Below are 144,179 nucleotides of genomic sequence, written 5' to 3' on the forward strand. Positions count from 1 at the left end.
TCTCTTCTAAGGAATATAAGAGAACCCTGAAGTCTCTACAATATAACATTCATAAAGTCTAGGATGCAATCCCAAACTTTCAGATATATAAATAAATAGAAAAATATGACCCATATGTAAGAAAAAAAAGCAATCAATGGCAACAAATCCTGAGATGACCCAGATGATGAATTCAGCAAACATTATAATCATGCTCAATTAAAGAAAATATGCACATAATGAATGAACAAAAGTGAGTAATTTCCACATAGAAATAGAAACTACAAAAAAAGTCCTAAATGGCAATTTTAGAACTGAAACTGTATGTCTAAAATAAATATTGGATCAGCTTATGAGCAGATTAGAAAAAGAAGAAGTTAGTGAACTTAACATAAAATGATAGAAATTACCAAATCTGAAGAACAAAAGAAAAAATATTTTATAAATTTAACAGAGCCTCAAGGATCTGTGGGAGAATTACAAAAGGAGATAGAGGTTTGTTAAATCAACAGATCCATAGATCAATAGAACAGTAAGTAGATAACTGGAATCCCAGAAGGGAGAGAGGAGAGGGAATGATAATTTTCTAAATTATGTCAAAACAAATTCTGGGAAGATGACTGACTGGCAGCAACCCTCATCAGAGGCTCCTGAGCAGAGGAAGAAAAACTGAATGGAATCATAATCTATGTAGCCAAAGATGGGGAGCTAAGCCAAGAAAGAAGTTGGGCAAGCTGTAACTCCAAGGAAGAGCATTCAAGAAAAAAATTAGATATAAAGCCTATTGACTAGAGGATGGGAGAGCCCTCTCCTCCCCACCAAGCAGGAGGCCTGCTGCAGGCTATCTGCAAACGAGCAGGGAACAAAAGACCTCTCATTTTACCCTGCTGGAGATAACCACTAAATTCCAAGTCTCTTTCTCCAGGGAGGTCCCACTTATGAACCTAGACACCACCCTACCAGGCATATAATTGAACAGATATTTTCCCCCACAAGTCCAAACTCCCAGTCCACCCTTTTTCCATCACATGGTGGTCTGAAGTTCTGCCCCCAGCACAGCCTAGAGTGTTTGGTCTTGTCCTGAGACACCTGGGCATAGTGTGGACTGCCAACCATCAGGACAGAATCTGTGACTAATGGGAAAGAAAGAGGGTGTGGGAAGAAAGGGACTTTCAGTGGGAGGAGGAGCAGTTCCCTGGTTATGACTATGCTTGGCCAGTGGTAGTGTTGACCCTCGGTTCGGGCTGTGTCTGGCGGAATGGGGTTCAGAACCCCAGGTTCTGATGGCACCTGCAGCAGGAGAGTGGTTGCCCCTGGTGGACGAGTTTGGCAGACAGGGCTGGTCCCTGCTGGGCCTGTGAACAGAGGCTTGATAGGCGTGGACTGCAACTTGAGAGCAAGGGTGTGGTCTCCTGACTCCAACAGAACCCTGCAGCAGTGGCTTACTGGGCGTGAACCAAGCCCTGAGGGCTAAGGTGTGCTCCACTGCCTCCAGTGGGGCTGGTGAGCAGAGGCTTACCAGGTGAGGACTGAGACCTGTGGGCAGAGTGTGGTGCCCTAACTAAAACAGAGCCTGCAAACAGAGGCTTGCCAGGCAGTGGACTGAGACTGGCAGGCAGGGTGTGGTCCCCTGATTCTAACTGGTCTGGCAAACACTACTGCAGAGGATAGCTGTAAGTGGACTGAGACCAGTGGGTAGGCGCGTTGACCCTGGTGGCTCCAGCTGGGCCTGTGAGCAGAGAAGCAGACAATAGAGTAGACTGAGTCTGGCAGGTGGCAGTGTGGATCCCTGCTCTAATTGTGCTTTGAATCCCTTTGTTTTGAATTGTCCTTGAATCCATGTCTGTTGGGCAGGGTTTGCACAATTTGGTTGGAACCTGTGTTTGGGGCTGTCCACTCTGGGACATTCTGAGGTTGACCTTTGAAGTTCTGTAGTGGAAAAGAACTGAAGGGTGGGGGCTGGGCACTGCAGCTGTTTGTATCTCTTCACAGTCGAGATTTAAATCTAAGAGGGTGGTCTCTTAGGATAGGGTAGAGGTTGGCTGATATCAAAACAGAGCTAGCCTGCACTATCTCACCAAGTAGGTCCTCAGAGTCTTGGGCCAAAACTCTGAAAGGGACCTTTGGAAGGTTGTAGGAGATAAGCCACAATTACAGAGCATAGACTTTCAGCAAGGGGCTATCTCTGCTACCTAGGAACCCCAATTCAATCTCACCCTACCAGTTCTAATAACCAAATAGTGGAAAATAAACATGGTGCAGACCCAACAGAAGAACTCTGGCAACATGAATAACCAGAGTAGATCAACCCCCCTGCCCCAAGTAATGACAAAGGAAATACAACTGAAGATGCCATGCATAGACAGATGGCAGCAATGTCAGAAACTGAATTCAGAATATGGATGGCAAATAAGATAAATAGAATGGAAGAAAAGATGGAAATTGAATTCCAAAGAGTAGTTCTAAAGTTGTCTCAGAAATTAATGAATTCAAAGCCCAAATCACCAAAGATATGGACATAATGAGAAAAGAGATAGCAGAGCTCAAGGAAACAAAAAAGTTAGTTGAGGAGCTCCAAAATACAGTAGAATCCCTCAGTAACAGAGTTGACCAGACAGAAGAAAGGATCTCTGAAACTGAGGACAAAGCTTTTGAACGTTCCCAAACACTCAAAGAGGCAGACAAATGGAGAGCAAAAACTGATTATTCCCTGAGAGAGTTGTGGGATCACTCCAAAAGATCAAACATTCATCTTATAGGAATTCCCGAAGGAGAAGAGGATGGTTCTGAAGGTAAAGATGCTCTACTCCAAGAGATTTTGGAGGAGAATTTCCCAAACACTGCAAGAGATACAGAACTTCAGATAGCAGACAGTTTCAGAACCCCAGCAAGACTCAATCCAAATAAAGCATCTCCTAGACACATTGTGATTAACTTTGCCAAGTTAAGATGAAGGAGAAAATTCTGCAGGCAGCCAGATGTAAGAAAAGCATCACCTACAAAGGGAGCAGTATCAGAATAACTGCAGATCTCTGAGCCAAAACATTTCAAGCCAGAAGAAGATGGTCATCTACCTTCAATCTTTTAAAAGAAAACAACTTCCAGCCCAGGATTCTCTATCCAGCTAAACTGAGTTTCATTTGCGATGGAGAAATCAAATACTTTAATGACATAGACATGTTGAAGAAATTTTCCATAACTAAACCAGCTCTCCTGGATATTCTCAGACCCATTCTCGACAACGACCAGCGCAATGCTCTATCTCCAAAGTAAACTCACCCAGAAATTTTTTTGAATAAAACCCAACTTCCACAGTGGTGAAAGGATTAAAATTGTCCACTGGACATCTGAAAATCATGACACCCAAAACACAACCAGGCTTATCAATTCTCTCAATTAATGTGAATGATTTAAATTGTCCTCTAAAGAGGCACAGGATGGCTGACTGGATACCTAAACTCAGACCTGATGTCTGCTGTATACAAGAATCTCACCTTACATTAAAGGATAAAAATAGACTCAGGGTGAAGGGATGGACTTGTATTGCAATTTTAGTAGCAGATACAATCGGCTTTAAACCAACAAAGATAAAGAAAGATAAGGAAGGTCACTACATATTTGTCAAGGGAAACACCCAGTGTGAAGAAATTTTGATAATTAACATTTATGCACCCTACCAGTAGAAGGGAAGAGGAAACAGAGGGGAGTGGAGGGGGGATATAGGAGGAGGGAGGGTATTTGGGGGAAACTCACCTAATGTGCATGATGCAATGATACATTTCAAAACTATTAAGAAATGAATATAGAGCTGGGGAGACAAGATGGCGGACTGAAGCCAGCTTTCAACAGAGTCTCCCATCCAGAAGGAGAGTTAAGGGACAGGAATTTAGTAAGTATCCTGGTGGACTTGAGCCACACCAAGAGAGAAGGTTGAAGAACGCACATCAACACCGCTGAGGCAAGCTGTGATCACAAGGACGCAAACAAAAGGTACAAAATCCACCACCAAGTGGACGGGAGTCCCCCTCCCCCATGAGACAGGCTCAAGAGCCCCACAATTAAACAAACGGGCAGAAATTAAAGGCCCTCCCACTACACTCCACGGGAGAGACCTTCTAAAAACTGGACCTACCTCCCCTACTGGGGTGCCGTGGCGTTCTCCTGCCGGGCATAAAACTGAATAAAACTTTAAAAATCCTTTGCCGGCAACCCTGAATCCCCAACACTCCCCTCCCGCCCACTGAGGTCTGGAGGCCTGTCCCCCAGGAGTTCGGATTCTTGAGTGATTTCTCAAGGGGAGTGGACAGTCCCCGAGTTGCGACTGGTCAACATTGACTCTGAGGCACACGAGTGAGGTGAGGGCACCGGGCTGAGGGAGAGTCACGCCTCGGCGGCACTTCCCTGTGGTGCGGTGCAGCAGCCCTCCCCGTGCATCAATACGGCCAGGCATAAAACTGAATGAAACTCTAGCTTCCCCCCGACTCTCACTCGGGGTCTGGGAGCCTGTCCCCCAGGAGTTCGGATCCTTGGGTGATTTCTCGAGGGGAGCGCACAGTGCCCGAGCCGCGACTGGTCAGTGCTGACTCTGAGACACGCGAGGGAGGAGAGGGCACCGGGCTGAGGGGGAGTCACGCCTCGGCGGCACTTCCCTGTGGTGCAGTGCAGCAGCCCTCCCCGGGCAACATTACCGCCCGGCACAAAACTGAATAAAACTCTAGCTTCCCCGCTGAGCGCCCCTACTCTCACTCGGGGTCTGGAGGCCTATCCCCCAGGAGTTTGGATCCTTGGGTGATTTCTCGAGGGGAGTGCACAGTGCCCGAGCTGCGTCAGGTCAGCGCTGACTCTGAGACATGTGAGCGAGGAGAGGGCACACTGCTGAGGGGAAATCAAGCCTTGGTGGCACTTCCCGGCGGTGCGGTGCAGCAGCCCTCCCCGGGCGGGCAACAGTACCGCCGGGCATAAAACTGAATGAAACTCTAGCTTCCCCCCCACTCCCACTCGGGGTCTGGGGTCCTGTCCCCCAAGAGTTCGGATTCATGGGGGATCTCTTTAGGGGTGCGGACCCAGCATAAACTGCAGCTGCTCAGTGCTGACTCTGGGGCGCGAGACAGAGGAGAAAAGGGTCGGCTGAGTGCCCACACCAGAGCGGCAGTTCCCTGGAGGCAGAGCAACAGCCGTTTTTTCTTTAACGGCAGGACGGCTCACTTCTGGATATTCTGAGGCCACACCCCCTGTCTCCCTGGGCAACCAGAGGAGGCCACCGGTGAGCGGGGGATTTCCTGACACTGCTCACAAACCCGGGAAGCTTCCAGGGCGGGGCGACCCAGAGAGGTGATCAGTCGCAAGCCTTCAGCAGCAAAGAGGACAAAAACCTCCAGCAGCAAAGACGTTTGAACTCAGAACAGCCGGTCTTCTGTAGGCGATTTTGGCAGGAACAGAGACAGAACCCCGCAAAGTTGTCTGTTCTGTTCTGTTCTGTTCTGTTAACAGCACCCATCAGGGACGGGGCTAAGCCTGAGTGAATACCTTCTTCCCATCACCTGCATCAAGCACTCAAAGATGTCAGGCCCCATCTCCTCCTGCTACACAGCGGCAGTCTGCGGGGGCCTGGCAGACTTCCTCGCGATTCAGGCAGGTGCAAACCCCTGGAGTGTCTGTTCACGGCAGGCAACTGGGTTAGCCATCTGCAGAGATACCAGTGACTGGGTCCGACAGAGGGACAAAGTGGGGAAGGAGACGTCAACCTTCCCAGACTGCTCTGTTTGCTGGGTGGCTCCTCCTGACTCCACACTGCACTGGGATGAGCCGTGTCAGAGGAGTCACCAGGCCCCTGTGATCCAGTTCCCAGAGACCTCTTGAACTCTCCCACCCGAGACAGGTGCCAATTGAGACAGTTGATTTGGACCTTTTGAACTGGGCTAATAGACTGAGGACTTTTCAGGCAGTGCCCTGGGTGTGCGGTTGTAGGAAGGTTTGATTCTCCTTTTCCAACTGGGGCCAGAGGGGGGCAGGCGGGGTGACTTAATTGCTGATTTTTCCACACAGCTGAGACTTCAAGCCAGAGTAGAAGTTGCAATAGGATCGAACACAAACCAGCTGAAAACAAGACAGAACCACTTAGCTCCACCTCACAAGACAGGGCCCCAGTTTCTCAGGCCACAACACTGTACGGGCCCTCGATAAAACCCCAGGGGAAAAACCAAAGGGAGTAAAATAACCATGGGGCGGAATCAGCGGAAAAACTCTGGTAACATGAATAACCAGAATAGATCAACCCCCCCAAGAAAAGATACGGCAGATGTGATTGAAGATCCCATTCATAAACAACTGGCTGAGATGTCAGAAATCGAATTCAGAATTTGGATTGCAGACAAGATTAATAAAATGGAATTAGGAATTCGAGGAGAAATTCAAAAGTTCTCTCAAGAATTTCATGAATTTAAAGATGAAACCACCAAAGACTTAGACACACTGAAGCAAGAATTTACAGCCCTCAAAGATATGAAAAATACAGTAGAATCCCTCAGCAACAGAATGGAGCAAGCAGAAGAAAGGATTTCTGACATTGAAGATAAAGTCTTCGAACGCTCCCAATCTCTCAAAGAGGAAGAGAAATGGAGAGCAAAAACGGATCACTCACTCAGAGAGCTCTCAGATAATTTGAAAAAAAGCAATATACGAATTATTGGGATTTCTGAGAATGATGAAGTGGCCTCGAAGGGCACAGAGGCCCTTCTGCATGAAATTATGAAAGAAAATTTTCCAGACATGCCTAGAGAATCTGAAATTCAGATAGCAGACAGCTTCAGAACCCCAGCATGATTCAACCCCAATAAGTCATCCCCCAGACATATCATAATTACCTTCACTAAAGTTAACATGAAAGAGAAGATTCTCAAAGCAGCCCGGCGAAAGAAAACTATTACGTACAATGGTAAGAATATTAGAATAACTGCAGATCTCTCTGCTGAAACTTTGCAAGCCAGAAGAGAGTGGTCATCAACTTTTAATCTCCTAAAGCAAAATAACTTTCAACCCAGGATCTTGTATCCAGCTAAAGTGAGTTTCATCTATGATGGAGAAATTAAATACTTCAATGACATTCATATGTTGAAAAAATTTGCCATAAGTAAACCAGCTCCTCAGGATATTCTCAGACCTATCCTCCACAATGACCAACCCAATCCTATACCACAAAAGTAAACTCACTCAGAAACTTCGGATCAAACTCCAACTTCCACACTGGCGAAAGGATTAAAAATGTCCACTGGACCTTTGAAAGACTCGATACCCAAAATTCCACCAGACTTATCAATACTATCCATCAATGTGAATGGCTTAAACTGTCCTCTAAAGAGGCATAGGTTAGCTGACTGGATACAAAAACTCAAGCCAGATATTTGTTGCATACAAGAGTCACATCTTAACTTAAAAGACAAATACAGACTCAGGGTGAAAGGATGGTCATCCATATTTCAGGCAAATGGTAATCAGAAAAAAGCAGGTGTTGCAATTTTATTTGCAGCTACAGTAGGCTTTAAACCATCTAAAGTAAGGAAGAACGAGAATGGTCACTTCATATTTGTTAAAGGTAATACTCAACATGATGAGATCTCAATTATTAATATCTATGCACTCAACCAGAATGCACCTCAATTTATAAGAGAAACTCTAACAGACATGAGTAACTTGATTTCCTCCAGCTCCATAATCGTCGGAGATTTCAACACTCCTTTGGCAGTGTTGGATCAATCCTCCAGCAAGAAGCTGAGCAAAGAAATCTTAGATTTAAACCTAACCATCCAATATTTAGATTTAGCAGACATCTACAGAACATTTCATCCCAACAAAACTGAATACACATACTTCTCATCAGCCCGCGGAACTTACTCCAAAATTGACCACATATTAGGTCACAAGTCTAACCTCAGTAAATTTAAAGGAATAGAAATTATTCCATGCATCTTCTCAGACCATCATGGAATAAAACTTGAATTGAGTAACAACAGGAATCTGCATACTCATACAAAAACATGGAAGTTAAATAACCTTATGCTGAATGATAGCTAGGACAGAGATGAGATTAAGAAAGAAATCGCCAATTTTTTGGAACAAAACGACAATGAAGACACAAACTATCAGAACCTCTGGGACACCACAAAGGCAGTTCTAAGAGGGAAATTTATAGCACTGCAAACCTTCCTCAAGAGAACGGAAAGAGAGGAAGTTAACAACTAATGGGACATCTCAAGCAACTGGAAAAGGAAGAACATTCCAACCCCAAACCCAGTAGAAGAAAAGAAATAACCAAAATTAGAGCAGAATTAAATGAAATTGAAAACAAAAGAATAATACAACAGATCAATAAATCAAAAAGCTGGTTTTTTGAAAAGGTCAATAAAATAGATAAACCTCTGGCCAACCTAATCAGAAAAAAAAGAGTAAAATCTCTAATATCATCAATCAGAAACAACAAAGACGAAATACAACAGACTCATCAGAAATCCAAAAAATCCTTAATGAATATTACAAGAAACTTTATTCTCAGAAATATGAAAATCTGAAGGAAATTGACCCATACTTGGAAGCACACCACCTTCCAAGACTTAACCAGAATCAAGTGGAAATGTTGAACAGACCCATATCAAGTTCAGAAATAGCATCAGGTATACAAAACCTCCCTAAAAAGAAAAGCCTGGGACCAGATGGTTTCACGTCAGAATTCTACCAAACTTTTAAAGAGGAATTAGTACCTATATTACTCAACCTGTTCCAAAATGTAGAAAAAGAAGGAAGACTACCCAACACATTCTATGAAGCAAACATCACCCTGATCCCCAAACCAGGAAAAGACCCAACAAGAAAAGAAAATTGTAGACCAATATCAGTAATGAATATAGATGCAAAAATATTCAACAAGATCCTAACAAACAGAATCCAGAAACACATCAAACAAATTATACATCATGACCAAGTTGGTTTTATCCCAGGGTGTCAAGGCTGGTTCAATATACTTAAATCCATAAGTATAATTCAGCACATAAACAAATTAAAAAACAAAGACCATATAATTCTCTCAATTGATGCAGAAAAAGGTTTTGATAATATCCAGCATCCCTTCATGATCAGAACACTCAAGAAAATTGGTCTAGAAGGGACTTTTCTTAAACTGATAGAGGCCATCTACAGCAAACCCACAGCCAATATCATATTGAATGGAGTAAAATTGGAATCATTTCCACTCAGATCAGGAACCAGACAAGGCTGCCCATTGTCTCCATTGCTTTTCAACATTGTAATGGAAGTTTTAGCCACCGCAATTAGGGAAGAAAAGGCGATCAAGGGTATCCATATAGGGTCAGAAGAGATCAAACTCTCGCTCTTCGCAGATGATATGATTGTGTATCTGGAAAACACTAGGGACTCTACTACAAAACTCCTAGAAGTGATCAAGGAATACAGCAGCTTCTCAGGTTACAAAATCAACATCCATAAATCAGTAGCCTTTATATACACCAACAACAGTCAAGTTGAAAAAGCAGTTAAGGACTCTACCCCATTCACAGTAGTGCCAAAGAAGATGAAATATTTGGGAATTTACCTAACAAAAGATGTGAAAGATCTCTATAAAGAGAACTATGAAACTCTAAGAAAAGAAATAGCTGAAAATGTTAACAAATGGAAAAACATACCATGCTCATGGCTGGGAAGAATCAACATTGTCAAAATGTCCATACTACCCAAAGTAATATATAATTTCAAGGCACTCCCTATTAAAGTTCCACTGTCATATTTTAAAGATCTTGAAAAAACAATACTTCATTTTATATGGAATCAGAAAAAACCTCGAATAGCCAAGACATTACTCAGAAATAAAAACAAAACAGGAGGAATCACACTACCAGACCTCAGACTTTACTACAAATCGATAGTGATCAAAACAGCATGGTATTGGCACAAAAACAGAGAAGTAGATATCTGGAACAGAATAGAGAACCAAGAGATGAATCCAGCTACTTACCGCTATTTGATTTTTGACAAGCAAATTAAAAACATTCAGTGGGGAAAAGATTCCCTATTTAACAAATGGTGCTGGGTGAACTGGCTAGCAACCTGCAGAAGACTGAAATTGGACCCACACCTTTCACCATTAACTAAGATAGGCTCTCATTGGATTAAAGATTTAAACTTAAGACATGAAACTATAAAAATACTAGAGGAGAATGCAGGGAAAACCCTTGAAGAAATTGGTCTGGGTGAGTATTTCATGAGGAGAACCCCCCGGGCAATTGAAGCAGCTTCAAAAATACACTACTGGGACTTGATCAAACTAAAAAGTTTCTGCACAGCTAAGAACACTGTAAGTAAAGCAAGCAAACAGCCCTCAGAATGGGAGAAGATATTTGCAGGGTATATCTCTGACAAAGGTTTAGTAACCAGAATCCACAGAGAACTCAAACGCATCAGCAAGAAAAAAACAAGGGATCCCATCGCAGGCTGGGCAAGGGATTTGAAGAGAAACTTCTCTGAAGAAGACAGGCGTGCGGCCTTCAGACATATGAAAAAATGCTCATCATCTTTAATCATCAGAGAAATGCAAATCAAAACTACTTTGAGATATCATCTAACTCCACTGAGACTAGCCTGTATCACAAAATCTCAAGACCAGAGATGTTGGCGTGGACACGGAGAAAAGGGAACACTTCTGCACTGCTGGTGGGAATGCAAATTAATACATTCCTTTTGGAAAGATATATGGAGAACACTCAGAGATCTAAAAATAGATCTGCCATTCAATCCTGTAATCACTCTGCTGGGCATATACCCAGAAGACCAAAAATCACATCATAACAAAGATATTTGTACCAGAATGTTTATTGCAGCCCAATTCATAATTGCTAAGTCATGGAAAAAGCCCAAGTGCCCATCGATCCACAAATGGATTAATAAATTGTGGTATATGTACACCATGGAATACTATGCAGCCTTAAAGAAAGATGGAGACTTTACCTCTTTCATGTTTACATGGATGGAGCTGGAACATATTCTTCTTAGTAAAGTATCTCAAGAATGGAAGAAAAAGTACCCAATGTACTCAGCCTTACTATGAAACTAATTTGGGGCTCTCACATGAAAGCTATAACCCAGTTACAACCTAACAATAGGGGGAAGTGGGAAAGGGATAGGGGGGAGGGTAGAGGGAGGGGGATCGGTGGGATCACACCTGTGGTGCATCTTACAGGGGTACTTGTGAAACTTGGTAAATGTAGAATGTAAATGTTTTGGCACAGTAACTGAGATAACGCCGGAAAGGCTATGTTAACCACTGTGATAAAAATGTGTCAAATGGTCTATGAAGCGAGTGTATGATGCCCCATGATCATATCAATTTATAGTTATGATTTAATAAAAAAAGTATTATAGTTACCCCCCCAAAAAAAGAAATGAATATAATTGTGATGGATGTGTTACTTAGTTCAATGTAAACATTTCACATTGTATATCAAAGCAGTACCCTGAACCCCATAAATGCATCAATGTACAAAGTTATGATTTAATAAAAAATAATTAATTTAAAATAAAATAAAATAAATTATGTCAAAGGTGGTCCACAATGTAAACTAAAAGATTATTTTTATTTTTTTTATTAAATCACAAACACATAGATCATGTATACATTAATGCATTTGTGGAGTACAATGTGCTGATTTCATATAGAATTAGGAGCATTTATATCACACTGGTTAATATATACCTCATCTCATTTACTTAATTATTGTGTTAAGATATTTATACTCTATACTTAATAGATCTGACATGTACCCTTGCATTATGCACCATAGGTGTGATCCCACCTTTCTAAAAGATTTTATGTTTAAAATGTAAAGTGGGATATACACCAAAAACTAATTACTGAAAAAATTGATATACTAAGATTTTGTAGTACACACACCTATATTACACCACACACATCTAATGTACATACATGGATCTCTCGGCCACATCAACACATATACCACACACACTCTCGTACTTTATCACTGTATTTTTTATCTTCCTCTGAATGTTTGGGTGATTGATTTTGCTTATTTCTTATATCTACATCTTTCTTTTTTGCTTATATTTGCTTATACCTACATCTCAGATATACTGTAAAGTCAGTCCCTTTCTAGACTCTTTTGAGAACAAATTATCTGATTAGCATTGTGTAGTTTCTTTCAGTTCTCTGCTAAATGAATTGTAAGAATTTATGTCCTTTAACTAGTACAGCAAATCTAGATATGTGGTAAGGATATTTTTACTTGGAGAAACACACAGGGCTTTTGAATTATGAGTCGGACATGACTTTAAAATGGCATTTGTAATACAGAAAGAAAAAGTAGCCACACACAAACAGGTCATGTTCTGAAAGTTAAATTTCAAATTATTTCTTGAAACTTTAAAAACATTTTTTCATGTAATAGCACTATAAGTAGTTTATTTCCTATAGTGCTCAGAGGTCTATGTTATTACCAGAATTGTGCATATTTGCAAAAAATTAACAAAAAAAGATATATATCACAGGACTTTCACCAAATAGGAAAACTGGAAAATAAATCATTTTTCTTTTGGAATGTTGACACTGGAGGAAATGCTTTTTCAAGGGGCTCATGAAAATTTAGTTTCATTATAGCTTTCTATTGAATTGCAAAGGACCTTTATAGCCACAATATGAAGCAGATCCCAACCAATAAATTTGCCCACACAACCAGAAAATGAATTACATATAAAGGGATTGAACAATTAAGTAAAAACATTGAGCATAATGGAAGCCATGTTTTTCATGGTTGAAAAAGCAAATTTGAATATGGTAAGGAAGAGTGCTAGAACAAACCCCGTGGCACAGGACTAAAATTGGAGGTACAGGCTGAATTTATAGCTTTTAATATGTAGATAGATAAAAATAGAACTAGTTATAGGGTGTATATGTATGTGGGTGGAGGGGCAGCCTAGGTGTGTATTTCTTTGCAGAAGGGGTCAAGAAGCAAGGAACCTCCAGATGTATGAGGGACACTATGAAAATTTTGAGCTATGCAAAATTAGGAAATAGGGCTGAGTGCAGTGGCTCTCGCCTGTAATCCAAGCACCCTGGGAGGCCAAGGCTGGTGGATAGCTTGAGTTCACAAGTTCAAGACTAGCCTGAGCAAAAGGAAGACCCCCATCTCTACTAAAAGTAGAAAAACTGAGGCAAGAGGATCACTTGGGCCCAAGAGTTGGAGGTTGTTGTTAGCTATGACACCATGGCACTCTACCCAGGGCAACAGCTTGAAACTCTGTCTCAAAAAAAAAAAAAAAAAAAAAAAATTAGGAAACATGAAATCATTTTGGTTACTACATCTTCTGAACATAACAACCTCAACATTCTATGCGCTTTTCCATTCTTGTAAACTATTTTTGGTAACATTTTCTCCACACTCTTTTTTTTTTTTTTTTTCAAGTGCTATAAGCTCAATTTCATAGGCTTTGAACAGCTTTCTCGGAGCTGGAAAACTTTCTTCTGCACATGTGAGTTTTTACTGTAGGGATGGGAAATAGTCACACAGGGCCAGGTCTGGACTGCAGGGTGGATGAGTCCTAAGTTTAAACTCTGTGGGCCCCAGGAGCTGAATGGTGATGTTGGCTGTGTGGGTGAACACACTGTCATGATTCAAGATGGTTCCCTGCAGTCTTGCCCGTGGCTGCCATTCCTGAAGCTTTTTGAAAACTTACAGTAGGCCCACTAGTGTGTACCACGGAACAATTACAGTCCTTAGTCCCTCCAGAGGAACAGGTGCAACTGACCGCTTTGGGGGAAGAAAGTCTGCACCATTTTCTTTCCAACTCTTCAGGCCCCCTTCACTTCTGTTGGTGGATATTCATCAGGAAAACCCACTGTCTGATGATACTTATTCTCTGGATCAAACTGGTAAATCCAGTTTCATCACCCGTAACGACAAGTTCAGAAACACGTCTAGACCTGCCTCTGTTGAATTTGACCAGCATTTCTCCACACCTTTCAACGCAGACACATTTTGTTCATTTGTCAAAGTGTGAAGCCCTCACTGGGTTGAAACTTTTCTAATTTGAAGATTATCATGCAAGATTTTGGACCCTGCTGGTGGTCCGATCTGTGGTGCTACTTCAAGGTCCTTACGTGTCACTTGATTGTTTTCATGAACCATTTTTTTCCACACTGGCAATGTTTTCCTCAGACACTGTGGTCACTGGACACTCATTCCTCTGTCTCTCCATGATGTTTGGCCTCTGCTAAATTCTTGAAAACACCAAAAAGTTATTGTGCAGAAAAGAGTAAGTTTTCTGAAACCCCCTTGCAAACTGTGAAGGCTTTGATACCACTTTTAAAATCATAGAAAATCATCATGCAAAATCACTCTCTTCCCGCCTCCCTAGCGGATATCATCGACTGAGTGCCGGGCAGATAGAAAGGAATGAAGCCCTCCCAGCAACCCTGACAAGTGGAGCACGTTGACATTCGCACAGGTGAATCAGAGAGGATGCTGCTCTTGACTGCATTTCTTGGAAGTGACATAATGGACCGTTCCACAGTCTGTTTCAAAACTTTCATAGCAACCTTTTATATAAGCTCATCTAACACCCAGGCCTCGGTTTCAAAATTCTTTTCTCCAGTAAGAGTAAACATGAATTTTTGGAAATGGCTGATTGAAGGTTGGGACAGGAAGAACACAAGATTTGAAAAAATAAGTGTAGTTATGCAAAGTAATTTTGATATTTGCTTGCATTTTTCAAACAAAGGTTGTCCAATCGCTACCTACACCAACCCATCTTAATATTCCATCTGCCCCATTCCTTTCTATAGCTCTCACATTCCACATCTGTCTTAAGTCTCTCCCTCTCTCCCCCTTTTCTTCTCAACTCCCACTAAAATCCAGGCTCCCAACAAAATCTATATGGCTCCTCACCTTTCTCTTCATTCATTTGCTTTCTCCTCATTTCTTTATTTCCCCCTTGAATAAATCCTTCCAGGGTAAATTCCCTTTCCTTGCTTCTCCCTTCCACATTCTATGGTAAAGCCAGGAACCAAAATAGCAGATTCAATATATCTCGTAGAAACTAAAAAAGAAGAAGCTATTAGACATAGAGTTTTTTGTTTGTTTGTTTGTTTATTTCATTTTTTGGCTGGGGCTGGGTTTGAACCCACCACCTCCGGTATATGGAGCACAGGCACCGCTCTTAGATATAGAATTTTTTTTACAGGTGTAGCCAAAGGGAGAAAACACAGAGGCACTTACAACTTAATTTTTTCTTTCTAATTTTTTTTTTTTTTTTTTTTTGGCCAGGGCTAGGTTTGAACCCGCCACCTCCGGCACATGGGACCGGCGCCCCACTCCTTGAGCCACAGGCGCCGCCCTCTAATTTTTTTTTTTTTTTTTTAAATCTAGACACGTGTATCATTAGCAGAGGTAGCTATAATCTGTCTCCCTTTTCAAATATCTTCTAACCATTTCTTAAAACACCTGCACACATACTATGTGAGGGTGTTTAGCATACCCCCGGGTGAAGGGTTCCACTACAACTTGAATTTTCCCTTAGAAATAAAAAAAATGTAACCTAAACATCTGGACCCCCATATCAATCTAAAATTTAAATAAACACCACACAATCCTGAACATGAAATTCTTGTTTGACTATACAACATTATAAGCAGGATTGCTTTCTGCCAAAAATAAGTCCTCATTTCAGTTGGCAAGCTCCCCATAGAATGGGTTAAGGGTTTCCTTTACAGGCATTAGAGAAACAACATGTTGAACAGCTATCAGTCTTTCACATTGCATATATCTGTTTCCTTCCTGTCAGGTAGCTGGTATCAGATAACATCCCGAATGGAAGTATTTCTAAAAGAGAAAGGCAGTTGGCATTATAGCATCATGGGTACAATGTACACCATGGGGTACAAGTGGGAAAAATTTGCTGGGATTAAAGCAAAAGCATAAGTCACAAGAATGCTAGAGTTCAGGGTAAGACACACAAAGAGTAAGCAAGTTGCCCCAAAGTTCCATTACACGATTTTGTTCATAGTCAGCCCTATATCTGTACCTTAAATAATTTAGGCATGAATAGTATACAATTAAATAATTTTGGAAAAAGTGAAATTTATGTTATTTTCAAAGCATTCTATGAGTCTTGAAATTTCATACTGTGAAACAACAGAAAACAAATAACAGAAACACATTCTTGCGCTGAACTCCATTTCTATCTTAGTGCCTGTACTGATACGTGGAATTAATGTGCTGTCCTTTACAATAGTGATAATCATATTTAAATGAAGCACACTAAATGAAAAATACTGTGTCTCTGAAGGATTAGACTAAAAACAAGATTTCTTTTGGCACTGTGCTCTTGGGTAAACTCATAAAGACTACTTTCCAAGGCCAGTGTTTGAGTAATATGAAATTTGGAAATCCATTAGAGGAAACGATTTGTTAACCAGCTGCCTTTCTTATACATTCCATTAAAAAATTAATCTGTACCAAAGGGGCCACCATACAAGGTCAAAAATGAAGCAAGTCCTTGCACGCTTGTCACTAAGACAAAAGGCACACATGAGAGATAACGTTCTGGGAACGAACTAAGCCTGTTGGGACATTCATGAATGTTTTCTAATTAACATTTGGAGTAGAAGAGATACCAATGGTATTTAGTCATTTCTTTGTACAAATTATATTTAGAATAGATCAAGTCCTGAAATAAATCATCATGTCCCTATGAAGCGCATTGTGATCACTCAGATTGGAGAGGGAGGCTTTATTGGTAAGTACTGTGTGATCCCACTTACCCCAGGTACCAAGAGGAGGCAAATTCACAGAGACAAAGTAGAATGGTGGTTCTCAGGGGCCGGACAGAAGCAATGGGAAAAGGGAGTTCTTTTTGGTTTTTGTTTTCTTTTTTTTTTAATTAAATCATAGCTGTGTACATTAATGCAATCATGGGGCACCATGAGCTGGTTTTATATACAATTTGAAGTATTTTCATCACACTGGTTAACATAGCCTTCCTGGCATTTTCTTAGTTATTGTGTTAAGACATTTATATTCTACATTTAGTAAGTTTCACATGTACCCTTGTAAGATGCACCATAGGTGTGGTCCCACCACTTACCCTCCCTCCACCCACCTACCCCCTCCCCTCCCTAAAAGGGAGTTTTTTAATAGTTGTAGAATTTCAGTTCTGCAAGATGAAAAGAATTCTGAAGATGGCGCAACAATGTGGACATACTTAACACTGCTGAACTGTACACCTAAAATGGTTAAGATGTTAAGTTTTTATTATGTCTATTTTACCACAATTAAATATTTTTTAAAGAGAGAAAAAAATAAAAATACCTCAATTGTTACCTATAATCTCCAGATAGAATCCTGGGGGAAGGAAAGTGCAGGTGTGTTGAGTGTGTTAGGCCCTTCCTGATCCCGTCTCTGCCTACCCCACCACTGGCGACTTCTCCTTCTAGCCCTCATACCCTGTACCCTCCACTGCCCTCTGGAAGTCTCCAGAGAGCAACCTCTTTGAGCAACCTCAAGAGCAACTCTTGACTCCCAGCACATTTCTACTTTTCCCCCAAGATCTGATAGCGAAGCCACGGAAACTGGAACAGCAGGGTCCTTCAAAGTTTCCTCCAAAACCAGGCGCTTAATTTTAATTTGTTTTTATTTTTGTTGTCATTGTTGTTGTTCTCATAGAGTTCCCTCCTGGCCAGGTGTGGCTCATGCCTAGAATCCTGGCACTGTGGGAGGCCGAGGCAGATGGATGGCCTGAGCTCAGGGAGACCAGCCTGAGCAAGAGGAGACCCCATCACTACTAAAAAATAGAACAAAACTAGTCAGGCATTATGGCAGGCACCTGTAGTTCCAGCTATTTGTGAGGCTCAGGCAAGAGGATCACTTGAGCCTGGGAGTTTGAGGCTGCTGTGAGCATCCTGTCCCCATGCCCCTTCTGGTGGCACATGTGCTGTCACATTGTGTACATATCGTCCCAGACAGATTGTACTTGGCCAGCTGTGTGTTTCCCAGGGGAAGGTATTTATTTGTCTCTCTCCTCCAGTTCCTGACACATAGTACAAGATAAATATGTCTTGACTTAAAAGAACGTTAGTGGCAGAGCCAGGACTAAAATTGAGTCTTTGGTATTTCTCCCCACCACGAATGCATCTTCTCTTGTTTATCTAGTTAGGGGCACATGAGCTTCCCTCTTAGAAATGTAAAGATTAGGGGCAGCACCTGTAGTTCAGTGAGTAGGGCACCAGCCCCATGTACCAAGGATGGCCGGTTCCATCCTGGCCTCAGCCAAACTGCAACAAAAAATAGCCGGGCATTGTGGTGGGCGCCTATAGTCCCAGCTACTTGGGAGGATGAGGCAAGAGTATCGCCTAAGCCCAGGAGTTGGAGTTCGCTGTGACCTGTGATGCCATAGCACTCTACCGAGGGCGATAAAGTAAGACTCTATCTCTAAAAAAAAAGAAAGAAAGAAAGAAAGAAAAGAAATGTAAAGATTAGTGTGTTATGTGAGGTGGGAGTTAATCAGGTTGAACTTGACAGCTCCTGCTTTATGAAACTTAAGCTTTCTGTTAAGCCACTGAAGTTTTCTGAATAAAAACAGGGATTTAGATGTGAATAAGCTATATACAAACTCGACATCCCACTTGAGGGAAAGGTAAAAGTTGGACTCAATAGTTCTATCTGCACACTGAACAAACAACTCCTAAAATACATGCCTATAAAGTGAAACAGGGGAAAGTTGCTCATGATAAAAAGCTGTCCTCAGAACGAATTTTAGATCTTCAAAAACTTAAGGAGAAGTTCATTTGTAGGTACATCTGTGTGCTGGGACAGCATTAATATTTCTGAATCATGAACAATTTAGTAAGACTATAAACAAATAACACCTAATATGTACTTAACATTATGGGCATTTTGCTGTTTTCCACGCGTTGCTGTGTTCTAGCCTCTTGGCACCTCTATGAGATAGGGGCTCCCCCTATTCCTATTTCACAGGCCTCAAGAGAATAAGTTAAGTGTCCAGGGTCACCCAGCCAGAAAGGGACTGAGCTAGAATTGGCCCTCACTGCCTGGCCTCCAAATCAGACCCCCTTAACCATGAAGCTACACTCTCTCTCTTTTTTTGAAATCTGCTTTTTAGAGGGTGCCTTCAGTTCAAGACAAAGCAGTCTGGCCCGCCCGTGGATCCAGGCATTCTCTGGGCTCACAAAGTGGTAATGATTGTGCTGTTAGGGATGAGTAAGAAAACAGGGAGACACAAATTTTACATACTTAATAAAATGAATCATGCAGACATTGCCCGTAGGGGAGGCAACTGTTTCAGGGAATCTTGAGACACAAAATTCCTGGGACCATAATTTATGTATACATTACAGTGAAGTTGATCTCTGAGTTTTAATTTATGGGTAGATTTTATTTAGAAACACAATTGTTTTTATAATACAGCAATAACAAAACTGTCACTCTGAATAAACAGGAATATATGTTTATGTTGTTTAGTAACTTGTTCCAAAGAGTTATGAAAACTGTAATCCAGGCTTTACAGAAGTCAGAGGCAAGAGGAAAGCATGTTGCTATCTTATCCTGAAGGGCAGATGAAGATATCAAAACAAGGAATTGCCTGCTTGGTATATTATAAACTTTAACGGGAAAAGGAAAGTAAATAAGGAATAAAGATATAATGTCCATAAGAGAAAACGTTTTTCATTTCAATATTTTTTAAGAATGACAAAAATAAAAAGATGGAATTAAAATTGAGGGTCAGTTTTTGTACACTGCTTTAAATTTCCAAACTGTGTTTGCCTTCCAAATTGCTAGCTCAGAGAGTTTTGAATTAGAACATGTTCCTTTCTAAATTTAAAGTAATAATATATTGTTAACCTACAGAAACCAGAAACCAAAAGAAAAAGGATATATAATATAGTTCCAGTAATTAATTATTGTGAATATGAAAGTCTAGCTAGACAATTGTCGGTACAACATATTTCTTTTGTTGTACATATATTAGAAAAAAATCAAGTTAAGAAGGAGCTTCTGGTGCAAGGTGGTTGACGAAGCTTATTCATTCATCCTCTTTCCTTTGCTAGATTCTAGATGAAGAAGTTTAGCTGAGTGGCACTTTAAGAGCCCAAAGCTGAAGGATCACTTGCGGTCAGGAGTTCAAAACCAGACTGGGCAACATAGCAAGACTTCCTCTGTACAAAAAAAAAGGAAGGGAGGAAGGAAGGAAGGAACTGGAGGAAGGAAGGGAGGGAGGGAGGAGGAAAGAGAAAGAAAGTGAAAAAGAGAGAGGAAGGGAGGGAAGAAGGAAAGAAGGGAAAGAGTTATACATAAAATCACAAATGCACAAAAACAAAGGGAATTGGAGATGAACTATTAGTAAATAAGACTTCTCAATAAATTTTCAAGAGGCAAAAGGTAGAATGAGGTGGGATAACAAGTTGTCCAGAAAAAAGTCACAGCCCAGAATGTGTTCATTTTCAAATCTTTAAATTCAACCTATACAGACATCAGGAAAGTGCTAATGATGGGTGGCAGGGGGCGGGAGGTAAATTCACACCTAATAGGTACATTGAGCTCTGGGCAACAGGCACACTTATAACTTTGACTCAAATGGTATGAAACCAATGTATGCAACCAAAATGTTTGCAGCCCCATAATTTCCTGAAATACAAACAAGACTTGTGTTTTTCATTTAAAAAAAAAAAAAAAATTGCTGATAGACTGGAGAGAGGATCCACTGGCCATTCCATTTCACAATCTCTTCTGCTCTTTGGGCAGTACTGATGATAATAATGGGCTTCCTACCACCCACCCTACCTCTGAAATCCTTCCCTTCACTCCTCTACAGTACTGGATATCCTCTCCATAGTTCTGTGCCTCTGTGATCAGTAGTATTCATTGGACATGTTTAGGAACTATAGAAGCATAAATGGCTTGATTTTCCAGAACATACTAGCTTCAGGATATAGCATCTAGCAATTTAAAATAAATGGTTTTCATATTTCCAAAATGTTAGAAAAGTTCCAATGATTCATAGAGTTAATTGGTCAATCATTGCCAGCTGGGATTAACCAGGAAAATACACACACACACACACACACACACACACACACACACACCAAATCTCCCCATAGTTCAGTTTTGTCCCAAAAGGAAATGACAATTCCCAAAGTGCCAATAGTGGCCTATTAAGATCCTGGGTAGCACTGTGGGCCTGGGTGAGTTAATTTTACCCCATGTTAGGAAGGTATTAAATATTATTACAGAACAGAATGCAATTGTCACCTGGTAAAAGTTTAAATGGTATAATTTGAAAGATACAATTCTTCTAAATGTAGCCCTCAGATTCCCAAAGCTCTGGCCAGTGAGAATGGCTGCTGCTTGCCAAGAAGTGACACATTGACATGAGACCCAAGTGACTGAGTTTCCAGATTACAGTAACTACTGGCTCTAGGTTAACTTGTGGGCAAACAGCTATGTGAAGCAGTCCAGCACCAGAGGTGTAGGACTGCACCACATCAATTCCAAATTCATCTTTCCATAAGAATGACATAGGATAATCCTCACTCTCCTCATGTCCCTCTGGTGAATATCCTCTCTGCAGATGTGATTTATCCAAAAAGCTCACTTACTTTTCTGCAGCGGAAGTCTATGATAGGCTGTATCTTCATCCAGATCAACCTCAACTACCAGCTTCCTGTGGACTTTTCACTGGAAGCCTCAGTTTTTGCTAACACTAAGCTATTAAAAGCTAATAGCACATTAATCAGGTATACTCATCTATTAGTTTAGACTTCATTGTATTTGGTGTCCATTTCACATCTGAGACACAGCTTCCATAGACACCTACACACAAGCTTCTCCACATTTAATTCTGCCACATCTCACCCTTTAATTCTGCCTCTTGCTGGTCACTAGAGATGAGCTCCCCATGCTCCTGGCTAAAGCCAACCAATTCTTCATTTGTGCAGTAGACACATCTTCTCCCTCTTGCTCAAGAACCTCAGAAACATTCACCTCTCTCCTGCATCATCCATTTCCCCTCTTGGTCCTTTCACATGCACATGTGCTAGCATTTTTTCTACTTTAAAAAGTTTTGTCTTGATTCCTCTTCCTGCTTTTCTCAGCCACTCCATTTTCTCTCACCCTTTATATTAAATTTTCCCCGAAGAGTTGCTAAGCCCACCCCCGTTGTTTCCAGTTCCTCCTCCCGTGTCCTGTCCCATCCCTCATCACGCCTCCAAAACTCGCAGAGCACCGGCCAGCTCCCAGCCAAGGCGGCGGTCAGTTCTCAGTCCTTATCTTACTGGAAACAGCAGCAGCATTTGTCACAGTCCTTCCTTTCTTCCCCCTTAATACTCTCCTTCCAGTTAAATTCCAGGACACCCACGTTTCCTGGCTTCCCTCCTACCTCGTGCGAGAGCCCTGGCCAGTCTGTCCTTTCATCCTCTCCCATACCACATTGCCATAACTCACAGCTCATCGTTCTTCTCTAACTCCATTCAGCTTCTGGTGATCTCACAATCCCTTGGATTTAAATACAACACTACCCATATAGACAACCGCTCTCACATTCCTGTCATGAGGACAGATCTCTCAACTGAATGCTCCTCTGTCAGACTCTGTATGTCCTGCCTCCTTGCAGTTTGGTGGTGAGATGTGACTAGCTTGCGTCAATCCTCTGTGAGAGGAAGTAACTGGTGTCACTTCTGGGCTGATGGATTAGGAGCCATTGTAAGAATCTCCAGTTCTTCTCTTCCCCTGCTGCTGCCATGTTTCAAATCCAGTTACAACCTGGTGTCAGCTCTGGTCCCCAAGTAAGTGTATGGAGAAGAGCTTCCAACATCGTGTTTGACGGGTATCCTCAGTGAGAAGTAGGCCTTTCCTACTCAGTTCATATGCCTGAAAACAGGTTATAGAAGTTCCATTTCCCTGGCTTTAACAGTTGAATTTATCAAAGAGGATTTTCATGTAGGTAAGAAATGAGTATAGGACAAATCTAGCATAGTATTATGCCTCAAATACATTTGCATAATTTATTTTTTGCACTAAAATATAAATTGCTTACTTTTGAGAAAGCTACAATAGTCTCATTATCTAACTTTCTATTCATCAAAGTTTCCAGAAGGGATGGAAGTAATAAACAACTTGGTATTAGTCATTTGCGATCTGTCCTCACAAACCATATGTGAAGATCAGGCATCTGTTAAGATTCTGCTTTTAAGAAGCCTTTTTTATATCCAAGATTAAAGTAAAAAGCCAATGAACATTTTGAATATGTTGGCCACATGCAAAATGTATTTTAAATTGTTTATTAAAATTTTTCTGCACCCGTATGTAATTGACTTAATTTAATACACATAGTTAGTGTTAGACAAAATGAAAAACAAGGAAAAACAAAATACTTTTTATATTCAAAATTAAGCCAATGATGGCAAACAATGAAAAATAATAACAAACCAAAATCAAATACCTCAGGTCTAAGATGATAGAAAAACAAGAGCGTTTTCCAAACTTCCTTCCAAAAGGAACATACTAGCTTGCATTCCCACCAGCAGTTCCCTTTTCTCCACATCCATGCCAACATCTGTTGTTTGGGGATTTTGTGATGTGAGCTACTCTTTTTTTTTTGTAGCGACAGAGTCTCACTGTACCACCCTCTGGTAGAGTGCCGTGGCATCACACAGCTCACAGCAACCTCCAGCTCTTGGGCTTACGCGATTCTCCTGCCTCAGCCTCCCGAGCAGCTGGGACTACAGGCACCCGCCACAACGCCTGGCTATTTTTTTGTTGCAGTTTGGCCAGGGCTGGGTTTGAACCCGCCATCCTCGGCATATGGGGCCGGCGCCCTACTCACTGAGCCATAGGCACCGCCCGTGATGTGGGCTACTCTTACTGGAGTTAGATGTAGACCTTCTGTTTGATACTGCAATTCCTCTTCTAGGTGTATATCCAAAGGACCAAAAGTCATTTGGCAATAAAGATATTTGCACCAGATTGTTCATTGTGGCTCAATTCATAATTACCAAGTCATGGAAGAAGCCCAAGTGCCCATCAACCCATGAATGGATTAATAAATTGTGGTATATGTATACCTTGGAATACTATGCAGCAGTAAAAAAAATGGAGACACTACCTCTTTTATGTTTATATGGATGGAGCTGGAAAATATTCTTCTTAGTAAAGTATCTCAGGAATGGAAAAAAAAAGTATCCAATGTACTCAGTACTACTGTGAAACCAATTTATAATCACTCACATTAGCATATAAAAAATGAAACACAACTTTAGGCTATGATGAAGGAGGGAAGGGGAGGGAGAGGGATGGGGAGGGAGTGGGAGGGAGTAGGGGATAAGAGGGGGACCACAACTATAGGTCACATTGCAAGTACAAGTTGGATCTATCATGTGTAGAACACAAATGTCCTAATGCAATAACTGGGTAAATGAGGTGAAAGATATGTTGATTAGTAGGATGTAAGCACTCCAATTTGTACAAATAATAAACACACTGAAACTGGCATAAATGTATTTATGATCTATGTCCAAAAGACTTAATAAAAAAAGATGATAGAAAAACAAGAATACTGGCATTGTTAGTAAAATATAAGATAAAATATAAACAGATCCATAAAACCTCAGTAAAAATGACTTAAATATAGACAAGGACCAAGTTCTAAGTAGTACACATACTGGAAACTGATTTTTTATGGTCTTGCATTTCTAAACATGGCATTTGCATTAATAATAATGATTCACGTGACTCTGGGTCTGGGGAACAGGGAGACATGCAATAACATTCCAAAAGTTCCAAAGCTGGAATTCTATATTGTTCAAGTTTATAGCAGTCCATGTCTACACTCTTATGCTTTTAGTCTTGGCATGAACTTGGTCCATATTTGTAAGTTTCATTATGTAGCCAGGTTCTGCATGAAACACTATGGGTAAATACTAAAGTATCTTGGTCTCAAAACTTTCAACTTTTTTGTATAAACAGATGCAGAAAAAAATTAACTGCAAAGCAATGTGAGGTTAAAGGGGCTTTCAGAACACAAAAGAAGAATGGATCATTACTGACTTCAGAGCCAGCATAAGGGATTAGTAATGAAGAGACTCTTGAGCTGAACAATTGTTTTATTTCAATCATTGACATTTCATCAAATGCAGCCTAATCTTCTATAATCTACATAAACATGATTAAGACAAATTTTCCCTTAGGGTGATGGGTCTTTTTGCCTCATATAACCTAAATAGATTTAGAGCCAAAAGAAATGTGAATATCTTGGCAAAGTTTTTTTTTTTTCCAAACTGAGTATGTAATTATGTAATTACTGGCCCTCTTGATAATGGGAATAAGATTGTTCCAACCATCTTAGCCATGCTAAAGTGTAAAACTCTTAGTTGTGCTGCAGTTAGGGAAATTTGGACCAGGATTATTGCACAGAAGCTGTTACAGCTTTTCATTTTGGTAAGTTATATGGAATTTGTTTTCAGCTCAAGTTGATTTTGAATATTTCCTTAATGGGGACCACCAGAGCACGGAGAATTTAGGAATTGTAGTAAAGAGTTTGTGTTTTATTCTAAAGGAAAAAGTGGGACATTAAATAATTTTGAACAAAAAAGAAAATTCTTTTTTGTTCAAAATTATTTAATGTTCTACTTTTGCCTTTAGGCAATTCAGTGGTAATATGAAGGGCAGGTTGGAAAGTGCCAAATGAAACCATTCAGAATATGATTTTCATAATCCAGGGATGAAATGACAAGCATCTGAAGACAATGACAGGGAGAGCACAGAAGAGGAGATGAGTATGGGAGATTTTTAAGATAGAGAGTTGGTAACATTTGGTTATGAATCCAAAATAGAGAATGACAGAGAGGGAGTGCCACATTTTTCTGATCTGGGAAATAAAATGTGTAGAGTTGCCAACAACAGAAAATACTAGAAAAGAAATTTATCAGTTCCAAGATGAAGGGAAACATGTAATTTAAGGTGTTGTGTAAGAAACCAAGTAAAAATGTATTTTATTATGTATGAAAGTAATTATGTATAAACAACTAAAGAAATCCTACATCAAGGATATAAGGAACAGAGTAAAGTTCTTAGAGTGAAGATCTTAGTTCTTAATATAAACTTTGAGCAAATACATTGAGAGAGATTATGGATTTCCTGCAACTGGTGGTAGGAAGATTAATCAACAAGAAAGCAACATCCAGCATTAAACACTAGAGGGGGGAAGAATAGAATTCACGGAAGCTATGCATTGAAACAGAAAGTCAAAACCCTGGTAGAATTAGACACAGGATGTTGTAGGAAATAAACTGTGAGATCTCCAAATTAACAGAATGCCGTCCCTCATAAATAGAGAAACAAGAATTTTCAACTAATTTTGGCTATCAAATCTAGTAAGTTATGATAGAGATATTACATTATTACTAATGGGGCTTTAACTCAGGGATTCAAGATTGACTAAAAATTTAAAATTAATTAATATAATTGCATAAACAGAATAAGAAGAAAATTGTATGGTATTTTCTTCATCTATAGAAATAGATGAGCAGCATTTATCATTGAAAAAAAAAATCTCAGCAAATTAGGAATGGAACTTCCTCAGTTTAATAAGGGAAACCCAGAGCTGACATTATATTTAATAGTGAAATATTGAACACTTTCCCTTAAGAAAAGATGTCTACTCTGTCCACTCCTATTAACAGTACTGGAAGAAAAAAGGCATGAAAAACAAACTTGAAAGAAGAGAATTGTTACTTGCTGATGTCATGCTGTGTATGAGGTCTGACAATTAAGTTTCCAAACTTGCCACACAGGCTTACGTTGGCAGCACTGTACAAATAGTAAGGTTTCATACCTTTGTGTTCATGTCAACATTTGCCAGTGACTTTCCAAGGGCAGTCATTATTGTTGTTGTTCCTTTGTGTCAGCAGAATGTTGGGGCTTGAATTAGAACAATGAGCAAACATTAAATTTCTTGTTAAACTTGGCAAGAGTGGAAGTGAAATAAGGTACATGTTAGTCCAAGTTAATAGAGATAATACCATGAAGAAAATGGCAGTGTTCAGATGGATTAAACCTTTTTTTTGAGGGGAAGGAAAGTGCCACTGATGAAGAGAAGTCAGAGCAGAACGGATGAAAACATTGCAAAAATTTCATCAAATTGTGCAACAAAATCTTTGGATGACTGTGAGAAAGATAACAGACCATGTAAACTTCAATACAAAAACAGGAAAATCTTAACCCAAAATCTTGGCACTAGAAAGGTGTGGCTCTTGCATCACTACAATGCACCAGCACACACAGCACATGTGTCTGTGAGGAAGTTTTTAGCCAGTAAACAAATAACTGTATTGGAACACCCTTCCTACTCACCTTATCTAACCTCTAATAACTTTTTTCTTTACTTAAAAATAAAAGAAATATTGAAAGGAAGACATTTTGATGACATGCAGGACATCAAAGGTAATACAGCAATATTTCTGATGGTCATTCCAGAAAGAGTTCCAAAATTGCTTTGAAGGTTAGACTATGTGCTGGCATCAGTGCATAGCTTCCCAAGGGAAATACTTTGAAGGTGGCCACAGTAATATTCAGCAGTGAGGTATGTAGCATTTTTTCTAGGATGAGTTGGTGAACTTAATTAACAGACCTGGTATGTTGTTGTCTGCTTTGTCAAAAATCAGTTGCTTGTAGATAGATAGTTTTATGTATGAGTTCCCTGTTCTGTTTGATTGATCTATGTCTCTACTTTTGTATCGATACCATGCTGTTTTGCATACTATAGCCTTGTAGTATAGTTTGAAGTCTGAAGAAATATTTTGAAAAATTTCAGTGCGCATTGTGTATTTTTAGGGTAATATCTATCATATAAATTTTTATTATGTCCATATAACAGAATTCTGGGCAAATATTAAGGAAAATAATTTGAGACACAGGAAATACTTTGTAAATGAACACAAAAGACTTCAAGCTTTTTAAGAGTCATTCTATATGATTGGATGTATGTTGGCAAGTCCCATAAAATGAAACTAGAAAGCTAAGTGAAGACAAGAGTTTGAACTTTTGCCTTTATTGCCATACCAAGGAGTTTAGACTTTATCCAAATGATAATAGACAGCTATTAAGAAAAGATGTAAGTTCCAATTTAAGAGAAGTTATAAGTCAATTAACCACACAATTTGTATGCACAAGACATGCATGAAAATGTTTATTTTTCATTGTCTAAAGAAGCATCATAACATTAAAAAGTGTCTAGTAGCCTCTTGATGAACATTAATTCCATTTGGTTGCTGCCAATGCTATAGAAATTAACTTGAAGTTCTCAGAACCAACTGAAGTTTGTTCAAGAAACATTTATTGCCTTCCCACTGTGTATCTACATCTGTGCTGACCATGAAGGAGTCAAAGATCAGTAAAGCTTGGTTGTCATCCTCCAAGATGCCCTGGTGTTTGTAATATAAGGTTACCTTTAGAACGTACTCCAGAGTTTATGAAACAATTTCAGATGCTTTCCCTCACTGATGCTTCACAAATCCCTCTGAACATGTATATAGATTAATACTTTTATTTTCATTTTATAATTGAGAAATTGAGCAAGAGCTTATAATGGGTCAAGTTCCTTTCTAGGCACCGGGCACAGGGGATCAAACAAGATAGATAAAAATCCCTGTCCTCATGGAACTTGAATCCTGTGTGAAAGTCACATAAGCACAGCATTTGAGCTGGGACACAAACACAGCTCTTCACTGTAACCACATGGTAAATTTCCAAAGCATTATGGGAAGCAAAAGAAGCCAGAGGAAAATAACACATACCATGGGATTCTATTTACACGAGGTTCAAGAATCAGCCAAACTAATTGATGGTGATAGAAATCAGAACTATCGTTACTGCAGCAGCACAGAGTAGATGAAGACTAACTAGAAAAGGGCAGAAGGAACATTCTAGAATAATGACAGATTTCTGTATTTTTAAAGTAAACACTTTGGTGTACACATTTTGAGGCATCCTTCAAGCTTAAAACTTGAGACATGAGCATTTTACTACAGATAACTACAGCTCAAAAAAGGAGTAAATAACTTTCATACTGCTGCTCTCACCACCATACTTTCTCTTCATTTATCAAGGGTTTCAACAGCCTCTTAACTATTTTTTTTTAATTTATCCCTAATAAATAAGAACAGAAGTAAAACAGAATCCTGGCTGTTCAGCCTGCTCTCTACCATTGGTGAACATTCTACTATCTGGTAGGCAGATGATATCTTTTGTGTTGATCACCTTTTGCCACTTTTTACATTTTCTCAAGCTTCATTTTATATTAGTCTAGTCTTTCTAACTCTTGTTTCAGGTGTCTTTGGTTATATGCTTTTCATTCCTGTTAACATAGACATGTGTGCTCAGTGTCATTGCGACATACAATAAAAATCGGCTTTGTTTAGATTTCTCCTCTTTTCTATTTCCATTGATATTTTATTATGTTTAGCTGTTTCTAGTCAGTTGGTCATATTTAGCTTCTCCTTCCTGTAATCTGCTTGCTGAGCAAACAACTGCTTTGCTTTTATGATTCCGAGATGGGTATTTAAGCTTGCTTCCACATTTTGTGCCTGTGCTTTCTTATTAGTTGGAAGTAAGACTGGAAAACTGCTTTCCTCAATAGGCACCCTTCTCATAAGTGAAAGTTTCATCAGATGCTCTGCTTTTAGTAGGATAGCTCTTCAAATGGTGGAAGCTCCTTCTCCTCAACTTTGTCTTGCCTCGGTGCCACCATCATTCACATTGACCCCCTGGAGAAGAGGTCTAGAGCGCAGTTCTCACAAATGTTCCTTTTGTTTTACTCTCCCTCCATGGATATTCAAACTCCCATAACAGTAACACTTTAGCCCACACTTTCTTCCTCTTCTATGAAATCTATTAAATTAGAAAGCAACATATATTTATTCAAGAATAAATAAATTCATGAAATTATCATTGACCCTATTTCAATGAGATCTATGGAATCATATTTTCTTACTGCTTTTCTTTTACAATTATATATTTGTAAAATGTCCATATGTTAAAGTCTAACCTCACAGAATTACATGAATAGAATCAAACAAGTTAAATACAGTTTGGGACACTATGGTATAAGACTTCAAGTAATACAGATAACGAAACTTTTCTGAACACTTGAAATAAAACATATCTTTGTAAGTAAAAATTCAAAAAAATTACTTAGGAATCAATATGCAGAAAATGCATTCACACACATATAATTTCTTAACTATATCTCTAATTTTGGAAAGATGGGGAGGAAGAATTCATTATGAGAAAGAAAATATTACTATTGGGTGATAAAGCAGAAACAGAATTATTCAGTTCCTTTTCTATCAATGCCCTTATCCACTCATGCTGTATCTGTCTTAAAAGTTCATTTTTCCCATGTAACTTCCCCTGGGGTCCTGGCTTTCAGTCGAGGCACATACTGTGCAGAGAAGATGGTTTTAGGACCCCCAGACTTCTTGCCTTAGCATGGGTTGTAGATATAGTTCAGATTTTGTCTCCTCTAAATCCAAGGTTGAAATTTGATCCCCAGTATTGGACGGGGTGCCTACTGGGAGGTATTTGGGCCATGGAGGTGGATTCCCCATGAATGGTGTAGTGCCCTCCCATAGTAACGGGTGAGTTCTCACTCTGTTCACCAGAGAGCTGGTGGTTTGAGAGAGCCGAGCACCTTCCCCTGCTCTCTTTCTCACCAAGTAACACACCTGCTCCCTTTCACCTTCTGCCATGGTTGGAAACTTCCTCACCAGGAGCAGATGCTGGTAGCAAGCTTCTTGTATACCTGCACAATCATGAGCCAAATACACTTCTTTTCTTTAGAAATCGCCCAAGCTCAGACATCTCCTTTAACAACACAAAATTGACTAAGACAGCTGCCATAACAAAGTACAACAGATTGGATGGCTTAAATGACAGTTGTTTTCCTAGCAGTTCTAGAGGCTGAGAAGTCGAAGATCAGAGTGTCATCTGACAGAGTGGCCTTTGTAAGAGGAATACAGCTCTGGGACCCCGAACAGAACTTAGTGAAGGTCCTTATATGGGTACCTTCTCACTGCATCATCAGATGGCAGAGAGAGAGGATTTCTATTTTCTCTTTCTTTTCTTTTAAAAGCCCTAATCTTCTCATGGAGACTCAAACCTCATGACCTCATCTAAGTCTAATTGAAAGCTACAACTTCACCTTCTAATACCATTATTTTGAGGGTTGGGACATAGGAACACATAAATTTGGGGGGAGGCACAGACATTCCTTTTATAACACTCTTCAATTCCTCCAGATACCTAGGAATAATTCAGCTACAAGACACAACTTGCTCTTACACTGACACCTCTTAAAGCCATAAAGTATTATTATGATTCTCTCCATGCTGGACATTCTCCAGATACTCTGAAAATACACTCTGTGTGTTAGGGGCCACATCTACATTGCTCCTGCCCCTTTGTCCTCTTGCTGGGTTTGGCCAATTAGGGGGCCTTGCAAAAGATCAGAGGATGGAAAGAGAACAAATGTTTGTTGTTTTATTCTCCTAGGGCCCCCCCAGAAGCTGTATTCCACTTACAAAGGCCACATGTCAGGTGGCTTCTGGGTCACAAGCCCTTGCCTCACTTTTCAGGCCTATGGCTGGCAATAGCCCCTTCCCCATCCCACAACCTTGAACATAGTCCCTCCTTACACTTCCCTGCATGACATCACACTTTTCCTTCCAGGACCTTGACTGCAAACAAATTCTCTGTCTCCCTTCTCCAATCTTACCCAATATCCCATCCATTTGCCTAATTTGTCATGAACCTGGACCCCAGAGGGGGAAGGGTAGACTCCAAGCCACAAGCAAGGGCTGAGGACAGGAATCCTGCGTGCTGCCTCATAAAGGAGTGACAAATCCAAGTCACACAATAAATACAGACCTATATATGGATGGACATTCAGACTTAAGAACTGACCATATTTGGCTTGAAATGATGAAAATCCTGCGCACAGTTAAAGCTTTACTTACCAGCTGCCAACACAAACAATGCAGTGTAGTTATCAACTTGCAACTCTCTTGTAATGATTGAATGTAACCACTTCTCTAAAATTTGGACTAATTGCTATAATTTAAATATAAAAAGGTTTTTCTTTTAACTTGAAAAATATGTTTTTAAAATGATTTTGATGTAGTCATCCTCTCCTAAAAAAAAAAATAAAAGTGATGAAAATCACTCTGGGGAGAAAATCGAGGACTCTGGAAGGTCTTGAAAAGCAAGCGTGGCTCACATCTCACTGGAATCACTGAGAAGCATCTCCTGGGATGACTTCCAGAAGCAGAATGTGGTCAGAGCCTGAACAGCTGCAGGTCCTGTTTGCTCCCCTATCTTCTTTCAGCTTAAGATTTTTTCAGATAAAATCAGATCCAAAATTAATATAACAAAGAGCATAAAAGGGGAAAGTAAGTTACAAAAATGAAGCCTGGAGGGTTGGAAATTACCTTACCTTGATCCATAATAATTTTCTTTCTTTCATTTTTGTTTTCTCAATACCCACTGAGTTTGAAAAAAGTATGCTCCCCTTTGTAAATTTCTACATTATCATAAAATATGTTTTGTTTGCCACAGCTTATATAGCTGCACAGAATGTAATTTCCAGAATGTTATAAATACTAACTTTATCCTTTTAAATGTAGCCAGTGGGATATAAATAACACATAAATTTGATGTCATTGCCATCTATTTTACAAATATATGAGCAAATACAAGACAATGTCTTTAATCGCCAAAAACTTGGTTCGGTCCTTTCTTTTCTTGAAATGACTGTTCCATGTGACTTCTCCAGAATCTATAATAAAAGATATTGAAGAATTTATTTTTACGCTAAAAGTATTTTTAATCACCTTAAGCACACTTTTTCACTATAAAAATATATTTTTATAGTGGGCATGGTGGCTGGGCACGGTGGCTCATGCCTATAATTCTTAAACTCTGGAAGGCTGAGACAGATCACTTGAGATCAGGAGTTCGAGACCAACCTAAGTAAGAACGAGACCCCCAAAAATTGAAAAAAAAAAAAATAGCCCAGCAAGGTGGCACATGCCTGAAGTTACAGCTACTAGAGAAACTGAGACAGGAAGAATACTTGAGCCCAGGAGTTTGAGGTTATAATGATGTATGATGATCCCTCTGCACTCTGGGGGGGGCACAAGGAGGAACAGAACAAAAAAAAATGTATACATAAAATTAATTTTATTGCTTATTATCTTAAATATCTAAGAATTAGAGGTTTCCTTATGATATGAAGTATTGCCATAATTATTAGTACATAATAATAAATAATAATTGTTAAAAATATTAGTAGTACTTTTTGTCAATTGAAAATAAATTATAAAAGTAATAGTACCACATATATAATTGACAAAAAAAAGTAGACATTTCACAAATTTTAGTGAATAATTACTACCCATAAAAAGAAAAATAGTATTGGAAATGTTTGTTAATGAGAATTTGCTGCCACTAGTATTTTGAATTACTTCTTCCACACTTCCCCTTCCCTGGAAACTTTTATACCACTGAGTACACCAGTGTAGTTAAGTTCAGGCTAGGTCTGCATTACTTTGGTATAAAATGGGAAAGAAGCAACTTTATAAGGAAAAGTGGAAAAGAGAAGGCACAAATCAGTAATCAGGTAAATTCATTTTGGTAAAGAGTACAGCTAAACAAACGAAAATTAATTCTTTTTTTTTCTCTTAACAACTTTTTTTTTTTTGGCTGGGGCTGGGTTTGAACCTACCACCTCCAGCATGTGGGGCCAGCGCCTTACTCCATTGAGCCACAGGCACCACCCTTAAATGATAACTGTGTACATTAATGCATTTATGGGGTACAATGTGCTGATTTTATATACAATTTGGAATGCTTACATCAAACTGGTTAACATAGCCTTCACCTTACTTAATTATTGTGTTAAGATATTCTTTTAAAACTACTTTTGCTCATATACTCCTTGATAAGCTGCTAACTAAACCCAATAGAATCTATAGATGTTATTTTACTTGCCTATTGATAGAGATATGGAAAATTCCCATGTAAGTCTACTATCTACAGTAGCACAGGGTCCCCATGTAACCCTACTATCTCCATACATTACAGTACATTGCTCAATCCTGTTATTTTACTTAATCATCAAGCTCTGTTTATCTAGGAATTAAAAATTAATATGGCCTTCTGTAGATTATGTTTATTTGTTGATTATTTCCTTTGCTGTGTAGAAGCTTTTTAAATTAATCAAGTCCAATTTATTTGTTTTTGTTTTTGCTGTAATTGCCATTAGGGTCTTTGTCATAAATTCTTTGCCTATCACCATGTCTACAAGAGTTTTTCTTACTTTTTCTTCTACAATTTTTATGATTTCATGCATTACATTTAAGTTTTTTATTCATCTTGAATTAATTTTTGTAAATGGAGAGGAGAGATAGGGGTTCTGTTTCATTGTCCACATGTGGCTATCAAGTCTTCCCGGCACCATTTATCAAATAGAGTTTCCTCTACCAGTGTATGCTGTTGTCTTCTTTGTCAAAGATCAGTTGCTTATAGATAGACAGATTTATATGTGGGATCTCTATTCTATTTCATTGGTCTATGTTTCCACTCTATACCGGTGCCATGCTGTTTTGATTACTATTGTCTTATAGTATAATTAGAAATCTGGTAATGTGTTGCCTCCAGATTTGTTGTTTTCACTTAAGATTTCTTTGACTATTTGGGTTCCTTTTTGGTTCCAAATGGGGCATAGAATTATTTTTTCCTCTATCTGTGAAATATGACATTGGTGTTTTGATAGGGATTGTGTTGAATCCATAAATCACTTTGGGAAGTATGGAAATTTTAATGATGTTGATTCTACCAACATGAGATGTTTTGTTCGTTTGCCTATGTCATCTCTAATTTGTTTCATCAATGTTTCCATAGCTCTCCTTGTCAAGATCTTTCACCTACTTAGTTAAGTATATTCCTCAGTATTTTATTTTCTTTGTAGCCATTGTGAATAACATTGGTTCTTTAATTTGACTCTTAGCATGACTGTTATTTGTATATATAAATACTATTGATTATTGTACATTGATCTTGTAACCTGAAATTTTGCTGAATTTATTTATCAATTCTAGGATTTTGGTGGAGTCTCTGGGATTTTCTGGATACAAAATCATCCTCAGTGAAAAGCAATCCGCAGTGACATCCACTTTCCCATTTTGTATACCCTTTATTTCTTTTCCTTGCCTGATCAAAAGGCTACGAGTTCTGGTACTATATTGAATAGTAATGGTGAAAGTGTGCACACTTGTCTTGTTCTAGTTATTAGGGAAAATGTTTTCAATTTTTCCAAATTCAGTAAATTGTTGGCTATGGGTTTGTCATATGTGGCTTTTATAATTTTGAGATATATTCCTTCTATGCTTAGTTTGTTAAGAGTTTTTGTTATAAGAGGGTGCTAGATTTTAACAAATACTCTTTCTTCATGTGTTGAAATGATCATATGGTCTTTGTTTCAGCTTCTGTTTATATAGTGGGTCATGTCTATTGATTTGTATATATTAAGCCATCCTTGGATTGAAATCCATTTGATCATGATGAATTATTTTTATGTGCTGTTGAGTTCAGTTTGCTAATATTTTGCTGAGGATTTTTGCATCTATATTCATAAGGGGCATTAGTTGGTGGTTTTCATGTGTGTGTGTGTGTGTCCTTTCCTGACTTTAGGATCAAAGTGATACTGGCTTCATAGAATCAATTAGGGAAGATTCCCTCCTTATCAGTGTTATGAAATAATTTCTGTAGGATATAGAGAAAATATTTGCAAAGTGTACATCCAATAAGGGTTAAAAACCAGAGTCTATAAAGAACTCAAGTCAGCAAGAAAAAAAAAAAAAAACATTGAAAACTGGGCAAAAGAGATAAACAGCACTTACTCAAGAGAAGATAGAAAAATGGCCAGCAAACATGAAGAAAATGCTCAACATCACTAATCATCATCATATGCAAATTAAAACCACAATGAGATATCACCTTACCTATGTCAGAATGGCCATTACTAAAAAGGCAATAGATGCTGGCATGGATACAGAGAGAAAGGAATACTTATACCTTGTTGGTGGGCCTGCAAATTAGTATAACCTCTATGGAAAATTGTAACAAATGCCTCAAAGAAATAAATGCAGACTTACTATTTGACTCAGCAATCCCACTACTGAGTATCTACCTTAAGGAAAAGATACCATTTAATCCAAAAGACATCTGCACTCAAATTTTTATTGCAGTACAATTTATAATCACAAAGATGTGGAATCAACCTAAGTGCTCATCAATTCATGAATGGATATATATATATATATAGTCACACACATACAGTCACACATACATAAATACACACACATACATACCATAGAGTACTACTCAACCATATAAAGGAATGAACTAATGTCATTTTTAGCAACAATTTGAGTGAAACCAGAGACCCTTACCCTAAGTGCGGTATCTCAGGAATGGGAAAACAAACCCTGCATGAGCTCTCTAATAATTTGAAACTACTTGATGGGTACACATGAAGACTGAGAGATGTAAAAGTCATTGGAAATCAAGACATGGTGGGGTGGAGGAGGAAAGATGTACAATGGACACTATTTGGGTGATGGACGCAATAATAGCACTGACTTATGCATTATAAAAGATACCCATACCCCCTGTGGTTTTAATTTGCATTTCCCTGATTAGTGATGTTGAGCATTTTTTTCATATGTTTGCTGGCCATTTTTCTATCTTCTCTTGAAAAACTGCTGTACACTCTTAATTATGAAAATAAAAAAATGAAATCTATAATTAGTCATCAGAAAAATGTAAATTGATCGAATACCATATCACAACTATTGGGATGAATATAATCAAAAAGACAGATAATAACAAGAGTTGATGAGGGTATAGAGAAACTTGAACCTCATACACCACTAGTGGTGATGTAAAATAGTGCAACCACTTTCAAAAACAGTCTGGCAATTCCTCAAAAGATTAAACATAGAGTTAACATATGACCCATCAATTTGACTCTCAGGTATATACTCAAGGAAAATGAAAACATGTCTACATAAAAACTCAATATACACAAATGTTCATAGCAACATTATTTCTTATTGATATAATCAAAAGTGGAAAAAAACAAATGCTATTAATTTATGAATAAAACAGTACTAAAAGGGAGTGTCAGTTAGTAATAAAAAGGGAGTGCGGATATATAACACAACATGGATAAACCTTTTAAACATTACGCTAAGTGAAAGATTCCAGTCACAAAAGACAACATATTATGTGAATTCATTTATGTAAAATGCCCAAATTAGGAAAATCTACGGAGACAGAAAGTAGCTAAGTGGTTACCTAGGACCAAATAAGATGGAAAGATTGGTGATAGCTAATGGGTACTGCATTTCCTTTTGGGGTAATGAAAATATCCTAAAATTTATTGTGGTAACTGACAGTTGTACAACTCTGTGACTACACAACAACTATTAATTTGCACACGTTAAATTTGTCAATTGGATGATATGTGAATTATAGTGCAATAAAAATGTTATTAAAAAAAGATTCCAACTTGCATTTTAGCCCTTTCTCCCATATCATACAAAGTACATATGTTTCTTTCTATTATTTTAGTTGGTTTTTTCCTGAAGAATTTCAGAGCTATTTGCATAGAACCTGCAGCAATGTGGGTGGCTGTTTCCTGGCCAGTACTCCTGGGTCAGCCCACTCCCCTCAGAAAGGCACATGCCACTCCTGTTCACTTAGAACTTTATCCACCTGCTCTCCCTCACCCTCGCTTGTGTTTGTTGTTAAAGAACTAGCAAAGTCCTGACTATCCAAGTTTCTTGGATTGATACTGATGCTATCAATTGAAGAACTTAGTAGAGAAAAATCCTAAACAATAATTAGCCACAATTCATGTTTTATTTGCCTTTAAAATAATTTATATATGTATAATCACAGATTAAAATGATTAGTACCATTTGGATACAATATCAGGACTCCCATAGTTTAATGCTCTCCCTGAAGAGTGTTGAAAGAAAACTGAGGCATTTATAGGCATAGTATTCAGGGGAAAGCAACAACAGAACTGGACATTTGTTTGAGAATAACCATAAAATGTTCAATTAAGATTTGGATAATGAAGGATTAGTGATTTTATCTTTGAACTTTCAGAACTATAATCAACAACTCATTAGTGTCAAAGAATAAAACCATCTTGCATATCATACAAGCATACACCTTAAATATTTTATTATTAAAAGATTTATTTAAAATCAGCATAATATCTCACTGGAGGAGTCCTGAACCAAATCTTAAGAAACTTGGGTTTATATCCAGGACCTAGCATTCAATTGTCATGGAGACCTGGTCAAATTTATGAACTTCTCTGAGCCTCTCTTTCTTTGCTTCTGATATGGGTTAATAGTAATTGCCCTGCTTGTCTCACAGGACAGTTCTTAGGAGCAAATGTGAACATATTTGGAGAAAATATAAAAGGTGTATATAACACTGAGTGAGTTAGATGAGAGAATCAGACTTTATTCCCTCCCTTATTCCTTCTTCTTACCTATAAGCATTGACCCTCTGAGAAGACTAAACTTTATTGAATATCTTTTCCTGGGATCACAGAGCTAAACATTTTCTTAGGTGTTTTGTTTCATTCTTACATTATAACCATTTGACAATGGAGAACTCAAGGATAAGAGAGGATGACTAACAAACAAAGTTATACAGCTGCTAAGTTTTGGAATAGGAACTGAAACTTAACTCTAGGCCAAGCACAGTAGCTTAGCCTATAGCACTGGGAGAGGCCAAGGAGGGTGGATTGCTTGAGCCGAAGAGTTTGAGACCAGCCTGAATAAGAATGAGATCCCATCTCTACTAAAAATAGAAAAAAAAAATAGGTGGGCATTATAGTGGGCACCTGTAGTCCCAGCTACTCGGGAGGCTGAGGAAAGAGGATTGCTTCAACCCAGGAGTTTGACATTGCTGTGAGCTACGACACCAGGCCACTCTATCCAGGGTGACAGAGTGACACTCTGTCTCAAAAAAAGAAAAAAAAAACTGGCTCTAAATTCATGGATTTTTTTCTACTGTACCACACTCTTCAGAGAAATTCTCCTTTTTCTTGCTCTCCTGAAAAATCCCTTGGATGTCTTCAGGACATCTAGGTTAGCAAGTCCACCAATCATAGTCCCTGGAAAAGAAAGAAAATGATTTTAAGATCATTATCAAGCCAAGATGGCAATAAGTCCTGATTTGCTGAGGGCAATCTCTGTGTAAGTTGGTTGTCCTGCTGTAATTATACATCCCTTTTACTTTCAAAAATGTTTTGATTTGAACCTGAGATACTAATGTTGGTTCTACATCATGAAGGTTAACCAGAATCATTAAGATATTAGATATGTATTTCTCAACTATCATCACTAGACAGCAAAATTGCAGATTTGTAAATCTGGTACAGACTGAAAAAAAAGTTTGTGCAGTAAAACTAAAAGAGAATAGACACGTTGGGGGGGAGATGAAGGCCAGGGGAGTAACTTAGACTAAAGAAGCAGTAAAGACAAGAGAAACAGAAGGCATGACATGGAAATGAAGGCTTGTGAGACAGTTTGCACGAACACACTCAGAGAAAAACAACCTACTGACTCCTAAGATGTGTTAAAAGACAATTTGTAAAAGCAAACTGCCTCCTCTTGTATTTGATATGGTCTCTTCTGAAGAGGCAAGTAGAGTGAATATGAATGCATTTTTCATTCCCCAAAGAGACATTTTAGCAAGGTTGATTATTTTGGCCCTTGAGTTTTCCTGTGAGTGTATGTTTGCCAGGGACCCACCCCTTGGAAAGAACATCATTCTCAACTCAGCACCCTATTTTGCTTTTTATCTACCTCATGAGTTTAAAATGACAGCAGGGATCTGTCCCCTTGTAGTCTAGACATTGCCAGCCTTAATATTTTCTATTCTTGTTGAATTCTCTAATTTTTCTTATTGTTTTGCTGTTTAAAAGTCAAAGTTATATGTATACATGCTGAGGATGGGGAATAATTGTAACTCTCATTCACTGCCGGTAGGCATATAAATTAATTGATATATAATCACTTTGTAAACTTGGAAGTGCCTACTTCTAATTGAACACATATTTATCCTTTATCTTAGTGAATCTTCTCTTAGATCTAAGCCCAACAGACATGTGTATAGATCTGCACCAAGAGACACATTCAGAAATGTTCATAGTAGTATTAGTCATAGCAGCCCCAAACAGGAAGCAACCCACATTCCATCAACCTTAGAATGAATAAATAAATTTGTGGGTTTTCTTCATACAATGACGTATCATTTAGAAAAGAAATGAAGTGAAGGTAAAAGAACTACTACAATGTGGATGAATCTCACAATTGTGCTTACTGAAATGGACAGGATACAATAGAGAGTAATATGCATGATCCCCTTCGTGTAAAATTTAGAACAAATTTAATGCTTCGTGTTGAAGGCTAGGATTATACTTACTCTGGGGGAGGAGGATGTAGCTGTTGACAGAGACCCAGAGACAGGCTTCCGAGGTCTGATAATGTTCTATTTCTTGATCTAAGTGGAGGTCACAGACTGCGTTTTCCTTGTGATAACTCAGTGAGCTGTATACTTAGGATTTCATCACTTTTCTGTGTCTATATCTTGCCCTTCCACAAGAATGCTCATTAAATTGTTCACCTTGACAAGATCTTCTGGCGATTATACAGAGAAAGCAATTTACAAGAGAAGAGTGGAAGCATAATCAGACACAGAGCTTCCTGAGTCGGTGCAAGTGGAATCTGAACTTACATCAGGGAGGGGACGTGACAGTGAGAGATGGTGAAAGCACTGATTGTGGAGGGTTCAGGCCTGACAGGGAAGGAGGCAATGAGGGAAAGAATTGAAGCTGGTTCCTAGGTTTTGAGTTTGACCAACTTATATGACCAGAGAATAACCAAATTTAAAGATGAAAATCAAGAGTTAGGTTTGGATATAGGGAAATGGAAATGTCAAAGCTGTCAAGAGGATATATTAATTTGAAGCTCAGAAACAGGTACAGCTAGAATAATACATCAGGATATAGGTGGTATGCTCAGTCATGAAATCAGAATACTTCCTGTGTTCTCAACTCTACCTTATCCAACATTTCACCAGTGACTGCAGGTAAAGGTATAAACCCACAGATTAACAGCAAAGTCATACACTGAAAACAGTGTCAAAAATAAGAAAACAACTAAAAGCATGGTAAAGATGTAATAGGAGGGTGGCGCCTGTGGCTCAAAGGAGTAGGGCGCCGGCCGGAGGTGGCAGGTTCAAATCCAGCCCCAGCTAGAAACTGCAAAAAATAAATAAATAAATAAATAATGTAATGGGAATATTGTAGTTACTTTTCTAGGCTCGAATCATCAATTACTTCAAACTAGCATTGTGTCCTTATCAAAATATAGAAGACACAAACAAATTAAAATTTTAATTTCCAATGAATCTGCACAACCGAAACATCAGCCTAGAGATCCATGCAAAGAAGATAACACAGCCACAGCGTTCTCGTTTTACCCTGTGCTGCTAAGACCCCAGCCCAGGTGTAGCACTTGGGGTGTGACTTCTCAGATATTGGAACAGGTTCAGAGAAAAAGAAAATGACAAAAGGTATTTGGAAAAAGTGACACATGAGTAACAACTGAAAAAAATGGAGCTGTTTAGCTAGAAAAGGGGTTCAGTGGAAAGAGGAGGTGGTGTTTAAAAACTACCTTCACACACTTCAAGGGTTGACATTTAATAACTTTTTCTTAAAAAACTATATAAAGCAGAATGAAGGCAAAGGATGATTGTCTCATAGAAAGAACTTCAGATAGATAGATCCTAGCACAAAATAATGAGGAATTATCTAACAGTGGTATTTGGATTGCTTTATAAAGTAATTCTCCATTGCTAAAATATACCAGCAGTCTGTGTGGCCACTTACGAACATTCATGGCTGAGTTCATCATCAGTCTACAGCCTCTAAGTTCTTCCTAACTCTGAGATAACTGTGAATGGGAAAAATAGCATTATGGAAGGAAAGAAAACAAGAAAGCAAAAAAAGAGGAGGGAAGAGGAGGAAAGAAGAGGAAAAGGGATTTTTATCATGTTAACACTTGGAAGGAAAAAACTAACAAACAAAAAAGAAAGAAAGAGAGAGAGAGAGAGAGAAAGAAAGAAAGAAAGAAAGAAAGAAAGAAAGAAAGAAAGAAAGAAAGAAAGAAAGAAAGAAAGAAAGAAAGAAAGAAAGAAAGAAAGAAAGAAAGAAAGAAAGAAAGAAAGAAAGAAAGAAAGAAAGAAAGAAAGAAAGAAAGAAAGAAAGAAAGAAAGAAAGAAAGAAAGAAAGAAAGAAAGAAAGAAAAGAAAAAAGAAAAAACCCTAAAGAAATTTAGGGGAAAATAAGATCTATGGCAGGAGCATAGGCTTATGAGCTTTTAGAGTGGGTTTTAATATTCTAAAACATCGCTCTACAGCTAAAAGAAGCTTGCTACTAAATTTTATTATTTTCCTAAAAAACAGTCCAACTCTAAGAGATAATCAGCACTTTATAGTTTCAAACAATTAAAATCTGTCATTCATTTGCCACCTCTCACGTCTTCTATTATGCCATATTTTTTTTAAATGAAAATGACTTGTATTACATACATGGTGAAATTGGAAAGACTTTTCCAAAATGATAAAATAATAACTCTATTTTTTGCCCCAGACATTTAGCTATTTGTGCTCTACTCCTTCAGAAAATACTTTGCTTTCATAGTAAAAGTCTTCAAACCAAGTAATTTGAGTAGCATGCCCTTTGCAATGGCATTCTGCAAATTCTACTATTTCCAAATAAAGTACTGTGCAGTTTTTTTCAGGACCACAGTGTTATACTATCTAAGTTTATTTCCAGCAACTTGTTTATCCAAGAGTTTCCAATAATAATTTTTAAAAGGAAGAAAGCATACATTTTAGTAAAATGTGTAATTCTATAAATATGTATGTAGGCTGATAAGACATGACAAGCAGAACTTTATATTCATTCACTGTTATGAAGGTGGGGGGTCCCTCTCTCTATTTGGTAAATAATGGTTATCATTTCCCAAAAGCGAGATGGTAATATAGATACAAATGTTGTAGAAAACTGCGTATTTCAATAAATAAGTTGTCATTTGTTTTGAGGTTGGCATGATGAGAATGTTCTGAATGCTTCAAAGGATTTTGCTTTCCCCCTCTTTTTTAAAGAAAGCACAAACATAAACTAAAACTGCTTTTGAAACAAAACATTTATCCATTTCCTAATTGTTCAACTATAGAAGAATTACCTCATTTAGACACTTAAGAATGTCAATAATCCTGTTTAGAATGTATTTAATAGAGGAACTTTTTATTATCTACGAACCAATTCTCAAGCTATTTTAAATAAGAAACCAAAATCTCAATAAGCAATTGGCAGACAGTGAGGGCCTAACGGGGCATCAGTGACTCAGAAAGAGTGGATAATACGCATACCAAAACTGCCTGATTTATTTTATGCCTTTATATATTGTAGAAATCTGTCTTAAGTTTTATGTAACCATGGAACAGACATAAACTAACTTTTTTTAGCAAACTCTCTGGAAACAAAATTCTTCCCAGATATTTATTGATAGGAAAATATAATCTAAAAATTCCTCTGCCCAGCCCCTTGGCAGCAACCCAGTCTTTCATCTGCTTTGTGCAATTGGATTCCTTTGCTCTTTACTCATAAATGATTCTCTCAAGCATTGAAGGTCACCTGATGGACACCAAAACAGTAATTTACAAGACCCAGGTGGAAAGCATTCTGTACTTTGCTCATATTTTTCTATTGGAAGTAGGCAATCAGGCTAAAACTTGTTTTTAAAAAATCTTTCCATTTTTTTTTCCTTTGGCTAATGCAGATTAGCCATTATTTTTTTTAAATTAGCATTAACTATAAATGGAAATAGAATAACATTTGCAAAAAGAAAAATTCATATAGAAACCACAACTTCAAATTGAGCTTTAATAATGTTTTTGTACAAAATCAAAGGCCAAATCAAGAAAACAACCTCTAGATTTGTTTGAGTAACTAGTAATCTCGTTGCATGTATTTCAATTGGTATTTGGAAAACATTTAACTCTGCAGGTTTTTTGAAATTATGTTTCCACTTGAAAACGAGGAAGTTGTACTTATTAAGAGTTTAACTCGAAAGTTAGTGCTCGCCAAAAGTTAATTAGTGCCTATTTCATGTTCCAGAAAGATAAAATATCAAAGTCTTAGAAAGATGTCTTATTTATATATACAGTATGTCAGAAATCAATAGGATACTCAAAAGATTAAACAGGAACATCCTTTCCTTATGGAAAACAGGATAAAATAAATCTAAAATTAATCGTCATACATTGTTTTGAGTGAGACTGGAATAGTGGACCTATCCTATCAGCTCTAATCACGCGTACAGAATTTTTAAGAGTATCTCATCTTCCTCATTTATTACTAAGAGCCAAGCATTCCAAGCAAAAGTTAATACTGGAAATTGTGTGGATGAAGAGAGGTTTCTGGCCAGAGCAGGTGATACTTGAAACAGAAAATCAGGCTGGCACCAATTACAAACAACCCACTGTGCCTTAACATTAAACTAAAAATTCCCAGGTTCACTGCTGCAAGGCTTATTTTCCATAAAATATGGACAAAAAGACAAGTGGCAAGTAAGAAAAAAAAGAACAAACTTTTATTGAATGCCCTACGATCACCACTGCCCAAAGTTGATTATTGAATAACTTTAATCACATATATTTTTTAATTTTTTAATCACATATTTTTTTTAATTTTTTAATTTTATAATTTTTAATTTGTTCCTTGAAACTTCTTTGTGGGGTCTGCCCTCGGTATTGTCATGGTGGGGGACAGCGGGGGTGAGGGGATAGTCAAAGGATGAGGGTTGAGGAGGGAGGAGATGAGAAGATGCATTGATAAAGAAGGGGTAGAGGGATTGAACGAAGGGCGGAGCAAGATGGCAGCCGAGTAACAGCTTCCTTGCATCTGGGCACCGTGAGTCTGGGGAGATAGGACTCCAGGCATCTCTGGCTGGTGGGAACTGCCTATCATCACTCCTATGAGGATACAGGGAGTCAGCGAGAGACTTCTGGACCCCAAGAGGAGGACTAAAACAGTGGAAAACCGGCAAGTGGTCGCGTGTGTTCAACCCGTCTAAACCCGCCCACAACTGTAAGTTCAGTAGCAGCGAGACTGCAAACCAGAAAGGCCTTACCTGTGAACTGTTTTGATGTCCTTGGACTTGGCACTGAGTTGAACTGCCTTGGGGAAGGCCTGAGTGGGAGTGCGGAGAACTTTGGCCGTTGTCTAGGGCCCCAGTCTGAGCCGCTGAGCCAGACGGAGCTAATAGTGTTTGGCGGTGGGTCACACGGATCCATTGTCAGTGATCTGCCCCGGCAAGCTCCGCCCTCAGGGTCTCAGAGCTAGAAACGGGTGGGAGCTGGTAACCCAGCAACCAAGTAGCCTAAGGGTGGGGTCTGAGCCGCCTTGCAGCCCTAACCCTCAGGGGCAGAGTGAGACCGGTTTTGGCACATTGAGTAAGTGGATAGCCACTTCAGCAGCGATTCCAGCGAGAAAGCTGGGAAAGCTTCTGCTCAGCAAGTTTACAAGTTCAAAGTGCCTTTTAAGTGGGCTGAAGAGAGATTTAGGGTGTCTACCTGCTGGGGTTTGAGAAATCAGCAGCCTCCAGTCGTATTGGAACTGTGACTAACATCCCATACCCCAAAAGACCACGTGTTGCCCAGACAATGTTCAACAACATATACAAACTGCTTTGTTTTTGGTTGTGTATTTTTTTTTCTTTTTTTTTTGTTTGGTTGGGTTTTTTTGTTTGTTTATTTTGACGTTGTTGATGTTCTTTTGTTTCTTAATTTCAATCTTTTCCATACAGATCCCTTTTTCTTTCTCAATTTTTCTAGTTTAATTATAATTTCCCATTGCTGCCTTTTTTAATAACTACAACTTCATTTTTGCTAGTGTTTCTACCGCTATCACTTGGTTTTTCACCCAATTTTATCGCCATAAAGTTTTCTGTTTGCTTGTTTTGGTTTGAGTTATAGCATTTTTGTCTTTCCTCTCTACTTGGTGGAGGTGGGGTACTGTGTCTGACCAGGTTAGCAAAGAGCTGCTGACCTCAAGGGAACCACCCAACTGGGCACCCAACCCCCAGAAGGTGGGGTTTTTTAAGGTTGTGTCAAAGTACCCTACTGTACACCTATATTGCCCTGTCTCCCTCTTTCTGTGCCTCTCTTCTTTTTGTCAATATTCCTTATCCCTACCCCCTCTCCTTTCTCTATCTTTCTTTTTTTTCTTATCACTCGGTCCTCCTTTCTTTCATCCCTTTTTTGCTCTTCAACCTTCTCACCTTTCTGGTCCTGTAACCCTTAGTCCACAGGCACGAGAACTTAAAGAGCAAGAGGAACTGAAAGGAAAATTAGGGCAAGGAAACAGATAAAAGAAATCACTCATGAGGAAGAATCAGCAGAAAACTCCAGGCAACATGAAGAACCAGTCCAGAACAACCCCGCCAAGGGACCATGAGGTAGCTACTGCAGAGGATTCCACCTATACAGAAATGTTAGGAATGACAGAAAGGGAATTTAGAATACACATGTTGAAAACAATGAAAGAAATGATGGAAAAAATGAAGGAAACTGCTAATAAAGTGGAAAATAACCAAAAGGAAATCCAAAAACAGAATCAAATCAGAGATGAACGATATGAAGAATATAAAAAGGATATAGCAGAGCTGAAGGAAATGAAGCAGTCAATCAGGGAACTTAAAGATGCAATGGAAAGTATCAGCAACAGGTTAGACCATGCAGAAGAAAGAATTTCAGAGGTAGAAGACAAAGTTCTTGAGATAACTCAGATAGTAAAAGAGGCAGAAAAGAAGAGAGAGAAAGCAGAACGTTCACTGTCAGAATTATGGGACTTTATGAAACGTTCCAACATACGAGTTATAGGAATTCCAGAAGGGGAAGAAGAATGCCCCAGAGGAATGGAAGCCATACTAGAGAATATTATAAAAGAAAATTTCCCAAACATCACCAAAGATTCTGACACACTGCTTTCAGAGGGATATCGGACCCCAGGTCGCCTCAACTCTAACCGAGCTTCTCCAAGACACATTGTGATGAACCTGTCCAAAGTCAAGACAAAAGAAAAGATTCTGCAAGCTGCCAGGAGTAAGCGCCAGTTGACCTACAGGGGCAAATCCATCAGAGTGACCTCAGACTTCTCTAATGAAACTTTCCAAGCAAGAAGACAATGGTCATCTACCTTTAATCTACTTAAACAGAACAATTTTCAGCCCAGAATTCTGTACCCTGCTAAGCTAAGCTTCAAAATTGATGGAGAAATCAAATCATTTACGGATATACAAACATTGAGGAAATTCACCACAACAAGACCAGCTCTACAGGGAATACTTCAACCTGTTCTGCACACTGACCACCACAATGGATCAGCAGCAAAGTAAGAACTCAGAAATCAAAGGACAGAACCTAACCTCCACACTGATGCAAAAGATAAAACTAAGCAATGGACTCTCACCAAATAAGATGAATAGAATACTACCACACTTATCAATTATCTCCATAAATGTTAATGGCTTGAATTCCCCACTGAAGAGACATAGATTGGCTGACTGGATTAAAAAACACAAGCCATCCATTTGCTGTCTGCAAGAAACACACCTGGCTTCAAAAGACAAATTAAAGCTCCGAGTCAAGGGTTGGAAGACAATTTTTCAGGCAAATGGAATTCAGAAGAAAAGAGGAGTTGCAATCTTATTTTCAGATACATGTGGATTTAAAGCAACTAAAGTCAAAAAAGACAAAGATGGTCACTTTATATTGGTCAAGGGAAAACTACAACAAGAAGACATTTCAATTCTAAATATCTATGCACCAAATTTAAATGCTCCCAGATTCTTGAAGCAGACCTTACTCAGTCTGAGCAATATGATATCTGATAATACCATCATAACAGGGGACTTTAACACACCTCTTACAGAGCTGGACAGATCCTCTAAACAGAAATTAAACAAAGATATAAGAGATTTAAATGAGACCCTAGAACAATTATGCTTGATAGACGCATATAGAACACTCCACCCCAAAGATAAAGAATATACATTCTTCTCATCACCCCATGGAACATTCTCCAAAATTGATCATATCCTGGGACACAAAACAAATATCAACAGAATCAAAAGAATTGAAATTTTACCTTGTATCTTTTCAGACCATAAGGCACTAAAGGTGGAACTCAACTCTAACAAAAATGCTCGACCCCATCCAAAGGCATGGAAATTAAACAATCTTCTGTTGAATAACAGATGGGTGCAGGAAGAAATCAAACAGGAAATCACTAACTTCCTTAAGCATAACAACAATGAAGACACAAGCTACCAAAACCTGTGGGATACTGCAAAAGCAGTTTTGAGAGGAAAATTCATCGCTTTAGATGCCTACATTCGAAAAACAGACAGAGAGCACATCAACAATCTCACAAGAGACCTTATGGAATTGGAAAAAGAAGAACAATCTAAGCCTAAACTCAGTAGAAGAAAAGAAATCTCCAAAATCAAATCAGAGATCAATGAAATTGAAAACAAAAGAATCATTCAGAAAATTAATGAAACAAGGAGTTGGTTTTTTGAAAAAATAAATAAAATAGATAAACCATTGGCCAGACTAACTAGAAATAGAAAAGTAAAATCTCTAGTAACCTCAATCAGAAATGATAAAGGGGAAATAACAACTGATCCCACAGAGATACAAGAGATCATCTCTGAATACTACCAGAAACTGTATGCCCAGAAATTTGACAATGTGAAGGAAATGGATCAATATTTGGAATCACACCCTCTCCCTAGACTTGGCCAGGAAGAAATAGACCTCCTGAACAGACCAATTTCAAGCACTGAGATCAAAGAAACAATAAAAAAGCTTCCAACTAAAAAATGCCCTGGTCCAGATGGCTTCACACCAGAATTCTATCAAACCTTCAAGGAAGAGCTTATTCCTGTACTGCAGAAATTATTCCAAAAAATTGAGGAAGAAGGAATCTTCCCCAACACATTCTATGAAGCAAACATCACCCTGATACCAAAACCAGGAAAAGACCCAAACAAAAAGGAGAATTTCAGACCAATCTCACTCATGAATATAGATGGAAAAATTCTCAACAAAATCCTAGCCAATAGATTACAGCTTATCATCAAAAAAGTCATTCATCATGATCAAGCAGGCTTCATCCCAGGGATGCAAGGCTGGTTCAACATACGCAAGTCCATAAACGTTATCCACCATATTAACAGAGGCAAAAATAAAGATCACATGATCCTCTCAATAGATGCAGAAAAAGCATTTGATAAAATCCAGCATCCTTTTCTAATTAGAACACTGAAGAGTATAGGCATAGGTGGCACATTTCTAAAACTGATTGAAGCTATCTATGACAAACCCACAGCCAATATTTTACTGAATGGAGTAAAACTGAAAGCTTTTCCTCTTAGAACTGGAACCAGACAAGGTTGTCCTCTGTCACCTTTACTATTCAACATAGTGCTGGAAGTTCTAGCCAATACAATTAGGCAAGACAAGGAAATAAAGGGAATCCAAATGGGAGCAGAGGAGGTCAAACTCTCCCTCTTTGCTGACGACATGATCTTATACTTAGAGAACCCCAAAGACTCAACCACAAGACTCCTAGAAGTCATCAAAAAATACAGTAATGTTTCAGGATATAAAATCAATGTCCACAAGTCAGTAGCCTTTGTATACACCAATAACAGTCAAGAGGAGAAGCTAATTAAGGACACAACTCCCGTCACCATAGTTTCAAAGAAAATGAAATACCTAGGAATATACCTAACGAAGGAGGTGAAGGACCTTTATAAAGAAAACTATGAACTCCTCAGAAAGGAAATAGCAGAGGATATTAACAAATGGAAGAACATACCATGCTCATGGCTTGGAAGAATCAACATTGTTAAAATGTCTATACTTCCCAAAGCAATCTACCTATTCAATGCCATTCCTATCAAAGTACCTACATCGTACTTTCAAGATTTGGAAAAAATGATTCTGCGTTTTGTATGGAACCGAAAAAAACCCCGTATAGCTAAGGCAGTTCTTAGTAACAAAAATAAAGCTGGGGGCATCAGCATACCAGATTTTAGTCTGTACTACAAAGCCATAGTGCTCAAGACAGCATGGTACTGGCACAAAAACAGAGACATAGACACTTGGAATCGAATTGAACACCAAGAAATGAAACTAACATCTTACAACCACCTAATCTTCGATAAACCAAACAAGAACAATCCTTGGGGGAAAGACTCCCTATTCAATAAATGGTGTTGGGAGAACTGGATGTCTGCGTGTAAAAGACTGAAACTGGACCCACACCTTTCCCCACTCACAAAAATTGATTCAAGATGGATAAAGGACTTAAATTTAAGGCACGAAACAATAAAAATCCTCAAAGAAAGCATAGGAAAAACACTGGAAGATATTGGCCTGGGGGAAGACTTCATGAAGAAGACTGCCATGGCAATTGCAACAACAACAAAAATAAACAAATGGGACTTCATTAAACTGAAAAGCTTCTGTACAGCTAAGGTGACGATAACCAAAGCAAAAAGACAACCCACACAATGGGAAAGGATATTTGCATATTTTCAATCAGACAAAAGCTTGATAACCAGGATCTATAGAGAACTCAAATTAATCCACATGAAAAAAGCCAACAATCCCTTATATCAATGGGCAAGAGACATGAATAGAACTTTCTCTAAAGATGACAGACGAATGGCTAACAAACACATGAAAAAATGTTCATCATCTCTATATATTAGAGAAATGCAAATCAAAACATCCCTGAGATACCATCTAACCCCAGAGAGAATGGCCCACATCACAAAATCTCAAAACTGCAGATGCTGGCGTGGATGTGGAGAGAAGGGAACACTTTTACACTGCTGGTGGGACTGCAAACTAGTACAACCTTTCTGGAAGGAAGTATGGAGAAGCCTCAAAGCACTCAACCTAGACCTCCCATTCGATCCTGCAATCCCATTACTGGGCATCTACCCAGAAGGAAAAAAATCCTTTTATCATAAGGACACTTGTACTAGACTGTTTATTGCAGCTCAATTTACAATCGCCAAAATGTGGAAACAGCCTAAATGCCCACCAACCCAGGAATGGATTAACAAGCTGTGGTATATGTATACCATGGAATACTATTCAGCCATTAAAAAAAATGGAGACTTTACATCCTTCGTATTAACCTGGATGGAAGTGGAAGACATTATTCTTAGTAAAGCATCACAAGAATGGAGAAGCATGAATCCTATGTACTCAATCTTGATATGAGGACAATTAATGACAATTAAGGTTATGGGGGGGGAAGCAGAAAGAGGGATGGAGGGAGGGGGGTGGGGCCTTAGTGTGTGTCACACTTTATGGGGGCAAGACATGATTGCAAGAGGGACTTTACCTAACAATTGCAATCAGTGTAACTGGCTTATTGTACCCTCAATGAATCCCCAACAATAAAAAAAAAAAAAAAACCTAAAAAAAAAAAAAATAAAATAAAAAAAAAAAAAAGAAGGGGTAGAGACCAGGGACTAGTTTATGCAAAACCCACTGTGCCACCCAGAGAGTGGATCATGCAGGAAATACCAAGTCTTTCTGAATCTCTCAAACTTTGTCCTTGTTGACAGTAAGCAAGGTGAGGAAGGTCTATTTAAAAGACTTGCTAAGCAACTACCTGGCTGGTCCACTAACAAGTCAGTGAACATCTCAGTTTGGGTCACCTAAAACTTGCCAAAGGTATTCACCTGATGATGATTGTAAAAAACTTCTGAATTTTATAGCTCTAAGATGGAATCTTATGGGTCAAGAAGTTTCAAATCTACATTTTTTCAGATATAATCACTAAAATAGTCCCAACCTTCATAAGGACAGTATTAGGAAGCCAGGCAAGGTAGATTGGACCTAACAGTTGCTTCTTTTTGATTTCTTGGTGGTGGTATACATATCCCTCGAATAATACCAGCATTGTATTGAAAATTTGTAATTAATCAATGATAATGGATTCTTTTGAAATTTTCACATGATGGACAAGTATCTTAAAGTTTAATTTCAAAAAGCCCTAGAATTTCTAATAAATTGGTATTACAACCCTGAGATTTCTACTAAGCATGGATTTACAAATGAAGAGCTGGAGCATATTTTTTCTCATTCACAGGACACTGGCTTATTCAGTGGTTCTCAGCCTGGAAAGTAGGGAAAGGGTGATTTTGGACCCTGGGGGACATTTGGCAACATCTGGAAACATTTTGACCATCATAAGTGAGAAGCACTATTGGCATCTAGTGGGTAGAGGACAGGGACATTGCTAAACATCCTACAATGTGCTGGAGAGCCTCTCACGATGAAGAAAGATCTGGTCCAAAATGTCAGTAATGCTGAAGTTGAGAAACCTGGTTCAGTCCACGTGCTTTAAATATTACTAAACCACAGGGTGAGATCAAGAAGGTATAATAACTGTATTTTCATTAATAACCAGCTAACACCAAGGCAGTTTGCAAAAAAAAAGGCCTGACTAAAACTAATGTAAAGTATAAAGAAAAAAAGATGACACATTTGTGGTTTGAAAAAAGAAAAAAAACTCTCTAAAGGAAAAAATTAGATATTTTTATTCATAAGATGATTCACATGTAATTTTCAATGAACCAGAAAACTAACAATCTTAACACTGTGCTGAAAGAAGTGAGGAATAAAACGATATAAACTTTCCTACTCACAAATACTAATCTATTATCAAGTCGTTATTTCCCAGGTGTATGAATATGCCATCTACAAACCAGCCCTCTTATCAGAAGCATGATAAATAATAACAGTCAGAAGATAAATACACCTGTGTGAATTTATTATAAATTGTTTTTATTTCTGTGGCTTGGAGGGAACTTTCTGTGAGATGGAGGGGACAGAGGGACATATTGGAGGGTAATCCGGTGGTCTGGGAGATATAAGAATGTGTTTAGCCATTTAGCTCCCACCCACCTCCTCTCTTTCCCTCTTCCTGGGAAATCTCCCCTTTCTGGGAAGGACTGGATCCCATATGCTGTGGGAATCACTCTGGTTTAAGCCACTTGAGAACAACCAAAGCTATTGTAACAATTTTTAAATTGATGAACAAATGAATCTTCCCCTTTTAAGTTCTGTACCACATACAACAAATCTACATAAGTTTCATTATTTAGCTTAGGTTTTAGAGACTCGTTTTCATAAATGCCTATCATTTTACAAATGAATCTATAATCTAAACTGTACTATTAAGAACATGTTGATTTCCCCTTCTTTTTGGCCTTATAGCTCCACCACCTGAAAAAAAAGATGAGTCAGTTATTTGTGTTAGACCCTAATAATCCATCCCACTGAAAATGTGTTTTATAAAAAAAATTTTATAATTCTAATATCAGATTTTATAATTCTAACATCCAATTTTAACCATCGTGTCAGCCCACCCTAGTAGTATGGGAATGACTTTCTTTTTTACATAAAACAGCTTGTAATTTGGGATTATAATTTTTAGGAAGATAATTTTTACTTAGTTTATTTTTTATTTGTTTGTTACGTTGAGTTATTGGCTGTAAACTATCTCTTCTTTGCCATTTCCTCATAATTAACGTTAAGGATGCCCTTATAGATGCATGAACAGTTGTTGGACAAGAATTCTAGAAGAGTCCCAGTTCTTATCAAATCAAACTGCTTGGGAGAGTGCAGGAGGGAGAGAAGAACAGAAAACGCAATCAGTAGAACGTCTAAGTCATCACTTTGAATTAACTGACCATAAATGAAATTGAGAAAGAAAAATAAGAAAGAAGGAAATGGGCAGCAGAGCTACACCTAGGAAAAGACGGCACCATGGCCATGAGATTCACCCCTGTAACACGGTACAGGGTGACAACACTACCGTTCATACTAAGCAGTAGCTGCAGAAAAATCTTTAATTATTAGAAACACTGACTTTTAGCCCCCAAACAAAACATTTTCCCATTTATTCCTGTTTTTTTTTTTGAATTTTCATTGTTTCAAAAATAGTCTTTTTTCCTTCAGAAGTCAGTCTTCAAATTGGCTTACATAAGCATATTTGTTATGTGCAGCAAGCTCCAAATACGCTAAATTCAGTAGAATGCACTGAGCAAGGTCCAAGAACTCTCTCAAGTCTAAAACCCATTATTTTGCTTTTGTCCATTTTCATAAAGTCCCCTTTCTCTCCAACACACGACTAGGACCACCAGACGCTAAGGCCCTTTATGCAAACTTCTCCCTTCTTAAAGCCTTAGAGCGAGCAATCAGCAGGTCCACCCATCTATTCCAGTGTCGCTTTGACATGGTTCCTACAAGTTTTACCAGATGTGACAGCATCTTAGAAGTTCCTGAATGTTTCAACAGAGTCTGATTCGAAGGTAAATGAAGAGTTGTAACTTAGAAAAAAAGAATATCTGACCTCAGGACAAAAAGGTACAAACTCCAGGGGCAGGGGGCTCACCCATCCAACTCCACACACACACTGTGTCTTCAACAAGCTCCCACACTGTGCTCTCCAATAGAAGCACAGCTAACACTCTTGAGGGGTCCCTCGGTGCTGGCGGGGGCGGGGCCTTCCCCCTGGCAATCAGGTACCGGGTGGCTGCTCACCTCACAGCGCAGCAGCAACAGTGTTGATTGGAAGCTTACTGTATGTTAGGGACCATGTAAGAGTTTTACATGAAATTAATTTTCACACAACTCTGATGCAGGTGCCATAGGTCCTGTTTTATGAAGCAGGCAACTGAGGTTCCCATTGCTCAGTACCCTGGGCCAAAGCACACTTGGCGCACAGAGCCAGCAGGTGAGCGCAGACCTTCGGATCCCACGCCCCGCGCTGCCTCCCTGCAGTAAGTCCATCCTCGTGGGACCACCGCCTGCTCTCGGGGCTCTGAGCCATCGCAGCCTGGGCGTGTAGCTGTGCCACCCAGGAGACCCTCCAGGTCCGGCTGATCGCTTCCCCTGTCCGCAGGGCTGGGATGTGATGCAGCGGGGCGGGCGGGGGTGGGGCAGCTGTTCTGCAGCCGGCCGGGCGGGGCGGGGCTCAGTCGCCGGGGACCCGGAGCCCGAGCCGCGGCGGGAAGCAGCCGCCGCCCCGGCAGCCCGGGGAGAGGCGAGGCGGGGCGGGACCCGGAGCGACAGGAAGGGGAGGCCCGGCCCGCCGGAGCCGCATCGAGCCAGCAGGGCCGCTGCGGCCGCGCACCGAGCACCGCGATGGGGCTGGAGACGGAGAAGGCGGACGTGCAGCTCTTCCTGGACGACGACTCCTACAGCCACCATAGCGGCGTCGACTACGGAGACCCGGAGAAGTTCGTTGACTCGGGCCAGAACCGGGATCCCCACCGGCTCAACTCACATCTCAAGGTGAAGCCCTGGGCGGGAGGTAACCCTGGCCCCGGGCTGGCCCAAGCCCCTTCTCCGCCCAGCACCTCCCCGGCCCATGCGTCTGCCTGGGGGGTCTGAGACCCGCACCCTTCGCTTTCCCACCTGCCTCTGGGCTGTCTGCCTAGGAGGGAATTCTCAGCCAAATTCTGGTGAGGACACCCCAACCATGTCCTTCCTTCTGGGCGCTCCTGGTTCCCGGGGTGGGGGACACGGGGCAGCAGGTTGGGTGACAATCCGGGGTCCCTGCGTCCTCGCTCTGCAGGTGGGCTTCGAGGACGTGATCGCAGAGCCGGTGACCACGCACTCCTTTGACAAAGTGTGGATCTGCAGCCATGCGCTCTTTGAAATCAGCAAATACGTGCTGTACAAGTTCCTGACCGTGTTGCTGGCCATCCCCCTGGCCTTCGTCGCGGGAATTCTCTTTGCCACTCTCAGCTGCCTGCACATCTGGTGAGAGAGGAGGGGTGCCCGGGGCGGACCGGCTTTATGAACCGGAGGAGCGTTCCTGGCCACCTCTCCCTGGCCTGCTGCCCGGGAAGAACACCCGAGTTCCTGAGCAGTAGCGGCCATCGGGAGGCCTTGAAAGGCGGGGTGCTTTCTCTAGATTAACAGTTTGGGTGGGAGTGTAAACACACAAAAGAACCTCGGGCTTTTTGGCTTTCATCAGGGGTGATTTTCCTTCCAATCCGTAGGGCTGAGCTGAGTGTGCAGGTGGGACACGAAAGCCGTGCTTCCGGCCACAGGCTGCTGGCCAAGGGCCCTGCTGGGACTTGTGCCTGTGGTTCTGGGCAGGACTCTTCTTTCATAACCTTTTATTCACTCTACCTGTGCTTGGGGCAAAACAAAAATGATTTTTGACAATATAATTGGGCAGGGATGTCAGACCTGGTTAAACAGTCCGGGGAAGCAAGGATGGGCCCAGAGAAGAAGTGAAGTATATGCAATTAAGCTGTGGGCCCCCAGCACAAGGAGCGGAAACTCAAGCTTCAGGGTAGCGGATGAGAAGGTCTCCGACTTACTTTCTCACTTTCACGATGCAACACAAATAGGAATGACACCTGGGTAAAGGGAAAAGAAATATGGAAAGCCATGGGACACTAAAGGATGTTTTAAGGAACACTACTGTCACACTCAAAATGCATCATAAAACTTCAGGGAACGTTTTTAAGCATTAAAAACATGTTAGGAAAAATATCATATTTTAATAAGTAGCTTTGTGGTGGTGGTGGTGTTAAAGAATATCCACTTTTATCAAAGAGGAATCATGATCAGATCATCCTCAGTATCACTCTAGCTTTTCCTGGTCGTCCTGATGACATGTGTAACCCCGGGGGCCTCCATGTCTTTCTAAACTACCTTATATGATAGTGCCACACCCTAAGACGTTCTCATATCCAACGGTGAACATGTTGGAGGCCAGCTAGTTATTCATCATTCCTCTTTATCATCTGAATCTTAATTTCTCTAGTCAGTTAGCTAGTTAGTTCAATAAACTAGGTTTATTTAAATTCTTGGTTTGTGCGGGGCACTGGGCAGAATATGAATGAAACATAGGCTCTCCCTTCAGCTTACTCGTAGCACACCAGGGCAGGGAAAGATTCTGAGAAAACATATTTAATTCTGATGAAGTAGAGAGAGAACAGGTAAGACTTTTTAGGAGTCTCTCACCAAATAAGTAGAAGAAAAACAACCCAAATTTAATTTGATCACTGAAGTTTGCAAACAATTAAACCATGTTGAAAGTGCCAGAAGTTTGCCAGAGAAATGGAAATGTTTGCCTTCTTAGATGATCAGATTCACAAAGGCTGGAATTATGTAGTTAGCTTATATCTAACATTCACACATGGATTTTTTTTTTGAGACAGAGTCTCACTATGTCACCCTCCGTAGAATGCCATGGCTTCACAGCTTAAAGCAACCTCAAACTCTTGGGCTTAAGAGATTCTCTTGCCTCAGCCTCTCAATTATCTAGGACTACAGGTGCCCACCACAATGCCCAGCTATTTTTTCATTGCAGTTGTCATTATTGTTTAGCTGGCCCAGGCCTGGCTCAAACCTGCCAACCTCAGTGCATGTGGCTGGCGCCGTAACCACTGTGCTAGGGGTACCCAGCCACATGGATTTTTTTTAAAGGTGCCCAAGTCAGCACATAAATTTTGAGGATTCCTAATTAACTAAAACCAGCCATCTAACCTTTATGTCAGTTTCCTCACATTCAAAACTGTGAAAACCTGAGTGACCACATAGCATATTATGAAATGCTGTCTGAGAAGCTATTAGGGAATATAAAGTGCCATCTAGACAAAACAAAATTAGGCTTTCCCAAAGCTTTTGTAGGAAAAGAATTTTAATAAAAAAGTTCTTCACTTACTAAATGCTGGAAAGATACGAGTAAAACTACATTTAGCCAAATGATCCTGTCTCCACCTGGCTCTTCTGAGTTGTTTTGTCGTTGTTTCGTTTTGTTTTTGTCTTGCTTCAGTTGGTGGATCACCAACCCACTTCTTTTTTAGCCACATAAGATATATGATTTACATCTTATAGCTTGTCTTCCATATTACATTTATGTGGAACATTAATATTTAACTGTCATACATTTGTCATTAGGCAGCTGTGATTGCAAGCAAAGGAGGAGTTTCAGACAAGAATCCTGGAAAGTTAGTTTATGCCTTGATAAAATAAGTTTATCATTAATAGATTATATTCCCATGACACAATAAAACCAGAACAAAGTGAAACCTTATAAAAGAACAAACCAATTTGGGTAAGCTTTTTATTTTTTTGCTTTCTTTTCCATATATATGTATATACACACACATATTATATATGTACATATGTAAAAAAATATATATATACATATATGTACACACACATTATATATGTACATATGTAAAAATTTTTTAAGCAAGGGGTGTTTATTGTTTTACCAAGAAGTTGGTGGTAACCAAAGCTGTGAAAATGTCTGGTAATAGAACTTTGAACAAAGTCACAGTATCATAACAGATCTGATTTTAGATTCTTTAAACAAATAACAACAAAACACAGAAATTTGATGATGCTGGACCCTAGACCAGAAGTACAGTTTATTGAGCTGGTTTGATTCCATGCCACCATCACTCACAGATGTTTGACACATACAAGTTATTGGATCGTTACCAAGGAAATGTGATTGGAGTACCAGTACCCCTTATTTTTGCCAGAATGCAAATCAAATAGGTATCCAACTGATGGAAATACAATTATAGCAGTCACATTTCTAGGAGATACTTTTAATACAGCAAATGGCTATGACAATGCACTCTATATGACACTAGAGTTAATACAAAGCTAAATAAAAGTCTCTGTGCTAGGGCTTTATTATTAAACGGGGGATTGTGTGATATTATAGATGATAAAATTTACCTTGGAAGTGTTTTGTTGGCTACACTGAGCCTCAATCAAATTTTGGGTCACTCAAAATTGCCTAGAGTTTCAGAAGGGAAACTATTTGTGATATCGAGCTCCCAAGTTAAGTTTGGTATCAGAGAGGCATTGGATTCTCTGCTCCAAAATGAAAGAACAACAATTTAAAGAAAATAAAATTAAAGTGAGTTCACCACACGCTATGAACTGAAGGGCTCAGATATGGGTGATTGCACTTTGCTAAACTGGAAGATCCACTTTTGTCACATGCTTAATTGCCCATTAGGATATAGAGATCTAAGGATTATGAGGACAGAAAATTTCTTAGCCTAAGGAAGAGTGGAAAGTGCATTGCATTCTGAGTGAAGTGGATTTGGCTTAGGAAACTTTGTGATCTAAACTTCAGCACAAGGCAGAAGTTTTAAGCCAAAGTGGGGTTATTTTGTCTTCTGAATTCAAAATAGTTCTATTTATTCTACACTAGAATGACAGCATCATAGGGACATTTCAGGGGTACATGATAAATGTCCATCCTGCCAGCCAGTTTTCTTCCCCTTAATTTGTGATGATGTGTGTAAGGCCACACATCAAGTGAGAACCACAGGAAGTCAAAAGTTGTCATCTTTCAGGTTTCTATTCAGCTCTTTTGCCCTGAAATATGCAGTGATTAATTTTCTTATAAAAGTGCTTCATGTATTTAGCACTTGGAACAAAATACAAGATAAATATGATCTGCTTAAAATAGATGTTTAATATGACTCATTCTGTATTCTGAAAATACATCAGTCAATCAGATAGTTGCCTGATCTTTCCTTCACTTTGGGCTAACTACAACAGACTTTTATTTAAGTAACATTTTAATAGCAAACCAAGAAAAATGGACCTACTCCCTTGAGCCTACCCAGGTGATGATAAAGATTCCACTGAGACCACCAGCAGTGCCTGAGAACTCACAATGATGTTGGGGTTCAAAGAGCACTACTACAACAGAAAACACTATTTAGAGGATTGCATAGAAAATTAACCGCCCTGGGGAATATGAGACTATGTAGCTAGCTTAATAAAAAGCATGTAAAAATTTAAAGAGACCCTAGTTTTTCTTATCTAAGAGTTCTATTGTCAATTCTAGGGTTTTATAACTATACCACGCAGCCCTTTTCAGTGTGCATAATTATTATGAAAAATTAACAATATAAAGCAGAATTAATAACATAAAACATAAGAGATGGATACATTTATTTATGTTCAAACCTTTACAAAAGAGCCAAGGGTGTCATCACTTTACAAACTTACATTCTAATAGGAAAGACAGGCATATAAGCATGTATGTATGATATATTGTGGTAAATTTGAGGATTAAGAGGTAAATTTTCATACTTTAGAAACATAAAGAGGGTGTATCCAACCCAGCCTGATCCAGAGGGAAGGGAAGTAGAATGAAGCAACAGGAAAGAAAATCAGGAAGCTCAGGGAAAGGTGAAGAGTTAGGCAGGTTAATGTTTAGTAGAGGTCAGGTAGATAAACACACAGTTTTATTTCTTTTTGTTGTACTGTTTCAGATAGCATGTCAAAAAGGATATTAGCATTTATCACTAACATGACTATTTTTTTAAGCAACATATCTTTTGCGTTTCTTACCACTATGGTGGCCTTTGTTTATTTCTTTCAAATGTTTCAACCAAATTTAATTAAATGAGGTCATTATTATACCTTTGCTTGCATATAGAAGAGTCAGCAATAATCTTTACACATCTCTCTTCCTCCGTTCCAGGATTATAATGCCTTTTGTAAAGACCTGCCTAATGGTTCTGCCTTCGGTGCAGACAATATGGAAGAGTGTGACAGATGTTATCATTGCCCCATTGTGTACAAGTGTGGGACGAAGCTTCTCATCTATCAGCCTGCAACTGAGCCAAGACTGAACACTTGGACCCCAGGTCTAGAGATTTGGACACTGCAATACTTCTTTGTTATTGTAAAATAAAAGCACTACTGTTCTGTTCATTTTCCAACTGCTCTAATTAAGAAAACTATTAAGATGGGTAACCACATTTAGAAATGTTTATTGGCAGATCTTTTCAAATAAGGCTTTTCTAATTAATAGACAAGGATTTCATATATAACTCCATAACCTTAATTATATGGGAGGTTGACAACACTTAATTTGAAAGGCAGACAGTTATTGCTTTGACATAAAAGCACACAGTTTATAATAATAAATTTATAGTGATCCTGGGTCCTTGCTCTCAAAACACTACAATAGTTTTGTGCACAACTGCTCATAAAAATATGAGATTTCTTATTTTTTTAAACTCTGGAAGTAATAATTTTTAAATTACCTTTACAAATGCAGATATAAGTATCTTTAGAGATAGGATATACAAAGATCCTAGAAATTGCAGTAACAAAAGCACACAGTGATAATGGTAACTGTCAAATATAAAACAACAAATAAATGTGAGATAGATTCATGAAAATGTGTTCCTTTAGGGTATTGTTAACCTATGGGCCTATTTAACAAGAAGTTTAATTTAACTGTATATTTTGTACTTAATGTAAATGTTGCTCTAATCAGATAAAAGCGTTTTTATTATATTTGTTATCTTACTGAACTAATATATAGAATGAATAAATACAGCTCCCACAAGGTAAATTCATTGGTAAGACTGCACTGTCTTGATTATGAAAGCATGTATATTTCTTCTTTGGAAATAGAACATAAAAGAGTAATACACAAAGATTTCCTTTCTAACTTTCTCAGGCAAATTCTGAAATGTTTTATAACTGATGTTTATCTGGCTGCAATCTTAAAATAATTCGTACCTGATTAGTATTTCTTCCAGGAGATGCTTTCTCTCTTGTAGTTAGAAATTAAATCTGTATTCTGCTTTTCTATTATTTCATTTTATTTTCAAGTAACATTGGTGCTATTTAATAACAATAAAGGCTTTTTTGGACACCTAACTACAATTTCAATTCATGTGGAGAGACTTACTGGAAAGTTGTCAATTTGTTTGGTCCATGCTACAACATGCATAAGTTAAAAACTAGTAGCTACTTTAAAATGTTCTCTAATATGGGTTTTTTTTAACATAGTGTAAAGTTATCCTTATCATTCTGAATAGCAGAATCCTATTTCAATGTTAAGAGTCACTGTTGCTTTAAAAGAAAATCTTATTATCTTAAATGAAAAGCATGTATTAAAAAAAAATCTATGATGTAATTACTATAACTTAACACATCTTCAAAGTGTGTAAATGCTCAAATTTCAGAATTACCATCATTAATCTAAATTAATATTCCTTTGAATATCCTCATAAGTGGTAAAATTTTATTCAATGAGGATTAGTAAGATTTTTCAAAATTACCAGGACTGGTAAATATTAGATTGAACTGGAATATGACTGAAGACCAGATCAAGCCAATGATTAAATTATGGAGCTTCTGTTCTTTTGAAGGTAGTTACAAAAGAGATATTTCAAAACTGCCTTAGGCCATTGCAGCATCCTTAGATAAGGCTCAAGATCATTACCTTGAAGAAGATGTTAGTTTAAAAGGTTTATCAGTCTTGTGACTTTATAGGTATACCTTGTATTTAAAATGTTTTTAAAAAATTTTTGGATATGTTAATAAGTAAAAAGTATTTGATGAATAAAATATCTATTTTAATAAATCATGAGCTTCTATCTTTTCAAGTAGCTATTGGCAAGTTTTAAACCCAAAATATATAAACATAGTTATATAATAAAACCTTTTAACTTCTAACAATAAATATATATGATTTGCTTATTTATAAACAGTGTCAATTACTTTTAAAATGTATTTTTATTGAGATTTTCCATTGACTATTTTTGTTCCAAAGACTCAAATTTTGTACCAAGTAGATCCAGGTTTCACATGCAAATATGTCGGTTCTCTTATTTGGGGCAGGGGTAATAGGTTGTAAGGAGACTTCCTCAGTACCCATAATAAACTTCCTAAAAACCCATAAATGTGTTCGTTGCTTTTATTACATTAAATATGGAAACGATCAATAGGAATCTTTTGAAACTAATTTTTTCCTTTTTAAAAACTCAAAATTAGTAATAAATAATGTAAGTTATTGCTTATTCAGTAATGTATTTTTTAAAAAATTATGAGATTAGTAATTTAATTATTCATTTTCTTCACACTTAAAGAGGTTCCGTATTAATTATTCTGCCATTTGATGAATGGAGTGAAAGGGCCTATTCACAAACCCAGCAGATTTCATCATCTTTATAAGATCTCTTCTTGCTAACCCTAAAAAATGAATATGCCTGTTTCTAATTTTTTCAAGTAAGAAAGTAACAACAATATAAATCACATGTACTTGGATACCTGTACCGCAAAAGCCACACTAGAGTCCAAAATTATTTTTGGAAAGTGAGTATGAGAAGAACATTTGCTGATATTGGCATGGATTTTCTTGTCAGTTCATCTGGGAAAACGACCAACCTCCAATATTAAAGCAGGTGTTTGGCTTTTTAAAATGTCCTTTGGAGTTCCTTCTCATTATTGTCATCCACATCTCATTAATTTATAATTTTGATGCCTTTCCTGGAAAGCCATTGAATTGCAGTGAAAAAAGCCTTCTGGGGAAGTCAGGTAGCTGGCTTCCACTCTCAGCACTGCCAGTCCTGATGTGTACCCCATCCTGAATGAAAATAGTTTAATCTTTGGGTCTCAGTTTTATTATCTTTAATGAAGGAATTGAACTAAATGCTCTTTCAGGAGCTTCCCATCTCATAGTTTTCTGTAGCCTGAGTAGGATGAATGCTTGGCTATGTGTATAAAAAACAGTCTAGCTGTTCAGTCCAAACCCTCTAAAACTTAATAAATTTTCTGTCAGTACATGGTTGGCGTACTGTAAATACAATCATTAACACACGTACTTTCTACTCTTCCATTGACTGTGAGTTTGTGTAGATGGCTTTGGTTCCTCATGGCAAGGATTCCTAGAATTTCAGCAATTCTATGTATTATTATTATTTTCTCCAAAAATAACATTGCTCTATATTTTAAATTAATTAGAGTTTATAATATACTCTTGAACACCTTGGGTTTGAACTGAGCTGGTCCACTTATATTAGGCTTTTTTTCAATGGATACAGTCAGTTCTCTGTGTCCATGGGTTCCCCATCCAGATCAATCAAAAAATAACAGTACTGTGGGATACAAAATACCCATAGATCTGAAGGCCAATTTTCCTGTCCTTGGGTTCAGCAGGACCAAAGGGAATTGAGTGTGTAGTATGCATGGGTTCTGGAATGAGTCCCTTGAGGATACAAGGGACACGACTGTACTTTATTTGTCAATTTTCTGCCAAAATCACTGCTATCCTCTCATAATCATTGCCATCCTCAGCTTTGCTTGGTTCTTTGTCACAGCTTCCTAACTGGCCTCACTCCTCTCCTCCAATATGATCTTCAACCCATTTTTCTCTTTAAAAAAGAAAAAAGGAGGGGGGGGGGATCATATCAACACTACCGTATCATTTCCCTATTTTAAACTGTCAATTTTATGTGATTGCCCTTAGAATGATAATCCAGATTCTTAAGGGATATATGTAAAGCCTTCACTATCAAATCACTGACATCTTTAGCAACTCTTATAACCTTGTTAAACAGCCCCCTCCCTCCTGCTCCAAGTCATCATTACATTTCCCCTCCTAGCCTGCCTAACACCTTTCTATTTCCAAAACTCTTCCACATTAGTGCCTCTTCCATGTTTACGTATCAAATCTTGTACAACCCCCTATTATCACTTACCACCCTGTAAAAGTAACCCTGTTAATGCCCCCCACACACACACACACTAGATTGCTAGTTAGATCTTTGAGAACCAAAACCATGGCCTCACCTTGTATGTTGGGATTCGGAGATGGTGTCCAGTACTTACTGAGTTCAGTCAATATTTTCTGAATGAATATCTACACAAATAAATCACCAAAGAAAACTTAGGATGATTGCAGAACTAGGGGCAGGACTCATACTACAACTTCACAATTTTCTTCATTCTCAAACAGCGTTTGAAATCTAATGATTCTAATAAAAATTTTCTTCCTCCCCATTTTCTCACTCAGATGAAACATTAAGCTAGGAAAACTAAAAGTTAAATAAAGCATATCAGTTGTTTTCATCCTTTGGGGTAATGACTGTCTTTAGTCTTCATTCTCATATCTGAAACTTCTTTTTTTTTTTTTTTTTTTTTGTAGAGACAGAGTCTCACTTTATGGTCCTCGGTAGAGTGCAGTGGCGTCATACAGCTCACAGAAACCTCCAACTCCTGGGCTTAAGCGATTCTCCCACCTCAGCCTCCCGAGTAGCTGGGACTACAGGCGCCCGCCACAACGCCCGGCTATTTTTTTGTTGCAGTTTGGCCGGGGCCGGGTTTGAACCTGCCACCCTCGGTATATGGGGCTGGCGCCCTGCTCACTGAGCCACAGGTGCCGCCCAAAACTTCTAACGAGGTAGGAAACTCTAGCACTTTGAAGCTTACATGGAAACACTTCCATGATTTTCGGAATGTTGATTTTTCTTTTACTATCCTATTTTTGACTTTGTAATGTATAACACTGACACATAGTTTCTATAGAGTTTACAATTTAGAAAACAGTCTTGTACATTGTCTCACTTGAATTGCAGGACAAATTAAATAACATAATGGGGAAAGAAAATAAATAATGGCTCAGTTTCCTTGGCTTGCAACTTTTATCACTTTAGAATGTTTAAGATAACAAAAGCTTACAGAATTTCTATAGATTACCGCTGACTTTAAGAAATTTAAAAAAAAACAGTCTGTAGAGCAGCAATGAAAAATACCACAGCTAATGTAATTTATCGCAAATCAGGAGGATCTGGTATACTTCTTCCCTTAAGATATATACATGTGTAGGGAAGATGGGGGAGGAGTTGACATAGGGGACAAAGGACCAGGGGATAATAGATATTCAGGTTGCATGTTTTAGATATAAAAATAAATTTGGCTTCTGTAACCTAATCATCCCAATTCCTTCTACCTGTTCACCCTCAATAATAAAATGAGCAAAATAAGGCAGCCCTTGTATTTTGAAGTCACTTTTCTGCCTAATCTCTCACTTCTTTGGATTCTATCTGAAGTGCTGCATTTGGAACCTTCCACGTTGATACTTTGTTAAGTGAAAAATACCTTTAACTGGGGTAGCATTCCAAACTATTAGCAGCCATCCATTACTTCAGGGTGAATGAATGATCTGAGAAAGGGATATTGGAAACTACAAAAGAGAACAGAACATAAGGACTCTGAGTGCCATGTGAGAACACCACACCCTAATTCAAAGAGATGCCACCAAAAAAAAAAATGTTTTAAGAAGGGAAAACACAAAGCTCCAATGGCAGGATCTTCACCCTCCACGGTTTGGTTTGGGGTATCCTCACTCTAAATCTCCAGTGAAGGGGGCAATGGAAGCTGAACAGAAATGGAAGGAGTTGAAGTCAGCTAGAGACTTTTTTCTTCTCCACAAAGGACAGTTGCTTTTGCCTTATTGAATGAGTAGGACCCTGGGAGGGGGGCATGAGGGCTCTGCTGGAATCTAGTGCTCTAAAGACAGTGCAGAAGAGCAAAACTGAAACTGCAAATTAAACTAAGTTGTGGCCATCTGCGTGTCTTTCACCTGCCTCTCTGTGCTGTTGATGGTTGTGATGTGTCTGTGGCAAAGAAAGACTGAGCGGCAGTCAGAGAAATCAGAGGACACCTCTTCAACAATTATCCAAAAATAGGACACGGACAGGGACACCTATCTCCTCCCTAGGACATGTTAGGTCACTCAGCTAGGCTGCATGGCTGGAGAAGTGATTTTGCCATTATAGGAAAAGGTACGGGTGTAGAATGATGAGAGAAAGGAAGAGACATGACTCAGAGAGGGAAATAGTGCACAGCCAAGGGCAAATATTTCTCTCAGACATAAATGGATCAGGAAGCCATAAGAGCAACAGGTCATCTTTACAGCATTTTCTTCTTTCCTGCCTCCCAGTCACTTGTCAGAGCACTGAGCAGTAACAAAAGGAAAGAGAAGGGCAGTGAGCAGAACCTGCTTCTCTAACTGACTGGACGTCAGCTCCAGCCAGCTGCTGTCTCAGCTAACTGGGACAGTCAGACAAGGAGTCATTTGGAAAGCTGCAGGGATGAACACACCACATCCCAGGGAGGCAAGTGGCAAGGATCAGTGTGCTTACCTCATTGAGGAGGACACTGGTTGGACTCACTCCTGGGTTATAGAGTTGGGAGAATTCTGACCTCACCACAAACAAAAAAAGAAGCATTTATATTTGCTGAGTGTTTATTACCTGATAGGCACTCAGTTAATCTGCACAATAACCCTGTGATGTGAATTTTACTACCATCCCCATTTTTCAGGTGATGACACTAATGCCCTGAAGTTGAGGAATTTGCCCAAGATCACATAGTAAGACAAAATTTGAGCTAAGAGAATCTGATAGTACAGTCCACACTCTTAAACACCATGGAGGTTCCTGTGGAGAGATAATCTAATTGAGGACCCTTAGGAAACACTAGTAGGATCACAAACTAAAACATCCTTTGTGGAAAGAAGTATGGAGAATTCTCAAAGAACTGAAAGTTGACCTTCCATTTGATCCCACAATCCACTACTAGGTATCTACCCAGAAGAACAAAAACCATTTTACCACAAAGACATTTGCACCAGAATGTTTACTGCAGCTCAATTCATAACTGCCAAGTCGTGGAAGCAACCCAAACGCCAATCAACCCAAAAATGGATTAATAAACCGTGGTATATGTACACCATGGAGTACTATTCAGCCATAAGAAAAGAGGAAGACTGGATGGAGTTGAAACACATTCTTCTCAGTAAAGTATCTCAAGAATAGAAAAAACAATACCCAGTGTACTCAATACTGATATGAAACCAATATATTAAACAATTACTGGACTGAATGAGAAGAGGGGAGGAAGAGCAAGAGAAAAGGAAGAGGTTAGTAGCTGAGTCTGTGCTAGTCATTGCCAATATTGGGAAATAGGAAACTCCATGCCCTACGAAAGGAGTCAAGTGTAATGATGATTGCAAAGCACGGCATCATTATATGAGGTGCGAATGAAAATTAGGGGAAAAAAATGAGCTTGGGGATTACAATACTCATTATTATTGTAGACAAATGTTTATTAAATTTTTATATGTGCAAAACTATCCTGTTGTTCCATCATCACATAATTCAGTAAAAATTACATATATACTAAGTATTTGTTAATATACATATTTACATGCAAATGCTGATGTGTAGAGAAACCACCTCATTTCTACTGCTTTGGAAATTATAAATGGTACACGCACCTGTTGAAAAGCAGTGTGGGCGTATACAACTGAGCCATTAATTTGATTGTGTACTTCCTTTCAGTTTTTCTGCTTTTGAAAATTTACCAAGCACAAATTATTCAATAGGAGGAAAATAAATTTATAGATGGTTTCTCCTGGTATTTCTAAGGTAAAAGTAACTAACAGTAAGAGTGGGTATGAACTTTACCTAAGAAATGCAAACAATGTAACCTAATCATCTGTACCTTCATATTAATCTGAAATAAAAGAAAAAAGATCAGATAAAGAATGTACAAACTGACTTCATTTCCAAGCAAATGAAGAAAAGTACAAATTATAGGTTCTTTCTAGAAAAACATATAGTTAGGCTGAATAGAAATTATTACTGTAATTATTTTGTGTGTCAATATGTTCACTTGAAGGGAAAAATCATCTCTGGGCTGTTGATACATACTAGAGAAGTCTGTGTGAAGGGAGTGAAATGTGAAATTTACAGAAGATGGGAATAATGGCATTTCGAAAATATTTTTCTGACCTGGAGTATAAGGTCTACAGCTCAGATCACAAAGGGGCAGAAAGGGCATGCCCTGGAAAGCAATGGCTCTGGGAGAGTCTGAGGGATCACAAGGAGGCAAAGTGTGGAGGTTACATGGAGCTCAGATGCCAGGGGAAGTCTTACCACTGAGAACATGGAACTGACTCCATTGATGGCAGAATGAAAAATACATGTTTCTCAGTGTGGGAATGGTGACATGATTGAATAAAGCAAGAAAAAGAAGATTTGGGGTTCGAAGGGAGAACAAGTCATTAGAACAGCCATTGACCCATCCTAGGGGAAGAAGAAAATCACCTTGATAGTGTTTTATTTATTTATTATTTATTTTGATTTCAAATTAATATGAGGGTAAAAATTTTTAGGTTACATTGTTCTCTCTTCCGAGGGAAAGTTCAAGTTGTAGAAGAGCCCTTCACCCGGGGAGCAAGTAGAATACCCTCAAATTGTGCACATTGGGTAAGATCCTGCCAATTGCCCTCCCTCCTCCCCCCTTCCTTTTCCCTCCTCACCTCTCCCCCTTGCTAGACTATATTTGTGTTTGATCTTTTGTATGGGCATGGCTTGGAAGGGTGAGGGTTTGCTATGTTTCGCTATGAGACAAAGAAAAACTAATCGGACCACACAATGTGATCTTGATTTCTTTAGAACTTTTTCTAAAATGATCTAGCAAAGTTTAATATTATTTTTTTCTTTCTTTCTCTTTTTTTTCTTTTGTTTTTGTTTTTGACACAGAGTTTCACTCTGTCACTCTGGGTAGATTGCCCTGGTGTCATTTCTTACAGCAACCTCAAACTCTTGGGTTCACTTGATTCTCCTGCCTCAGACTTCTGGGTAACTGGGATTATGGGCATCTGTCACAATGCAGGGCTAGTTTTTTTCTATTTTTAATACAGACAGTGGTCTTATTCTTGCTCAGGCAGGTCTCTAACTCCTGAGCTCAGGCAAGCCACCCACCCGGGCCTTCCAGAGTGCTAGGGTTACAGGGATTATCTCAAGCAATAATTTGGAACAGGTACACACAAAACAGTGACCACAAGCATATTCAAACAAGGGGAAATGGCCAAAAGAAGATTATAAAATATTTTTCCTGGAAAACTTTGGCAATGATAAGCATTAGTCTATCTGGGACAGATAAGATGTGCAGGCCAGCTCTAGACTGCATGATAAACTTGTGATTTATTTAAAGATTTCTGTGATTTTATGATTCTTAGAGCTGAAGAAATATTCAGAATTGAAAAGGAAAATCCCTCCAGCCTTAAAGTCTGCCTTGAAGTCCACACAGCATGAAACTCTTCAAAGTGCAAGAGGGGTCTGAGTTACTTTGAAGCAGCCAGTAAGAAACTGCTGTCTTTCTGATAAAGTTAATAGACTGGTGCTGTTTCAGCTCTTGCTGCTCTCACCAATAATGTTTTGGGTGTGGATAATGAGAGATTAATATAGCACAAACCCTTTCATAGCAAAAAAAAAAAAAAAATCATCTTGGCTATTGCCCAGTTTGTAATTCTTGATTTCACATTCCAAGAAGCCCTCTCAGTTTATAGAAATAGGAAGAACTGCCAGTTCTCTGCAAGCAGCTTGGCCAACGTAACCTGTCGGGGTCCCCCTTAAATGATGCTTCCTTCCATTTGCTTACAAATATTTCTTTAATAGTATGTTGCTTCCTCCTATTGAATTGGGAATCCCTGTAAGTCCCTTAGGCTGCTGGTCTACTGCTCTTCCCATGATGTAAAAACTCTTTTTATGTGTATTGGTAGGGTGCTTTTTCTTCGTTCATAGTTCTTATATAGGAAAGTGGTATTGGCTGGTATAACTTCTGCCTTTTTCAACATCTTCAAGCTTAAAGTTTTCAAGTTTCTCTTAACCACTAGTTCTCAGTGTTTAATGTGAATACATAAGAACCACCTGGGAATCTCATTAAAATGCCAATTGAGATTCAGTAAATCTGGGCTTGATCCTGAGATTCTGCTTGTCTAACAAAGTTTCCCAGGGCTATGGAGGCTGGAAGGAAGGTACTTTGAGTAGGGAGCCCTTGGTAAGCAGTTCAGGTAAGATGTGGGGAAAGATGAGGCTGATTAGCTACAAACAGAGAAGAGAAGAAATTGACTGAGTTCATTTCCTTGGCCCTATGAAAAGATTTTATGGGCTGTCTAAAAACTATAATCCCCCCACACCTGCTTAAAAACACATTCAAATTCCCTCTGAAATAAGCTGGGTTGCTTGAAGGCGAAGTCAGCAGTGCAGAAATAAACCTTGTCCTCCATCATGTAACATAGCTGATGTTACTATCACACGTATCTCTGCAACTAGTGAAAAAAAAAAAAAATCATAGGCTTACAAGAAAGTAAAGTTCTCTATGGAGACCAGACCACTAGATGATCAATATGAACTTATGCTTATATATAATATTTTATGATTGAGCACATTGCATCAAAAGGAGTGTTGCAGAATAGTAAAACCAGCTCCTGGTAAACAGTTTATTTACTAGGGAAAAGGCCAAAAGGAAAGAGAGTTTCCTTTGTTGAATAATAGAGCTCTCTGACTTAAAGCCAGATGGGTTACAGAACAAAGGGCTTTTGTGAAGGACTCCTCCCAAATATTTACATTAACTTAAGAAAAAAATGGAAGTTTAATATCTCCTTACAATTTTGTGGTATTATTTAGGGGTCAAAGTCATTTGTATTCTTCATCATTTCACTATGGTGAAAATGAATTTTTTAAATTATTTGTTCAAAATAGAATATATGATTTTCCAATTAGCTATTTAAAAGCCATGTTAGTATACTATAAAATAGTACACATCCCATATATGTGTGTGTATATATATATATATAGTATTACATTAAAGGTATCTACTAGTAGCATCATATCACACATGTATCTTATTATTACCTTATGCTTTGCTGTCCAATTAGATTTGAGAGTTAGTCATACTTTGAATAACATTTATGTGGCTTCTATATATCTAAAGGGTGGTCATAATTTTGTTTTTCTTGAACAGGAAGAAAACATAGTCATTGTTACATATTTAAATATGCTATACCTTTGAACTAGATGAAATAGAGTAATTTGTCTCAGCACCTAACCCCAATTTTTCTGAAAATTGCTATACTCACGGCTTATAGTGGATACGTCAGTCTTGGGTACAACTCTAATTTTTGCTTTTATTATTGATATTAACATAATATTCATCTACCTACATGAAAAACATGAAATATTTATTCACTTCCGAATACATTATTTTGGTAAGCCTGTAATAATCCAGTTATTACAATAGTCAGGTAAGTAGATCACCAATTTCCTGGCAACTATTTTGATTTCTTATATATCATCATGATGAGATGATGACTTGACCCTGAATTTTTCTGGAATTTCTGCCTAAATGAAAAGAACTCAGTGCAACTTGGTTTGCTTATCATTTAGCATTTTCTCAATATTTGGATTTACTTTTATGATGATAAATCAGATTGCCTTTATGACTGCATTTTCATGGAATCCGTGAAAGAAAATATTATCTCAAAGAACAAAATTTTGCACATGAAAGATTAAGAAAGACTGTAAATTTTGAGATAACCCCCTTTTGGAGGCAAAATTTTGCTACATTTTCAAAGTCAGTCACAAGTTTCATCAGACTTCATTGTAAATTCAAAACAATAATAATGAAAACACCTTGCACATTTCAGCGCAGATTCAGGAACTAAAACTAGTTTAGGATGGTTCTGCAACTGAAAGTTTGCTTCTGAAATCTGGAGTTGGGGAGCATTGATACAGAGCTTCACTAAAAAAGTAAAGAGGTAGGAAGAACTGACCAGCATTTTGGCAGGACTACTGAATTTTGGTCTGGAGCATGCACCTGTAAAATCTTTTAAAGAGTAAATTTTGTCAGGAAATACTGAAATAAAAAAACTGGCACTTCGAAGATGAGTTTCAGCTATCTAGAGCCCATTATTCCTTTAGGTTTCACCAGCCAAGATTTTCAAGGAAAGGTGACAGCCTAATTTTTTTAAAGTAGGATAAATTATCACTATCTCAAAAACCACATTCTATTTTAAGGAAAAAGAATGTCTCTGTGACCTACCTGAAGCCCCCTGTCAAATGTCATATTTGAGAATCTGCATATAGAAGTTTCGTTTAATTTATTTTTAAGGGATTTTTTGTTACCAACTATTAAATGGAAATAAAGCTTTCTGAAAATGAAATGTAAAATGGCAAATATTGTATGTGTCAAAAAATTAGATCAAAACTTGTAAAATTGAAAGCCAAAAACCAATCTCTCTTGACCATACACATTTGATGAAGATTTGAGCTGTTCACGTTTCCCTTTCTTCACACCTCTGTCATGGCCTCATCCTCATCACATGTGCCGTTACTTTCCCCATCCCTTGACTTAGGGCTAGGACATATGACTGGCCATGGCCAAAGGATCAGCACAGAAGAAACAGTATACCTTTCCAAGTTTGAGGTTTTAGAAGCCTTATATATCTTTTCTTGTCCTCTTATGCTGTTGCTACTTCATGGAACATGAGAAGAATGTGCCCCAAACCAGCTTGTTGGTCCAAGGAAGGGGAGGGAGGGAGGCAGCATTAGGAGGCAGAGCTGCTTCAGTCTCCCTGCCTGGGTCAGCCAAGCCCCAGGTAACTCAACCACAAACCTATGGGAATAAATCATGGAAGTTTTAAGATGCTGAATTTCGTAGTAATTTATTTATGCAGTATTATTATAGTCATAAATGATTAATGCACCCTAAAGTTTAGTTTTTAAATAACTATGTATCAGATATATGATGATAAAAAACATGTTGGTTCACTTTCATCTTTCACTTTCAATTAGCTGTTGTGACATCAGTTAGACAGGGCCATAAAGCCACATCTGTGCTGGGGCCTAGTCATCGCAATATAACTATGCCTCTATCAATTGTTAGGACTACACTTGAAAGTAAAAAAATTGTATTTTCTACAGAGGAGTTGCTACTCAAAAGTTTTCCTAAGAAATAACTTTATTTCAATCATAGTTAATAACCAATCAGATTGATTTCATAAAGAATAATGTAAGATTTGGTAACCAAATTATAAGCACATAGGGAAAGCTGATGGCCAAACCTATTATTCCACTGTCAATATTTTGAGTTAATTAGAAAGATAAAAAGCCTTAATGTGAATTATCAACGAAGTGTAACTGTTGCTAGAGGTTCTAAAATTGCATATTTGGAATTTGAGTTTGAGGTTTGTTATAATTCAGAAATACCAGAGACATATTGGAAATGTTACTGGCAAAACTCTTGCTAGAATTCAGTTGAAGAGAAAGAGAAAAACTTAGAAAAGGATGACACTTTTGAAATATTTAGTGATCCTATTTTCTCGTTACCCTTGGAACTTTTCCCTGCCCTACCTACCTCCATGGAAGGATTGTTATAGCAGAAGAGCACAGATAAGGCTTTTCTTAGTTCTAAACTCTTGGTCTGGGGGGATCCACAACATGAAAATACCGTTGGATAAATAAAAGAGCAAGGCGTCCTGCTCAATAAATTGGGAAAAGCAGCAAAGTAGTTATTGGCAAGTATGTGTCCCTAAACCTGAGCCCACATAATTTAGGAGGATCTAAGAACAGAGATACTTAGTGCCTGCTATTTCTGGGTAGGGCCCAGGGAGGTAAGCAACACCCTGGTGTTTCTCTGCTCTGTGGCAGGACACAGGGACTTGCTCTGCTCTCTACACTATAGTCACCATGGGAACCTTGATGCTGCCTCAGGCCTGCCCACCCAGATTCATCAGATTTGCATATGGCTTCAAGAAAGGGATGGAAATAGCAAGAAAGTGTCTCTGGCCCTAAGGAACCTATTCAAGGAACATGAAGAACAGTGGGGCTAGGAAGAGGAAGCCATGCCAGGGAACGGGGCAGAGAGAAGAAGAGAGCACAGTAAGTAACTACACAATTTTGCGATGAACAGACCCTGACTAGACTCTTTAAAAATCCCATGTCCCAGAAGCTGTTAATAAATGCTATAGTTATCCATCAACTTAAAATATTTCATTATCCAACAAGACTCCCTAAGAAGAAATACTTTTAGGGTACTTAAACTTCAGTTTTCTTCAGTTCTTTTTTTTTTTTTATCTTCAAAAAGGTTGGTTTGGATGATCTGTGTCCCTTTTTAGCTCTATATTTCTAGCACCATATAATCCATGAGCAGGTCTTTAATGCTGCTTCTGAAAAAAAAAAATTAGAGGGCAAATGGGTTGCCATCTACACAATTTTTAAGTAAATGATTTGGAGAATGTTATTAACTTGCCTCCAAGCCTGAAGTTATCTATGTGACTATCAAAGAAAAACAATTTTGTTTGTTTCAGCTATTCATTTTAAATCTCGTACCAATGCTAACAATGTTCTTCTTCTTCTATTCCTTATTTTGCATAAATTTGGAGCTGTTTCTTCAAGTCAGTTATTATGAGACTAAGAGCTGTTTCTCTTTGGTGCCAGCTTCTTGTTGAGGCAGGTTAATAAAGAGTCTGTGGTTTTTCCTCTCATTAGGAATGCATTTTGGCATTGACAACGCTTCACTGATCATTATGATTCCCCGTGCTGCTGTTGACCACACTCTTGTATATGAACTTCCCCAGAGAGGCTGTTTTCCCTCCATTGAGTACTGGTTAAGCATTCACTCACAGGCCTCCCCCGAAAAATCCCTTCCTGGTTGGAATGCAGGACAAGCTCTCACTATGTTCCTGTTGACATTTTCACAGTTAATATTACTCATCACAGCTGAAGACTGGGTAACAATAGAGAGGAACCAGTTTGCACATTTTTCCATAGAAGTAACCCCAACTGCCCTCTTGTAGAAATCATTACAGGTGTGGTAGTTACTATGGAATATGTTGAGCATATCATGTTTGCTTACATTTGTTAACACACATTTGTTCAAAGAATTTCTGGCAGAAACAAAATTAAGGAAATTCGCCTTTTGAAAGATCTTTAGTCTACTAATAATGAGTGGCTGGCATAATTAAAGTTATACCAACATTGGTGACACTGCCATCTTTTCCCTACAATTCCAAGTTGAAACCGATCTAACTTCAAAAATTGTATTGCTTTTTTTGCTATCAAGATAGCCTCTCCTTTATAATTCATACATATATTTCATGGCTCCTCTCCAACTAGATAACTAACTCTTTCAGCAGTCTATCTTCTATTTCTCATTTTCCTCCTCCTTACCCCTCAACCCACATTCCCCTCTATAAACTGTCAGAGCTTTTTATTTCAGCCTGTTCCTCAGGCATACTCCCAGCTTTTTAAATCTCCAGCAATAATTTGATTTTTGATTGTATCTGAAATCTTAGGTAACATGTCGTTTCCAAGTTTGGTTATTGAATTTCCTGACTCCTTATGGCCGAAAAGTAAAATAACCACTATTTTATTGGTTTTGCACTGCTTTAGTAAAGAAAGAAGTCCCAAATTCAAGAACAGATAAAATACTTTCATTGCTAACACATTTTTAAAGTCTAATCAACTAAGAGAAAGATCAAGTCTTCCCTCACAGCCAAGCAAATATTTTAAAACATCCTCTCTGGTGATAAAATTGAACTTTTAATAAATATTTCTACAACGGCAAAGATTTTACATATTTTGTAAGTATGGCATAGCCTTTTTGGCATAAATTTCCTTTGTTACAGAAAAGAACTGTAACACAATTACAGAAAAGTTAAACATTTTCGTTTCTTCTTTCAAAGAGTTTAGGAGACGCTTCAGAAGCGGGTGGGAAATGTTAAATTCTGAATCCCTGCTCCCGAAAGTTTCCGTCCACACTGAGTTAGATATAAATGAATGTCACCAAAAGCACACCACTCAGATTCCTTCCTTGTGTTTAGATGTGAAGCGTACCTAAAGGTTCCAAGCCATTTTTCATCCCTTCCTTTGTGAAAAACAGGGACTCAAACGTGTCTCAGGCAGGGACGGTTCCTGGCGATGCGGGCGGGGAGAGGAGGTGCTTAGCACAGGGCAGAATTGTTTCTGCCGCCTTGGTTTGCCCATACTGGGCATCTGTGCAGGCGCGGCGGCTCCCTGCGGCCCTGCTGGGATGATGCACTGTGGAAACATTCGCTCTCCCCTGGACGCCTCTTGGTTGTTCTTCGCTGGGAAAATGTTGCCCCAGGTTTGAAATATCTGCCCCAGCAGCCCAGCCCGGGAGAAAGGCGCTCTTACCCGCTCTTCGCTCCCTGCGGGCGCTTTCCCGCCCTCTGCTGCTAGAACCTTGGGGATGTGCCTAGACCCGGCGCAGTGCACGTCCTGGCCAACCGCGAGCAGAACAAACCCTTGGCTGGCAGCCAGGAGGCTCCCTCTCAGCCACCGCCTCCCGCCAGCGCCTCCCCCACCCCCCATACAATACAAGATCTTCCTTCCTCGGTTCCCTTAAATCACAGCCCAGGGAAACCTCCTGCAAGCCGTCATCCAGCCACAGGCCAGCATGTCTGGGGGCAAATACGTAGACTCCGAGGTAGGCTTTGGCCCGGCGCGCGGGCTCGCGGCGCGCGGAGTACCTGCTTCTGCTTATCTCCCACTCCAAATATTCCGACTGCTTTCCCTGCCCCAGCCCTCTCTCCACTTGGGAGCAGTCCTCTTGCGTTGGCACCCTTGAGGAATGGGCCTGGGCGGGGAGGTAAAGAGAAGCCAGGAGTGTTTTGGTGTTTTTTTTTTCTTTTCGGAGGGGGCCAAGGAAGCCCCAGAACGGGGAGAACACCAAAAAGAGGGGTTGCAGGTGCTGAGGCTGGGTCAGCCGGATTAAGGACAGGTTTTCTGTACAGGTTAGGATGTTCCCTTGTCGCGGGACCCCAGAAGTCCGCCCCTGTCTGCTGGGAGGCCGGGAGCTGGAGCGCAGGGTGGGGGTCATTTACCCGCAGTCCTGGGGACATCCCCGGAAGGTCCAGCCAGGCGCCTGGACCGCTGGCCCCGGGCGTGGCGCGCGCTCTGTTTGCACTTTCCAAAGTTCTTGAGCCATTTCAAGAACTCCTCATGCATCTCGGCGTCTGGCAGGGTGTTCCCCTCATCCAGCTGCCACCACCACTTCCAATCCCCTCGTCTCGCCTGAGCACCCCAGGTGTGTAGACCTGGCTTTCCCACTTGCAGCCGCCCTTCAGTCACCGCTGACAGCCTAGGAGTGACCCGAGGGTGGGTCGGGGAGTCGTACAAGTGAAGTAGTGTCCTAGCGAGTTGACTGGCACAGGGATCAGCCCAGTGATGGGGACACAGGAGACAGTGCTGATCACGCGACTTGGGAAGGAGGGCCAAGAAAGGACAAGAGAGGGCTGAGAAAATGTAGGGGGCACGGGCAGGTGCGAGGAGAAAGCGGCCGAGAAGCAAAGAAAGTGGGGACGTTCCGAGGGTCGCGAGGCTCCGGCAGGGCAGGATCTTAAGAATAAAGTTGGAAGGGATTATGGCAGCAGGGGTAGTGGGAGCCTGGGGCGGGAGAGGGGAGCAGGTGAGGCACTCGGGCGGAGGCGGTGCGCGGAGAGGTGGGCCCCCTCCCCTGCAGGCGCCCCGGGGGTGCTGCGCGTCCGGCGCGCGCGGGGCGGGGGCCCGCGGACCGCGCGGCGGGGCTCGCCCTGACCCCTGGCGGCGGGCGGGGGAGGCCGGCGCTCCCTGCCTGGTACCGAGGGGTGTGGTGTCCTCTCCTCGATCCTCTTAAAAAGCTGGCGGCGCGCAGGTTTCTGTGCGCCCGGCCGTCGCTGTCGACGCGGTCATTTCGATTTGGAGCTTGAGGTTTGCCCGGCCGCCAGGCTGACTTTTGATCGCTTTTCTTTTTGCATTTTTCCTCCCACCGCGGTCCACCCTCCCCGTCCCGGCCGTCCACCCTCCGCAGGGACATCTCTATACCGTTCCCATCAGAGAACAGGGCAACATCTACAAGCCCAACAACAAGGCCATGGCCGACGAGGTGAACGAGAAGCAAATCTACGACGCGCACACCAAAGAGATCGACCTGGTCAACCGCGACCCCAAGCATCTCAACGACGATGTGGTCAAGGTAAGCGGCGACCGCGGGCGAGGACGGGGATGGCCCCCAGCGGCCGCGGGCGGGGCCTGGTCAGCTCTCCTCCGTGAGCCCTCTGTGCATCCTTCCCGGGCACTGCCCTGCGCGCACCGTGTTCTGAGCTTATGTGCTGCACAGCTAGCTGGTCGTCAGAAATGCCACATCTTCCCTCCCCCCTCCTCCTGGAATTTAGCTAAACTGAGTTTTGTAGGAGTTCATAGAGCTACACTTTTTTTTTTTTCCTGGCAAATGAACCTCCTGACCTCAGCAACAGTCGGGCCGTATCTTGGGAGGGGGAGATGATGGTTGCTCTTCACTCCCAGATTCTGGTCTAGTGCTGAGTCCCCACTGCACAGAGAATGAAGACAGTGAGACAGTGGTGTGAGGTTTTGTACCAAGGGTGAGAGTCAGAATACAGATCGCACGTATTCCCATAGCTGAAAGGATCTGAAGTGATTTCCTTAAAAATGATACAATGGCGGGAAATGCCTAGGACTAAAGACAAGGAAAATATATGTATCTCTATCTCTCTATCTATGGATGTGAAAGGTGTGTTAACTGGGAAAACAGCGCGCTTGTACACAACTAAGCAAACTTACAAAACCTAAAATAACGTCTGTCTCTTGATTTCGCTCGATACCTCTTTAAGTGTGGAGAGTTCGGAGTGACCACCTAGGTCAGCCTGCCTTGAGCTAATGGGACATTCAGACTGAAGTTCCTTTTTATACTTGCAGGATGTGCTTGGTGATATTAAAAATAGATTAATTGACTGGGTTATTGGCCATCCTTAAATCTGACTCATAGTCAGTTTTTTATTATCATTATGTTAGTCAACTTTGACTCTTTTAGTAAATCTAGTGGGAGGAATTTATTGTCATCTGGATTGGGAAATCATGGGCTGGAGCCATTCTTGGCAGAGGAAACCGGGAAGGCCAAAGAAAATCCTGGCTTCCAGTTCTAGAGTGTAAAGGCCCAGTTCTGCGCAGCCCCAGGGCCCCACCAAGGAAGCTGAGCAATCTCCGCCCACCCCACTTCCTATCTGTGGATGGGAGGACCTACAGTTCAGAGACTATTCACATTCATGAATAATATTTCTCAAAAGAGAGGACAGTTTAATCTGTAACTGGTAGGAAAATGTAACTGTCAGAATGGACTCTTCTTGGCTTGTTGGTGTAGGAAAAAGGAAAATTGGAACATCATGGGTTTTTCTACTAACCAGATTATGGAATATTTAAAAGCAGCAGTAACAACCAAAGTACCTTATAAACTGGACATTAGAGTTGCTAAAAAAAAAAACTATTTATGAAAACCATTACCTTAAAGGGAGAAGGAAATTTGTGCTTTCCCCCCGTTTCTCATGTAGGTTTGGACAAGAAGGAAAAGAGGCAGATTTCAGAAAGGGCTCCCTTCCTGGGAGCCTCCCTGTGGTTCCCCTGAACTGTGAGTGAGATTCCCTGGAGCGAGCGAACCTCCTGGGATGAGTCACAGAAGCCGGCAGTGTGGATGTGGATCTCCACACACAGCATGACTAAGTTGAGAAAGAAAGGCCCACTGGGAAGAAAGACTTCAACACAGATGGGAAAAAAAGTGTAACAGGCTCAAAGGAAATAGCAGTTTACAAAATATCATTTCAAAGAGCAAGTGTGGGGATCCTCAAATGAAAGGAACTAAAAGAAACAGCTTCCAGACCTTGCCTACTTGCTCATAGAACTGTGAGCAAAACAAAACAAAACAAAAATCAAACAGAAAAATCCACCTTGAAAAGTCTCTGACTCAGATTTCCCTCCTACAGAGGGCTTCAGAGAATGCCCTGCTGGGAGACAAAGCTACCAGTGCAAATTCTGCCCAAAGAGAGCCTGCAGCAGGAGAGCTTGCAAACAGGGGCTTGCGTACACCTTGTGGAGACTCCTATTTTGTAAATATTCGTCCTCAAGTTCAAGCACAAATGTAATAATAGAAACAGGGATGATTCTCTCCCTGTTACCCAGACAGTAAGTGATAAATTTCTTTTAAGTTTTATTTCTGATACCATAGAGTTCTTAAAATAACAAGACCCTCAAAGCTTTACCTTGATGCATGGTAGCTTAACTCTTCATATGGTAATTAAAAAACAGGGGTCACCGGAATCCACTATTAAAGGTACTGGAGCAAGTAAGGAAAAGTCAGTTCTAAAAGCAAGGAGCTCTGTAAAAACCCACTCTGTCCAATAGAGTAGTCTCTAGGCACTTGTCTATTTCAATTTAAATTTCAAGTAATTAATATTCAAATGTAAAATTCAGTTCCTTTGTCACATTAACAACATTTTGAGTACATGACACGTGAGGCTAGTGGCACAGATACAGAATGTTTCTACGTCAATTGTACAGCACAGATATAGAATATTCCCATCATCTCAGAAATCTCTATTTGACATTGTGGGACCAGAGGATTCCCTAAATTTTAAGACCATCCCCATGCCAAGTGAAAAAAAATCGAGATAGAGAAGAAATGAAATCGCGACATAAAGTGTGAAGAGCAATGTAGCGTATCTGTGCAGTATCCTTGCAGTCCCACAAAAACAGCTGTTAAAGAGGAAAAGGAAACTCAAAGCTGTGGGTGCCATGAATTTGTCTCTCAAGAAGGTGGAGTATTATCACCTATTCCACTAGTGATAATGACATAAATTAGAATACGGGATTAAGTTCCAATAAAATTTACTTCATATCTTCCTAAAAGTTTGATGCTTCATGTTATATCTGTATAAATATTTTCCCCAAAATATTAAGTAGGTGATGAATGCTTTCTTAAATTTCCTCTGATTAAAGTGGTTACAAGCCCCAGACTCTTTGCTCTCCCTCAGATTTCTGTCTTCTTCTTGTGTTTGCATTTTGATACACACGTTTATTATATACATATTTGAATTTTCTAGATAAGGAAAACGGCTTCAAATTTATGATTCTGATATAACATTAATTTATTTATCAAACTCTTGCAATATGCTGGATTAGATGCTTTGCTATGCCAATCCTAAATAAACCCTAGCAATCACAAAGATTACAGGTAGCAAGAGAAGAAGCACTCAGATAAAAAGTTTATAAAACTAACATACACACATACAACCCATATAGGAAGTCACTGCCAAATGGTGATTAGTTAGTGACTTTTTTCTTCTTCTTCTTTTTTTTTTTTTTTTTTGCCTTGACTACCAGGAAACACATAGCTTGATTTTAGTTTCCTTAACCCAATCTATTCTCTCCTACACTTGTGTTTATATTTTCACTTCTCTGGCATACTGGCATACTATTTTATTGCTCTCTATTGTAAGCCTTATCATCATCATTTTAGAAATAGGAGAAATATATATTATAATGAATCAAAAGTAAATACAGTCATATTGAATATTACATAATAGAAAGGGTTTTTAATAGGGAATGATGCTGATGTGAAGTGTGAGGGATTGGGCAGAGGAGTGCAGAGGAGGATGCCTTGTGGATCATTTAATGGAAAAGGGCAGGAAGAAGGTTCAATTTAAATTGGGTTATTGGAAGGCAGAAAGTACACAAATGGCTGGAAAAAAGCACCAGAGGGCATTCTAAAAGATCCAGGCATGGAAATGGGAGTGTTTCCGTAGCCCATTTGGATTGGGATTTGAAAGTTCATGTGGCAGAACATATTGTGATCAGGCTGGCTTCCAATTCCTCTTTTTTAACATTAAGATAAATTAAGGGCTAACAAAATTTTAAATGCCATCCATTTTCTTACACAGTTATTGCCCAAAACAGATATTTTGAAATGTATCAAAGAAAAATAGACAGAATTATGTGATTCTTCATGGACCATAGTCATGAAAAGAGAAATGAGTTTAGATGATTCTGAGATTAGCACTGAGACAAATCAGGACATCTGGGAGGAAGGTCTTTGTTGGAAAATAAAAATACACATTTGCAACTTTCTTGTCTAAAACTGGAATGTAATGATTCTTAAATATGCACAGACACAAAATTTTCTTTAGCAGCTGAGAAAATGCATGCACGTGGCAATCATATCACTTTTGGTTTCAATGTAACAACAGCCTAATGCCTCTGCAATCCTTTTCAAGTAGAAAGCATTCTGGAGCAAGTGGTGATTAGTGTCAGTCTGTCATTTACAAAATTATGTTTATCATTTGATATACATATAATTAAAGTGTAAAATTTTAAATGTCAGATTTTAGCGCGATGTTAATATTTTCTTCTGCTAGAACTTGTATTGGTTTGGCCTGCTTGTTTGTTTGTTTAGGAGATAGATTCAAAGATGGTGGTGGATATTCTGCCATGAGTGAGACCATGCATGGAATTCAGAATACCCAGCTTGTACAACAGCATGATGGTCATCTTTGGTGAGAAATTATTCTCATGTTACTGAGCAAAGAATGATAATAAAGTGGGAGACATTATTCATTCTTAAGAATCTGAAATGCTTTCAAGTTCAGCCAAGAATGATATACATTTTAAACGCTCATTATAAGGAAAGCCCTCCCCCTCCCCATCCACCCCACCATCTCCCAAATGGAATCAACACACTTTAATTTTCACTGAATAAAATTTCATGTTACTTATTAAAACTTAAGGCAAGATATAACAAATACCTTTGAATTATGAAAAGGTTCATAATGTGGGATAGTCTTTCAATGAATAGCAGTATTGGCTACCTTTTTAGAGTGTTTAAAATATAAACAGCTGCAGCAGTGAGCAGCATCTGGAAAGTCCAGTAGTTTGAAAAACCACCTGCTTATGTATCCTGCCCACTCAAGTTCGTAAAATAACAGACGCTTTCATATTCCAAATGAAACTGCCTTTCAGTTTGCCCTACTTTTAAACATAATTCACCATGATGGAATGCCCAGAGAGAGCTGGCCCCTGGGAGAACAGAGCTGTGGGCACTGCCCTGTGAGGTCTGGGCCCTTCCGTGATCCTCCTGACTGTGTTTGCAGTGGAGAGAGGGCTGCTGTCCTCACATACACTTTTTCTCCTTACATGCTCTGGAGAACCTGTACATATATATTACCTTCTTTACTATATAGCCTACAAAGCCTCAGAGGAAAAGATTAGCAAACTATACTCTTTTTTAAAACAATTCCTAAAATACGGAGCTCTCAGCCCCTAGAAATAGACCCAACTTATAGGTACTCAGAGGCAACTTGATATAGTGGAAAGAATATTGTGTCAAGATGGAAAACGATATCTTTGCAACTTCTGTAACTTTCATCTCTAAAACTCGAATGTAATGATTCTTAAATAGGCACAGACATAAAATCTTTTTCTTTAGCAGTCAAGAAAAGCTATGCACAAAGTAATCAGATGAGGTTTATTTTTAACGTAACAGCCTAAAAATTTGGTGATCTCTTTCAAATAAAAACATTCTAGTCCCACTAGACACCAAGGAGGAAGGAGGGTAGAATGTATGAAGTTCATAGGTTTATCTTCCTCAGTAGCTCCTGAGAACTGGCTTATGAATAGAGAGCAAAATTGTTTGGCTAATAAATGTTAATGAACACCATCCCTAAAAATATTTTGGAAAGCCATTTTGTGTTTTCATGCTTCAATTTTTTTTTTTTTTTTGAGACAGTGTCTCAAGCTGTCACCCTGGGTAGAGTGCCATGGTGTCACAGCTCACAGCAACCTCAAACTCTTGGGCTTAAGCGATTCTCTTGCCTCAGCCTCCCGAGTAGCTGGGACTACAGGCGTCCACCACAACACCCAGCTATTGTTTTTTGGTTGTAGTTGTCATTGTTGTTTGGCCACAATGGATTGCCCAGGGTGGATTCAGTGTATGTGGCTGGCGCCCTAGCTGCTGAGCTAAAGGTGCTGAGCCTTCATGCTTCAATTTTTTAACTCTAAAAATATGAATGACAGTCATTCTCACAGAATCATGTTCCCCTCAAAAAGCCATTTGCCTTTAAATAAATAATTTTATGCATCTACTATTGCGTGCTGGAGGCCACCCTAGGGAGCAAGACAGGTATGGACACTGCCCGTATTGCATTTATAGCCATATCTCTGCCTTGCTGCATGCAATTTCCTTCACAAACTTTTGCTGGAATTCCTTTACCAAATTCTGCTATCGGTTAAAATCTTATATCTCCATATCTTGGATCAAAAAACACTCATCTGTAAATCTTAAAAGTGTTCCTGAGCCAATAAGCATGACAAAATAAGGAACATAAATTTTCGAACAATTTGCTCCTATCTTCATTCTATAAAAAATTGTAGGAGTAAAAACTTGACTCCATAGCTGCAGAGAGTAGAAGGGGAAGGTTAGCGGAGGGCAGGCAGACGGAGAGAGGTGTGTTACAGGTACAGACATCTAGTTAGATAGAAAAAATAAGTTCTAATGTTTGATAGCAAGCTAGGGTGACCCTACATGGCAACAATATTATCAATATTTTACAGTCATAAGAAGTAATATTCTTTCCTCCTATATTGGCTTTGAACTTCTAATCTTCCTGTGGCAAATTTGAAATTTGCAGCCTTTTTAAACCCCATAACCTCTTTACAAACCCAAGAGGACTGCCAAATTTGGCTAGGCATCAAAATAACCAGAGGAGTATTTACAAATATAGACACCTGGGCCCACTCAGATATATTATATTAGAATATCTAGAGCAGTGGTTTTCAACCTTCCTAATGCCATGACCCTTTAATACAGTTCCTCATGTTGCGGTGCCCCCCAACCATAAAATTGTTTTGTTGCTACTTCATAACTGTAATTTTGCTACTGTTATGAATCGCAACGTAAATATCTGATATGAAGGATGGTTTTAGATGACCCTGTGAAAGGGTCCTTAGAACCCCAGGTTGAGAACTGCTGATCTAGAGGGACCCTGAGGATTTTTCAGAGCTTCAGATGATCATTCTTGAAATAATTACACAGGGAGGTCAGCTTTAGAAATGACTGTGCTCAAAGTTAGCCTAAAAATAAACACCCTGGTTGGTTTTACCTGAAAAGATTTCAGGTGGTAGAGTTTTAGCTATTTTTCCTGCCAGATGAAGACTTGAGGATTGGGCCATTTGCAGCCCTGCCAGAGAGTTTTGAAACCCCATCGAGGGCTCCCAAATCAACCTTGCTCAATGGTTCTGCAACTCTTTAGCCCACTTGGGCTTAGAGCCAACTGTAAGCTTAAAGCCTCAGGGTGACCTACGAGAGGAGTGACCACATTTTCCAGGCTGCCCCATGGACACTAACCAACACTGGTCAGCACAGAGTACTAGTGCCACTTACATACTCAGAAGTGTCCCACTATGAAAGAAAAATGATATGTTCACAAGTGGATTGCCAATGGCCTGCTGCTGACTCCTCTACCTGGAATATACCAGAAGTGCCTATTCACTATTTTCTAGCAGAGTGGGCAAAATTTCCACATTCTCAGCATGTCATGGCTAACCTCCATTATTTTCCTAGTGTCACTCCTCTCCTAACTTTCATCACAACCACCAAGCGACAGTATAACTTGGGGGAGGATCCCTTAGGATCCAATCTGCTCTACCCTCAGATCTTAGGTTTTTCCCCTGGAGCACAGGGTTAATGAAATTGACATCCTCCCATCACATGTTTTTTTTCAGTTACTCGATCAAACATTAAAATGTTTAAAATATTTTTCAATTAGTCTAGGAAATATAAAATGGCATGCTTTCACATGAACTATTGTTTGGGGTCGGGGAAGTGTTTTTAATTTTGTCTTAAAGGAAATCTGCATGAGCCATGTACTCTGCAACTACCAAGGGAATTAGCTGGTAGAACAGATTTACACCTGCACAGAATACATACTTCCTGCCTCTCATAGGAACTATGTTGATGTTTTAGATATAAAATACATGTTGTTTTCTTTATTGAGCCTTGAGAAGATGTTTCTTGTTGGTTATTATTTCATGGCAAGGGAAGTACATATTCCTAAAGACACATCACGTTTCCCCTTCACCATTGTTAACTGTTCTGACAATTAACAGCCAACCCTTTTTTAATTTCAATGAGGCTTAAGTAAGGTTTATGGTATATTCAACTGTTTTAAATTGCACACACACTTTATAGACACCTGTGTATGTGTGTGTATATATACATACATATATGCTTAATATTCTATCTTCTAACAATTTAAAACTGAAAGCTTTAAAAATGGCATTGAACATATATAAACTTTTTCTGAGCTCAGTAAGAACATTACCATATTGATAGATTCTTTGGAAAAAGATTAATGGTGTCTGGAGATGGCACTGGATCATTTCACGCAATATCACAGATCTCAAACAAAATTACATTTTCTCATTTGCAATGAATAACAAAAAGATACTGAGCACAAGCAGCGAGACAGCAGGAGACCGGCAGGTAAAGAAGCAAAGGTAGGAAAGTCTCAGGAGAGGTGCCCCGCCCACCTGTCCTGCCACCTGCTCTGGCTGGACTGGGCTATGCACACTGCACGTCCCAGCTCCACCCTCCCGTCTGTGCTGCCATGCGATTGGGCTCAGGCACGGACTGAGAAGTTAAATCGCAGCCTCTGTCCTTAAAAGGGTGTAGAATCTAGTCAGGAAACACATACGTAAACAAATCCGAGCAAGGTCACATAACTAAAGAGTAAGCCCTGGTTGGGCACTAGACAGAGTTCTCAGCAGTCTCCAAAGCCAAGCACTGTTCACCAGCAAAGGGGTCTCAGCAGAGGGAGCCCTAAGGGATTCTGGCATGTTCTGGGCCCCAACAGCAGGTCAGGGTGGCCAGGGGCAGGAGTACAAGCAGGGACAAGATCAGCAGGGCTTTCCTTGCCCGGTCAAGGTGTTTGTCCCTTTGTAGGCCATGGCAACCCACAGGTTATTAGACCAGGGAATGACCTAGCAATATGTGGCCCCCCCTTTTTTTAATTAAATCATAGCTGTGTACATTAATGCAATCATGGGTACAATGTGCTGGATTTATATATAATTTGAAATGTTTTCATCAAACTGGTTAACATAGCCCTCACAGCATTTTCTTAGTTATTGTGTTAAGACATTTATATTCTACACCTAGTAAATTTCACATGTGCCCTTGTAAGATGCACTGTAGGTGTGATCCCACCAATCCATCCTCCCCACCCCCTTCCCTTTTTTCTTGGGCTATAATTGGGATATAGCTTTCATAAGAAAGCTATAAATTGGTTTCATAATAGGGCTGAGTACATTGGATACTTTTTCTTCCATTCTCAAGATACTTTGCTAAGAAGGATATGTTCCAGCTCTGTCCATGTAAACATGTAAGAGGTAAAGTCTCTATCTTTCTTTAAGGCTACATAATATTCCATGGTGTACATATATCACAATTTATTGATCCATTCATGGATCGATGGGCACTTGGGCTTCTTCCATGACTTAGCGATTATGAACTGGGCTGCAATAAACATTCTAGTACATATATCTTTGTTATAATGTGATTTTTGGTCTTCTGGATATATACCTAGTAGAGGAATTGTAGGATCGAATGGCAGGTCTATTTTTAGATCTCTAAAGGGCTTTCAGAGCAATGGGGCAAACGAAGGAGTGCTATTTTATACACAGGTGGGAGTGAGATAGGAAATAGGATGCTCCTTCCAGCACTTCCTGCAGACTGCCTAGACGTCATTATTCTTCCCATCACTATTATTATATCACTACTGATTATATTATAATCACTATTCCCGTCACTATTATTCCATCATGTGCATTTGCAGATAAGGAAACTCAGGCTTAGCAAGGGGTCGCTCACAATTACACAAACCTGAAGTAGTAGTCAGGTTTGAACCCCACGGCCCAGATTCTTAACTGCACCCTTGTGCCTCTCTGGAATGATCCAAGAAGACAGTGTTGTCACCAGAGGGTGGAAAGGGGTGACAGTGTCCTCATATTGCACAGGTGGTATACGTAAGAGGGACTCCAGACATGGTCTGTGTGGGAAGTGACGGACATGAGGATCAGACTGTACATCTGCAGGCCCCAACCCCAGGCCTGGAGTCTGTACCCGTCTGGTCAGTGACCTGTTAGGTGTTAGGCCTCACAGTGGGAGATGACCATTGGGAGAGTGAGCAAAGCTTCATCTGTCACTGGGTCCCATCACCACCAGATGTGACCATATAGTTGTAGGGAAACAAGCTTAGGGCTCCCAGTGGTTCTGCATTATGGTGAATTGTATAATTATTTCATTATACAGAGTGGCCATAAAGTTCATGTGCGATTTAAAATTGTTGTCTGTTTTAAACTGTACATGAATTTTCTGGTCACCATGTATAGTGTTATATAATAATATTAGAAATAGAGTGCACAATAAATGTAATGCACTTGAATCATCTCAAAACCATCTCTCCACCCTACCTTGGTCTGTAGAAAAATCGTCTCCCATGACATCAGTTCCTGGTGCTAAAAAGGTTGGGACCACTTCTCTAGATCATGGGAAGTGGATTGAGGAAGAAAGAAAATGACCAATATAAATAGGCCAATATAAAACCTTAGGTTTCAAGGAATGTGATGCTGAGTGGGGAGGGCTAAGTCCCAAAAATCCACAGAAGGATCCACTGTGGGGGTGTGCCAGCTGATGTGGAATCACTCCCGTCTTTAAAGAATCCCTCATTGCCCAAGTTGGCCTGGGCAGGGGCTGATCCTGCCTGGCTGTGTGGGAAGGGTGGGTGAGGGCAGTGAAGCAGGCCCTGGCAGGCGCTTTGCACTCAATAGCTCCTCTTAAGGTTCTCAGTGCCCCTATTTGATTCCTACAGACCTTGGTACCACCACACCAATACACTGTAAAAACAGAAACAATTGAGAAAAGCCTTAGTTCTATGCTGGTAGGAGAAATGCCTATTGAATCCTGCAAATAGTTTCTCTGAGACTTCCTCCCTTGTAATTATGTATTTGTTCTCAAAAACAAATGCCAGAAGCAAGGAACAGACTCAATAGTGCATTTTACAAGACATCATTAGTCTCTTAGAAGAACAAGTTAAATGTTCCATCATTCATGACTCACTCTTTGCCTTTTCTGTATTATTAGCAGTAATGTAGGGCTGGAAGTGGACATACCAAAATATGTCGAGGAAATGGAATTGCACTCATTAGATTTTCATTGCCAATTATTTTGGTTAGCTCCGCAGATCTTTCTCCTTTGCTTGTTCCTGAGTATCAAGTTTTTTAGTAGGAAAAAAAAAATGGTGTAAAACAATAACTAGCAATTCACCCAGCTATTCTGGGTGAGCTCCTCTATTTCTCTAAATGTAAAGGTAGGAACGAGAGTCATTCTCAAGTAAGTGCTGCCCAGAAAGGTTATTCAAGCCGTATTGGGGAAGCTCTGCCCCAGGCAGGGAGCAGGTCAGGAGCCCCGCTGCACCAGAGCCTGCCTGACAGAACCTCGCCTCAGATAATTGGGCCTCACCACAACAGGCCAAGTTTAATCTTTGGTTTCATCTCTATCTTGCATTTCTCAAAGCTTTCCAACTTTTCTGCTTCACTGCCCTTCACTGTGTACCCTCTTCTCTGCCCTTCTGTCCCCAGTCTGCGCCTTGGTACTTCAGAGCAGGGCAATGTCCTTCTCACTTCTGTGGCAGCCCACTGCCCCCTCCAAGGCCCTACGCAGGGTCAGCCAGAAAATGTCATCCATCAGAAAATGGATGTCAAATTGAAATGACATGCTGAAATTCCTTTTTAAGTAATTTAATGTCTGCTTTGAATGAAGAGACACGGTAGGAATCATTAGTGAAGGTCTTCGATTTTCATTTGGCACATTTAACATCTTGTTAAAACAATACAGAAAATTAATGAATAAACCTAAAAACATTTACTCTACATAGTAAGGTAAAAAGGAAATATATTTAATACATGTATATCTTTAAAATGTTCACCATTAATGTTTTTGTAATCTTCAGGTTTAGGGGGACATAAATACATCTCTTCTGAGCTTTGCAGTAAGCAAGCTGTGGCAAGGAGATGATCCTCCAGGGCCCAGGAGTATGAGGCTAATCTCCTAGGTATCTGGCAGGCAGAGCAGGGAAATGCCCAGGATGCCGAGGGATGCCCTCAGGGCTGCTCGGCTTTGTACAGAAGTATGGAGGCTGAGGGCTGGCTCTCAGGCCATGGGAGAGCTTCCCTACCAAGACAGGGGTGAAGGGACTCCTTCCCAGTGTATCCCTGGACAAGACTGATTCAGAGAAATGATTAGAGCAGGTGACAGTCCTAATGAAAAATCCAAACTTTCCGCACCTAGTGGAGGCAACTCTGAGAAACCCAAGCTCCTCTTCCGTCACTCCTTCGGCTTTGCTACTTCTAGACACTCACTCCACAGAGCTCTGTGATTTTACTTGCTGGATGGTGGTGACCATTAATCTACTATTTCAACACGACAGCACAGAAGTTTTTTTTTATGTCAGAAATGGACTCATAGATCTCAGTTCTCTTCTCAGATAAAAAAAAAAAAAAAAAGGAGGGCAGCGCCTGTGGCTCAAAGGAGTAGGGCACCGGCCCCATATGCCGGAGGTGGCGGGTTCAAACCCAGCCCCAGCCATAAACTGCAAAAAAAAAAAAAAAAGAAAGAAAGAAAGAAAAATAGAAATAGGCAAAACTCTTAAATGTCCTTGGAAGGGGCCGGAGATCATTCATGCCGTTATTGGTATCTGTACCAGTAGAAATGAACATCATTGCTTCTCCCAGATTAGCTTCCTTCTCTGTCTGCTATGACAGGAGGCAAATTAACTTTAATATGTATAAAAGTAAGACTCGTCAATTTGATTCCAAATAGTTTCCCTATCAACAAGCTAAGAATGAGATATTAGGATCATTATTCAGTTAAGAACAGGTAAAAGTAGAAAGTAACCATGAAAAAAGAATGATGGTGTTGAATGTGAATTTGGGGTGTGGCTTGGTATCTACCATACAGCCTGGACCATGGTTCTAGCACATTTAATATTTTATCAGACACTAGAGTGAACAAGAAGACTCTCCGCTTAAAAATGACACCAATTACGATGGCCTTGTTAACATCTATGATAAAAATAATATCAAAGTCATTTTGACAAATGAAAAATAGCCTATAAAAATAAGATAAAGACCAACACAAAGTGAAATAATGTTAAAGGACTTGAAATCAAACAGATACTAAGTAGGAAACAAACAGGTAAACATAGAAAAATAAGAAAACACTGTTCTCTGGAAAATCAAGATACCCTAGTCCAGCATAACGAATATGGAAAACTCTGGAAATAATTCCACAGCCCCCAAGGGACTAAGATCTCCAGGTTGAGCATCTGTTGTAAACACATCCTTAAATGCATCCACAAGACAGTCGTGTACCCTTGGGACAACTGGGAATCCAAACCGAGTCTGAATTCTTTTGGAGAATTAACCATCTTAACTGAATGATAAAAAAGAAGCATGATGAAATTCTTCTTAAGGAATATCACATACAAGAAATATCGCATCTTCCTTATTTGCTATTGGTCAAATTTATTAGAAATGGGTTTGTTTGATCTTGAGAGGGCGGTAGAGATTCTGCAGAAGCCCTAGGGAAGGGCAAAAAGAGGTGGTAAGAAGTAAAGAGAAACTCTCGGGTAAGGCCGGGAAGCGGCTGTCTGTCTAGAAGATCTGTTGGAAGCAAACATAAAATGGCAATTACCTGTGGCTGTGGCCAGATTATTATGAGACTTACCAGAAAAATACTGATCAGACACAGTCATCATTTAAGATAAAAAATAAGGGGAAAGGCTAGCATGCTTAGCTTTAAAAAAACAAAAACTGGCCAGGTGTGGTGGCTCACACCTGTAATACTTGCAGCCTGGGAGGTTGAGGCAGGAGGATCACTTGAGCTCAGGAATTTGAGACCGACCTAAGCAAGAAAGAGCAAGACCCCATCTCTATTAAAAATAGAAAAAATTGAGTCAGTGTCATGGTGCATGCCTGTAGTCCCCACTACTCCGGAGGCTGAGGCAGGAAGATCACTGGAGCCCAGGAGTTTGCAGTTGCATTGAGCTGTTGTGACATTACTGTGCTCTACCTGGGATGACAGAGTGAGACTCTGTCTCAAAAAAAAGGTTATGTTGGAGAAGAACTTTCATGTAATAAAATACCAGGAATGTGTCACCAGAGGCTGTTTGCAATAGTTGTGTGTTAAATTCCTTACTTGCCTGTAGAGCTTCTCAAATCCCTCTCTTGGTTTGTAACAGCCTTCACACACGACCTCATAATTAAGCATAGGCATGCGTCTGAACACTTCCTTCTACCTGGTTTGTCTCAGGGCAAAGAGGAATCTGTGGTATTGTTTTAATCAGTGGTTGAGAATGCAAGTGGTAAATGTCTGAAAGGCGAACACTGCAAAATGCATGCATTGTATGTCCCAAAAGGTCAGCATGAAGCAGTGTCTGTACCGCAAGCCTGCCCATCCACTCCCTCCTACACACCGCATAGTCACACAGCTTTGTGGCTTGTAGAAACCCCTATTGTGACAGAAACTCATGGGAGACTCTGGCTGTTCTGTGAATTTAGACCAGGGGTGCTTTACCCTGGCTGCAGATCACCTGAGAACATTTTAAATCTCCATCATGCACGCTCTATCCAAGCAATTCGGATTTAAGTGGTCTGGGGTAGGACCCACACCTATGAATTCGTTTTTTCTTTTTTAAGGCTGACAGGTAATACAGTCAGAATGGAGTCTGGTTTAGACTCTTGGAATTTCTTAACAATAAAATAATGTGTCACATTAAAACTTTCAGGACCGTGAGGGCTACGGTGGGGTAATTATTGTTTCACTGGGTCCTCATCCGGGGAGGTCCTTAGCATTGTTAGCAGAACATGAAATTTTTCAATCATTTTACAAAAAAATACTTTCTCAACTAGCAGCTGGGCATTTTGGCATGCACCTGTAGCTCCAGCTACTCAGGAAGCTGAAGTGACAGGTTCATTTGAGCCCAGGCGTTCAAGACCGATCTGGGAAACAAAACAAGAGCCATGTTTTTAAAAAAATAAATAAATAAATACTTTCTGGAGCTCTGCTGTAGCACCTGCATGAAACATACTTTGCATATAAGGTAAATCTAGTATCACTTATATAATCAGCTCTGTTTTTTTCTTGATTCACTTTGTCTGTTCTTTCTTTTTCTTTCCTTCCCCAAAAGGAGGCTCAGCTGAGCCATGAACCCAGGTAGGAAAAAAGGGATGGGAATGACATTCTCAGTACCAGAATGTCATTCCCACCGCACTTTCCCTTCCTGGGTTCATGGCTCAAGCACACCATTGGGTTATCTCCTAATGGTGCAGCAAAAGCCCGGCAGTGCCAGTGGCCACAGTGAGCATCACAGGGCCCAGGGACACACAGGTGTCATTCATTTCTCCAGTGCCCGGTGCAGAGAAAGAGGCTCCCAAGTCACTGAAAAGTGCTCTGCTGATGCAAATCACTGCTCAGAGCAGAGGAGGAAACTGAGTCTCACAGTAAATCTGAATTTCAGTCCACTCTTGAACATGGACATCCATGGTTGGAAAAATCACTTATGCTCTTTGGGTAGTAGTATCCTCATGTAGAAAAATCAAGACGTAGACGCGGACAATATCTAAGTCACCTTCATTTACAAAATCTCGAGATTCCAGTTGATCAGAGTTTACAAAAGAGCAAAAGCCATGAAAGTGCAGAAAGCCCACACTGAGAGTAGGGTGGAAGACTGCTCATCAGTAGTATTTTTATTAATTTCCTCCTGTATTTTACCAATTGGCAGCCTTACCCTTAGTATTCAGACTATGGGGTTTAATTAAATCATCTTTGAAATACCGAGCTATCAGCCCATGCCATGCTGAATGCAAATGTACCATAAATAAACATGTGGTTCTGAAGAAGACCAATACTAAAGTTCATTTCCTCTTCTGATCAGGGCTCAGAACTCTGCGGTTTTCCCTTTGATTACCCTTACCTCCAAATTGGCTGTTTGGGTTCCAAGATGGATTAGAAAATCTGTTCCAAAGTTGGCTACAAATTTTCAGTATTCCTTTTTTTTTTTTTTTTATCTTAGTTCACATAACAGAGAAACGCATAATCGCTGGCAATTTTGGATAGAGCAATAGTCTTAAAAAGGTTTAGGTAGACAGTAAAATTCACCAAGTTCACGTGGCCACATTTCTAAAGTTTTTTCAACTGCCCTTCTGTAAGCAGCAGGATCAGATGACTAAGAGCTACAGGTCAAAAGCACTATTACTTCGAGTCAGATTTTCCCATTACCCAGTTGTAAAGAGTTTTTTCACTCTGACCTATATAAAGTTTAGCATTTAAGGTCCTGTGTGATTTTAATCACATCACTTAATGCCCAGCTGTATGACTCTGAAAGTAAACAGGAAGGTGTTTGCATTCCAGACCACCTAAAAACAACTCAGGGAAATCATCAGCTGTCAGGACAGTGCTAGGTTAAAACTGGTAGGTTTGAATCTAAATTTCTTTTTTTTTTTTTTTTTTCATAGCGTACAGCTCACAACAACCTCAAACTCTTGGGCTTAAGCGATTCTCTTTCTCAGCCTCCCAAGTAGCTGGGACTACAGGTGCCTGCCACAATGCCTGGCTATTTTGTTGTTGTTGTTGTTGTAGTTGTCATTGTTGTTTAGCAGTCCTGGGCCGGGTTCGAATCTACCAGCCCCAGAGTATGTGGCTGGTGCCCTCACCTCTGGCTACAGGCATCAAGCCTGAACCTAAATTTCATGGTAAGCAAAAACTGAATTAATCTGTCTTCCCTGTGATTAGTCACTCTTTTATCAATATTATGCCTGGGCTAGAATAAGTAAATGCAATCAATTAGTGCCTTGGGCTAGGCAATGACCCATTCAAAATTCTACTTCCCAAAAGAAAGTGCTTAGCCAACAGCAGTATGCTGTAACCAGTAATGAACATTGGTTGAGTTCATTCATTTATTCAACTAAAATTAATTATCTATTGCATTCCTGGAAAATTACAGCCTAGTATCAGAAATTATAACCAGACACATACAAAATCACACCACTAAGTAAGTGTGATAGGCTGGATGGGTAAAAAGGCCCAGGTGAGAAAAGAGGGTGAAAGCCAGAAAGAAGTCTTTGAAGAAAGAACATTTAGGTGAAGATCTTATGAATCTCTCCAAGTTAGCCAGGTGAACAGTGGTGGAATGAGTATTCCAAGCAAAACCAACAGTAAGTGAGAAGTCTCCAAGGCAGAAGAGAGCTTAAAGCATTGTCTTGGGAGAAATTATTCAAGAATTCAAAATTCTAGAGGTTAGTGATTTGGGGAAGCAGGTAAGAAAATGCCTTCCTGTATTACTTTAAAAGTAAGAGTGTCCACCCCACCAGGACATTACCCCTCCTTGGTAATGATTCATGAGTGACCTTGAGAGGGCAAAGGTCATCTGTACTTATTGGCACCGTGTCCACAGCCAGCTCATCAGCTTTGTCCTGACCCTGTTTCCTCATTTCACTTATTCCATACTCAGAAAGAAGGTGCTGCCTACGAACTGGATAAATGATTGAGTGAACCCACAAGGCCACAGGGCTGCAAACCAGAAGTGCCTGCAATCAAATAAGCCAGCATGCTAGCTTATAAACATTTCTAAATTTCTGTCTTATCTCATGATAGTCTGATTTGCTACAGCAGTGGTTTTCAATCAAGGGCAATTTTCTCTCCCTTTTCAGGGAATATTTGGCATTGTCTAGAGCAGTAGTTTTCAAACAGTGTGCCACGGTACACTGATATGCCATGAGCAGATCTTAGGTGTGCCACGAAAATTTTCAAAGATCATTAATTAAATTATTTTTGAAAGAAGTTCAAAGCACAGTAAGTATATTCTTTTTTTTTAACACTTTATTTTTTTAGATCAACATAATTTAAGTGTGCCATGGAAGTTTAACTATAGGTTCAAGTGTGCCATGCGATAAAAAAGGTTGAAATACACTTGTCTAGAAATATTCTTAGTTATCGCAATTTGGAGGATGCTACTGGCCTCAAGTGGATAAAGAATAGGGAGGCCGATAATCACCCTGCAATCCGTAGGAGAGTGTCCCCACCCCAATGCCACCAATGTGGAATTATTGGGCCCCAAATTATTGGGCCCCACGTAGAGAAACTCTGTCGTAGAGGTTGGGGGCTGTGTCTTGGCAGCTACATTACATAACATATCAAATAATTCTGTACAATCATCTTTGCTTAGACCTTGCAAGAACCCTACTATATATGTTCTCCCTCACTTGCCAAGCAGTGTCCAAACCTGCAGAGATTTATTTCGCTCATTTTCTATTTGTTTAATAAACAGACCCAAAGCACTGGAGGGAAAAATATTCCAGCAGTGAGGTAAGATGAAAGCTATTAGTAACCCTCGCTCGACTTAACTGAATGGTAGGAAACATGCTCTGCCATCAGGAAGTGTATTGTGGAAACTGAAAAGAAGCTAACAGTGTCTTAAAAGCTCCAGCTCAAACAAACACTTGCATGACCAATGGCTAGCCTGAAAATGATGAAGACATTTCCTTTTCTTGTGTCTTTGATAGAAAAGAAAGAGCTTTTATTTTCTTTAGTGTGGTAATCATTCATGTCTGTCCCAGGACACGCCCAGAAGGTTAAAGAATAACAAACTCCCAAGTGTAAACACAGACTGTAGCAAGCAACCCGGGGATTCTGGATGAATCCTTGTAACTGGATGTTTGGATTGAATAAGATTTCCATGCATCAAACATGGCCTGATTTTTCTGTTTGGGACAGAACTTTTCAATCTTTGAAGGGATGTAGTTTTGTCCTCAAACATGGCAAACCTGAGTTCCCCTGAGGAACTGCTCCTCTGTGTTCAAGTTCACTAACGAATCACCCCATCTCCATGCTATCGCTGCCCCTTGCTTGACTATTTTTACACTGTTCAGTGTCACTTGTGTGGTAACACTCAGCATCCACAGGTGCCACCAAACTGACAGCAGAAGCCTGCGGAGAAATAGGAAATCAAGAGCTACCCAGCCTGCACTGTATCAAGCCATTTGCAACTAGATGTTTTTTGCAATAATAAACACATGAGGCCTTGTGGACAGGAGAGATAGCTCCAGTTTTCTGCAGAAGACTCATGGCCATCTGGTCTCAACTGCAGTTTTAGATTCCCACCTGTGCTCCCCACAAGAAGAGGTCCTCTACACAGAGACTATGATAATGCTTTGGGACCCCTACATCCTCTTATCATTGAGGATAATTTTTGGCAATTTCAAAGGGTATGTGTAGGCAATTCCTAGGGCTTTCCTAACAAAGTACCACAAACTGCAGCCTAGAGCAACAGAAAATTGTTGACTCATGTTTCTGTAGGCCAGAAATCCAAAATCAAGTCTCAGCAAGGCCATGTTCCCTCTGAAACCTATAGGGAAGTCTTCCCTTTTCTCTTCCTAGTTAGTGGGGGTTTGCTGGCAATGTCTAGCATGCCATGGATTAGGGCTACATACTTCCACCCTCTGCCTCCATTGCCAATGGCCTTCTCCCTCTGTGTTTGCACATGACCATCTTCTTATGAGGATGCCAGTGGTGTGCCATGAGGAGCTCAGCCGACTCCAGTATGGTTTCATCTTTAATTGCATCTGCAGTGACCTCATATCCAAATAAGATCACATTCTGAGGTGTAGGGAGTAGAACTTCAACATAGCTTATTGAGGGGAATGTAATTCAACGCTTAATAGGATGTGAAACTAGGAACGGGTGTCTTTGTTATCAAAGCGGGGAGATTTAGTTTAAATTTTCAAAGTATAAAACAAACCCTAGGATAATTCAGACTACCTACCTCCTAAGAAAAGCAAAAAATGGAAAAACTAAAGGAGGAATAAGATAAAAAAGCATTAATTCAAAGCCAAGAGACTCCCTTGGATGTGGTGTCGGTGCAGCTTTCTCTGACACAGCTGGGGTGTTGCCTCCCCGGCACACATTTGGTCACTGTATGCCTCATAGTGATAAACTCCAGACGGCTGGTGGACAGCCTAGAGATGAGCTAATTTGTCTTGTTCAGTTAATGGCAGAATGCCAAATAAGCAGCCACCTCCATGGAATGATTTCAAGAATGCCAAAATGTTCTCCTTTCCCAAAATATCTCCTCCTCCATCTTTCTGATATTGCTGCTGAAGTCTCCGACTTTTCTCCTACTTGTCCTGGTTCGGGCTGTGGTCTAAGCTCCTGATATAGTTCCTACAGTTGCAGGGACTGGCCTAAACATTTTGCATAAATTAAAACGACAACTCTGAGAAGTAGGTACTATCAGGTCCACATTTTACAGATAAGAAACTAAGGCTCAGAGAGTTTAGTGGTTTAAACCACAACACTGCAGAGCAGAAATTCAAACCCTGCCTCCACACTAGTCACCAGGACTCACATGGCCTTCCAGAAATGCATTTCAAAAGCAACACAGTAACAGACTGTCACACTCACTCAGATCTCAATGACAGGTTTTTCAGATCCTCCTGCCCAGTGGAGAATGAAGCCCAAAGTAGCTTTTGTTCTTGAGATACTTTACTAAGAAGAATATGTTCCAGCTCCATCCATATAAACATGAACGAGGTAAAGTTTCTTCTTAGTAAAGTATCTCAAGAATGGAAGAAAAAGTATCCAATGTACTCAGCCCTACTATGAAACTAATTTTTGGCTTTCATATGAAAGCTATAACCCAGTTATAACCTAAGAATATGGGGAAGGGGGAGAGGGAGAGGAGGGAGGGGGAGGATGGGAGGAGGGAGGGTGATTTGTGGGATTACACCTGAGGTGCATCTTACAAGGGTACATGTGAAACTTAGTAAATGTAGAATATAATTGTCTTAACACAATAACTAAGAAAATGCCAGGAAGGCTATGTTAACCAGTGTGATGAAAATGTGTCAAACTATTTATAAAACCAACATATGGTGCCCCATGATCGCATTAATGTACATAGCTATGATTTAATATTAATTAAAAAAAAAAGCAGCTTTTGTTTCTCCACTTGTCCTCCCCAGACCACCTGCATCAAAAGGTGGGGAAGAGGCACAAACACCTGGACCCTAGCCTCAGACCACTGATTCAGAATTTCGAGGCCCAGGAAATCTGTTCTTGTAACAAGCATTTGCAGGCATTTCTTGAGTATACTAATATTTGAGAGCCATTGACCCAGAGGAGTGGAATAAAGGAAAAGAATAAAGTTATAGCAAACCAGGAAAAGCCAGCAAGAAATGGCGAGGCAGCAGGGACCCTGGCAGCTGGTCAAACAAACAAAGAGTCCTGGCCAGAAAAGTTAGGTTGCTGGAGAGTGAGGGAGTTGTTGCTGCAAGTGGATGTTTGGGAGCAAAAGAAAGCCAGGCACATCCTCTTGCTTGGAGCACAGACCCTTTCCCTGGTGGAAATGGCCATTTGCTGAGTCAGGTGGCACTTTTTAGTAGTTAGATAAGAGGTATGGGTGTAGGCAACAGAGAGCACCCAGAGCCTACGCATTAAGAAATTTCTGCATGTTTCTATTTGAATGAGTAGGGTTGCATAAACAGAACTAGGAATTTGCTTTAGGGGTAGAGAAAATGGTATCATGAAGGGAAAACTGAAAGAAGAACCAAGAGACCAAAATTCTGGGTTTGGTGTAATCACTGAATCTCCATGAGGCTCAGTCTGTAAAGCAGGTAAAATTACACCTGCCTTCATTTGGATGTGATAGTAAATCTATTGAAGTGTTGTACTCATGTGCCACCTGTAAGAAAAACTCAGACCCCACTTCAGGTATAAATCAGATGGTGATTTATTACACCTGTGCAGGCGGGTCACTGCCCCAAAGGGCAAACGGCCCCAAAGAGAAAAGCAGGCTGTCTTTTATACCATTTTTGTGCTGTGTTGGCAGGCAAGCTGGTGAGCACAGAAACAGAACGTGGAGGTTGGTTAGCTCAGGGGGTAGCTCGGGGCGGGATTACAGTCGGGGGGGGGCTGGTTGGCTCAGGGGGTTGCATCATGGCAGCTGGCATGGGGACAAATTTGGCTTGGGAAATTTTGCTTGAGTAAGCTTTCCACCATTGTTTAACCATAGCTAGGGGGTTGGGGTAAGTTCTACCATTATTTTAACTGTGGCTAGGAGTCTTTGGGAACTCAGGGAACTTGCTTGTTCTATTCTGAAACCTGTTTGAGGAATTAACCCAAGGTGGGGTTTGAGACGTCTGGGGACTCAGGCTGAGACAGGGGCCTTTAGGGGTCCTTTTTCTGGGTACTACAGAAGCATATAGTGAGTTACTGCTATTCCAAGGCCTCTTTAAGTCTCTTGAATGCATCTTCCACTCTGATGCCTGCAGTACATTAATGACCTATGAGGACAATTGGAGATGATGTTTTATCCTGCTCTGTGGGTCCACCAAAAAATAAACACAGTCACCTAAATTCACTCTAAAGTACAGGTTACTCATGTGCCTCCTCTCCTGTAGTAGGAATACTCAGGCACGCACACGCGCACACACACACATACACACACACAAAGACACAGACATGAGAAAACAAAAGAGAAAGTGGACACTAGGGGCATCAAAGGACAAACTCAGACTTGGGCCTGCGCCCTTCCTCATTAAACCGAATGCACAGCCCCTGCTTTGGGCCAGATCTATAGACAATTGTAGCCATTCAGATCACAGATCCTGGGGGAAGAACCCAAGCAAAAACCATGGTTTAGGCCAGGTGCAGTGTCTCGTACTTGTATCCTAACACTCATTCTCAGGAATGTGAGACCAGCCTGAGCAAATGTGAGACCTTAACTCTACAAAAATAGAAAAATGATCTGGGCGTTGGGATACATGCCTTTACTCCCAGCTACTTGTGAAGCTGAGGTGGGAGGATTGATTGAGCCCAGGAGTCTGAAGTTGCTGCGAACAATGATTACGCCACCACACTCTAGCCAGGGTAACAGAGCAAGACTCTCATCTCAAAAATAAAAAATGTTTAATCTATATTTTTCTAAAGCATTTTTCTTTAAAGGTGAAAACTTTTGAATTGCCCCAGTCACCTAAATGACAACCTCCATTTCATTTTGAGAATGGTTATGGCATTTTGGAGCTATGGTGAACAAGAAAATCATTTGGAATAAAAGGGGATGCCAAAAAAAATAAACATGTAAATCAAAGTGCACCTGTAGTAGTAGGCAGAGAATTCATAGCAGGCTAATATTATTGTTAATGAAATGTTATATGCCTACATCTTTTCAATGGGCGTCTATAGCTCCTTTCAAATACATCTGTTGAAATACTTACATGTTATTAATATGTGCACAGTAGCACTATGCTTATGGAGGATACGAGGATGTTTAAAACAGACACAGACCCTGCCTTAGGCCCTAGTCTTGGTCCTGCCATATTAGTCAAGTGGCCATTCCATAGTAGGGAAATGAAAGACTTTGCCATTCTCATTATGAAAGTAACCTAGGACTTTACAAGTTTGCAAAGTGAAGAATATAAGTGAAATAGGGAACATAAATGTAAAATCTTGTACTGAGGCCTCTCTAATGACTGGGAAGCAGCAATGGAGAGAGGTCAGTCCAAAAAGAGAGACTCGGGTCTGAACCGTAAGCCCAGGCCAGTGACTGCAGGCCTACCCTGCACCAACACTCTTCACTCACTCACAGAGATAGGTAAATACCCACCTTCTGCCCTTCTAGCTGGAAATCCTGCTTAGAAATGCAGCCCTCTGCTTTCCTCCCTGGGAGGCAATCCTGTGCAAGTCCATAAGATGAAGTTGCTTCAGTATCTGCTCCTACATGGGAGCCAGCATTCAAACCCAAGCACTCAAGTCCAAGCTCCTATCTGAGGTTTATACTTTTCCTGGGGCATCATCCTGGGTGCATCTCCAGGGGCATCCATAGGCCTCCTGTTTGCAGTAGGGGCTGCAAAAACATGGCAGCCTTTTCCCCAGTGGTGCCAGTTTGACCCAGTAAACTCTGGTTCCTGAGAAAACCACAAGGATATTAGAGCAAAGTTCTTGCATTTTGGTAACATTTAACTGTTCTATTTCTCAACCTCCTCTGCACCCACACACTCAAGCACAACATTTATTCTATTGACTTCAAAGGCAGCTCAACATGTTGGAAATATGTGTGGGAACAAGGAAGGGAATTTGAAATTAATCCAAACCCTCTTTCTGTAAGGCTGGGTTTGGCACATACATTAGAATTTTAGAATTATGTATTTGATTTTTAAAAACATGCATTTGTTTATACCAGGTTTAGAATACTGGAAATAAATTAGGGTTTCTATTGTCCATTTGTAAGTTTATCATAATTAAATCATGGGCATTATGTTGATCTTGTCCAATAACACATATTTATGGTTCTAAATTAGGAAAAGCCTTTCAGAAAAAGTAGTTTCACTCATTAATTCACCAGAGTCTAGATGCCATCCAGCACTTTAGGAGATCCCTGAAAGAAAAGGGAACAAACTAGGGATGTCAGGCATGGAGGAAAGAGTGGCATGTGCAAAAAGGAGTTGTCATTAAATCCAAAGGGTGGCACATTCTAGTGCAGTGTTTTGCATGAGAAAAGGGGAGAAATTCTGTTTACAATACGGATCCTCAGGTCCCACTCTAGAGAGTCTTCCCTGAGTCTGAAATGGGCCAGAGAATCTGCGTTTTAGCAACGCCCTTCCCCAGGTGATTCTTTTGCCACGTTACCCCTGCTGAGAACGCCTGGGCAATGAGAGCCCTGCACTAGTGTGTTCAGAAGCATTTTAATATTTAAAAGTTTAGGACTGGTGATCAGTTTTCTAGATGGAGCTGGCCCTTGGTCTTTGATGCATGTCTAGTTATAAATTCAAGTCACTTTGGGGATTTGGGATGATACTTTTGCCCAAACACTGTAAATAGCTTAAACTTTTTCTAATATTTTGTTTGATGTGAGTTACAGAAAGTTGTAAATGCTGTATTTCCTTCTCATATATTTCTAGACTTTGCCTCAAGACCAAATTCCAGGGAACTTGATAGACATTCATTATATTCATTTCTCTGTAAGCATGAAAGTTTGAAATGTCTAATGGGGAAAAAAAGCAAAAAAGTAGAAATTAAGAAATAACAATCAAGGGTGACACCTGTGGCTCAGTGAGTAGGGCACTGGCCCCATATACTAGAGGTGGTGAGTTCAAACCCGGCCCCAGCCAAAAACTGCAAAAAAAAAAAAAAAAAGAAAGAAATAATAATTAAAACTGGTTTGTTTTAGAATTGTGTCAGTTGCCTATAGATGCATAATAAATTATCCTCAAAATAGTGTCTTAGATCAACAAACATTTATGATGTTCCAGTTTCTCTGTGTGTGAGGAATCAAATTGTGACTTCACTGAATGGTTCCGCTCAGGGACTTACAGGCTGCAATCTAGGTGGCAGGCTTAGAGTCCACTCACAGCCGCCCTGGGGGGAAGCTCACTCATGTGGCTAATGGCAGGATTCAGTTCCTCTCAGGCTGTCAGACTGAGGGCCTCAGTGTCTCAGTGATTGTTAAGACACAGGCCTACATCAGCTCCTTTCCACATAAGGCCTCTCCACTGGGCAACTTACAAAATAGGTGATTTTCCTAGACCAAAAAAATATTAATTTATTATTTTATTTGTGTCATTTATGCTAAATTTATTATCCTAGTTATGCACTGCTAAAATTAATATTAATGTGAGGCAAATATTTTCTGATACAGGTGGAGTAATGTTGGAAAGATATATTGAGGTCATAAATTGAACTCACGTTTCTAAATGAGGAAATGTACACCTGCTACTCAAACCAATATTAAAGAGTATTTTGAGGATTCTTTCTGCTACAGGTAACTAAAAACCTGAACAGTGTGATTTAAAAATAAAGTTATATATGTGTCACTTAAGGGAAAGTCTAGGGGTAGGCAGCTGGTGACATGATTTCAGTAGCTTGATAAGAGCAAAAGAAACATCTTTTCTTTTTTCTTGGCCTTTTGATCATGCTTGTCATGTCATGATCACAACACAGGCAGCATATCATATTCTAAGCCACACCATATGCCTCTGTCTCTTTTCATTTAGGAAAATAAGGCTTTCCTGGAAGTCCCACCCACCTGACTTCTACTTAGAACTCATTGGCCCCAGAACTGAGTCACATGTCTTCCCTAAACCAATCACTCACTAGGAAGACTAACTTTACTGTGGCAAGTCTAAACCAACTATGACATATCTCTGAGATCAAAGGATTATGACTATTACTTGAATCATTTAGGAGCCTGTTGGCGGAGAAGTAGGACTGTGAATTTGGGGCAAGCAACAGACAAGTCTTACGTAAACATCTTTCGTGGTTTTTTTTTTTAATATATTCTGTATATCCAAAACAACTTCCACTCACAATCCAAAAAGACATTTTCCCAATAGAAACAAATGTATAAAAGTCACTGCTTCCAAAATCCTAAATGTACTTAAAGTTTCCTTCTTAAAAATTTCCTATTCAGAAATAAAATGTCCAGATTTCTAGACCCCCTCAAAAAAAATTACCCTATGTTTTTTTTAATCCTGTGTACATATGGCCTGTTTTTTAAATATTGCCTTCAGATACATTTAACAGGATGAAATCTTTCTGAGATTTACTGCCTCTGTCAAGTATTATTAAAACACAAGAAGACGGATTGCTTTCCTTGACGTCTGCTGCTAGATTTTTGTTAACTCATGTTTCTGAGATTGTAACATCATAAGCCAATGTTGCACAAAGGTATTTAACGTCATTTATAAAAATCTAGTAATATAAACTGTTGGCTCCTTATAAAGCATCTGTTAAGACACAGAAATATCACTGGAGCACATTTATGCTTTTGATCTCTGGATCTGCATAGTGATTCTTGCCAGAAGGGCAACTTGTCCCATAGATTACAGAACAGAAAATCAGTTCTTGGAGGAGTAAGTAGCTCAGCTTCATCTGAGACATCCAATTCTAAGAAACCAAATAGCACCTGCAATTCTTGGTGTTTTTTTTTTTTAAGCAAATTTCTAGTTCCTGTTCTGCACAGTATCTAAATGAGCAAATAAAGTGCAGCTCCAGGCATGACCAGCCCTTGTAGAGGGATAAATGGAGTGAGTCCCCTAGGAGATGGGACTCAGGAGCGATTGTTTTAGTGGGAGATAAATCAAACTGATGCTTCCTATGAACAGTGATCACGTTGGTGGTTATCAGAAAGCAGCACAATCATTCACTCAATAAATAGACCTGTGGGAGCTCTTAAGAGCAACACAGTACTTATATTCAGATGCAAGCCTCCAAGAGGCAGCGGCCAGACTGATCAAGGATGTGTGGTGATGGCAAGCCATCTTCCTGAGTTCTAATGCTATGCCTGCCAATAAATGGGAGGGTATCCTTCGTCAAGTCATCTGACAGCTTTGGTCATGACTTTATCTCAAATGTGATTCCATTTCTTTGCGAATCCCTTTAGCTGTAAATATCTATGAATCTACTGAATCACTTGGGCTTTGACTGATGTTAGAATATTGAATTGCCTTAAATAGCATGGTCATTTAGCAGAGCTTTATTGGGTTCGGTGCATCCTGAATACAAGTCAAAATGTATGAGGATATTTTTAAAATATTCTTTCTAATTTTTTTCACGCTAAATAGAGGTACAAAAATGTTTGTGTTCACATTGTGATGAGAATATTTCTCTGAAACTCATGCAGAGATACCTTTCAAGTCAATGCCTTAGCAGGCAATGAGAGACTTGCAAGAGACCCAGAGATACAAATGGGATAGGCTGAGAAGGTACGTGGGGAGGGAGATGTAAATTCCTAGGAAAAAGAGTGTGGAGTATGGGGCCATATGGAGGCCTGAGAAATGAGAGTTCTAATTTCAGCTTTTCCACTGATTCACTGGGGACACTGAGAAAGGCCCATTTTTCTAATTCTGTGCCTCAGTTTCCATATCTGCAAACTGGAGTCCCTGGCTGCGTGCCCTGGACTGTGAGGACACACTGTTCAGAGCCATAAAAATACAATCAGTACCCAAAATGCAAAACATCCTAGTTACTAGTGTCCTAACGTAGAAATGTCAACAAGAGTAATTTCCTTTCCTAGTGACCAAAATGAGGATGTTTTATGATGTTTTATAAAGTACATTTATTGAGTGAAAGTTAAGTAAATAAGACAATTGTAAAGGCTTGTAGTCCTGAGAAAACCTAGGCAAAAAGAGCATAAACTTGAAATACAACAAGTTCCAACTTTGCCTTAGCATCTGTATGACCATGAATAATTTCTTAACTTCCTGCAGTATTTTTATCTGTAAATGGAAATAATTTTGTGCATCTCAGTGGCTTGTGGTGATGATTAAAAATGAAAGTTAACTATTTTGAGCCACTGGTCAGGTTTGAATTCACAAACATTATATGCTTTACAGCGATAGTTGCCCTTACTACAATTGTCTATTTAAAGGATCTGCTTACCAAGAGCAAGGGATTTTTTTTAATGCTACCATTTATTGAGCATTTACTATATTGCTGTGCTGTGTACCAGGCTAATACCTCACATACATTATCTCATGCAATCCTCTAACACTAATGACTGTTATATAAACAGAGATGGAAGGACATTAAGCCTTTGTTTCTGACGTCTTCCCTTAACCTGCCTTGTTTTCTTTTTCTCATCTGCATCTAATTGGCTGTACTTTTAGCATTCTTTAAAGCACCTTAAGTTTTCAAGACTAAAACAGCAATAACTAACTGAATATATTTATGTAACATTTATTTTTGTCATTTTGCTTTCCACCCCTGGAGACCTGCTCTAACTTCACTTGGATGTTTGAGGATAAATCAAAGTAGCAGTTTCTGGAAAGCACTAACAGGCACTCAGAAATTTACTGAACAACTTTCACTGAGAAAAGTATATATGTTTATGCTAATAAAAAAGAGAATTACCAAGAAATCTTACACTCATATGTTCATAGATCTCTTCAGTAAGGAGGATGTATGTATATGCAGCATAATGCTGTCCTCAGAGACCAGGCTGTAGGAATTATTGCAGTTACAAGAAGGGTTAAATTCAGCAAACTTTTTTATTTGTGTGCCTTTTAAGTATGAAATACTATACTTGCCTTAGAGAAAATTTGAAGAATATTTTTATAAAGTGATGCAGTATTCAAGATAAAGTTGTTATCCTTTCAACCTTAAAGCCACCTCTTATTCACATCCTGGACAATTCGTCAACATTTCCCACCCTCAATTTTTTTTCCTATAAAATGAGAATAATATAGAGTTGCTGTGAGTTAAGTGAGAACAGTGTCTGATCATAATGGCCGGTCAACAAATGTTAATAACTGTTCCTTCTCTTGGAAAAGAATCTCAAGGCAGACGGGCTAAAGGTCTGCTCTGTAAAGAGACGGGAATCCCCTGTCCCCAGCGAAGTGCTTCCTAACCTCCTTTGGTAATAAACTATTTTGTATTAAAAGTGATGGATCATTCCCATTATACACTCAATGCATGTCCCCATCTCAAAGCTTTTGTGGATGACCACTGCCCATCCTTCAACCCCAGGTTAAGAACACCTTCTCCAGTATTTTAATTTCAATTTCACCAAATCCTCTTACAGAACAAAGACATCTTTAAAAAGTAAAATTCTTTGGGTATCTTGCAGTTAATTGAAGAAAATCTATAGGCCTTTATTTTTGAAAGCTTTGGAAAGATTGTCATGTCAGAACACAACTCCATGGCAAACAGTTAAATGAATTGCTCAAAAACTTCATTAAAGTTCTGCTGATTTGTCACGTATTTCCCACAACCTTTTAAAACACACAAGTGTTTATGTCTGAATCTGAATCTAAATAGAGAAAGAAAACATTAGAGTGATAATAGCTCTGCTTAACTTCATTTATGTAATTGTGACCATACTATTTTTTTATATTACATTATTTAGAACATTAGATAGTAAATGAAGAGACAGAATGTTCTAGAAAGTAAAGTTTAAAAATTGGTAAGCATCATGTACTTTTTCCAAAAGACATTTTACTGTGTTGAATCAAAGGTGGTTCTTCGGCACAGCAGCTTCACGGAGTCCTGCAAATCCTCATTCCCAGTCCAAGCTGGCTGGCGTTGCTGCCGGCAGTTACCAACTGACTTAGATTTGAAACTATGTTAGATCCCTTCGTATAGCTGCTGCCACCAAGCAGTTGAGCCAGCTCTGCCTACCTTTCAGTTAGTAATTTTTGCTTGTAATGAACACATACCTGGGAGAGAATTCTATTGGAAAAGGGTCTGAGTTTGCATTCCGGCCCCACCATGGCTGTGTGCTTGACATTAGTGTGTGACCTCCAGCTCGCTGAACCTCCGTATCTTCTTTTGTAAAATGATAAGAACATCCCTTCTGCGATGAGTTTGAGACCCCCAGATCACACAGCAGTGATGCACGCAGAAGCATTTGGTAACTAGGAAGTGCTACATGTCGGCCAACTCATTTGATCTTTCCAACCACCTACAAAAAGAGACCATTGCAGGATTCATCAGGTGCGGCCCACTGATGTTTCCAAACTTTACTTTCAGTTTATTTAATGCAAAGGTGAAATTCCATTTAACTTTTTAAAAATTTTTCCTTCTTGTTTTGATTTTCTTTTTCCTGTCAATGTTCTCTCTGTTCTCCCTAGCTCACAAAGGTTCCTTAGGTTCCTCTCATCTCCTATCCTCAACGTAACCCAATCCAGTGGATTTTTTTCCTTACCATCCCTAGAATCCCTTTTGTCCCTTCCCTTCCCTCCCCTTCCCAGGCCTGGCGCTACCATCTCATGCGTAGGTGACAGCAGTAGTCTCCCTGCCTGAGTCCCTTTCCCTCCTCCCACACCGGCACAATGTTATCAAAGTTATTGTGACAAACTGCTGCACAGATTGTGACTGTACTCCCTGATCCATCATAAAATAATACCTAGTCTGGGCCTCCACCTGTCTTTCTAGCCTTGGTGACACAGGTCTCTCGCTCCTGTGGCTCTCCCTGTACTCATCCTTGCTTGTTCCTGGAGCTTTCACACATTTTCAAGGTCCCTTCCTTCCTCCTCTCCAGATCATACCCCAGTTTCCCATACCTTGCTCAAGTCTCACCATCCCATAAAACTTTGATGCCTTGTAGCTCACCATGATCTAATGTCCTGAAGTAATTCTGCTAAGTGAGTATTTGAAGAGTTATTAATCAGTTACGAACTAACTCCTCCTTAACATTGCATGTGGAGTTGTCTTTGAAGCCGTTTAAATTACGTCATGTTCTTGCCATTTTACTGTGCCTTGTTTCTTTAACCATGTTGTGGGGTTTTACTATAAGGCAAGAAATTTAATCCCTTTGGTCTTAGAGCAGTGGTTCCCATCCTTTAGTGTGGTAAGGAAACACATGGAGAACCTGCTGCAAGTTCTCCTGGGCTCCACCCTAGCGATACAATAAGGTGTTAGGTGGGGCCCAGACCCCAGTGTTTCCGGGGAGTTCCAAGTGATGCTGATACAGCTGGTTGCCTTGCAGCCGCTCTCTCAGAATTAGCGCTAATACCGTCCATGTCCATGGACAGTCAGTGGCGGGGTTTTTCTTCTCTTTCTACTCTTTTCTTCTCATTTATGCTCACGTTCTGTTACTTCCTTCTTTTAGATTGACTTTGAAGATGTGATTGCAGAACCAGAAGGGACACACAGTTTTGATGGCATTTGGAAGGCCAGCTTCACCACCTTCACTGTGACAAAATACTGGTTTTACCGTTTGCTGTCTGCGCTGTTCGGCATCCCCATGGCACTGATCTGGGGTATTTACTTCGCCATTCTCTCTTTCCTGCACATCTGGGCAGTTGTACCATGCATCAAGAGCTTCCTGATTGAGATTCAGTGCATCAGCCGCGTCTATTCCATCTATGTACACACCTTCTGTGACCCACTCTTTGAAGCTATTGGCAAAATATTCAGCAATATCCGCGTCAACATGCAGAAAGAAATATAAGTGACATTTGAAGGAGAGAAGTATACCTGGTTCTTTTTATTTTTCTTTTGATTTTCTTGGTGCCAATTTCAAGTTTCAAGTTGCTAGTACAGCAGCAATTTATGAATGAATTATCTTGGTTGAGAACAAAGAAATGGCTTTCTCAGTTTTTGTAATTCTGATTTGCCTCTTCTGACCTATATCTTTTGGCAGTCTGAATTTTCAAACCCATTTAAATTTTTTTCCTTACTTTTTTATTTGCATGTGGATCAATCATCATTTTATTGACTGAGAGATGAACATATTATTGAGAGATAATTTGCAAGAAATATGAAGAACTGAGGAGGAAAAAAATAAGACCCAATAGCCTCAACGGCCACTCTAAAATGTTGGTCATTCTCTGGTAAGGGAAGCATTCCAGGCTATGGCCATTAAGAGTATAAGTATGTAGGCAAGTTTTAAGCAAATTCTTGATGCTGATGCATTAGTGGATTACTGCCATTCATTTTAATGATCCAGCAGGATCTAGTGATCCTTACAAGTTAGAAAACATAATGTTCTGCAGTTTCATGGTCAGACTAATGCCTACTCTTTTTGAAATTTTAACCTGTGATACTTTCTGTGCCTGAGTATTTGTTATACAGATCATGAGACTTAAGTGCCTTCCACATTTTCCTTTTCAAGTAGGGGCTAACCCATCAACTTTCTTTAGGTCAGCGCCTCCCTGGAGACCAAAATTAGAAAATCCATGAGCTAGTTTTCCGTGTTTCTTTCTGACTGAGTTAGAGTCTGGGGGTGCTCATGTCTGGGCTGGTTCATGCAGCATCTTTATCTATAGCAGTGTGGGCGACATTAGCCCTATAAAATGAATTAACGTGGCCAAATGGGGTGAGCCCTCTCTGGGCTGGCAGGAGTGGAAGCCAACTTTCCCTGCCTCTCATCAGCTCAATGAGGTCAGCATGCCTATTCAGCTTCGTTTATTTTCAAGAATAATCACGCTTTCCTGAATCCAAACTAATCCATCACCGGGGTGGTTTAATGGCTCAACATTGTGTTCCCTTTTCAGCTGATCAGTGGGCCTCTGGGAAATGGCTGTCAAAATGGAGGCCATTGTGTGAGATTGTCAGAGTCGCTGCAAACATGACCCCTTCTGAGCAAAGCTCCCCGCAACTGTCCGTTATGCTGTGACATGAGGCCCCTCCCCCTGCCAGGAGCTTTGGACCTAATCCAAGCATCACTTTGCTCAGAAAGAAGATGGGGGAGGAGGCAGCTTTAAAAGATTGGAGTAATTTGCTGGAATAAGTTCAAATTCTTCTGAGCTCAAACTGAGGAATTTCACCTGTAAACCTGAGTCATGCAGAAAGCTGCCTGGTACATCCAAAAGCTTTTTATTCTTCCTGCTCTTATTGTGATTCTGCCCTTGGGGACTTTTTTAAAACCTTCAGTTATGCTCTTATTTTTATTTCCCTGCACTTATGGGACCTCTGTTTGACTTTGGCCTTTTCCAGTTTTCCTGACATTTTAATTACCAACCTGTTACCTACTTTGATATTTTGCATTTAAAACAGACACTGGCATGGACATAGTTTTACTTTTAAACTGTGTACATAACTAAAATGTGCTATGCTGCAACTTTTTAAGTGTAAAGATATTTTATCTTTATCTAAGGAAAATCACTTGGGAAATGGATTTGTAATTCAATCTGTAAACTGTGCATTCCAAGACATGTCTGTTCTACATAAATGCTTAGTATGCAAACCAATTTCTGGTCCAAAAGATTGCTGAAATTTTATATGCTTACTGATACATTTTACACTTTTTTATCCTGCATGTCTTATAAAGGTTACAAGTCTGCACAATAAAAATGTTTAACAGTTAAACAGTTAGCTTTATTCTTTTTCCTCTAAAAGGAATTTATGTGTCAATGTCTATGTGTGTTTGCGTTTGTGTGTTTGTATGTAGTGAGTCTGTACATAAAGTGAGCACAAGTTTGGGGTGTGTCTGTAGGGGAGGGGTAATGGGTCTCCCACTTTTTGATATCACAGAGTCATTTAGGTGGGCTCCTTCTGCTACAGTCATCAACATTCATGGGCTACTTTAGATAAAAGTTATAATTAATAACAAAGTTGTCTGTAGCAATTTACGCAATGTTTTATTATATGTCACCTAAATTGAGCCCCCAACAAATATTAATACTCTCATGTGGTAAACGACACAGTTTGTATTCATGGGGTAATGCCTTAAACTTTACCATAACTGAAGCGATTTTTAAGAAATATATTTCACTCATGTATTATTTCTGTCCTGGGCTAAGTTTATATTCAGGACTTTCTGTATTAGTCAGTGTTCTCCTGAGAAACAGAACAAATAGGAGATGGAGATGAAGAGGGAGAGGGAGGTACAGATGGAAATGGAGGTGGTGGAAGAGGAGGAGGAGGAGGTAGGAAGAGGAGGAGGAGGTGAAGAAGGAGGTGGGAAGAGGAGGAGGCGGGAAGAGAAGAAGGAGGCGGGAAGAGGAGGAGGAGGTGGGAAGAGGAGGAGGAGGTGGGAAGAGGAGGAGGAGGAGGTAAAGGAGGAGGCGGGAAGAGGAGGAGGAGGTGGGAAGAGGAGGAGGAGGAGGTGGGAAGAGGAGGAGGAGGTGAAGGAGGAGGTGGGAAGAGGAGGAGGAGGAGGTGAAGGAGGGAGGTGGGAAGAGGAGGAGGAGGTGAAGGAGGAGGTGGGAAGAGGAGGAGGAGGAGGTGGGAAGAGGAGGAGGAGGTGGGAAGAGGAGGAGGAGGAGGTGAAGGAGGAGGTGGGAAGAGGAGGAGGAGGTGGGAAGAGGAGGAGGAGGAGGTGAAGGAGGAGGCGGGAAGAGGAGGAGGAGGAGGTGAAGGAGGAGGTGGGAAGAGGAGGAGGAGGTGAAGGAGGAGGTGGGAGGAGGAGGAGGTGGGAAGAGGAGGAGGAGGAGAAGGAAGAGGAGGAGGAGGAGGTGGGAAGAGGAGGAGGAGGAGGTGGGAAGAGGAGGAGGAGGTGGGAAGAGGAGGAGGAGGAGGAGAAGGAAGAGGAGGAGGAGGAGGTGGGAAGAGGAGGAGGAGGTGAAGGAGGAGGCGGGAAGAGGAGGAGGAGGTGGGAAGAGGAGGAGGAGGTGGGAAGAGGAGGAGGAGGAGGTGAAGGAGGAGGCGGGGAAGAGGAGGAGGAGGTGAAGGAGGAGGTGGGAAGAGGAGGAGGAGGTGGGAAGAGGAGGAGGAGGTGGGAAGAGGAGGAGGAGGTGAAGAAGGAGGCGGGAAGAGGAGGAGGAGGAGGAGAAGGAAGAGGAGGAGGAGGAGGTGGGAAGAGGAGGAGGAGGAGGAGAAGGAAGAGGAGGAGGAGGAGGCGGGAAAGAGGAGGAGGAGGTGGGAAGAGGAGGAGGAGGAGGTGAAGGAGGAGGCGGGAAGAGGAGGAGGAGGTGAAGGAGGAGGTGGGAAGAGGAGGAGGAGGTGAAGGAGGAGGTGGGAAGAGGAGGAGGAGGAGGAGAAGGAAGAGGAGGAGGAGGAGGTGGGAAGAGGAGGAGGAGGAGGAGAAGGAAGAGGAGGAGGAGGAGGCGGGAAGAGGAGGAGGAGATGGGAAGAGGAGGAGGAGGAGGTGAAGGAGGAGGTGGGAAGAGGAGGAGGAGGAGGTGAAGAAGGAGGCGGGAAGAGGAGGAGGAGGAGGTGGGAAGAGGAGGAGGAGGAGGAGAAGGAAGAGGAGGAGGAGGAGGAGAAGGAAGAGGAGGAGGAGGAGGCGGAAGAGGAGGAGGTGGGAAGAGGAGGAGGAGGAGGGTGAAGAAGGAGGCGGGAAGAGGAGGGAGGAGGAGAAGGAAGAGGAGGAGGAGGAGGCGGGAAGAGGAGGAGGAGGTGGGAAGAGGAGGAGGAGGAGGTGAAGGAGGAGGTGGGAAGAGGAGGAGGAGGAGGTGAGAAGGAGGCGGGAAGAGGAGGAGGAGGAGGTGGGAAGAGGAGGAGGAGGAGGAGGAGAAGGAAGAGGAGGAGGAGGAGGCGGGAAGAGGAGGAGGAGGTGGGAAGAGGAGGAGGAGGAGGTGGGAAGAGGAGGAGGAGGAGGTGGGAAGAGGAGGAGGAGGAGGAGAAGGAAGAGGAGGAGGAGGTGGTGGGAAGAGGAGGAGGAGGAGGTGAAGAAGGAGGCGGGAAGAGGAGGAGGAGGTGGGAAGAGGAGGAGGAGGAGGAGAAGGAGGAGGAGGAGGAGGAGAAGGAAGAGGAGGAGGAGGAGGAGAAGGAAGAGGAGGAGGAGGAGGCGGGAAGAGGAGGAGGAGGTGGGAAGAGGAGGAGGAGGAGGTGAAGGAGGAGGAGGAGGAGGAGAAGGAAGAGGAGGAGGAGGAGGAGAAGGAAGAGGAGGAGGAGGAGGCGGGAAGAGGAGGAGGAGGTGGGAAGAGGAGGAGGAGGAGGTGGGAAGAGGAGGAGGAGGTGAAGGAGGAGGTGGGAAGAGGAGGAGGAGGAGGTGGGAAGAGGAGGAGGAGGAGGAGAAGGAAGAGGAGGAGGAGGAGGTGGGAAGAGGAGGAGGAGGAGGTGAAGGAGGAGGTGGGAAGAGGAGGAGGAGGAGGTGAAGAAGGAGGCGGGAAGAGGAGGAGGAGGAGGTGGGAAGAGGAGGAGGAGGTGGGAAGAGGAGGAGGAGGAGGCGGGAAGCGGAGGAGGAAGGTGGGAAGAGGAGGAGGAGGAGGTGAAGAAGGAGGCGGGAAGAGGAGGAGGAGGAGGAGAAGGAAGAGGAGGAGGAGGAGGCGGGAAGAGGAGGAGGAGGTGGAAGAGGAGGAGGAGGAGGTGAAGGAGGAGGTGGGAAGAGGAGGAGGAGGAGGTGAAGAAGGAGGCGGGAAGAGGAGGAGGAGGAGGTGGGAAGAGGAGGAGGAGGAGGAGAAGGAAGAGGAGGAGGAGGCGGGAAGAGGAGGAGGAGGTGGGAAGAGGAGGAGGAGGAGGTGGGAAGAGGAGGAGGAGGTGAAGGAGGAGGTGGGAAGAGGAGGAGGAGGAGGTGGGAAGAGGAGGAGGAGGAGGAGAAGGAGGAGGTGGGAAGAGGAGGAGGAGGAGGTGAAGAAGGAGGCAGGAAGAGGAGGAGGAGGAGTGGGAAGAGGAGGAGGAGGAGGTGAAGGAGGAGGTGGGAAGAGGAGGAGGAGGAGGTGAAGAAGGAGGCGGGAAGAGGAGGAGGAGGAGGTGGGAAGAGGAGGAGGAGGAGGAGAAGGAGGAGGCGGGAAGAGGAGGAGGAGGTGAAGGAGAGGTGGGAAGAGGAGGAGGAGGAGGAGAAGGAAGAGGAGGAGGAGGAGGTGGGAAGAGGAGGAGGAGGAGAAGGAAGAGGAGGAGGAGGAGGCGGGAAGAGGAGGAGGAGGTGGGAAGAGGAGGAGGAGGAGGTGAAGGAGGAGGTGGGAAGAGGAGGAGGAGGAGGAGAAGGAAGAGGAGGAGGAGGAGGTGGGAAGAGGAGGAGGAGGAGGAGAAGGAGGAGGAGGAGGAGGCGGGAAGAGGAGGAGGAGGTGGGAAGAGGAGGAGGAGGAGGTGAAGGAGGAGGTGGGAAGAGGAGGAGGAGGTGGGAAGAGGAGGAGGAGGAGGTGAAGGAGGAGGCGGGAAGAGGAGGAGGAGGTGAAGGAGGAGGTGGGAAGAGGAGGAGGAGGTGAAGGAGGAGGTGGGGAAGAGGAGGAGGAGGTGGGAAGAGGAGGAGGAGGAGGTGAAGGAGGAGGCGGGAAGAGGAGGAGGAGGTGAAGGAGGAGGTGGGAAGAGGAGGAGGAGGAGGAGAAGGAAGAGGAGGAGGAGGAGGTGGGAAGAGGAGGAGGAGGAGGAGAAGGAAGAGGAGGAGGAGGAGGCGGGAAGAGGAGGAGGAGGTGGAAGAGGAGGAGGAGGAGGTGAAGGAGGAGGTGGGAAGAGGAGGAGGAGGTGGGAAGAGGAGGAGGAGGAGGTGAAGGAGGAGGCGGGAAGAGGAGGAGGAGGTGAAGGAGGAGGTGGGAAGAGGAGGAGGAGGTGAAGGAGGAGGTGGGAAGAGGAGGAGGAGGAGAAGGAAGAGGAGGAGGAGGTGAAGGAGGAGGTGGGAAGGGGAGGAGGCGGGAAGAGAAGAAGGAGGAGGAGAAGGAAGAGGAGGAGGACAGGGAGGAGAAGGAAGAGGAGGAGGAGGAGGTGGGAAGAGGAGGAGGAGGAGGTGGGAAGAGGAGGAGGAGGTGAAGAAGGAGGTGGGAAGAGGAGGAGGCGGGAAGAGGAGGAGGAGGAGGAGAAGGAAGAGGAGGAGGACAGGGAGGAGAAGGAAGAGGAGGAGGAGGAGGTGGGAAGAGGAGGAGGAGGTGAAGAAGGAGGAGAAGGAAGAGGAGGAGGAGGAGGAGGAGGTGGAGAGGAAGATGGAGGCAGAGACTACAGAGATGCAGAACAAGAGATTCATTATAAGGAATTGTCCCAGGATTATGGAGGCTGACAAGTTCCAGGATCTTTGGGTCTGAGTCAGCCAAGCTGGAGGCCCAGGAGAGCTGATGATGTAGACCAGTCTAGCAGCTATCAGGCTGGAATCCAAAGGCAGAAAATAAACCAACATATCACTTGAAGGCCCTCGGGCAGAATGAATTCTCATACTGGGGAGGGAGGATGAGGGTCAGCCTTCTGTTCTACTCATTCAACTGATTGGATGAGACCCAGCACATTAGGGAGGGCAGTCTTTACTCAGGCTACCAGTTTAAATGTTAATCTCATCCACAAACACCCTCAGAGAAACACCCAGAATAATGTTTGACCAAATATCTGGACACTCCATGGCCCAATCAAGTTGACAGAAAATTCATCACCATTGCTTCCAAACCAAATTTTTCCAAGGAAATCTCCTTTAATCTCTCTTACCCTGAAATTTCCTTCACTCAGTTTACAGAGTCCCTCTCCCTGCAGGACTTTCTAGAAAGCACTGAGGCTGCCTGATTAGTAACTCAGTCGGGGATTTATGTTTACCAGCAAACCCATTTCCAGTCTACCGTGGAGACATGCCTCTGATCAGGGTAGCATTTAAGATCCTGGCTGAAGTTACACCTCCAGTTCAAGCAGAATGAGTGAAGTAACTCTAAGCATGGATTATCTTTGTTTTGGCTTTATTAGTTGAGCCTCTAAATTAATATATGTTAACAACATCAAGACTCTACTTAATTGTATTTTCATTTAGCTACAGTTGCAACAGTTCCATCTTTGGATGCACAAATAAATACATGGCTTTGGGCAACTTTTACTCCACATTGAACATAAAAGCTTCACACATCACACATGTAGTAAGTATTAGTTACATAATAATATGCATCTTCCTTGTGGAGTGGGGCTCTGAATACCTGAATCATGCTTCTCCTGATATGGGTACTGGTGGTCAAATCTTCTGGTTTTTAAATTTTTATCTATATTTATTAAAGTGGGGAAGAGGAGAAGTAAAGAAAAACTCGTAACACAAAAGGGTGAAAGTATAAAAGATTACGGCTATGAATACATAAAAATTTTGCATTTCTACATAGCGAAAACAGTAGAAACAAATGCAATACAAATGTTAAAAGAGATAAAAGAAAGTATATATATATATATCGTGGATAGTATTGTAATATACTTAAAATATAGAAATCTATCATAAATTAAGAAAGCAATAAACAGGCCCATAGAAAAGTAGGTAAAGATATGAAGAAGATAACTCACAAAAAGAATTGCACAACCATCATAGGAAATATAATGAGATAATAACAATCAAAGCAATAAAATGTCACCTTCACCTATGCTTGCAGAAATCAAACATGAAAGTAACGTCCACATTGATAAAGATACAGGAAAGTAGATGCACTCATCCGTTGTCTTTTGGAGGGCAATAAACATACATATGACTGATCCCACAATTTCTTTTACTAAATAAAAATAACAGAGGCATAACAAGGTTCATCATCATAGATGTTTATTTGATTGTCAATAGTATGATAAATTGGCTCGGTACCTGTGGCTCAAGCAGCTAAGGCGCCAGCCACATACACCTGAGCTGGCAGGTTTGAATCCAGCCCGGCCTGCCAAACAACGACGGCTGCAACCAAAATATAACTGGGTTTTGTGGTGGGCACCTGTAGTCCCAACTACTTGGGAGGCGGAGGCAGGAGAATTGCTTGAGCCCAGGAGTTGGAGGTTTCTGTGAGTTGTGATGATGCCATGGCACTCTACCCAGGGCAACAGCTTGAGGCTTTGTCTCAAAAAAAAAATAGTATGATAAATTGAAACAACATAAATATCGAAAACAGATAAATAAATTATGGTATATGCATTTACAGATTACCATCGCCCCTCTAATATTTTATGCAAAGGAATTATTTAATGACATGCAAGTATGTTCATGATACATAATGTTAACTTGAAAAGTAAAGTTAAAAACTAGATGGAAGATACTGCTACTTTTTTGTTTAAAAACATGGGGGATGTGGATTCAAATAATTGTGTCATTTCTGAGTTCCTATTAGACACTTTGCAAACACCATTTTTTTTCTTTTTTTTGAGACAAAGTTTCACTTTATTGCCTTTGGTAGAGTGCTGTGGCATCTCAGCTCACAGCAACTCCAACTCCTGGGCTTAGGCCAGCAGTTCTCAACCTGTGGGTTGCGACCCCTTTGGGGGTCGAACGGCCCTTTCACAGGGGTTGCCTAAACACATCCTGCATATCAGATATTTACACTACGATTCATAACAGTAGCAAAATCACAGTTATGAAGTAGCAACGAAAATAATTTTATGGTTGGGGGTCACCACAACATGAGGAACTGTGTTGGCATTAGGAAGGTTGAGAACCACTGATTTAGTGAATTTCAAGACCATAAAATGCCTAAGTGATATACAGACTTCAGGATAAAGATTTCAATGATGGGAAGAAACACCTATACTTTTCAAAATGAACCATAATATTTACATTTATTTAGACAAAGATTAAATAATCACAATGGAATCAGATTGAGTACAGATGACTGGTAGAACCCTTTTACCTTTAAGGTTCAAAACCATTGCTTTTTTTTCCCCTAGGAATCTCCATTCATTAACTTGACTTTCATATTCACTCTCAAATCTGCCAGTGGCTTTAATAATAATAACTGTCTCTTGATATCATTCATTAACCAATTTACTGGACCCATCAATACAAACTGTCTCCTCTTCCCACAACGCACAACAAATCTACTTAGATTTGCTCCTTCCTATCTTCTCTTTTCCTTCTGCTATTCCCTCCATGTGTGCTCAGAATCTCGTCTCCTCTTATTTTCCCAAGATCTTTGCTCCCTTGAGTATCTCCTTTAACTCCCTGTATTTGGGATTGTTCCAATTAGTCTACCAACATCATGTGTCTTTTTCTCATTAAAAAGTAATTCCCTTCCTTAACCTCAGATCTTCCTCCATCATCAGAGCAGTTTTCTCTGCTTTAACAGCCAAGTTTCTCAAGACAATTATCTATAGACATTATCTAAGTACTATTAAATTATCCTAGCCATAATTATAGTTTTAAGCCAAACAAGCTTTTTAAATAATTGTTTACTTCTTGTGCCCAGATACAGTCATAGATTTACTTATTGGTCAATGTTATCATTGGTCCATGTTGGGCTCTCTTTTATTTTATTTTATTTCATTATTTAGTTATCATGAATTAACACCTATGAATCCATCATCAAATCAAAGGACTAAAACTCCCAACTACACATGTGTTCCTTCTCTTTCCCATACACCTGTTTCCCTTCACCTGTATGAGATAACCAATCTTCTAAATTTTGTATTTACCATTTTCTTGCCTTTTTACAAAAAAATTAAAAGTAAATAATTCCCTCAAAGATATTATTTAGTTTTAGCTCTTTTTAAAATTATTTTAAAAAATAAGAATATCATGCAAAAAGGAGTGTTCTGATATTTGGGGGGGATTTTTTTGTTTGTTTAATATAGACTCTTCCATATTCTTAACTATAGCTCTGGGTCATTCATTTTCAATGCTATGTATTAGTCTATCATGTGAAAGTGTACCTATTCATCCAGTTATCTCTTGATTATCCCTTATGATGCCAATGGTGCTGATATAATCACGTGTGTACGTGTCTCCTGGGGTGGGGGGCTCATAGGTATAAATTCCTCTAGGGATTATTGTTAGGACTGAATTGTTTGGTCCTGACATATAATATACCCCCAATGTTTCCAGCTATGACAAACAGTTTTTTTTTAAAAAATGACAGAAGTTTACTTTTCTTCTTTCACTTTATTTCTCCATGATTTTGTTCTACACAAAACCATCCTCTTTTGTATGCACTTGAACATCTTGTTATGGCAAAACATGAGTTTCTCTAATGAAAATTCTAGCAGGGAGTACCAAACTACTGTGCTTGATAGACATATTTTTTTCTACTTGAATAATAGCAAACACATGTTGATACAGCTATTAAGGAAAAAGATGTTTTTCCAGCAGCTGTTGACTTCATCAATTCCGCCATGTGATGAATCACTCAAACTTCCACAGAGCTAGAAAGTTACAACTAAGGAAGTAGGGACTTTTTTACTGTGATGAGAGAGGAATGGGGAAAGTTAGACATAGAAAAGGAATAAAGTCAATGGGAATGAAGGATTTGATACTATAGAAAGTTTAGTAATTTTTGTGTCAAAGAGAAAAGACTGTGTGCATCTACCTACTTCTGTAATAGACCAACTGAAAAACACATGAAAACTGGCATAAAGAATGAGGTGTTTACAACAGAAAGAAGGCAGTTTGTTTTTTTTAAAATAAAGGAACAGCTGCCCTTGTAAGCCACTGTACAAATGGTCAACAAAGAAATCTACTCCTTGCCTTCAGTGATGATGCCAACTATTAATGAGATGATTACTACCCCAGGCACCAGTCAATATCCTTTTTAAGAGGCTACTTTCTAAATTCCCCATCACATTGCAACACCTCTTAGAAAAGGTGAGATTTAATTACCTGCCAACTCTAAGACAGAAAGCCCTGTTGACTACATAACATAACATAGCACTCTGGGAAATAGACAGCACAATATGCACATTGATGGAAGTAATTTGGCTTGAGAATGACTTTACCTCTTCACAATGATTTTGTTCTTTGCCTCATTGCCTTTCATACCGCCCTCAAAATAATAATAGCTTCCATTGATTGAGGACATGCCACACACAAGGCAACATACCATTTTAAAATAATACCAACAACAGCCCTATGTCCTATGTGTTACCGTCTAGGTCAAGTGGATACCATTGCTCTTTTTAGAGATCAAGAAACAGAAGCTGAGAGAAGTTAAATAACTTACTTACCAATGAGTTTAACACACTATTAGTCTCAAAGCTCTTCCTTCTGAAGAATCTCAAAAGTGTGACACCACTTGGCATTGTGTGTCAGTAACATTGTGTATCATCCATGGGAAAAAAAGAAGAGTAAGTGGTTAAAATCCATGCAAATAATGCATTCCCTCATGGAAGTTTCTGTTAACTTGGTTGCTCACTTTATTCCTTCAACAGATATTTATGGAACCACTATTTGGTATTGTAGGAACTAGAAAGATAAGGAAGACAAAGATAAGGAAGACAAAAAAGACCTTTATCATCATGAGAGCTCAGTGAAATATCTACAAAGGCAACTCTAAGAGGGAATTACATTTTTCTATTTTTTCTGCTAAAAACAACCTTTGTAAAATAAAATTATTGACAATTTCATAGTTCAAAACAATGGCTTTAAAATTGTACCCTATAGAATCCAGAGATGTTGATCAGCTCCCCTAAGATAATAGAGTTGAACTAAAGGTACAGTTCAAAAGACTAGTGTCATGGCTTCCCGGCCTTTTGGCTAAGATCAAGTGCAAAAGACTAGTGTCTATCACTTTCCCTTAAACAGATAAGTTCTGGTTTAATTTATTTCCATATTAATTTTCAGCATAACATTTTGTTTGACTAAATCGTTCCATCACTAAGAAAATTTGAAAACCTTTGATTGACTTGGTGAAATAAATACATATTTTATACCAAATTAGACCTCAAATGAAAGGTTGGTGCTTGCTTTTGTGGTTATTACTTCAATATATTCTCATATTTTTTGAAGATGCAAACTTAATGGAGCAAATGACCCAACATAGAATATATCTATGAAAATCATGAGTAAATACCAAGTGAAATATTTAATAACCGTGCAAACTCTCACACTCTTATACTAACAGAAATGAGTAATGACTTGAGTGGGATGAGTAGGAAAAAAGTGGCAGTGTCATTTACATTCCTGAGGAGGAAATAAGTTTAATAGCAAAGTTACTGGCATTAAGACAAGTATCCGAGATGATGTCAAATATTACTCAGACAAATTACAAATAAAATATCAGCCTCCAGTTAACCACATTAGACTTGAGCAGTTTCTTTAGGTCTTATTTCACTTTCAAACTTAAATCTTAAACAACAATGAAAACAATAGGCCATCAGGCTGCAGAAAAAAATATTGAGCTTAGAAATAGAAACCTGTAATCAAATCCTCAACCAACACTAAGAATCTGCTGAATGACCTTGGATGAGCGAGTTATCTAGCCGACTGAGTTATCTAAACTGACAGCCATAATCTCTACCTCATTAGATCATGGCCTGAATGAAAATGTGAAACAGAGGTAGCCTTCAGGAGAATCAGAAAGTGTCATGCAGCCACTCATTCCATCACCCTATCTCACTCTTTCTAGGACCCCAGAGTCAATTACCTGCTTTTCTTAATTCCTCCAAGCCTTTCTCTTGCCTCTCTTTGCAGACCAGAATTCTTATGCTCATCAGTACAGATCCAGTCAAGACCTATCTAGCTTTTTACTTTAAGGACCCATCATTTTCTGGCTTCCATTTCTGTGTTCCTCTGTGCAGAGACTCAAGGGAGACATCTGGCTCAGACTAGATGACAGATGGACTCCTACATTTGTAACCCTTCCTGGTCCAATCAGTGGCAGCTCTGGGAGCATAATCGCCCTGTTTGAAGTTTGCCCATTTTCAAAGTGTTGTGGGAGGAAAGGGAAGCTAAACAGAAACAGGGGGACGAGGGGCAACCTGGAAGACATGTCTACTTACAATCTGAATATCCACAACACTCTAATCCTCCGATCTCTCCCCACCTGTGCGCTGCTGTGTTCCCATAAGCTAGGAAAGGGGGCATCCTTAGATCCCCATTTTACAAAGGGGAAGAATAAAAGGCCAAGAATAAATTACTTACCCAGGGTCACTTAATGAGTCACTGGTAGAACAAGAAATAAATTCAGATTAAGAGTTTAGGCTACTTGGTCTCCCTTTAACAATTAAAATTGCAAAAATTTCAAAACGTATAGCAACTGCAATAAATAATGTATCTGTATTCATTGTAGAGGCAGAGATGCAGACAGGCACAGAGAGAAGACAGAAACTATTCAAGGTCACTAAAGTGAAGAAATAAACTGGCTGAAAATAGACTTCTGTCTCAACAGAGTTGTGCTTTCACTCCTGGACAACTTCTTCACTGCAGAGTAACATTAATGCCAGCAAAGAAAGAACCTGAGGGCTAAATCCTGATCCCCAGCCCCAGAAGGCGAAAGAGAAACACGTCCCCTTCCATGATTCAGTCAATAAATAGATGGCTCTTTCACATGACTTTCAGAAAGCGCAGTTAATATTTAGTCACTACCCACAAATGAAATGAGTTATCTTAAAGGAAAGGACATAACTATTTCATTATCTATGCAATTTAAGTGAAACTTGATAAAGGGAGAAGAGCCATAAAACAGTTGGCTCCACACGTTGGCTCCACACGTTAATAACAGGTCTTGGCTGGGCACCGTTGTAACTGTGGGTCTGTTATGAGACAAACATCTTCTCCACCTCACCCAAGGTGGTGTGTGGGAGACACAAGGGAGGTTCTCTCACCTTTAAGCATCAAGTACAGTGAGAAACATCATTGGCAAAAGGTCTAATTACCTCCTTATGATTGATGTTGCCAAGCAAAGTTGAGAGTTGTCACAGTTCCCAGCCCATGGTGCAGGCTCATTTATAAAAGAGAGCAAAGGGAGCCCAGAGCTTCGAGGACATCAATGCAAAATTATAATAATTACTTATTACATAATACAGTTATTGGAGTGTTTTTTGTGTCGTCCAAAAAACAAGGCACACAAATTGGTAGGGAAGAGGCAAGAAGTAGGTACAACTGTGTTTTCTTCTTGTAACCCTCCCAGGAAGTGAAAATCGCTGTCGTCTCCGAGGTGTTGAGCCATTTTATTCATCTCTCCACTAAACTGCAAACTACTGAGGGGTAGAGACCAATTCTTAGGCGTCATTATATGCATAGTGACTGGCACAATAAATATCTGCTAAAGTAAACTGCTACCCTGTTACAGAATTTATCATATGTATTCTGAGTTCTGCCATGGGCATACAATAACCGTTAGGTTCTTAAAATGGAGGGGCCAAGTCTGGTCCCATCATGTTTTTATAACACTGGAGTTGTGCCAATTGGACTTTCTGCAGTGATGGATATCTTTTATTTCCATTATAAGAAAAGGAAAATTCCTTTAAGAATTTTCCTCCTAGGTGGCACCTATGGCTCAAGGTGTAGGGCGCTGGCCCCATATGCCAGAGTAGTGGGTTCAAACCCAGCCCCAGCCAAAAACTGCAACAAAGAACAAACAACAAAAAAAAGAATTTCCCTCCTTTAAGTATCTATATACGCTTTGTCCAATAAAAGCCACTGGCCACCTGTGGCTGTTGACTGCTTAAAATTATGGCTGGTGAGACTGAGGAAATTAATTTATTATTTAATATCAATTAATTTGAATTTAAATCACTCCTTGTGGCTCATGGGTACTATGCCAAGAGCAGAACTGGAATGTAGGGTGATGTTTGGCATATAGCAGTTGGTATTTGAGTGTTTCTGAATGAATGAATAAGCCTACAGATACCTAATCCCTCCATAAACCTTTATCCTTCCAAACTGCTCTCAGCTGTAGAGTTCTGGGAGCATTCAATATTTACTTGGCTCAGTAAGGGTTAAATACATTGTCTGAAGGAAAACCGAATTCAATGAATGAATATTCATTCATTGAATATTGTGAGGAAAGTCATTTAGGGGTAGTTGGAAAGACGTCTTCAAGGTAACCAATTCACTTAAAATTAAGTTATCTACAAGCCATATTTTTGCTCCGTCTCTTACAGCTTAGGGCAGAGTGATCAAGGGAACAAACAGTGTACTTGGGTTCAAGTTATACTTAACTGTCTACTAACTGGCTGTGGAGCTCAATTAACAGGAAAAGTGCTTGCCTTTTTTTAGCAACAAAATGAGGAAATCCTATGTGCCAGACTCCCTCCCAGATGTTGCCAAGACCAAATGAGATCACCCTCACAAAAACATCTAATGCTAAGCAAACATAGATTAATATTAAAATATATTATTCACTTTGAATTAAGTAATACATGCAGTCCCTGAGTTACAAACATCTCACTGACATACAACTCGCACTTACAAACAGGGGCTATTATTACAGGTAATAAGTAAATGTACCTGTTCCAACTTACATACAAATTCAACTTAAGAACAAACCTATAGGATCAACCTCATTCATAACCCAGGGACTGCCTGTATTTTAAGTAGCCATTAGCATAGTAACTGTGCTTGTGTTATTACTGAACAATTTCCTTGCACAGTTAAAGATATAAATGTGCCCAAAAAAGACGAGTTATTTTCTATCATCTTAAGAAGATTCCATTTTTTTCTCTGCCACTTCCTGTCTCATAAGGTCACATCCTGCTTGCTGAGTGGTTTCAGGTGACAGTTCTACAGCTATTCCCCTCACCCATCTCTTGTTGCCATTGAACGTAGCCATCTGCACAAGCCCATTGTGTTATAGAGACTGTTTGCAGCTAGTGTTGGCAAATTGTTTTTTTCAGCCATCATTCAAAGGGGAAGAATTCACAATGTGTTTCCAAAGAGTGATTCTAGACAATCCTCTCAGAAATGAAAAGACTGCAAAAACCAAAACTAGAAAGTAATTTGAGGCACATCCAAGATTGGGAAGACAGCAAAGGTGTGTAGGCTGTACAAGCACCAGGACCCTTTGCCCTGATCTCCTGAAGGTGTGACAGGAGTGACAGGGTCTCAGGGATCTCAGGAGGGAACAGCTGGGGTTCCTGAGGAGGCTAGACCCTGGGCACGGGCTAACAGCCTTGGCCATAACCTCACTGCCCAGAAGGTCCACCTCAGTAGAACCTGCCTCCTTAAGGAATAGTGCAGCTATTATGTCCTATTTGGGGACCAAATTTGGGGCATTCACGTGACATGAAGAAGGACACCATCAAGGATTGAACTTTCCACTAGTCAGGCCAAAGGAGGCTTGGAGCACATTAAATTTATTTAGAGAAAGGAAAGAAATGTACTATTACTCATATCCTGTGTTTTAAAGAAAAATTCTACTGCCCCTTTATAACTGTGCCTCAAAGCAGGACTGCCTCCATCCACATTCTTTACACAGGCCACAGGGAGGGGGTCCTTTGACTCACCCTTTGTCACAGCCTCCCCTCCCTACAACCGCAAAGCTGAGAAGCAGACACAGCCAGTTATATTAGCTGGGCTGGGTTCAAAAACCAGTGTTTCTCCTCAACACTTGAATAATTTTTTAGATCAAGCGAGTGGACCTACAGAATTGACTTCAGCAAATTTGGCTGTTCTTGAATTTTAGGTTACTCTGACAGATACAGATCACCAGCAGCAGCAAGGAACAGCTGAGAATTATAATTCTCTTCCCCTGCAACCTCATTACTGAGTGACAAGTTATACTGAAATCACATGGAAGACAGAAGAGACCACATGTTCGAATACTCAAAACCACTATCTAACCTGACGGGAGCTCGATGAAGTCCCGGGCAACACCGTGCAGGAAAGGCGCTTTGTATTGGTGAAGAATTCAGCTACACTTTTGATCAGAAGTCAAGTCACTGAATTCTCTGCTGGCTATTGAATGAAGGAAGCCCTGGTTCAAGAATGCCCCCATGAGGGGGTAGCTGTGGAACTCGCTCCAGATTCTCACTCCCTGTTATTTACACAAAGGCAGAATTGCCTGTACATTATTTCCGGCTAATCTACATATCTTGATCACTACTCATTTCATCAATGAAAATTTATTTCTAGCATCCCTTATGCTAACTAGCAAACATTCTTTTGTCCGTAATAGAACAGCTGGTTAGGGTCTATCAAATGATAGCTTGGTATATCTGAAGTGTGAATTCCTTCACTGACTAATTCAAAAGTTAGCAATCCACCACTCCCACTAAGGTGTTTCCTAAAATATTCTCTCTCTCTCTCTCATATTTCTCTGCTAGTGCTAAACAATTATAAAATAATTCACAGAAAATACAATTATTTAAATTGCACACAAACTTCATGGCCACCTTGTGTAATGGTACTACTTTCTCTTCAGAAGAGTCCTCCTCCTGAATAGCTAATAGGTTTGAACTCTTGTTTCTTGCCAGATATGGGCATAACCTTGGAGCTAGTGTGTTTCCCTGCATTATCTTTCCTCTAAGTCTTCCATACAAATAATCCCCTGGGGAACCCACAGAGCCAGCTACTGATAACCACACGTGTGTGAAATAACAGTGAGCACGTAGCTTATGCACACGCTGCTCCTGGGTTTCCCAGCCAGCCAAAACATGCAGCCACCCTTCACAGCAAGTGCAAACCCAGGGGTGCCGCTCCCAACCTTCAGGATCCTCCCGTGTCTTCCAGTTACCAGTTCTTCTCCCTGGAATGAGGACACCTGGAGAAGTTCACCTATGGAGGCTGAACATTCTCAGACCTGCCACAGATGGATTTTTTTTTTCTTTCTTCTAGCAGCAGAGGATGGTGATAAGTTGTGTTTCTAACAACAAAAGTAGCTATCAGCACTATGAGTGAGGACAAAAAAATAATACTTTTGCAAATCCCTTCTGAAAACGTTCTTCCATTAAGACTCCTGTTTTATCAGCTTGTTTTGAAATACCTGTCCCCATCTGGTATTTCTCAAACTGCGAGTGCTAATACCTATTGTCTTAGTCTATTCCAGCTGCTATAACAAAAATATCATACACGAGGCAGCTTATAAGCAGCAGATTTTTATTTCTCCCAGATCCAGAGCCTGGAAAGTCCAAAATCAAAGCAGATCTGGTGTCTGGAGAGGGCCTCTTTTCTCTGTGTGCTCTCATGGCAGAAAGGGGGGACAAGAGAGCTTTTCAGTCTGTTTTCATGATGGCACTAATCCCATTCATGAGGGCTCTGTCCTCATAACCTAATCACCTCCCGCAGGCCCCACCTCCTTACATCATCACCTTAGAAGTCAGGATTTCAACCTGTGAATTGGGATGGACACAAACATTCAGATCACAGCATCTATTACAGAACTGAGGAATTGACTTGATAGTAATGGCTTTCATTTATTAATGAAAAATATAACTGAATAGAGGAGGAGAAATATCAGACTAAATCACAGATGGTAAGGGTAATGGGATGAATTTAATAAGACTTATTTCAATTTTACAAGAGGGTGTAGTGAGATGCAATATAAACCATATTGCTTAGTAGAGATAATATCAAAAAAACATAAATCATTGCCATCATTTGGAGATAAATTTTCTTTGGGTCTCAAATAAAGAAAAGAAAGTTTTAATGGGAAATGGCTATGTGTCTATCAAAATTAGCTCAGAAAGGAGATTGGGAGTAAATTTCATCATGATCCCAAAACACCTGCCTGGGGAAACATTATTTTAAAAGTGTCAGAATGAGTCCCTTGTGCAGCCCGGGCTGTTTTCTGGAAAAGTGGCATCTTAGTTTGCATTCTCCTGGAAGCAGACCCTGAGGCAAGGATTCACAGGTAGGTGGTTAATTTGAGCAGAGAAGGGAAAATCATCATCAGGGAATTAGGAAAGTGATACAGGGAAGGACGGCAGCTCTGCGGTAGCTTGGCTGCCATGGTCTGCTGATATGCATGGAAACAGCACAGACTGCATAATTATCCCACTCCAGAGGCAAGAGAACACGTTAGTCAAAGGCAGCTGTTGGTGGTGAGTGTTAACTACCTTGCACTTCTGGCCTGCTTGCTCCTGGCCAGAGTAAGACAGAGAGGTTGCCACTGATCTGGAGGATGTGGGGGAAGGGCCTGGGGCCCCAAGATTCAGATACTGAAAGGTCCAAGAGTTATGACCAGTGGGCTTATGTATCTGCTCAGGAGCCCTGATTCCATGGAGACTGACCTGCAAGGCCAAGGGCATCCTCTCCATTTTTGTCTACCCCCACTCACCTTGAAGTCAATTATGTCCTGGGCTAAAGATCTAAGAGTAAGGAGGGTGAAAACCAGCATGAGTGATATCAGGTATTATTTTGATACCAATGTTAAGTAGCAGACAAAGAGTGGGTAAAACCTTCTTGGTTTCCTGATGAGCACAAAGTCTGCACAGACCTAAGAGGAAAATCCAAATTTTTGCAGATTTTGAGTCATTCATGCTAGTTGCCTTGACTCTAAACCATTAGCCACATATTTCAACCTCGCCTGCCTCTATTCCTCCCAGGTATAGCAGTCAGCCTGATGCCCTGGGCCACAAGATCCTAAACAGTTTCTGAATTAGCCCAATCCTCCAGCCTCAGCTTCCCTTGCAGCTGGAGGGAAGGGGGACAGCCAACTGCAGTGCCCTCCACCTGACACCCTCCTTCTCACCTTTCACCCTGGTTGTATTAGTTATGTTTCCTGGGCCCTTGCCACCATGACGGGGAGAGAAATTTCCTGAAGATCCATATTACTTGGATTCACTGAGCTGCATATCCTCTCTGTATACTGTGCTGGGCAATGGCCCTCCTTTGAGAGATAGGATTGCACCAGTGGAACCATTCCAGAGGGGTCCTGGAGGGGGGGTGGAGGGACTAGTCATTCCACCCTTCCTTATCAATCACACAATTGCAGACTCGCATGGGGTTCATGGCTCACAGGTTGCCAAGTTGCCTAGCAGGGAAATGTGATGGAATTACCAAGACAGATTTAGATTTTAGGGACTCAACCTCTCTGCCTACTAGATTTGAGAAAAGAGAAAATGTGGTGCATGTGACTCTGCATTCCCTCAATCAGTCCAAGGAACTGAGAACCTTTTTCCCTACTCAGCTCCAGGGATAGTTATACCATGTCTGGCAGAGCATAGGCAGTATTGTCTAGAACTTGACTTTACACATCATGTCTAGAACATTTAAGACCCTGAGCACCTATCCAGAGCTCAGGTTATAGCTTTTCTCAGTTGGTTGTATTGGCTAAGGAATCATGACTGAGTTTCTGCCTTGGGATTCCTGAGATCTCTCTGGCTTCTCCCAAGATTGGAACCTGGTTGGGCACAGATAGTTTGGCTATGACCGTACCACATGGCAACCTGGGTCTTCCAAGTTAGCACCAGAAGACTGACCCCCTTCGCACTTCTACCACTGGCCTCTTCAAACTTAACGGATGCTCTTAGAAACATGTGCAACTTATCTGACATCAAGATTCCCTGTGCCTTGAAGACCAGCACCTGCTCTGGACCTCCCAAACCCTTAGCATTAATACCAGCCAAGCTGAGAAGTGGACTTTGGCTGTTGTGGCAGAGACTGGCTAGTTTGCACACAAAACTCTTTTACCTTTCCTCCTGAATACACAGCTAGATTGCATGTCTGAGCCTTTCTTGCAGTGGCCATGTGCCTCAAATCTGGCACTGGAATTTGGGCAGAAATTATGTGCTCTATTTCCAAGCCCAACCGTAAAAGCCTCCCATGTGATCCTACACTCTGTTTGTTGGCTGGATATCTAGACCAAGGGTGTCCATGAAAACCATGTGTTGAAATGGCACAGCATTTCTCAGCTTGAGCCCTCAGTAGACTGTGTAGAGGACAGTGCCAGCCCCCACTGCCTCTCATTCTCCAGCACTCAGGGGCTTTCCAATTAGTAAGAAATTTCCATTATGCTGAGCTACTGAGATTTCGGGGATTCTCTGTTATAGCAGCTGCACTTGCAGCATCCAACACAGTCACCATGATGAAGGCTAGACTCACAGCCAACATGGTTACTCCAGGGGCCTATGGTCCCTCGCTTTCCCACAGCTGTGAAGGTTCCAGCTTTCCTTCCTGCTCAAGGAGGCAGTTGGAGATATGTAGGGTGAGCAGAAGGTTGGGAGGCATGGTCCGCAGATGTTTCTCAAGGGAAAAACCTTGATTCTTCCATGTTTTGTAATCAGAATTTTCCATGGTCACATTGTGAGTCACAGGCAAAGCCAGAATTTTCAGCCTCCCTCTGCTGGGGCATCCCTTCTGGAGATTGGATTGAAGTTCCATTCTTAGGGAAGTGAGGGATCAATAATGAGAAGGAAAATGAACTCAGGATCCTACCTTCTCCTGGAGACCATTGAGAAGACTGAGCACACCAGCCTCAGACAAGCGAGGAGACTGAAGATCAGCCAGACAATCACTTTGGCGCTTAAATATAATACAGTTTCACTCCCTTTCCTGAGTAATTTTTATCCCACCAGTATTTTTATCTCACTAGAAATACACGTATCCATTATTCAATCTGCAAAGTTCATGGCCAGCCTTATTTGTGCCAAGAAACAAATTGGAAAGTTCCACCTTAGGTATCACCACAGTAAGTGCTGCCACACAAATGCACAGCAAATCAGTTTAAGACCTGAGAAAGAAAACAGGCTCTAACGTGTCTGGAAGCTCCCGGCTCTACACTTTGTCACCACAACCACCACCATCCCCCCAGAAAAGTGTTCCTGTAGCTTCTGAGTTTAGTGCACCTTCAGGGAATTTAGGAATGCTTCCTCAGCCCTACCCAAGGAGAAGGATTCCTCAGAGCAACGGAAAAGTTACAGGGGAAAGAAGGAGGAGGAGGCTCGTGACATGTGGCAGGCCTGCTCTACAGAGTGCACTGCTGGGACTATATTTAGTTCATCCAGTGACATCGTGGTGCCTTGGCGCCATCTCTCACGATAGCAAGGGCCTGTGAGACGGAACATTTTTCTCATTGTAGCAGAGCTCTGACTCACTCATTTAAAAAAAATATGAGAACAATAAGACCCCAGGGGATAAGAGAACTCCAAAAAAAAACTTTTAAAAAGAAAGAAAGAAAAGAAAGACTTGATCATTCCTGTAGGCTGAATAAAAAGACGATGATCCTGGAAACTTTTCCTAAGAGGTCTCCAATAAGCAATTTCTTTCCTAGAGCACAAATCTAAATGTACAAATACTAGTTTATAATTTCCATTGAGTTCTTTTAAAACCTAAGCCTGTTTTTACAATGAGTGTTTGAAAAATGGAAAATGCTAAGTGCCAACTCAAGACCAGCATTTGTATCACTGCCTATGGCCTTTGAGGAACCAACTTGAAATTGTAAGCCAAAGGAGTGGCCTATTTGATCTTGACAACCCCAAAAAAAGATCAGAGAGATATTGAATATTTTTCAACTACTTCCCTTCTAATTCTACAAATAACTTACTACAGGGCTTAACACATTTTTTTCTGAACCAGATAGTAAATAATTTTAGGATTTGCAAGTCATACCGTCTCTAACACAATGAGTAAACTTTGCTATTTCAGCACTAAAATAACCATAGACAACAGGTAAATGAATGGGTATAGCCATGTTCTAAAAAACAAAGTAACAAACAAAAAAACTCTATTTTATTGGGGAAAAAATTAGGCAATGGACCAAATTTGGCCATGGCCATAGTTTGCTGACCTTTGACTTGGTGGTGGGAGCCAACTTTGATGATCTGGGCTCACAAGTACCACCCAGGGCTTCACCCCTTCCTATGACCAGAACCACCCTCGTTCTAGCCCCAGCAGACTGTCTCAAAAACTTTCTCCTGGCCAATAAATGCCAAGCAAGAGAAAGTGAATCTTTCCCCATGTTCCTCTCAGTGCCACAAGATTATCAACTAAACACTGACTTTGTAAGAAACAGAAAGTCATGACATCTTGGACATGATGAAGTTTGAACCTGAAGGGAGAATGGAGTTTCTTAAAATTCTTGCATCCACCGACAGAAATTGGAATCTCAGTCACCTTAACTGAGGTTAGACCTTTCCAAGACCTGGTGTTCTTAACTGTAGATAGGCCATGTGCTGGGACCATTGTGGAATATTTGTTTTCCAGGAAGTATTCAGACCTGAAGCTGTGTAAGAAGTGTTTCTGGAGCTGGGGGCATAGTAGGCTCCACTGGTTCTCGGCTAAGCACCAATGTCAGTAGATGGCTAATTGGTCCACTCCAAGGGTGAATGTTTCTACTTCCCAAGTGCCTGGCTAAGAAAATAACTAAAGGAATTTCCTACCCAATATTGGTACACAGGCTTATAAATAACTCTTCTAGACATGTATAACTAACACATTTTTCCCAAGGAAATGGTAAACTCTTACCACCTCAAGTAAAATCTCAAAATGTAGGCCCTGGTTCTGGCTCTCCTTACGAGGCAAGAAGTACAAAGTTGAATGAGAAAAGAAGAGGGTCTTTTTCTCGTTTTAAATCAGGGTAACTTTTGTAAGAGGAATTCTGGAAGAGGGTTTGATTTCGATCCAGTGTAGTTGCAATCCAGCAATCCAGTGCAGCATAGGGTATACCCAGCCTCACATGCTCATAGGACATGACATCTGGGGAAGATGTCCAGAGGCAATAAACAGGTCAATGGCATTTGTCCTCAACCTGTCTGATGGCTTATGGCCAGTAACCAGTAGAAGAAAGCAACAGCACACGGCTATTGTTCATGGTACTCACTTGAGAACTTTTTCTCTTGGCTTCTCTCCTTGCTTTTAGTCACCAGCTCTGCCTGTCTTCTGAACTTTCACCGTCATGGAAGCTTTTAGAAAGTTGGCCTTTACTCTAGTGGTTCTAGCCCCTGGGCACACATTAAAATCACCTGGAGAATTTGTGAAAATCCCAATGCCTAGGCCATACTCTAAACCAATTAAATTGGTTAATTAATTTATTTTCCAGTTATGGATCTGGGTATCAGTCTTTTTTAAAGCTCCCAGGGCCACTGAGTTAGTAATAGAAGGCCTAACCAACAACCTACTCTAAGTCTCAGTTTCCATATCTGTAAAATGATAATAAATCATAATGCCTAATTTATAAGTTTGTAAGAATTAAGTGAGTTCACTTATGTAAAATATCAGCATACTTCCTAAATTTTAGCTTTTATTTGAGACAGGATCTTACCCTGTTGCCCTGAATAAAGTGCCATGGCATTGTCATAGCTCACAGCAACCTCAAACTCTTGGGCTCAAGCAATCCTGTTGCCTCAGTTTCTCTATTTTTTAGTAGATAAGGGGTCTTGATCTTGCTCAGACTGGTCTCTAGCTCCTGAGCTCAAGCAATCCACCCACCTTGGGTTCCCAGAGTGCTAAGATTACAGCAGTGAACCCAGCCCTAAATTTTATCTCTTAGCACCAAGTTTCCTTTTCTTGTCTTCCCAGTTTTAAATTTCAGTGTCTTTCAAATATTTAGTTTTTCCTCATCCTCCCTGTCCTGTATCAGGCTGCTTTAGGCGTAGCTCTAGATAGAACATACAATTCAAGGTTGTGTAATCAGCACCCTGTTCAGCCTTACTCATGCCTCCACCAAGGACCACTGGAGAGCATCAGAGGCACAAGACTGACAGAGGGTGGTGACAGATAGGATGACCAACTGTCCCTGTTTGCCTGAAACTGAGCATTTCCCAGGATATAGGACTCTTTGAAAACTAAAATCAGGACAGTCTTGGGAAATCCAGGACAGTTGATCATTCCATATAAAACAGTCCAAGAAATCAATGCTGGCAGGGATTATCTTTAGGGAAGTCACTTAGCAGGAAATCAGGATCTCGAGTTTAGGCTCCACTCCTGGACAAGATGAGATGCAAGAAGAAAAGGAACCACAAGACCAAGGCAGGACTTCAGCTCTGGAGGCATCAGGCCAGTCCCTTATAAAGAATATAAGTTCCCAGTTAACAAGTCTGGAGTGCTACAAAAGAAAACCACAGTTAATTCAAATGGAAGGAAAGTGGAAGGGGAAGAGGAAAAGAGGGAAAGAGGGAGGGAGATTGGTATTCTTTCACCTAACGAGCACAATGTAAGGGTATATGGCACGCCTTCTGGAGGAAGGGCACAGCTACAACAGAACTTTACCTAACACATGCAAACCTCATAAACCAATCATTTCTGCCCTCATATTAATCTGAAATAAAAAAAAAATACTGGTATGCGAGATGGCAGTTTATAAGGTCAAAACCCAACTGGCATAGATGGCATGAGTGTTAAGCTAAAATGTATAAATCCTTAAGATTTCAACAAAACTGACCTATTGATGGAAATCTCAACCCCAAGGAAAAGAAAGATGAATATGCTGGCTAAAGTACTCTGCTTAGCATGATCTAATCTTGTTCTCATTTTTTTCTTTCTATTTCTTATTTTTTTTAATTGTGGCAAATGCATGTGAAATAAAACTTACCATCTTAATCATTTTAAGTTCACAATTAGTAGTTAAGCAACCAGTTTTCTGAAATTTTTTGTCTTGCAAAACTGAAACTCTATACTCATTAAATAACTCCCCATTCTGCCTCCTGGAGTCCCTAGCAACCACCAATCTACTTCCTATTTCTGAGTTTATCTACTCTAGATCCTGCGTGTAAGTGGAATCACGCAGTATCTCTCTTTCTGTGACTGTGTTACTTCAGATAGCACAATGCCCTCAAGTTTCCTCCAGGTCATAGCACATGTCAGAATGCCCTTCCTTTTTAAGGCTGAGTGATATCCCATGGCATAGATATCCTGGGTGGTGTTTATTCATTCATCTCTCCGTGAACATTTGAGTGGCTTCTACCTTTTGGATATTGTTAATAACCCTGCAATGAATAAGAGGGGACAAATGTCTCTTAGAGACTCTATTCAGTTATTTGCGGTCTACATCCAGCAGTAAGATTGTCCTGACCTCTTCTCAAGTTCTTGTCTTGACTTCCATGCCTCCCTACAGTGGGCCACAGAGCTACCCGCCCCATGGAAGAGCTCTCCCCACAGCTGCTGCCATCATGGTTGCTGCCTCTTTAGAACCTTCAAACTCTTGGGCTTGGAATATTAATTTTCATTCATTCATTGGAGAAATATTTACTGCAAAGTGAAAGCTAGAGACCGAGGAGATGATGGCCTGGCGAGAAGCCAAGGGAGGGAAGAGCAAGTGGCATATATGAGGGCTTCACTTGCAGCTGCGGAATCTCCTCCCCCTAGCCTAGGGTTGCACTACCTGGTCTACTATATTGTACTGCAGGCTTCTTGGCTTCCAACAGAGTCAGCGACCTCACCTGGTTCCATCAACGTCTTTTGATCAGGAAAAGGCTCTCCTTGACCTTCTCCTGTACCCGTTGCCTCACCCCCTTCTGCAGCCTCACACTTAACTCATTCTTGGCCTGATAACCACCTCATGCATGCTCAGAATACATTGACTCTTGGAAACAATGATTATTCCTCTCTCTGTTCTCCAGTGAAGAGGGAAATGTTCTTATCTTGTCCAAGCTTTTTGAGGTATCCAGGAACAACCACAAAGAAAAAGGTCCTCTTGGAATCTCTTCTTCGGTGAAAGCATTCCATTCTCATTCATATTCATCCTCTCTTCCCATCCTCCAACTTTTTCATTTTGAAACATCAGACTGGAAGCCTTATAAGAGCCACTTTTCAATATCTAACAATAATAACTCTTGCTATGTCACCTGTAAGTTAAGTCTTCAATACACAAGGACATACTCTCTGGGGACAAAGCACCATTCATCTACATTGCTAGTCACATTTAAAGGGCAGCGCCTTGTTTGTGAATCACATCCTCCAGACTGCTCCTCTATAAAAAATGTTTTAAAACTTACATAAAATTGGTTTATTGCCTTTATCATTCTGGTATTTGTGGATGTTTTAAGTTACTTATTTCCTTTGTTTTGTGGTACCAAAATCTTTTTCAAACAAAATGAAACAAAAAAGCAGACATGCATTCCATTTATGTTAACTCTCTATGGCTAAAAATGAAGAAGACAGTAGCTTTAAAGCTGACTTTCAACCTCATTGTGTGAAACTTTATCATACATTTCAAAAATGCAGATTTAAATAGCCTCAGTTGGGGTTTGAGAGGCTATTTTGTAAATGCTAGTGCATAGACTGCCATCTACTGGAAATTTGTGATATAAAAAGAACTAAGTCGCTCCAGGGCCAAGTGTATTTAATTACTGAAGCAGGCTCTGCAGAAGAAAACACAGTACAGATGTCATTAATTTTTATAAGAAAGATCAGTAACTGGCTAGATTAATGGAACAATAAAAAGGTCCTCTTGGAACCTCTTCTTTATATAGAACATATTTATAGACAGATAGATAGATAGAATATATTCTTTATATAGAATATCCAATAGTAACAATATTCTGGCCTGGAAATGCTCCTTTCTAGGAAGTTTGCAGAATAATATTTGTCACTTGATGAGTGTAGAATCATTGCATTCATGCTAACAAAATTATTTTCAAGTTGAGGCTCTTTGATATGGCCCAGGAGATATTACTCATGTTGTCCTTCGTGTAATAGAATAAAAGTAGGTATGTGAGACTTCTTTTTAAGACATTCTGTCTATCCCATATTCTAAAAAAAAAAAATCGTGAGCATAATTACATACAGTTCAAGAAACTTACCAGTTCTTGTGGAATTGAACTCAATCACATCTGCAATGCTGCACTTCTCATAAATAAAATTAAACCTTTATTTCAGCAGGCAGTGCAGGGTTTTTATAGTACTTTGTGGTCATTATGTAAAATATGAACTATTTTTATATAAAAATATTACAAATCCAGTTAGTTGAGATTTCTACCTGTCATTCCTTTGGACACATAGGGTTATCCTTTAATCTGATGATAGAAAAAAATATGAAAATATGGATTTTGCATTTTAAAATATGCAAAGTAACTAGCTCTGAGTATTTGACCCAGGTGATAGTAGGGTGTGATAGGGGTGTTTTTTTTACAATCTTACAATAAGGCAGAAGTTTGGATCAGACTGGGCTTTGGTATAGAAAAGATAAAAATTAATTATAGATATTACAAGCAACCTTTATAAACTACATGTCATTTTACTGATTTTTTGTGGGATCCTCCCATGCATATGCATCTTACTAAGAGCGATGCTTCCAAAAACAATGTAATAAGTTACATAAAGTCTCAGAAGGGTGTGTTTGTATGTGTAATGTGTACACATATGTGTGTGTGCATCTATAATGTATGTGCTTGGGGGATATAGTTAGAGGCATTCTTTACCTGGTGGTAGGAGTTAAATTAAATTTCTTTGATGAAGCCAAGAAAGGAAATCATGACAGATTATGTGCTAATGGAATATTTAAGAGCACAAAAGAATGAACACCTAATGATAAATAATTTGGAATTAATAGTACGGAATGAGATTTCTGTTCAAAATCCTTGAGTGTTTTCTGGGTAGATTCTAAGAACATCTGGATTTTAAGAAAGCTAAAAGGGTTATTGATACATAACGATTATACATATTTCTGGGGTACCTGTGATATTTCAAAATATGCCTATGATGTGTTATGACCTAATCAGGGTAATTGGAATACCTATCATCTGAAATATTTACCATTTCTTTGTGTTGGAAATATTCCAAATATTCTCTTCTAGATATTTTGAAACCTATAATAAATAATTGTTAACCAGAATCACTCTACTATACTATTGAACAGTAGAACTTATTCTTTCTATATAACTGTATTTTGGTACTCATTAACAAAAATGGTAAATATTAAGTTAAATAAAATTCAAGAAAATTGAGTATTTTATCTTTTTTAGACACTATATTAAATAGAAAATACATTTTTTATATCTCATGAGACTCCTAGCCTTTTTTCTTTAAACTGAACTCTCAAATGCAGAGAATTAGCTCAGAAAAATAATTATAGGGGTTAGGTTTTAAAATTTACTATCACTGGCTTGGCACCTGTGGCTTAAAAAGCTAAGGCACCAGCCACATACACCTGAGCTGGTGGGTTTGAATCCAGCCCAGGCCCGCCAAATAACAATGACAGCTGCAACCAAAAAATAGCCGGGTGTTATGGCAGGTGCCTGTGGTTCCAGCTACTTGGGAGGCAGAGGCAGGAGAATTGCTTGAGCCCAGGAGTTGGAGGTTGCTGTGAGCTATGATGCCACAGCACTCTACCCAGTGCAACAGCTTGAGGCTCTGTCTTTAAAAAGAAAAAAAAGAAAGAAAATTTACTCTTACTAAGCATGACAATGTGTTTTCAATGGTTTTTCCTATTTCAATCCTTGTTTGTGAACTAAAAACAAAAGCATCTTTACCTAAATCCAATTAAACCAAACCTATATAGCTAAAAACATGAAGGAAAACACAATTATGGAATAAATCCTAAAGTACTTATGCAGTGAATTCAAGCAAAACTGGAAATGGTAAATGTGAAATAAGATTAATATAGTGCCAACCATTACAGAAAGTAAACTAAGTATATTGGTGAATACAACCCCAAATTCAGGAACAAATTCCTATGTTCCTATATTCTCTAAATCCGTATCGTCTAAGCTGAAGCCACTAGCCACATGTGGACACTTAAATTTAAACTAATCTTACATTAAATAAAATTCAGATTTAGTTCCTCAATCTTACTAGCCACATTTCAAGAGGTCAGTAGATACATGTGGTTAACAGCTAAGTACTGGACAGCAGAGATAAGGAACATTTTCATCATAACAAAAGCTCCATCAGACAGTTTTACTATGGACCATCAAAGTCCTATCCTGATTCTTTGTTATAACTTGTAATATAAGTTTTGAAAGAATTCTATGTGGTAAAAGAAAAGCCATACACCTCCAATTAACAACTGTTTCATTTTCTGGTTTATTGGGTGAACATATTCCTAGCTTTAAAATAGAGTTGGCTTTAAAGACTATTGCTTAAAAAAGATCACTTATAGGGTGCTAAAATTGGAAAAGACCTTGAGATAAATTATATATTCCATATGTTCCATCCTTCTCATCTTACCAGTGAGTGCTCTCAGAATAAAAGAAGACAAGAACTGATACCAGGGCACAGGAGCTTGGAGACTAGAACCTGGTTTCCTGACTGCAAGTCACATCGCGCATTTTCAACACCAATAAGTCGGCTATGTCTGTCCTGAAACTACACAAAACCTGAAAAAAAACTCACAAGTTATATAAAGAAACTGAAAAGAAAAAGAATGAAGACTCTCTCAATATCCTATGTACTTTGTATGTGAAATATTTAGCAGTACTCAAAATTAACACTAGGTGTCAGATCCTCAGATTGAAAAGTTATCACCTGAGGAACCCAGAGTTTCTGTTTTGCTTGACTTGGTTGTCCTGGTGAATTGGGGCAATATGATCAGTCAAGTCTCTGATCTCTTCTCTTTTTTTAATTATTTATTTTTTTATTAATATTAAATCATAGCTGTGTACATCAATGCGATCGTGGGGCACCATACACTGATTTTATAAACAGTCTGACACATTTTCATCACACTGGTTAACATAGCCTTCCTAGCATTTTCTTAGTTATTGTGTTAAGACAATTATATTCTACATTTACTAAGTTTCACATGTACCCTTGTAAGATGCACCGCAGGTGTAATCCCACCTATCACCCTCCCTCTGCCCATCCTCCCCCCTCTCTCCCCTCCCTCTCCCCATTCCCCATATTCTTAGGTTACAACTGGGCTATAGCTTTCATGTGAAAGCCATAAATTAGTTTCATAGTAGGGCTGAGAAATACTCGGATACTTTTTCTTCCATTCTTCTAATCTTTTCTGATTCTCTTCTAAGAAGAGAATAATATTCATTTCCCTAAGTCTAAATTGACTTTTGTTAAATTTGGGGGCATTTTAAATTGTTCTTATCCACGTTTGAGAAGAAGCCAAAAAGTTCAATCCTTCTTAACTAGAAAGAGACTTAATGCCTGTCTGAAGGTGACACAGCTCCAGGGCAAATATAAATAGTCAAATGGAGCAGAGGTTTGCCCCCAGCTGGTGTAAGACAATGTGGCAGGTTAGAGGCTAGAGATATGAGGAGAAGGGCATAGGCAGAGGAGAGACAGTTTGGGACAGTGCTGCTCAGGACATGGGCTTTTATGTGAGCGACACAGGCACAAACAGGCTCTGAGTCCAAAGCCAGCTCAGGGACCGAGGGGCAGAGTGAAGAGGGAAGCTTGGCAAGAGGAGGGAACAGGAAGGAGTGTGGGCAGAGATAAGGACCGCAATCTAGCCAGCCCTGTTCCACTTCTCCCTCTGAAGATGAGAATTCGTAGAAGGGAAATCAGGAGACAAAGTCAAGGAAAGAGGTGATGGAATTAGAAGACCTTGAAAGGAAAATGAACCCATTGTAATTCTAGGGAAAATGGGAAGGGTGAGATTAAAAAAAAAAAAAATCAGCAATCAGAACACAAGAGGAATTCCCATGAAACCAAAAATATGTATGCACAAAATCACTTTTCTTTTTGAGAAGAAAAGGAATTCCAGAATTACTGATAAAAGTCGATCTCACTTGATCAGCTTGCTGTGATCGTGTCATTTGTGCTCCTGTTCTCCAACTTTAGGTACTGGACATGCTGGAAACATTAGGGTCACCTCAAGCATTTCACACAAGCTGCCTGGATTTACATTCCAGCTGCCAGAAAGCCTACGTGATCTTCTCCTAGGGCCATGTTCAGGTACAACAGCAAACAAGCCACACAGTGCAAAAACAACTAGTGGACAAAGCCAACTTTCAGGGCTGCCCGCTTTTCTAGAATCCTGTCCAAAGGTCTGTTGATCATGTAAACCTTCCTTTTCGTAACACCTTCCCTCCACATGTCACAACATCCCACCAAAACAATAATCAAGCTTCTGCTCCAACAAAGAAGAAAAAGGTAATATGCTAAGGAAAAGGTTTGGAGTGCCTTGAGAAAGTGTAAATTTATGACTATACAGAGGGCTGAGATACTATGGCCCAGCATCTCAACAAGAGAAAACTCATAATTACATGAAGAACATTTACAAAGTGAGGAAACGCGCTGTTTCCTATGACCACTTCTTGTATTTGTAGGAATCAAATTTCTAATGTTCTCAAACTGATCCCACTGGCATTCCATTGAAAAACAATCTCATAAAACTGAGGGGAAACCCTGCTGTTTTATGTCTATATTCCCAAATGTAGGAAAAGAGAAATAATGGTTAAAAGAATATAATCATAGCCTAAGCTGAAAGGATTATTTTTCCGGAGGTTTTAAATCTCATGGTATTACAGGGTGTCACAGAGGTGCCTTAGAGCCTTTTAGGGAGAAGAATGTGAAGTGACAAAGGTGTGAGGGGCTTAGGGTGCCTTATCCCAGCTTCATTCTTCTTTTATCTGTTTTATATACCTCAGTTTATGTAAAAGTATACATATTTTAAATGGTCCTCTTGGTAAATGTTTAACAATCAGCTCTTCAGAAGGTACAAAAAGCCCTGACTGGTAATGTTTACCACTTTCCATGGTGTAAATACTCCCACAATAGCCAATTTCAAGACACCAATACAAAGTCTCTGAATGCAGAGTTGGATGGAGACGAGGACAGTCAACTCTGTGCGCCAGTCTGAGCCTGTTCCTGCACAGCTCCTCATTGGAGAACCAGAACCGAACTCAGAACCACCACGGCAAAATACAATTCCTTAACACAGGACACAGTCCAAACTACAAACCATCTTGAACTGAACTACCCAGATTAATGTTTAAATCTTATGTACAAAAATTTGGAATTTGGGCCTTCCTCATGTTGACGATGATTCAGACGTTTCACAAGAAACAAGCAAGTGTCCGATTAGACAGGCAAATGTCAGAATCATGTATTCAAGAATTCCAGCTTCAATGAGAGCATAGAAATTATCAGTTCAACCATGTCGCTTAGGCCTAAATCTCTACTCTAATCGGTTTTTTCATTTTCTGGGTAAATAACCCCCCAAACAGAAAGTTTACTACCTCTCAGACCATCCATTACATCTTTAGGAAATACCCTTTCTTAAAGTTCACCAATATCCATTCCCTTGAAGCTCTGCCCATTGTTCCTTATCACCACAGGGAGCCAGATGGAACAAGTAACATTGTTTATTTCATAATATTAAGGGAGTACAAGTGTTTCTGTTAGTTAGATGAATTGTACAATGCTGAAGTCAGGGCTTTTAGTGTTCTACCGGAGAAGTATACATTGTACCAAACAGGTGAATTTCCCCCATGCTCCCCTCTACTCTCCAGCCTTCTCAGTTTACAATGTCCTTTGCAGCACTGTATGACCATGTGCCCCCCTCATTTAGGTCCCACTTATTAGTGAGAACACAT

General features: G+C 40.3%; 2 protein-coding genes across 3 annotated transcripts; both read left to right on the forward strand.

The window, feature by feature from the left end:
• The first annotated feature begins 55,324 nt into the window (after positions 1 to 55,324).
• Positions 55,325 to 62,069, forward strand: CAV2 (caveolin 2). Of its 2 annotated transcripts, XM_053553986.1 has the most exons (3): positions 55,352 to 55,670; positions 55,954 to 56,141; positions 60,865 to 62,069. In XM_053553986.1, exons 1-3 carry the CDS (start codon positions 55,521 to 55,523, stop codon positions 61,013 to 61,015), a joined length of 489 nt encoding a protein of 162 aa, XP_053409961.1. In that variant the 5' UTR covers positions 55,352 to 55,520; the 3' UTR covers positions 61,016 to 62,069. The 2 variants fall into 2 exon arrangements, with proteins under 2 accessions (XP_053409962.1, XP_053409961.1); XM_053553987.1 differs by lacking the exon at positions 55,954 to 56,141 and having other exon boundaries at positions 55,325 to 55,670.
• Positions 62,070 to 76,582: 14,513 nt separating this feature from the next.
• Positions 76,583 to 112,733, forward strand: CAV1 (caveolin 1). Its single transcript, XM_053553988.1, has 3 exons — positions 76,583 to 77,483; positions 78,846 to 79,010; positions 110,533 to 112,733. Exons 1-3 carry the CDS (start codon positions 77,454 to 77,456, stop codon positions 110,872 to 110,874), a joined length of 537 nt encoding a protein of 178 aa, XP_053409963.1. The 5' UTR covers positions 76,583 to 77,453; the 3' UTR covers positions 110,875 to 112,733.
• The last annotated feature ends 31,446 nt before the right edge of the window (positions 112,734 to 144,179 follow it).

Source organism: Nycticebus coucang, chromosome 11 (genome assembly GCF_027406575.1).
Source record: "Nycticebus coucang isolate mNycCou1 chromosome 11, mNycCou1.pri, whole genome shotgun sequence".
Classification (NCBI taxonomy): domain Eukaryota; kingdom Metazoa; phylum Chordata; class Mammalia; order Primates; family Lorisidae; genus Nycticebus; species Nycticebus coucang.

Excerpts from the sequence above, each read along its gene's own strand:
- CAV2 (XM_053553986.1), top strand. The coding sequence starts at position 55,521 with ATGGGGCTGGAGACGGAGAAGGCGGACGTGCAGCTCTTCCTGGACGAC. Across the intron at positions 55,671-55,953 it reads GGCTCAACTCACATCTCAAG|GTGGGCTTCGAGGACGTGAT; the intron begins GTGAAGCCCTGG and ends CTCGCTCTGCAG. Across the intron at positions 56,142-60,864 it reads CTCAGCTGCCTGCACATCTG|GATTATAATGCCTTTTGTAA; the intron begins GTGAGAGAGGAG and ends CCTCCGTTCCAG.
- CAV1 (XM_053553988.1), top strand. The coding sequence starts at position 77,454 with ATGTCTGGGGGCAAATACGTAGACTCCGAG. Across the intron at positions 77,484-78,845 it reads GCAAATACGTAGACTCCGAG|GGACATCTCTATACCGTTCC; the intron begins GTAGGCTTTGGC and ends CACCCTCCGCAG. Across the intron at positions 79,011-110,532 it reads TCAACGACGATGTGGTCAAG|ATTGACTTTGAAGATGTGAT; the intron begins GTAAGCGGCGAC and ends TCCTTCTTTTAG.